The sequence below is a fragment of the Cheilinus undulatus genome, linkage group 2 (assembly GCF_018320785.1).
Source record: "Cheilinus undulatus linkage group 2, ASM1832078v1, whole genome shotgun sequence".
NCBI classification, from domain to species: Eukaryota; Metazoa; Chordata; class Actinopteri; order Labriformes; family Labridae; genus Cheilinus; species Cheilinus undulatus.
Window position 1 is genome coordinate 7,293,745 of NC_054866.1, and position 112,242 is coordinate 7,405,986.

A 112,242-nucleotide genomic window follows, 5' to 3' on the forward strand; every position below is an offset into this window, starting at 1 on the left:
AAACACATTGGGCTTTCATTTGGAGGTTTTTCTTTTTTGCAAGCATTTATTTCTGGCCCAAGACCACTTCTTTGTCTGTGGAAAAGAATTCTAAGAACTGGTTGCACTGACTCTGATAGATACCTCTGTCAGTACAGAAAAGCATGCTAAAACTTTCAAAATAAAATCTGATTAGACTTCTGGTCAGGGTTAGGATACCAAAGTTAAAAGCCAGAAACTTGAACTGCAAAACCTGATAACAAAACGTTTAATAAAGTAGGAAACCCCTGTTCTCCATATAAACACTCTAGCTAGCTAACATAGCTACGTTAGCTACATAAGCTACATAGGTAACAAAGATAGAGACTATACACCTTTAACATTTTTTGCAAATCTTATTAACCCACATTTCACTCATGGAAACTAGTCTCCAAAAAGAGATCTAGAATCCTGCAGACTTCATGTTTAAGGTAAAGGTTAATGGTGTTTTGTAATGAAGATGGCTGATTTAGAGACTTTACTGTTGCTATTCTTCTTTTCATCTACTTCTAAGTCAGTGTTGAATGCACTTGAGAACTCTTCACTTTTGCCGTCTCCCCCCATCCCTCTGCTCTTCTAAACCCTCCACTCCTCCTTCACTCCTTTTTCACCTTCTAACCCCATAACCTTCTACATTAAACCCCCCATTCTCACCTCATCTCCTTCAGCAGACCCCCTCCTCTTCCTTCTCACCTCACCTCTCCTCCCACCAACACCCTGCTTCTGTCACACTCTAGTTCACACAAAGACTCACCTGCAGACAAAGCCCCATCTCACACTCGTATTGTGCCAGTCTATTGCCTATTCACTGCAACAGCACGGCACAAATCAATCATCTTTCCTAATGGAAAGTCCACATTAACATGAGAGGACACTCCATTTCCGTCCCAGAATGCCAGGTCGGCCGGTGCCTGAGCTTCAGCCATTGCCGATCCCGGGGCCAGCGGGCCCTCTCATTTCAGGTGGGATAGCAAGGTGATGCTGCTGGGTCCAAGGGTGGCTCTGGGAGTCAATGGTGTATTAACTGAAGATGCGACAATGGCAATAAAAATGCAAATTACTAGCCAAAGCAGGGGATGGCCTGGATCTGCCCTTCATAAACCTGGATAATACAGTCAGTACAGCTGCCAAGACGAGGTTCAACACATCTGAACACAGAAATACAATAAATGAGGAGGGGGAAACAGGAGGCATGTGGGCTAGATGGACCCTCAGAAAACTGGCGCTGCAGCAAAGAGGGACATCATCGTATCCGTGATAAATAATATTTATATTTTAAGAACTTTAGGATATTAGAGACACTGAACAATGCAAGTCTTTTATCATGTCTTAGAGTAAATTACAAAACCAGAATCTCAATGTGATGTTAAGATTTGCACCAGTTTTCAAAGCTAAACAACTGATATAGTTGTTTGGTTTCAGGTGTTTTTGATGGTTGATAACTGAGAGATAGTAAAATGGGACAGTCATACCATTTTTAATTCCTCTGCAATATTAGCAGCCACAGCTGGAGCCGGTGAGTTTTCTGGTTGTCTACCTCATCTAGAACTATTTTCTGTAAGCTTTTACTGAAAAGTCCACTCTGATTCAAGGATGAGCTGATTATGAAGAATGCAAGAATGCATTTAGGGGTTTTCTGAGAAGCATCTGTTGCAGACCTCTAAAATGGGACGAAAGGCAGGTAGTGGCATACTAACCCGTTTGGTTTCCCCTTAGTTTCCGGTGTGCTATTTCTGATTGATGATGATGATTCTATTCTGATTTTATCCCTCTTCCCTTCCCCCCTCAACCTAACCCTAACCCTCTTTGGGGTTTCCTCAGTTTGTGGAGTGTTATTTTTGATTTTATCCCTCCCCCCTTCCCCCTTAACCCAACCCTAACCTTTATAGGGTTCGGGTCCCTAACCCTAACCCTAACCCTTGTTTAGTTTTTCCTAGTTTCTGGTGTTCTATTTTGATCTGACACCAATTTTTTGCATTTTTGCAATTTTAAACCCATTTTTGTCAATTTTAAACACTCTGTTACACATTATTGCCACTATTAACTCCTTATACCACTTTTTAAGCTGCATTTCACAATTTGAAATGCCAATATTTGCTGGTTTCTCACTATTTCTGCCTCTGCTAACCCTTTTTGTTGCCAGTCTATATCCATTTTCATCCCATTTCACCAAATTTCCACCTATTTCTGCCACTTTAATGCCACTTCAGACACTTTTTAATCCCCTTTTACCACTTAATATGCCAATTTTTGCCATCTTCTGGTTAATTTTGGCCACTTTTATATGGTTTTTAGCATTTCTAACCCGTTTCTGCTACTTTTGAAATCTAATTTCACCACCTTTCCCACCATTTGTTGCCATGATTAACCCATTTTAGCTACTTTTAACATATTTTAATTCGTTTTTTTTTTTTTTTAACAAAAGGATTTACATTTTTAAGAGGGCTTCTTAATGTACAAATTATTAAAATTTGTTCCTTTGACCAGAGTGGTTTTGTTCAGGTTAAATATAAAATACCACAGTTTAACTTTACAGTAGACCATGATTTTGCTGGCCCCCAGTTTTGGGGCCCCAGAAAGCCTTCCCATTCCCCCCCCCCCAATGGGCGGCCTTGCCTCCAGATGACTATTCTTGAATGTGCATGGCTGTGTTCAACCACCTTCAGCTACAGTGGCGGTCCTCGGTCATTGGGGTTGCGGGCTGAAAGGGTTGAGAACCCCAGCTTTAGATGATGCGAAAAATCCACAATCAGCGATTAAGAGACAGAGCCTCTTAGGTGATGGTATCAATCAAAAAAAAAAAAAATCAATCCATACCGGAAGTCTCAACCGGAAGTCCGCACGTACATATTTGAGATCCAGCACCAAGGGTTAGGCTTAGGCGCGAAAAAGACTGACAAACACTGGCAGCTGAGTCCAACATGAAGAAGAAACTTCCGCTTGGGACTTCTGGCGTGGATTGGATGTATAGCGACGCCCATGTCGGCCAACTTGACTGCAGTTGGGTCCCTCTCAAAAAAATTCAACTATATTCATGTAGCTTATCACTTTCAGTGGTGGGTAATTAGCTAATTTGATGTGCTTCTCATTGAAAACTAGAAAAGCACTCGGAGAGCGCAGACCTCTGCCATTAGCCCTATCTCCCAATAGAGAAGAATCCTTTAAAAAACTCCTGGATCCAGATGGTGATCTGGATCACTTCCAAAATCTAATCAGTTCTTCCTTCTGCCATTTGTGACATTTCCTCAAAAATGTCATCAAAATCCGTCCATAACTTTTTGAGTTACGTGCCTTGGCGGAGGTAAAAATACTATTAATGTACGGTATAATGTATTATCTTTTTAAGTAACTCCAACACTGCTCTCCATCTGCTCTAACTCTGCCCTGAAAACCATGAGAAGGGTCATCTTAGAGAAGACACGGCAGATCTCACTCTCTTCATGTTTGTCCCAGGACACCACTGCAGTCCAAACTGGCCCATGTCAGCCAGACCATGAAGGACAATAAGACATGAATATATCCACAAGCATCTGTGTCTTAAGCTGAGCCATCGGGGCCCGTAGGGACACACCAGTCATAATTCACAACTTCTCTGCGTAATGGAACCTCTGAGCTGGTCTCATGTGCGTCACAGGGATTCTCTATCTTTAAAGGTTTCATCCCTAATTTAGCAGAGGGTCAATAAAATCTAAAAATCTAAACAATGTTAACTTTGTCTGTATCTTGGCTTGAGATAAAAGCTCACAGATATGTGGTAGCAATGGCATCTAGAATAAGTCATGTTGCACATTCTTGTGTTATAATGTTGCACTCTAAAAATGCCTTAGATCTCTTCCTTTAGAGCTAGAGGCTGGTCATGCTGTAATTATTTGTCATTAAAATACCCGTTCTGCTGCACTGATATTTGCAGTCCTACTAGACAACATACACATGCACATTAAGATTCACATATGAAGATTTATGTATGTTTCTTTACAGATTTATGAGCTACATTCCCTACAAAAAGCCAGCCCAACTTGTAATCCTTGATGGCTCTGACTGGTTTAAAAGATATAAGATCAGATTAAAAAAAAAAAAAAAAAAAAATTACAAATTTCTTTCTGGGCATCTTTATTACTCTCTGTGCTGCTATAGATGCCACATGTTTCCACTTTAATGTTCTCCAATTGCTAAGACTGAATCTGCAATTTGGCTCAGTCGCAGTGCTGTGTTTTATTTTGTGTAAATGTTCTGCTGCTAATTAAGTCTTGATCCAAGGCTCTACAGATGTTGTTTGCATGTCAAACAATAAGATGAACCACAGAGCTAAAAATATGCTGTGAATGTCAAGTGTTTTTTAGATCGACAGAAGGGCAAGTCATTGAGTTTTAGGTTGCTTCAAATTAGGGGTCCATGCTCAGATCTGACTTGATCCCAAAGTCTAATTCAAGTCCAAATAAATGCAGAAGAACTGAGTCCACTTATGGAGGGGGTCTTAAGCACGATCCACAAACGGTAAGAACACAACCATGCATGAGTACTGGGTGCTCTATAGCAAGCTGAGCTGCTAAGGCAATATCAAATCCTTTCATCTCTTTATAAACCAGAGCTATTCAATCACAAATTCAACGGGGCCGATTTTAAAATAAAGAAATTTAGCTGGGCCAGTCATGTTCAGGGACCAGTAAGTAGCTGGTAATGTCAAAATTCGAAACTAAACAGATCAATTTGATGAAAAAAATGCACTTTTTTATTCATAGTCTCCCTTTTAAATTTGCCAACATGACAAAAGCACATCAAAAAGTGCATAAAACACAACAACAGAGCTGCATTTGAACATAACCTGAGGTAGTAGAAATGTTTTTTTCACTTTAATAAAAATGAAATAAATAGAATGAAAAAATAAATTGAAATTCTGTAAATAATAATTTTGGTCACATCTTACCCAGGCATATCTTTGAGTGCACAAAAACTACATGTGCAGAGTTGTAGCTACAGTTTAAAAGGACATGTTTTATACTCGGTAACTTGGGGCTACTTCTGTCGGCATCGCTAGCCACACTTCAAAACAACGCAGTGCATTGTAGGTAGAGTGTTGCTGGGCTATGCCGGGTGTTGCATTCATGGTCTGAAATACTGTGGGAATTTATGAAAACTTGTGAAACAGTTTGCCCTCTACATCTCTGGCATGACCACAGGCTGGGCTACTTGGGGGTTGGTTTGGGGTCACACATGGCCCCCGGGCCACTAATTGAATAGGCCTGTTATAAACCATTGCATCACGTGTTGCACGAAACCAGCAGGGGGTGGGGCAATCAGGTTTGGGATGAAGAACTCATAGCTTTAGGTTGTAACCGTGCAGAAGCTTGGAGGACAAATAGTGCTTTTGACAGAGGCAGCCACCGCGAAACACACACATATTTACCAGTAACACTGTTAAATTTCAAACAAGAGAAGTCTAAGCCAGGACTTGGCATCTTCGCCAAGTTTTATCCACCAATAAGCTCCAGTGTTCATGAACTACGACAGCGTCTGCCTGATTTGGTCTTGTTGGCCTGGATGGGCCAATCAGACCTGGTAATGGATGCAAAGAACAGAACATTCATCCAATCACCTTTTGAGAATTCTCTGAAGAGTCCTGCCCTTCCTAAACACTTAGTAGATAAATCTGAAAGAGATGTAGGGTTACAGTAGATCTACAGCAGAGGAGAATATTTTTCTTACATGGCCTCAAGTATTAATTTCTACATAAGTAGGGACAGTTTTATGCATTTTCCATGTGTTCAGGTTAATTATGCTGCCATTAGGGAAGTCTAATGTAACCTGCAGAGACAGCAGAGCATTTAACAGCATTAACCTGCTTCTTAAACCTATATTGCTTTAATGGAGTTCTGTAGAGCGTGTTCTCTAATGGGTGAGTGCATTCAGATGAACGGCTTCCTTTTGTGTAAAAGGAACCTTTCCTGCCTGTCAAGGGGTGATTGTACAAGTGTATGATGTCACATGAAAACACCCTACATGTCCTAACTCCAGCTCTTTTTGCCAAACTTCAAACGTTGATCATCATTTATAAAGCAGATTAAATTTCTGCCTCTTCCTGAAATTATTTGTACCCATAAATATAATGTTTTTATCACAGCTGTGTGGCTGATATGGCCAGTGTTCCCAAATCATGCTTACCCCAGTTTCCTCCCTCAGTCATGTTAAGACTACATGCAGCAGAGAGATTCAGCCTGTTAAGACACTTAATATAAATATTTAGGTTTGAAATGTGAAAAATGGGCCACATTCCAGCGTCAAGAGAGTTGTAAGGTTGCAACAGGCTTACAGGAGGTGAAGCTCACAGTCAGGCAGAAATCTTCCAGCATGTTTCTGTGGTTGCAGATGTGATTTTCTGCTCAGACTTCCTTCATCTCTGTCTTCTCTCTTTCACTTTCAAACACTGATTTAAATCAGTGGAAGTTTTGTTTTTTTCTTGATGAAAAAGAGGCTAAGAATAGTTTTCTAGACAGGTTTGCATCTGGTTTTGATGTGGGATGAGAAGGTTTAGTGGTTTTGGATTTTGGTCCAGGTCTGTTGGAACTTGCACTGACCGGGTGAGTATTTCAAAACCCTCCTCCTGATCACGTCTGGTGTGGATCATCAGCTCAGTCAGTGCGAGGGAGGTGGAACAGGAGAAGAACCACCTGGATAACCTCAGCCTGCCCTCTGCCAAACACACCAACCACGGGTCCCACATAAGAACATGAGCCGGATTCTCACGGAGGACAGCTCTGTTGTGTTTGCTTTGGGCATATGTGTAAAATCCGTCATGTATGTGCAGCTCATGTGATTTATGAGTGCCTTATTACATCAGGATCCTAATCCATCTCTCATTGCTTTTTTATTTTTGCATTTCACACATTTGTCACAACTTTAAAACCGGCTACAACTAAATATGTGTCTGCTGTTTGCATATCTATCTGCTTTTCTTAATGCAGAGTTCTTAAATCTGAATCACAGCCTACAGGATGGCTATCTTGGCTCCCGTTCTTGACTTGTGCAGCAGAGCCAAGCAGGTGTGCTGTTGAGGCAACAGGCCATGGTCTTGTATGTTTTCTATCTACACTGGAATTTATATGAGCCTGAGGTTGCAAACACATGAATGGGCCCCAGTGTGCTGGTTCTGTGTTGATGTCACTTCATCAGTGCGCATGGGACAGACTCGTTAAAACCGGGACACATCAGGGCTGCTACATATTTCAAAGGGAACCCTGGGCTCTTGCATGCTATGGCTGTTTGAACAACCGGCTTATTTGTTTGACTAATATGAGTAAGTGACTTACTATGAAAGATATTCTCTCTTCATCCTGCAGATATAAGAACAGCTTGTAAATGAGCATTGTTCTTTACGTTAACCCATTATAAATGAGTTAGTTCTGAATGCATTTACATCTAAAGCTGACTGCGTGTTCCTTTAGCAATATCAACCCGATGTTTGCTCTCTTATTGGTCTGCTGACATAATTCAACAGAGGTCCATCCAACTGGAACTAGTAGTCTCACAATTAGTGAAATGGGGATCACCTGAGTGCAGTGAATGTGTCTCAAGTGATTTTAGTATAAAGACACCTATGTCTGGAAGTTCCAGTCACTGGTTAATCAGTATTCCTGGCTACCATTACACCATGAAGGCAAAATAACACTCCAAGCAACTTAGAAAAAAGGTTATTGAAAAGTATAAGTCAGGGGGTGGATACAAAAAAAATTCAAGGTACTTGAACATTCCCCAGAGTTCAGTAAAATCCATCATCAAGACCTGGCAGGAATATGCCACATGTGTAAATCTGCCTCTATCAGGCCGTCCGCTCACAAACTGAGCAACCGTGCAAGAAGGAGACTAGCCAGAGAGGCCACCAAGACACCGATGACTACTCTGAAGGAGTAGCTTCCTATCTTCAACTTTTAATCCCATTTGTTAACCTTTAAAACATGATTGCGTTTTACTATTTCATATATTTGCCTTTTGAAAACATCAATTTGACATTTAATTTTGTGTTTTTACATTTTGAACTAGTAAGTTTGACTTTTTAATCTCAGTTTTCCCCCCCCATAATGAATTGCTGTTGAAAATGAGGTTGACAGTTTATGGTTGCATGTTGACCCTGTTAGGATCTCTGTTTAGACCTAAATTCAGAATTCGGCCCCTGCTGTGACTGAGTTTGACACCCCTGACTTAGAGCTTTAATGTACCAGCTTTTCTTCACTCCTGTTGATTCCTAACCAGTGGTCTTCACTTCCTGCCTCCTGTCTGACATCCATGTGCAGTTGGGATCATGTGACTGCAAACAACCTATTGTTAAAGATGCAGTAAAATGTTTACGGTGCTGTGCAACAGTCTAGTTTCAGCTAAACTGAGGAGCTAGTTGAGATGGTTGTGGATTTTATTTCTCACTTATATACGCCGCTTTAATAAGTCTTGTACAAAAGTAATATCACAGTCAAAGTTGTTCTAGAAATCATCACTGCTGTGGTTCAGTTGATTTAGACTAACATCACACCCTCTCCTTAAGTAACCTGTATATGAGCACTCACACCTCACACCGCAAAATTTCCTGTAGAAAAGGTGTAAAACAGCTCTGTTTCCATGGAGACCTGCAAAACAACGTTTCAGTAACTCAGAGCAAATACAGGACGTCTATCTTTCAACAACAGCCCCGATATGTTTAAGCGATAATGATAGGAAAAATAACACCACACAGGTCTGAAATCTTTGTTCACATATATTTTATAACATTTTGAAGTACATTAAGTACATTTTAGAAATAGAAGCTACAGTTTATAAAACCTTTCCAGCAGAAATCATTGATGGGCCAGCATCAGCCTTTTTTCTCGAGCAGACAGGTCTTTTTTTCTGTATCAAAAAATAATAAAAAAACAAAAAACAAAAAAACAAAAAAAAATAACAGAAGTCGCTACATTATTTTGTCCTGCGCTACCTTTAAATTCCCATGTAAGCACCAGCTGTCTGCATCTCTTGTCTTTTATAAAATATAAATTATTGAAAAATATTCAAATGTTTGTGAACTAAATACAATAAAAATGATCTCATAACAAAAATACAAAGACACTATAAAATATACAAAAAAACAACAACATCTGAAACAAAAAAGTTTTCCTTCTGAATCCATTCTGAGATATGTAGATGCCACAAACTACTCGTGTACATTTGCCCGACTAAGGTTCAGTTATACAGAGACCTGCAGTAGATTGTAATCCGTGACATTTAACAATAGTACATTTTCCAGACAAAATAATTCTTAAAATATTAACATTTTCGGTAACAGATTGTTTTTTATGAAGCCAAAAATGTATGACCTTGTATGGGGGGAAAAAGATAAAAAGTTTTAACCAGGATACTGACAACCCTTACTGTTGAAGAATGATTAAAGCTCTCTTGAACACAAAACACTGACACAAGCAGAAGAATCTGAACGAAACAGAGTAAACATTACAAGCAGAGAAGAATGGAAGTACAGTGCAGCTTATGATAAAGAGTCTGTGTCCATAGCTGATGTTTTGTTGTGTTTGCATTGATCACTTTCAATACCAATGTATTCCAGCTTTTTCAGCCGTATTTAAACTGCTATAGCATGGCTAGGCTTGCAACCCTCCTCCACTCCAGCTCCTCCTTTTTTAGAAGGCCCATTTTCCATGCAATAGCTTCCATTTATATTGTTTTGATGTTTTCCTGGTGAACAGAAGAAAATATTAAATGCACAGGGTGACCTTATGGATACCACTGAGAAAGACGAAGCCAGCTTTCCCAACTTGACATTAATATGCCGCTCTAAAACGGGGGTACAGTGCAAAAAACAGCAGCTATGGACACAGTTCTAAACTCATGAAGGGACTTTTCATCTTCCTGTTTTCAACTGATGAGGGATTTTGAGTCACTGCTTGAAAACGGTCACCCAGATCAGCTCTGGCGTTCCTTTGTGTCCTTATCTCATGTGCTTTTTATGTTAACAAAAGATAAAAGAAAAGTCAACACGTTCAAAAAATGTGAGAGATTTCTGGTCTCTGTCCTCCAGCGCTGTAGACGATACCCACAGCAGCGTGACCAAAGACCTCACATGGGTTTTGGTTATTATTCCTGCTTTGTCTCTTGCTTATTTGTGTAATCTGGGTCTCAATAAAGCATTATGAAATACAATCTGTACAAATAGACATCTCAAAAGCTATTTTCATCCATATGGGTAACATTCAGCCACTGTAAACAATAACATTGTATTCTAAGATGATATTCCACTTTGGCATTTCCCATAAGGCCAGTGTACAGCCACTTTTCCCATGAAACTTCAGGCAATACGTTCGAAAGTAACCAGCGGATCTTTGTGCACATCCTCTGAGTAAGCTGCACAAATTACAAAAGTTACTACCTGAATACACCTTTAAATGTCCTACGCAAGTCTGAAACTTCAGCGCTAGCTGCTTTTGCAGTAAAACCCACATCATGCAAACCTTCATGCAGTGCCAACTTGCTTTGTTTCTTTCAGTCAATCCGTGTCGGACCTTGCAAGTCTCTACAGACACATCTACCCACAGTAAACAACTTTCAAATCTCTAGTCAACATCTTTCCACGCCTGTCTCTCTTCCCTACGCTAAACCTTCTTACTACACTGCAGCTGCTTCCTCGGGACCAAAATGCAATACATGGCAACATAATAGGACATTCTGAAGCCAAGATCAGACCAAAGATTTGCAATGAGATGAGTTAAAACTTGCAACTGCAACATTCTCAGGAACTGTCAGTTTACAATGCAGCAACTGGAGGAGACAAAGCATCATTACCATAGCAATGTGCTTCTGTGTTTGTGCTTCAGGTTCTTCTTCCACTTTTCATGCCTGTCATTTAGCTGCATATGACATAGAAGACGATATAAATGAGGAGAGTGATTGTTACTTTCTACGGCTGCAACTCTGCTTGTGTCAAAAAAAGTGAAAACACAGAAAAGAGAGGATGGAGACATGGGTGTTTCAGCTGAATAACCACAGGGTTAATACTAATGTATACTGTGGGTTTAAGGCTAGAGATACCCCACGTTTTGTAAGTTTCTGATGGTTATTCCTAAAGCAGTTTTGTCATTTAGGGAAATTGGCATTGCCTCTAATAAGCAGAACAAACATTTACTAATAAGTCTTTTTTTTTTTCTCTACCAGGGTGATATAAGAATAATGCAATTCTTGGCCACTGGTTTGCCATGATGGTTGTTAAAAAGGTGGTAATTGGCTGGCATGACTTTCTTTCTATTCTGAAACATGTTCTTGTGGTGCACACAGAATGATGCAATACTTTCAGGGTAAGTGTGGCAGAAGGATCATCACAACTACCCATTTACGTAAGTTTATTTTTTGTGTGTTCCCACTCTTTTGACAGTATTCATCAGCAGTACATTGTATAAAAATGCTGAAATAACACTGCTTGCTTTTGAAATGTTTCATTCAATATTTCCATAGTTATAGTGGCAGTGTTAACTTCAACAACCAAAACTCCAGCGTATAGCGCTAGTTCAGGCGAGTGCTGCAAAGGCCCTCAGTAGCCAAATGATTCCTTGGCATGCTATATGCTATTGCACTCATGCTGCCATATTCAAACTGCTTTAGCCTGGCTATGTTTTGCTGCTCCCTCTGCCACCCTCCTCCACCCCATCTCCTCCTTTATGCTGCTTCTGCCTTAATCTATGCTGTTCCTGCTTGATGTTTTCCATGCTCATGAAAGGGCAGGGGATCCCAGAACAAACACACCGGCAAATACAAATAACCGCAATACGTGACAATTAATAACTGCTAAACATTAATGCTGGACTTCTGGAGATTCAATTTCTCTACTGTGCAGATAATCAGTAAAAATATAAGTAGAGACTACATGGCCTTCAAAGTCAGTCAGTATTTTCTTCAGTATATTTTAAAGTAATTAAAGTATTGATAGTGCATTAATACACGTGTTTTAATATTGATATTAACTTTGCAATATGGCAAATAAAATCAGTTCAAAGAAAATTACTGTTTTGACCTAAAATAAAGACTAAAATATAAGGACTTTATATCTGTAGTATAACATTTTTGTGTTTTCATTGACCAAATATAGACTAAAACAACTAAAATGTGTCTAAAACTAAATTGCATTTCAACCTAAAGACTAAATTCTAAACAGCTGCCATTATTCACACTAAACAGCAGAGGAGCTGCATGTGTGCTGCATAATGCGACTATGATCCTTGACTGCAGGAGTGTAGGATTTCTGCAGCAAGTAGCTGCAGAGAAATGTAAAATGATGGTGTAAGAAGCAGGTTTTTACATCGAACATCACTCCTGATATTGTGCATTTATGCATGAGCTGACACCTGGATGCTTAACATGTATGGATTTTAAAAAAGAAGAAAAAAGGTGTGCAAATTAGACATGGGTGGCTGTAAATATACCAGGATGGCCCACTAAAGTGTCACCAATGTGTGGGAAACTCTACAATAGCTTGAATTGTAGTCAATGCTGTAGCCAGCCTGATTAAAGCTGCAACGCCACAGTTCACAGCACTGCATCTGTACCCTGCTACACACAAATATTGGTATCACTACATTGTGAATCTTTGGTCTGATAGGGCTTCAGGACTGAGTACTTATTTGATGATTTCCTTTTTGAGTTAGTGGTGTAGCTATACAGACAGACATAAGACTACCCAAACACTTCTAAAGCAACACAAACATGGACAGTGAACTGACAAATTATGCATGAAATCTGCATATTAAACAAATACACGTCAAAGACTCCTGAATCCCCCCCACATAGATTGTCTACAGTTCGCTAATACTGGTTTGCTTATGCAAAAAAATTGCACAAGTTTCAGTCACATTAAATGTCTCTAACAAGGTGGCAAACATCTAAAAGGTGAAAGCGTCAGTTTCAAAAGCAACGGCTTCTTTCAGTCATCTATCAGACTCTCTGGGTATGAGTCATCTCACACAAAGAACAGGGCCAGTGTCTACAGATCGTCTGATGACGAATCAGCACATTTCAGTTAAAGGCTCCGAGAAGACAGGTAAACTTGGCTTCTTATGTGTGGTTCCACTGTCAGACCTTCATGGGCAAAAAAAGAGAAACATTCATTCCAATATTTGCCTGTTAACAATATAATACTGGCACAATCATATGCTCTGAAAAACAAACACTTTTTTTGGTCCAAGCTGAAAAGTTACACTTTGCAAAAGAGCAACAGTGGGGATGCTGACTCTAACCTTTCCTTAATTCAGTTTTTACATTTTGGCAACAATTCTTTAAACGCAAGATCTTTCTGCCTGCTCTCTGTTAAAACCTGACAATAAAATAAACAATTTCATTTTGCTCGGTGTCTTACTTTTTCCTTAGACTTTCTGTCTTGGTCACTTTCTCTCCCTGCTGTGCTACTCGGGTGGAACAGAACCTGAACTCCACCCAACAGTGCTCCATCTGCCTCCAGCTGCTAAATTATGCCAGCACATTCTCACACACTTCCATGCACGCACACACAACTCAAATGCAACAGGGTACGGATACAGGCTTTTGGCATGTGCCTTCTTTCTAAAACGTGGTCTGAGAGACAGGAGCTCGAAGTCGATAAAGACCACAATTATCCATTAAAAACATTTTGGTCCCCAAAAGAAAATGGTGTACTGACTCTAACAAACAGTTAAGACCACTTTATGAGCCACAGTCAATGTGGCACCTTAGCTTCTGTCTTCTTCTCCTCTTTCTTTTCTTTGTTTCACTCGTCCGTGTCTGGCTTTACGTCCAACATTGCATGGAGCTCCTCGGGAGTGTAGCCCAGCAGGCTTTTTAAGTCACAGACAAAGCGGTAGACGTAGCGTTTCCCTGATGTCTTGTGGATGATGTTCTTGTCATAGTAGTAGCGCAGGCCACGGCTCAGCTTCTCATAGTTCATCTTGGGCTTGTTTTTCCTCTTACCCCATCTCCGAGCAACCTAGAGATGCAAAAAATATGTAAATATTAATTATCAACCCATGGAAATAGCAGAATATTCAAGTAAAGTTAGCTTATTTTTGAGCATGCTTTTATTGATTTGTTGATGTTTAAAAGCCTTTTAAGCACCCAGCAAAGTCACCCATTCCTAAAGATTGATGACCCCCAAACAAGCCACACAAAGGTTGCACCAAAGCCAGAAGACATCTTGTTCATCTGGCTAAACATTCAGGACCTCCCAGCACGTGTACCAGTGACCAGCGGGGTCACGGCCTCTCACCTCATCTGGGTCAGAGAGCTTGAACTCCCAGCCGTCGCCCGTCCAGCTGATGAAGGACTGGCAAGACTTGTCGGTCAGCAGCTCCAGGAGAAACTGCCACAGCTGGATGGGGCCGCTGCCTGCAGAACAGATGGCAAAGAGAGAGAAAGACAGGGCGAGGATTAGTTAGATTTGGTGTCAGTAGTTTAACTAGATAAGACCCTGCTTAACATCCATGTAGGGCATTTAGATACCAAGTGGGCCACTGTTTGTAGGCGCCTCCACACTTTGCATGAACAATACGTCATCAGGAATCAAAACTTGCTCTCCAAACTCTCCTGTAAATAACAGCCCATACATTTCCTAGCTTATTTATGCCCACTTAGCCTTAATGCTCACTTGTATAAAATTGAAAGACTCAGTGCTTCTTAGCTTGTGGCTAAGTATCCTTATTTGCTTTGTGCAATGGAGCAAAGAAATGGGGCAAATTAGCCACAAGCAGGCTAACAGCACCTCTTTAACAGCTTTTCTCCCTCCCTTTGTCATAATCATGCTTTTAAAGGGAACAGTGCTATCTTATTTAGTGAATAAACCTTATAAGCTGCCGGTAAGATTGGAAAACAACTCAAATCAGGACATCAAGTCACAATCGAGTAACGATGTAAATTTCCCTAGAGCAACCTCTTTAATGCCAATGATATTTCCTTTTCTCCACTTTGTTGTTTATTTAATAAAGGTTCCTACACAATTTTAACAATCTGATTTAACACTTTTTAAGGCCTGAGATGAGAAAAACTACTGCCATCTGTGTGTGGCAAAGTGTCAAAAATAAAAAGCCATGTTAGATGTCTTTTCACACCAGACAGAGCTGGATTATCTGCTTTAATGTCAGCTGATATAAGACAAAGAGATTTTGGTCATGAACAACAAAATGTAAAGATTTATGGCACATTTAATGCCTCTTTTCTTTAGATCTATGGCAAAGTGATATTCATCACAACATACGCAACAAGCATGTGCTCAAAAAAGAATTATTAAAATGGAAAAATAAAAGTTGGAGAAAGACAAGTCAAAGTCAGAGTGCCCTCTAGAATGTTTTTGACACTTTTTATGGTCTTAAATTTTAAAAGTCTAATTTCAGACTTTTTAAGGATCTGCAGGAACCCTGTAAATAGACATAAAAAAATGGAACCAAATGAAGGAGACAGAGGCAGAAAGACCATCTCTTATTTCTGAGCTGAAATTTCAACAAAAATGGAATTCCCATCACCACGAGTGAGGATGGACAGACATAAATAGGGCACATTTTCTGCAGTTTTCTTGAATGCATGCATAGTGTCTTCACTACTGAACCAATATGGATGAAAGCATCCCAAATAGTGCTGCTGATGCACCATTAATATTATTGCAATCACAATCATGATTACATTTTCAATGATAGGCTGTGCAGGTACATAATTGCATAAAAGGCCGCAAACATTTTTGTATTATTGTATTTGTAGTAGAACTTAAAAGGATTAAAAAAAATGTCTGCAGATCTGCCTTTAAGTTTACAGTAGAGCCACTGTTGCACTTTGTAGAAATGCCTTTATTTTATTTTTTTTTTACTATTAACTTATTTTGAAAGCAGTGCTACATTCTACATAATATTTTCATGGTTTGAATTGGTAAATACAGAATTCCAACTGCCACTGTTTTCTACATTTCCCCTCATAACCAAACAAGTAGACTCATGATACCATTTATCACAAATATTGTCCAGTATAATAACAACTGCACATTGTTACCAAATCATGCAGCACCAATCTTAAACCACCTCCACATGCATTACGAGTACCTGGATGCTCTCTTCTTCATTTCGTCAGTTAGGGGCAGTAAAATTTGGAAATATACCACCTTCATAATTCATCTGAAGAACCGGAACAGAACAACCATGCAGATCTACTGCAGCACATACGTACGTATGCGTTGTACCAATCTGCCTTGCAATGCACTTTATAATATATATTTTTCTGTTTTTGTGCAATGCATGCCTTCATATACCTGTGCATGCATGCATTGCCTGCTTTGTATAGCGTAACTGTTATGAGTATTTGTGACCTTTTGTCTCGTATCTGATTTTATTGTTGTATGCATGTGTGGGGCAGACGCGTGTCCATGCATCACCTTTTTATGAAGCATTTTCCTGCAGTCTCTGTCCACCTTTGGCGCAGAAGTGGTTGTAGTCATTAAGAATGTTTTTAGACCTGCTCTAACAGCTATTAGCACCTTCTTTTAAATAACTTTTGGTACTTGTCTGCAACACACGTGTGGAAAATGCCAGCTTGCACCTTAAATAGCACTTTACAACTTTCACTTTAATATGCACAATTACATTCATCTTGTTATCACCTGCTTGCACATTGCTCTTGTTGTTGTATTATCTTTTCTGTTACCTGCCAAGGGACAACAAACAAAAATGAACAGTTTTGCTAAACTTTGATACTTATGGTCTTTAATTAGCTCTGTCCCTTTTAAATCACAAATAATAAAGTCTTCAGTATGCATTAATGTGCATCCACATCCACACCTATCATTATGATTACCACTTTGTCTCTGAATGCCTAAAACACGTTAATGCGAGCTATAAACAAGATCAGAGGGAGGACATCAAGGTTCAACCCCTTTATTCATAGACATAAAGAGCTCCAAAATATTGCATTACACAAAGTAATAAGCATTATTCTATCTCTGCTTCATCTGTAGTATGATGATGCTCCGTAAAAATCCTAGAGTACACTTTTTAAGAAAAAGGAAGTTTACAGATGAATATGCAAGACATTTCTTGTTCTATGCAAAACTGTGGCCTTTAAACACAATTCAAAGATAAGAGGAGAATCCAGATTAGCACTAACCAGGCCATCTCTGAAACACATACTTTAGCTATGAATAAATGTGTTAAATATTTATGCCAATTATTCACTTTGGTCTGAAGAGGGACCGAGTAAACCTTCTAATGTGGGTCAGACTGAAGTACAGAAGTGGAACCAAATGTCCTCCTAAATACAACAGTGCCATTCATCATGTATTCCCTTGTCTGCCAGTTGCCCTGTGCAGTATGTGAATCCAGAGTCTGTGTCTGTTCCGAGTGCCGTTCTGATGAAATCACTGGTTTAAAATAAGAGGAACTGCACTGAGGCTTTGACAGCACATAAATACTCAAAATACAGAATGTGTGAGAGAGGCAGATCTTTAATACTTAAATAGATCACATTTTTTTCTTGATAAAAGGGATGGATTAAACTGTTCAAAAATGAACTTCAGTGCTCTAACAACAGCTCATTTCATCTTGTGGAAAAAGAGAGGGAAAGCAGAACAAAGAAAAGCAGAAAAGGGCTGGTCTTTTTCTCTGAACTAGATTCACGGCAGAACACTTTGAACTTGTGGTTTTTTCAGCGTATACACTAACCCACCCACTTTTGAGGCTCGCATGTTGAAATCACACCTGCCTATGCAGCACACCGCCTCAGCAAAACTAGAGCTGAGCAGAAGTCACCTCTCTCGAGTGCCTCAGAAAACCAAACGCACCCCTATAGAACACAAACAAAAGCTTTCAGGGAAACAGACGTGTGGGTTGAACACTTGAAATGGTGCTTTTGGTCCTCTTTACTCCTGCTGAAGCTGGAGAAAGTGCATGACAACAGCCACCCGACTTTTGGAAAATAAGTGCCTGTGCAACACTGAGTCTCTTTCAGACAGAAAACTCTGACTCGCATTCCAAAAGTCTGCTTCTGTAACAGCGGGCCCACATAAGGGTGATACAGTGCCGTTTTACCAACCCCCATGTGCTCTCATGCCAGAACGTAGGCGACCCTTTGACAAAAAAAAAAGTTTCCAAAAATATGTTTCAAGTCTTCATGCACAATGGGCCTCATTGAAAAAGCATAGTGTGTCAAAAGGGTTTGGTGGGGGCTCGCATTCACAGCAGTGGCGAGTTTTTGACTCACAGCATGCTAAATTACTTTTGAGCATTTGAGGCTATTAAAAGAAAGATGGCTGCAAACTTGGACTGGATTTTAAGACAAAAATATGGATCAATTTGGCTAAATGTGCACACAAATAAAGGTTAAAAATGCTTTTTTTAATTAAATGTAGTGTTGCAACTTGATGAAAACTCGAACGAGTAATTGCCTCTATTTCTAATACTTAAAATGCATGGCAATACAGTACCTAGTTGTTCAACAAGAGCTGTTTTCCCAACTGCTTCCAGAACTACAGTTGACTGAAGCTATGACTAAAATTGTTACTCAACTCTCTTTTTTCCATGAGACTAAGGACAGTAAAAGTAAATCTTCGAGGACCAAACTCAGATCGAAAGTAAGTTTAGATTTTATCAAGGCAACTAAATGAGACTGAAATGTAATTAAGATTTCATCTGACTTTCAAACTAAATGGTATGAGAGAGCACAAGCTGTTAGGTCAGGAGAATCTGTAGCTCTTCTGACCTTTCAGCTGCAGATTGCCAGTTTTTGCAGGGTGCATAAAAAATAAGTATGATTTTCACCAGATTAAGGCAAAGAGAATAGATGTTCAAAAGAATAAAATGTAAGGACTCTTTATGGCCTTCTAAGGAGGTTTTTTAGGATTTTAGTTTTTAGTCAAGGAAAATGAGGCAAGACTATGAAGAGTAGAAATTAGAGCCCAACCGATATAAATGTAAGAATTTGTGTTCATGTATATTATCTTTGTTTATTTCACAAAGATGCAACTTAGACAACGTTAAAATGTGTAATAGTCTTTTATTAGATAATGGTGGACATGTGAATTAACAGTTGCATTTATCACTGTTTATTCTCCACTCCTGCGTCTCTACTCCTCTAAGCAGTAGAGACGCAACTGGTCGACTACAACTCCCACAATGCTTTGCATGTCAAACAAATATGGCTGCCCACTGGAGACGGTCAAAGTACATGATCGAAAATGGATTAAAAATTGTTTAAAAAGACGCTTATTATTGGATGTAACGCTGTGGATTCAATCTCCAAAGACACTGACAAGTCACCCAAAGTTCCAGGCTTGCTAAAACGGCGTCTTTTAGAGCATCGATGGTAGCAAACAAACAGAAAAATGGTCAGCTTACAGAGGAAAAAAGTAAGTTTCTATGACTTACGGTTCAAAAATCATCAACGTTTTTATAAACTGTGTCACGTATTGTTGTAGAGGACAACAATGTCCTCAAAGACTCCAGAAAGTCAGCCAAGTTCTGGGCTCACTAGAAAATGTTAGTGCCCACGACTTACGGTTCAAATGTTACCAAGTGATTTTTAAAGGGATGTGCCTGCCACACGTATCTGTGCCACGTGAGCTTTAAGGGTTAATAAATCGGCTACATATTGGCTGATGTTGATTCATCTGTGATTTGCTATAATTGGCCCGCTGATCAATCGGTTCGGCTCTAGTAGAAATGACTAAAATGTGACTAAAACTGAAGATATTTCAATCTATAGACTAAAGCCTAGGACTAAATTTAAAAACCATGCCAAAATTGATGCTTTAGTACAAATGGTGTGCACTGATTTGGCCAAAACATACCAAGTAATATGAAAGATGTTGCATGCAGTATGCAAACATAGATCCATAGATCCATATCATGCCAAAATACACTGATGTACACTGTTTAGTAAAAGTATACAACATGGATCAGACAAGCTTTCATTTAGAGTTTCCTGCAAACTCCAAGCATGCTTTCACATGTTTTGCACAGAGGCTTCTGTCTAGACACTCTGCCATAAAGCCCACGGTTGCCCCTCTGGAACTTTGTCCCATCTCCACATAGGATCTCTAAAACTCAGTCAGAGTGACCATCAGGTTCTTGGTAACCTCCCTTACAAAGGCCCTTTTCTCTTAATTTCTCAGTTGGGCCATGCAACCAGCTCTTGGAAGAGTCCTGGTTGTGCCAAACCTCTTCCATTTGAGAAATAAGGAGGCCACTCTACTATTGGGAACCTTCAGTGCAGGAGAACTTTTTTCATAGCTTTCCCCAGATCTGTGCCTGTCAACAGTCCTGTTTCTGAGGTCCGCTGGTGGTTTCTTTGACCTCATGGTTTGTTTTTTTCTCAGATATGCAATGTCAGCTGTGAGGCCTTCTACAGAGAGGTGGGGCTTTCCGAATCATGTCAAATCAGTTTAATTTAGCACAGGTGGACTCCAATCAAGGCGTAGAAACATCTTAGCAAAGATCCAGAGAAATGGGAGGAAACTGAGCTACATTTTAAGTGTTTTGCAAAAGATTTGAATACTTAAGTCAATGTGATTATTCAGCTTTTAATTCTTTAATAAATTTGCAAAAAAGTCTTTTTTCACTTCATCATAATGGGGTACTGAGTGTAGATTAATGTGAATAAATGTTTTTTTTCATTTGTAGCATCAGGCTGTACACAAGAAAACTGAAAAAGTGAAGGGGGTCTGAATGCTTCTGAAATCACTGTACAGTTATGACAATGTACCTGGAATACAATGGAATTTAATTCAGCCGCAATTTACTGTGTGGTGTCAACAAAGGAGGAGGCTGGGGTGGAGGAGGTGACGCTTTGCTAGCAGCAGTGTGGCATAATCAGCACTGATGTAGCAGTAAAAGAGAGGAATGACTTTGTGCCCTGCACGAACTAACGCAAAGCTTAATTTTTAGGTTTGAACACTGATTTCCAAAACAGAATTATCTTTCCCTGCAAGTTTAATATTTGTTCATCTTTCTGCAGTGGCAATAGACGTAGAGAGCTTCAGTTTGCCTTTAAAACTCTTAGTCATTGTCTCTGCTGCTGTGTTGACTGTCACACTTCTTCTGCTTCCTCAGTGCCTCTACCAGCCATGTGCCCACTTCATCTATAAAGTGTTCATTTTTAGGACTTGCAAAGCTAATGCATCCAAATTACACTTAGCTGCTTCTGCATAGTAACAGCAGTGACACCTCCAGCCTAAAAAGAAGTCGGGATGCAGTAAATAAAGTATCTTTATACATGTTGAAAGTTCATCATGTTGGAGCCTGCTGTTGGCACTGTAAACAGAGGTGTAAGTAGCAACTTGTCACAGGAAACCACAGAGACAACAACTTATGCTTTACTTATCTCTCTGCAGCTTTATCAGGCTCCAAGTCGTTTTTCCACAAGTGTCACCTGTCTGAATGGGACTGGAAGTCAAGCAGAGCAAGTTGTCAAGCTGTCATAAACATCGATTTAGAACTTTGCAGTTTTTATCATTTAGTTTTTCTCTCTCTTTTGCTGTCTTTTTCTCCTCTCTTTATCATTCACCAACACAAAAACCCACGTAGTCCACATACAATTCATGTACAGAATCCTTCCATCTCTGCAACACCACGCTCTACTTCCTGCTGCTCCTAAAGATGGCTTGAGAGTGCCCCTCAACATTTTTCTCTCTCATAAAAATGGGGGTATTTTTGCATCTTTTTTGTTCTGTTTCTATACTGTGTAAAAGTTAATGGAAAGCATGTTCTCCTTAGGGGAAATGCATTAGAGTGCATTTGAAGGACATACTTGGTAGGCTTTCACGCATGAGCTCTTTGGAGTCTCTTATACTTGTAACATATGAGTATTAATAACTGATATATGTCAGGTGTCATAACTGAAATAGTAAATGGCATCAGCGGGGATATATCAACACATGAACAGTGCTGATAAAAGTATTCACCCCCCCACATTGATGTTTTGCCATTTTATTTATTTTATCAATCAATCATGGCCATTATAATTTGGCTTTTAAGACAAAAAAGACAACCCCCCCCCAAAAAAAACCCCAAAAACTCTTGAATGTCAAAGTGATTACAGATTCTTACAAAATCAAATCAGTGGTTTCACAATTACTGAAATGGGGATCACCTGACTGCAGTGAATGCCTCTCATGTGAGTATATTATAAAGATACCTGTGTCTGGAGGGCTCAGTCACTGGTTAATCAATATCCCTAGCTACCATTACACCATGAAGACAAAAGAACACCCCAACCAACTCTGAAGAAAGGTTATTAAAAAGTTTAAGTCGAGGCATGGATAATAAATCCATCATCAAGAATTTGTAGGAGTATGGCACATGTGTGAATCTGCCCAGACCGTCCTCACAAACTTAGTGACCATTCAAGAAAGAGACTAGTGAGAGAGGCAACCAAGACACTGTTGCCAGGGTTCTTAACCAGTCAAAGCTTTATGGGAGAGTGGCAAAGAGAAAGTCACTGTTGAAGAAAATTTGCATTAAATCTGGACTAGAGTTCACAAAAAGACATGTGGGAGACTCCATGGTCAAGTGGAAGAAAGTTCTTGAGGCCAAAGTGGTGCTTTTTGGCCATCAGACAAGATGCCAAACACTGCACATCACCACAAACCCACCATCCCCCACTATGGAGCACAGTGGCGGCAACATCATGCTGTGGGGATGATTCTCAGCAGCCAAACCCTGGTAGAAGGTATAGGGTAAAATTAATGCAGTAAAATATCAGATAATCTTATCCAATCTGTAAGAGAACTACAGCTTGGTAGAAGCTTTATTTTCCAGTGAGACAGTGAGCCAAAGCATACAGCAAAAGCTACACAGAAATGTTTTAATACAACAAGGTTAATGTTCTGGAGTGACCAAGTCAAAGCCCGGACCCCTGATAAAGAATTCGTGGCTGGACTTGAAAAGGGCTGTTCACAGCTGTTCAGAGTTTTGAAAAGAAGAATGGAGTAAAATATCAGTTTCCAGATGTGCAAGCCGGACTGAGACCTATCCACACAGACTCAGAGCTGTGACTGCAAAAAGGTGCATCTACTAAATACTGACTTGGAGGGGCTGAATATTTATGCAGTCACTTATTTCTTTGACATTACCTTGTAGAAATCTGTGTTTACTTTGACAGTAAAGAGGTGTTGTGGTAATGCTAGGGGAGAACATTGTTAATAATGATCATACTAAAACAAGAACATCTTGTTTATCAAAGCTGTTTTGTCCGCTCTCTCATTTATCTCTTTCATTTATATGACATTATTCTCTTGTGCATAACATGTCCTATTTTCTAATCTCATCTTTTTATTTCTTTTTAACTTAACTGTTTTCAAGAGGGTTGCAGGGAGCAATGTATCCTCCAACAGTCACTAGAGCGGTTTTCAGACTGTTTTACTCCACATTATCTCATTACATGTGAAAGACAACATCTTTCCAGCATCATTAGGCATGAATGACTCGTTGTTCTGCAAATGCCTTTTAGACTAATTACCATACAGATGAAAACTTAACTCGTGCATACCAAGTTTTGGACAGTCAGTTCATATCTGGCGTATGCATTGTTTATAACGTTGAAAGAATTGCTTTGGAATTCCCCTTTTTCTGGTGCAGATAATCTTGCAGCCTTGTGACTGTAATTTAAACACAGCTGAAAAAGTCCCAAACTCTTTTGCATGAATAAGCAATTCAATGTCAACACTCACTGCTCTATTCTCTGACAATCCAATTTTTAAACTAATAAAATAAGTGTTCCATATGTACATTAGCTACTCATGATTTCAAATGCTAGTAATGTAGACATCAAGACCAGTTTTCCTTCACCTCTTTCAGGAAAACAAACAGAACAAAAGCATACATAAAACTTGAGTGCATTTGTCTCTGCAGTGTGCAGATGCCCCCACATCTTGTTGAGCATGTAAGCCAGCTCTTTGAACGAGTACGAAGATGCCTCATGAGATAAAGAGATAATTTTACACCACTTTTTGTGCTATGTGCAAGTGCAGGCGTAATTTCTATACTTTTTTTTAACCAGCGTTGCTAGGACGACCTGGTAAAATAGGTTGAGATGCGGGCTGCAGATAACAAGGAGGTAGATGAAAAGTGAGATGGATAAAAGATTGTGAGAAAGAGAGAGAGAGAAAAATAGAAAAGAAAAATCTATTTTGTTTCCTGCAATGTGTATGACTCTGGCTGTGGGGGTGAAAGGTGTTGCTTTGTATTCTTCTTTTTTTGTGTAAAGCCGTCACAATGCATGCTGGGGCCTGTGCAGAACATCCTTAACCCTAACCATCTTCCTTATGTAAAAACTTGGCATAAAAAGAAGGAAATTTGTGTTTGGCGGATTATTTCTTGTAACAATGCTTCTTGGCATTAAATCTTTTACATTGGAAAGCCTGTTTATTTCCCTTTTAAATGGTACCACATTTGCAAGGATTATGCATTTGTGGGATGAGCAGCAGAGCTGAGTATGTGGTGCATCCATGGAAAATCTGCCAAATCTCTGCCAATGCTAAATAGCTTATTCTGCTGTTACTACTGACTCTTGTTTTGAACTTCTGGTACCCAAATGTGCTGACAATCAGGTTTAAAAACATCAACACTGCACCTTGAATGCATTTAAACTAAATTAACAGGCAGAATAAAGAGTGATGAAGCATTGTTTGCACTTTCTTGCCTTGAAATTGAGCAGTACATTCTGCAACAAAGTCCTTCTTAGAAGTCCATCTAAATTCTGATTTATCAGACTTAATAGCCTAGCATCATTCTCTGTAATGAGTATTTTTTGACAACTCTTTCTTCCTCTTGCTGTGACACGTTAAACATTTTCATTGAATTGCATGCCTGGATGATGCTGCAGCAGTTTTTTGGGGGTAAAACTGAGATTATATCAAGAACTGTACGACCTCTGCACATCTTACCTGTGTATCCTGCCAGCGCTGCCGCTGGGATGACAGGTTTATCCTTGCTGAGGTCTGAGCGCTCCCTCACATAGTCTTTGAAAGTGCCCTTGGGTTTGTGGCCATGCAGGGCAGTGGGGTAGTCCTCCGAGTCGAAGCTGTCATACGATGGTACCCGCTGCAGGCTGCTGAATGAAGACTGGCTGCTCCATGAATGGGTCAATCGGTCACAGCTCTCGAAGCTCTCGATGCTCTCGAACGAATCCTGACCACCGAGCTTACCTATGAGGGGAGAATGAGAAGAAAGGGCAAAAGAGAAAGAAATAATATTATTACATTCAAGAAAACTGAACAAAAACAATGTCAGAGACGACCTGATTGATCAGTATGTGATTATTATCAGCTTAAATGCTTGTAGCAACCCTTCTGACAGCCTGTGGTTAATATTTTGGTGTCTGCAGATGTCAGAGCACCGTGTGTGCACTGTGGTGTAATTATATAACAGAACTGTCGGCAGATGAGTAAAACCAAAATGCAGCACCTTTGACTGTCAGCTTGAAAGCTCTGTTTTGAGTCCTTTAGTGGCATATCTTAATCCAATGCTGAAACTGAAGTTGAAACCATCAGGATTAAAGTCAGTAAGCTAACTGAACGAGGGGACATAATGCTATGTTAAAATGTGTTTAAATTCTACATCTGACCAGAGATTTGCAATGGAAATCAAATGTCTTAGAAAGTTGCAGGGCCAGTTGCAATGTAAAGCAGGCTGTTGCAGCTAAACTCAAGTTGACTGATGATGCTGCCTGCAAGTCAGTTTGTCAAATTACAAACAGCTGGTTTGTGGATAGTTCAACCAGACAAATAGTGTATGGAAATCTTGATAAAATCATGCTATTAATATTGAAAATTATAGCATCCAAACTTTCTTTCAATGAACTTTTCAGACTAGCCCAGTAGACACTCCTGACCACTGTATCAGCTGTGGACATAAGCAGGAGACACGGTGTGATACCAGCTAATGTATGGAAAAATTCAGGACTGTAGAGGTTAAATTTGCCTGTGGAAAAAAATATTATTCTCAGCAGTTATTACAAGACTGAGCTAACAAGGCATTTTTGTGTTTACATGTACTGGGAAATTGCACTGCCATGCTACACCGTGGAACAGCGGTTCCCAAAGATTTTTCTTACTCCGTACTCACATCTAAGAAAAGCTAAGCCCCCCCAGAACTGGTTCCAATGGCAAAATCCCAACATGACAGGCAAAAAGAAAAAAAAGTAATTTATATATAATACTTTTATTTTATTTATTTTTATTTATTTATTTTTTTTACTTAAGTCATAACATCAACCAAAACTTTGAATTTTGGGGTTAAAAAGGTGAAAAGTTAAAAATCCAACCAGTTTTCAGCTTGGTTGCTTCAAATTTTTTGACTTTACATTACTGTAATTTTAAGATTTTAAGAAACTTGACATTTTTTAGATTTTATGCCAAAAATTAATACTTACAAACTCTGATATTTTCAGGTTTTTTCCTTTTTAATCAACTACCTTTTAAACTCCATCATTTTATCTTTTAGGGTGGCTCCACTACACTGTCGCACTTTAATTTTCTTATCATGATTTATTTCAAAAAAAAAAAGTACAACAGTACAACATCAGAGCAGACAGGGTCCCACGCCCCTCCTGAAATCTTTAGAGCCCCACCTAGGGGGGCCTGGACCCCAGGTTGGGAATAACTGCTGTAGAGAACTCGCTGCATTGTTCCTTTTCTTCCTGCTCTGTTGGAGTCACCTGGCTGCAGACAGTGGATGTTGATAAATTATTTTTCAACTGACTTTTTATTATCTTTTTAATTATTTCAGTGCTTGTATTTTATCCAAACTTTTTGTTAAACAACTAACATTACCATTGCTGAATATATTTAATCTTTCCAAGGCCTCCATCTTTCTGTCTTTTTACATCAGTCTCTTTCTTTCTTCTAAAACTTCTCTATCTCTTCCAAAAGCTATGGCTGAAAGCAGTGGATGGTAGAGTCTGCTGCTGCATGCACCAATGGAAGTCACCTGCACATGCACTTACTGGGATGCCAACTATGCATGCATTCAAGGAGATCTGTTGTCTGCAGCGAGGTTCTATTGCACTGTTGAGCAAAGTTAAGCATGTTGTATACGATGAAGCTAAGAAGGTAGATCAACCACCAAACCAGCTGCTTTATCAAACAACAAATGTCAGTATCAGTGATTGGTAATGGCACAAAAATCCTGATCTAGGCATCCTTATCTATCATATTACACTTGAAAATACTCTATAGCCTGTATTTGCACCATGTCTCTGTTAAAGCAAGGCATTACTATGAATAGATCTAAGAACACAAGGGTGGTAATAGTTAATTGGAGTTTTCTTGCAGCATTGTAAAAAATGCAAATGTTTAATAAGAAACTAAACAACTCAATCAGAAAATTTTGTTGCTTCTCACAGAGCTGTTTTGTTCAGCATGGTGCTACATCTCTCTCCATTTCCCGCCTCATTTCCCTTTTACTACCACCATTTGGATCTGATTTTAAATGGAAGACAATCGCACAAATCCTGCTGCTATTTTTGACCTTGGAGAAGATAAGAGGAGTCTTTGAATGGTGAGTCATTATCAAATGACAGATAATGCGGCGCAGCGATTGATGTCAAATCTAGAAGTGCTGTAATTGAAGCCACATGTGGATAGCAGTTGTTCTTCTAAATACTTTCCCACGTCGGGGAGCACAATGCAACGCTGAAAAGCTTGGTATGTGTGATGCATGGGGATTGGACCTCATACCTTGCGGGCGAATGCTTTAAGCACTGGCAGGAGACGTGGTACATGCTCTTCATTTATACAGCTGGGGATTTGCAAGAACAAAATCCTAGCTTTATGGCTCTAAATGTAAACCATGCTGCTAATTCCTCTGTAAACGATCGCTGGGAGAGAAAACAAGCCTGTGATTTCAGAAAAGCAAACAGTTTCATGAGAAAACCCCATGCTTGCAAACCGAGGATGACACCTCTATCTCCTTACCCACAAGGCTGAGTCGAGGAAAGGAGAAAAAAAAAACCTTGAAAGGTTACACAGCTTTAACTGTTTTACATAAAGGACGGGCAGCAAGAGAACACTTTGTGGCTTTGGTTCGTGTTTCACTCTGACAAAAACAATAAGGTTTGCTTTTTTTTCCACCTAACCTAGTCAGGAGTGTAGAGGCAGTGTGCATGAACCACAGACCAAATAGAGGGCCTGCTTCTCTTCTCCTCTAATACATGAGCACTGATGTGGCATGACAAGATTCTGGTAGCTTCAGCACAACTACACGCACGGTGACACCCACACAGACACCATTTCTAATCACCAAAACAGGTATGCACATTTGGTCCCATTTCTCAGATGAAGCAATGCTTGATTAAAAAACAAAAAAGCAGCTTATTCTTCATTTAGATATGTGCTGAAATGGCACTAATACTCTAGTACTGAGTCCTCCATCCCTCACCTCTGCTGAGGCGTCCCACACACATGTTGTCCGGGGATACCACCTCCTGCTTGATGGTGAAGTAGTCCCCAGGCAGGGGGTTGAGGGGCGTGTCCCGCAGAATGCCGGTAGGGTATTCACTCTCGTACTTGAGCGTCAGCAGTTCCTCAGAGCTGATGGGATGAAGCGTCTGGTAAGACTCTGTGATGAAGCCGGGCTCTGAGTATTCAGAAGGAGGGACACATTGAGCATGCTCAACACCATAGCCTGGAAACACAAAGGTTGACAGAAGTGTAGGTAGAGAGCAGAGAAGGAGAGCGAGAGCAGAACAGAAGAGGAAGATCAATTTTAGACGAGTCGAGTCATTATCCCTCCTGTGCTGTGCGTTCTGAGCTGCTGTCTGAGTGATTACTTTGAGGATGGCAAACACCTACAACACAGGCCTGAGCTTCTTATAGGAACCACGATGAAGACTTCTGCAGTTGTTCTTCATTTAATTCACACAGGAACAGAGCTATAGTCATGAATCAGCTCATGTATTTGTATTACTTCAAACCGTCCAGCCTGATCTTAATTGCATTGGTCTCACTCAGCTATCATCCCAACACTGAAGTCGGACTTAACTTTTTATGCATGATTATAGCCGGATCCTTCAGTCATCAGCTTTGAGGCCAGGAAAATTGATCAACATATCACATGTATGGTGTCACTCCTTTTAAAGTGACTGACCTAATGCAGCAGAGGTCCAGCCAGTTAGTGCTAGTGAACCAGTGAATGGACCTTCCAGACACATGTGCCTTTATACTACAGTCACTGCACTCAGGTGATCCCCATTTCACTAATTGTGAGACTACTGGCACCAATTGGCTGGACGTCTGTTGAATCAGGTCAGCCACTTTAAAGGGGCTGAAAATTAAAGACCCTGTAAAGTGAAAATGAATCTGTATTTAGGTTTGTTGTGTGAGAGGTCACTGTGTTATGAAGTTATGAAGTGCTGCTCTGCTCTGTGATTTTATATTTTAGTGTTAGAGGGGCGGGGCCAATATGTGGGCTCATGACATCATGACTCCGCCCACATTAAACCCAGCCAGGGAAGAGATGAAAAACGGTCTAAATCCAGAATTCAGTCACAGGTACATCTCAGAGTTTTCACATGTTTACAGCGACCATATTCCAACATATCTAGTGTGTTAAGACAAAAACTTTGGATTTCACTTTACAGGGTGTTTAAGCAATCGTCTGTAAAGGGCTATGATTTTAAAAACAAAGGTAAGCAAATTTGCACTCTAATTCAAAGGTGGAAACAGAACCAGACCATTGTACACAAAGTACAATAGTACAGTTACTCTTGTTGAAATGTACTTGAGTAGAAGTAAAAGTATTGGTCTATAAATCTACTCAAGTAAAACTAAAAAGAAATTCATTTAAAATTTTCTCAAAGTACTGAGTAGCTACTTTTGATACCCAAGGGGCTTTCACAGTGAAATATGAGCTGTCCTTAATGTGCAGTAACAACAAGAAAATATGGATCTCCAGACAGGTTAATTATTATAAGGTGTGATCTAACCTAAAGCACAACGCAAAAAGTGTGGGAAGAAATACAGAATCACTCTCTGCTATGTGCATGTACTGAGCGTCATGTGTTGTGAAAGCCAAACGATTGGTTGTTTTCATGTTGGCAGAAAGCTTGGACCTCCTTGTGGCTTTTAGTGTTTATGTTTTTACTCAGTACTCGATGCTTTTTTAAAAATGTAATTAAGTACAAAACTTCACTCAAAATATACTTAAGTAAACATAACAGTGACTTAAAAATCTACTCAAAAAAGTACAAGTACACAGAAAAGTACTCAGTTACAGTAATTTGAGTAAATGTACTTAGTTACATTCCAACGCTGCTTTTATTCAACAAGATATTACCAAGTTACTTCATTATTTCAAGCTCTTTACAAGTTTTTACGCTTTACTTTAATGCAGCATTTTACCTTGAACAAAATACATGGAAAATTTACATGTAATTTAACTACTTTAAGTCCAGATTTTTGGTTGAATTATTTTTTGAGTGTAGATGCAGAGTCCTGTTGGGACAAATATGTTATTTTAAATGTGTTTTTTTTTTTTTTTTTTAGTGACGGACTTTCGTTGAGCTTGTATTATTTTAAATGCTAGTATGTTTGTTTTTATCATTTCTATTGTATATTCTTTTATATCTTCCTGCCCAGGGACTTAAGACAGATGTAAATTAGCTCTATAGCTATCTCTGGCTTAGCAGTTTTTTTTTTGCACGGCCACTGTCAAATAAACAATTAAAAAAAAAAAAAATCAGTCAACATTACTGTATCTTGTCAGTCAACGTGGTTGTTTGTCTTCTCATGTCTTTACTGAATACACCTTAACAAGAAATACATGCTATGTTTTGTCTTTTGTGCATTGTATACTGAGTGTTTTACAAAAGTGCATTTGCACTCAAAAATTAGTTTGGTGTGAAAGCACACCAAAATGAAATCCTACATACTGTTCCTCTAAATATATGGGGAAAACTGTTGTACGTGTCCAATTCTGATGCTATTTTCTTGTATTTGTTGGATGAGACTTAGAACTGCAATCAAAAGGATGACTGAGAACCTTTAGGGAAATTCTGACCTATTGTACAATACTTCTCCATTTAATATTGCACCTATATTTAATTTTACTCTTAATTTCTTCTTCTTCTTTTATTTCTGGGATCTAAATCCAAAGACGTGTTTTCATTTATTGTCTTATGGCTGAAAAGATGGATTTACCAAACACTGACCCCTCTCTATTTTATTAATAACCTCTCTTGCATGATTTCCATTCATATTTGAGACACATGCCCCGTGCTATTAGAGTGATTGTCTATGAGTGCCATGGGTACTTACTGACAAAGTAGTCTGAGGTATAACGTGATTCCTGGAAGTTGGAGGTCAGTCCATTGATGGGGTAATGCTTTGTATCCTCTTCATGAAAAATAGATAGAGAACAAGCGTCAGTGACCCCGCCATTGATTTCATGTATCACGTAACTGCATCCAGCATTATCAAAAATTAATGGCCTGAGCTAAATTGTGTCTTCCTGTTTGGCTCCTGTTACAACTGTAAAAGTCAACACAGTCCTATTTTTATGCGAGGTTTTCCTCACATCATACAGCCTGGAGGTTCAGTTCTGAAAGCATTTTTAATGTCTTAACAAAAGTGAATTAGTGAATAAAAGTGTATTTACCTTTCTGAAGCATTTCTAAATGCTCCCATAGGATGTCACCCACAAAGTCAGGGGCTAAGTCCAGGAAGCGCTCCTTCCCCATCGCACACAGGTTGGCTCCATTCACGCAGAATTTGTCAAAGTCGACATTCTTCAGACTGAACTCATTAACTGTCCACGCTAGCCACTCAGCCACGTTGTTCTCTGTCCACTGTCTGGGATCTGAAGAGGATCACAATTGGGAATTGTTATTTCACTGTTGGCATACAGTGTCTGTAATGCAAAACACTGCATGCATTTTACCCACAGTTAAAGAATTTAGAATATTTGCATGACTACTCAAAAATTCAATCTGCCAGCAACATGAGAAAACAGAAGATGTTTCCTTTATCTAAATCTAGCTCCATGACCTGCAGCTCACTGTAATTTGCTCTCAGATCTTTCACGTCATCTCTGCGGTAAATATGTCTACCCATCGACAGTCAATCAACGAGAGAAAAGGAAAACAGCAGTGGATGTAAACAACACTGGCAATGCAAAGTCAGAACCATCACTTTCAGATATAGTAAGATTAGATAGATAGATAGAGGCTCTGTGGTATGCCTCTGTTTGGTGAGCTAACTCATTATTTCACTGTCTCTCTGCGTCTACATAGTTGAGATGTCAGAGTATTCTGACTTAAATGTATGGACGAGTCATTTCTGAAATAACTGGGTGTCTCCTGGTGTTGACAGACTCCTTCAAAAATGACCTCAGCCAGTACGAGAAGATGCAGTTAGAAGAGTGGAAATGCTGTAAGACTGACTAAAACTGAGCTTTTAAAGTACATGAAAAGTAGGACTGGAATAGTAGTAAAATTTCTGAAAGTCTGAGTAGAAGTTCTTTTATGCTCCCTTTTCCTTCGTGAATAATCCTGTATATTTTGAGCTATACAGCCATCACAGCCAACTGTGCCCAGGTGTTCTAATATCATTTACAGCAGGGGTATCCAAACTGTGGCCTGGGGGCCAAATGCAGCTCACAGCCCTTTTTTGATTGGCCAGCAGCAAATTCTAGAAACAAAATGAAATATGGCCCATATTTAAACTTAAGCTTGTGCTTGTATTTTACTTTTTGTTTTCAGCACAAGGCAGTGCTTCCATGCTAATTCAGTAAACAAACATTTTGTCCAGAAGAATTTACTGAAGTGAGTTTTTTGTGCCAAAATGAAGACAACACTGTCAATGAAAAACCCATTGGGAACCAAAATAATTGCAATAGTTTGATTTATAATCTCCTGATGGATTACAAAGGCTAATAGCAGTACCAATGGTGTTTTAGAGGCAGAGCCAGTAGTAGCCAGGGCCCCCTGAAATCTGACTGGTCTCCCTAAAATCCTTTAACGATTGGCTAATTGCCTCGTCAGCCATTAACTATCTGTTTAAGCATACCTAATCACTGAGCATACTTTAACCGTCAAAATAATGGTTTTACTAACTTTACTATCTAAAGGTGAGGTATATGAAAGTGGCCCCACCTCCCTTAGCTATACATTTTCATATGCAGCCCTCAGAGGTAAACATTTTGGACACCCCTGATTTATAGCTTCTTGCACAATAATCAGTAATATTTCCACAGAAAGTTTGAGTAAAGGATCACCAGTTTCCCTATCATTCTTCTTTATTGTGTTTTGCTGTTCTGGCTTTAACTGTTTGCTACATCACTCTACACTGACCCCACAATTACTGGCAGTATTACAACATTTGGTGCACAACCACTGGTTTTGTTAGAACTTGCAGAAAAATAACACGGAGTAGTGAGGGGGAAGGAAAACCTGCTCAAACCCATGTGCATTGATGAGTCTTAACAGAGCTTGGTAATGTGGTTGAAGATCCATTTACTTTAGTACATGCACACTTCAATTGGACCCAAACTGGACCAGGAATTCTGTGCATTTTCTGAAAAGTCCTTTCTAGGTTGTGACCTGGAAGGGAAGCCACATAGTTCCAATATGGGGCAACTGAGGCTTGTTTGGCTGAGTTGTCTCGCAATCGGAAGGTTGTGGGTTCGATCCACTGCTCCTGCAGCCACATACCAGTGAGTCTTTAGGCGAGACACTTAGCCCCAGGATGCTCCCACTGCTGCGTCAGTGGCGTGTGAATGAGAATTTTCTGAATCACTACACACCTGTCAATAAATAGTACGCAAGCTCTGGGGGAAGGACATGACTGTGGCTTACCTTTACTGTGCTTTTAGACATACTGACGGACTGACTGACAGATCTAAAGCATGCAGGGATATGAGTTGATCTGATGACATGTATCGTGTTGAAGTGATTTTAAAGGCTCATGCTGTGCTCATCCGATTTAATTCCCCTGACAGAAGCCTCACCTTTGGGAATACCCAGCCGCTGCTGCTCCTTTGTGAAGCCACTGAAGGTGGCCTTCAAAGCCTGGGACATCATCTCTTTACTTCCTGGAGTTAGCAGGGGGACGTCTCCACACTCTGGATCTGTTCATCACAAAATATAAAGAACAAAGGACACTGATTATTATTCTCAGTCATAGTATTTTCTACTCCACATTTTTAATTTCACTAGTATTGAAATTTGATGCACTTCTTTCCTTCTTATTGTCCTCTAAAGTTACAAAAACGTGCCCCGTAATGTATCTCATGCTGATAAAGCTTATCGAATGGAGATTGAATTGAGACTGAGACAGCAGGAAGAAGAGACTTGTCAATGTCGTTCAGTTAAGATATCCATACAGACACACGCAAACAAGTCAACACTGTTGTATCTGGCCGTGATCAACAACATGGCCCAACAATTACATCCCGTCTAGACAGACACTGTCTCCGTATCAGAGCCAATCTGTTTAAACAAGAGCTGTCACACTGTGGGATCTGAGCTGCAGCAACACTGCATGTGCACCATTTTAGCACGCTGGTACACGTGAATGCTTCACTGTGAAACAATAACGACAGTTCATGCACTGAATATAGTGCATGTTTAAACATTTTCAAGCGTCTTCAAGCTATTTTTAACTACTTTATTTTAATCAGCATAAACAATGTAACCACAAATCTTACAAAAACAAAACAAAAATAAAGTTTCAGAGCACTAACCGAAGCATAAAACACCCAGTGAGCTTTATTTTTATTACTTTTTATTGTCTTATACATATTGATTTTTAAATGAGGAACACTAACAGCACATTTTAAGTCATTGTCACAGCAGTTTCACAATTTGATCCCTGACAGAAACATCTCTGCTCTAAACCTATTCTTGTCTTTTGTTGTCTTGCACTTGTTCACTCAGGCTGTCAGTGTGAATGTGTTTATCGCAGTGAGGTAAAGGTCAGAAATTAAAGCATAAATGTTCATTGCACTAGTCACATTGCTCAACCAAAGCTTCTGTAGTGGGCCACTAGCTGGATGCTACTCACCGAGTGTCTTTCTGCTCTAACAGTCATGGAAAATCATCCCACACTGCTCCTCTGAAAGTCTTATTTCACTTTGACAGCTCAGTAGACAAATTTAATGCAATCTGCAACTTTTTATCATTTCTTTCAGCTATTTTCATTCACTTTCTCTACCCTACTTTGTCACTTTTTCTGAGGATACAGCAATCTGAACAGGAAGTTTAGCACTCTCTTGAGACAATAAAATAACAAAGGAGAAGCACACAAAAAAGAACAAAAGGATGGTTTCTTGAGAAAATCTCTGAGCTTAAATGACAGCCTTAACCTTACAGAGAAAGTGACTAAACCAGAACTCATGAAAAGTGCAACTGCTGTTGCTTTAGCTGGGGATCGCTGGATGTCAGTGAGTCATTTTGTACATGCACTCCTACATATTTTGTAACACTGTAAGACATGATTTCACAGAACAAGCACTTTAAAGATTCCTCTCTGTCAGTGATCATCAGCTGGGCCCCCCACAGCTTCCCATCCCACCTTCAGAAGATTGTTAAATAGAGAAAATATAAAGGAATAAAAAATATGCCTTGGTATTTAGGATTTTTTAAAATCCTGATAGCTATTACAGCAACCCCAAAATTATGTTAGATTGTAAAACAGGTGCATCCAGATTGGCTTTATGTTTGATCTGATTTACAGAAATCACCCTGTCAGCCATCATCAGCAAATATGACCAATGATAAACACACTCATCAGCACATTTCTGATTATAGCTACCATTTTCTGTGTGAAACTTCCAATTCAGGCTCTTTCCCCTGCCTGTGAATCAGAGAAACCCGTTTCCTCCACGTTTTTCACCAGTTAAGACTCTGTAATTCTGCAATAATTTCGGAGATGGACAACGTGACAGTGGCTAAAATATCTTACTTGCATCAGGTTAAAGATTAGGTTACTGCAAAAGAAAATGAAAAAATACACATTAATAGGAGCAGAAAGGTTTGTTCATTTAAGTTTGTTTCAGAGTCTGACCCCCCACTGTTTCTGTCAAGATAAAGTCAGCCCATGTACAAATGTAGTTGATGACACTAGCTCTATTTCTAAGGTTTTAGACCAGAAAAAAACTCATTTAAACAAGCTAAATATCATTTCATAGCTCTCTGAGCCCTCAGCTATTTTTAACCATTGTGTCTCTCGTGGACTTTTTGTCTTGAAAAGCTTGCAAAGCATTAACCCTGTGGTGCACAGTCAAGGTCTAAATACTCTTTTCTTCAGGACAAGCTGGGCTTTAAGATTATGTGTGCTGCAGCAATGCGCTTGAATTAAAAAATATATATATGACTATACAGACAAAAGAAAACTCCAATCGGAAATTAAAACTCAAAGACTTTAATGTTTTAAAAACAGTTAACATTAAAGAATAAGGGTTTTTTTGGCACAAACTTCTCCCCTTTCCTCTTAGGCCAAAAAGTGAAAATATAATAATTCTGTGACAAAAAATCTTCAAAATATGCACATTTTTACAGATAAAGTCCTTGCACTTTGGGGCATTTCAGCCATTCTTTAAAGCGGTTGCTGTCTGCAGATACAAAGAGAGACAAATTACAGCCTCTCTGTGTCTCTATCATGACTCATCCTGGCTCTCCTCTCCAGTTTCTAAGTCTGTGCACATGCTCTATGCAGCAAAGCACGACGTGATAACGGAACAGCCTGCCATTGGTTTTCACAGCCCAGTTGCAATGCATTCTGGGATACATACAGACAATATGGCGACAGGCTAACCCTGCTAGCTGCTTGAATGATGGAAAAATGGATTACAAATTGATAAAAGACGTTCAATATCAGAGTTAATGGTGGGGATTTAATCTTTAAAGACCCCAGAAAGTCCCCCAAGTTCTAGACCTGTTAGATAACGTCCTGCAAGAGCTACAAAGGTGTGGATAGCATCATTAGAACGGCGCAGTGATGGGCTTTCAGAGGAGAAACAAGTAAGTGGCTGTGATTTAAGGTTCAAAAATGATTTAACTTTTGTTAACACGTCTCCTCTTGTTGTATACTCCAACGGCATCTTCTTAGGGTTAATTTGAACCACAGATTTACAGACTCTTAAACATATAATTAAAACTACAATTAAATGTGATTCAATATGAAAAATCAGGGAATAATCACAATTAAAAAGAAAAAATTGTTTTGTTTAGAGAAGCTGTAGTGTAAACCTGTTCCCCTCAGATTATACTGACTCTCTAAGATTTCAAACTTGCCCTGAATACTGTGATAAAATGAGGGTTTTTTTTTTTTTTGAAGTTTGATCAATTTAAAACTCTAGTTGCATTCTTCAACAGCCTAAAGATAAATTCAGTGTTGCTTTTACTTCTGCCTCTTATTGTATACAATAACCTCCAATTAAGAACATCTCTTATTTGTGCAGGATTGCAAAGGTTTTTGACATTTCAGTTTCAACCTTATCCATATGTAGCTTCCAACAAAGTTTATCTTCAACTATCATGGCAGGCACAGGTCTTATTGCAAATCCCACTCATCTGGCACTTGCAACAAAACAAACACAAGTTTATTTGCAAATATCAAATCACAAGCCCCTCTCCTCCACACATCCTGGGTGGGAGAGCATTGCTGATGCCCATCAATGACACCATGACCCCTGCTAGCCCTCCTACCATGTCGCCCCTACACAGTGGGCCTACTGTCACCGGACTTAGCACGGGGTCAAACATTCTGAGAGGTTAAAAGGTCAAGGGATGGGGTGATGATGTCACCGTGGCTGCTGGCGGGTGGCTAAAAGCATTAGGGGTGGGCTGTCTCGAGGGTCCCGGTCCCACACTAGGCCTACTGTTCTCTGCTCACAGCCAGTGGGCACCCAATAAAGAACAGAGCTCCCTTTGATGGCTTTAAACAGTGCCTGATGACTCGTAGTCATCTAATTAGACTAAGCAGGCCGCAGAAGTACGGGATGAAGGGGTGAAGCAGGGGAGATGATAAGGAGCGAGGGGGAAAGACCCCCGGGCCACTAACACTGGAAAAGACTGCTAAAGACTAATCATCCAAGACTCAAATCAAGGCTTGTAAATATGCAGCATAGAGCTCTGATCAACCATACCATTATCGTTGAATCTGCAAAGCGCCCACACTCATTAACACAACAAAGACCATCATATATCACCCTCCTTAGAGTCTGCAGCCTGACATTAGAGTTATGGAGTCTTAGGAAAAAGTTGCAGCAGAAGGGTTCAATCAGACCTTTATTTCTCCACCATGGAGCTCTGCTCAATCTCCATTGTCCATCAATTAAAATGGCTAAAAACAGACACAACAGGCTTAGCTTGGAGGCAAATTTGAGATTGTGTCACTGCTCTTACAGCGCCGCCATTGGTCCTAGCCCAGATGTTCTGGCATCTCCTCTGACTGGTGGTTACATCTGCCAGCAGTACACTGGGGCAACATACAGTTCATGCTTGTTTTCACCACTCGCTGACGTCTCGACCTCGCCTGGAATGCACAGCAGCTGTCCCTCCCTCGCCCATGTAACCAATGTCTGTCTGGCTGTTTTTAAAATTAGGCCTCCCAGTTTCTTTTCTTCTGTCTTTGGCTATTTTCTTCTCTCTATTTTCTCCCGCTAAAGAAAGAAACCTCACAACCGGCCAGAGACAGAGGACAGACAAGCGCTCTTTGCTTCTTCATGTGATTCAATTAGGCCTGTAATAATATATTGCTCTCTGTTAGTCTGGCGAACAAACAGCATCTTAGTCATTGAAGTTAGAAGTAAAAGCATGATCTAAAAGTTGAGAGTAAATTCTGTTTTAGGACCTCAGTTGAACTTTTCTCAGTCCAAGCTCAGACATCCAAATGAAGCGTGCACTTCTGCAGTCAAAATAACACTTGAGTGGGCTGTTTTATCTAAAAGTTGCCCTGATGAAGGATGTCTCTGCCTATACTTGGCTTTTTTTTCCCTTTTAAGCAGCGTGTGAGTGCAACAGGGTTCACATTGAAGCAAGTGCAAACTGAGATGGAACTGGGGCTCAGACAGTCTGCACTTTGAAGTGAAGACAAGAGCCAAATGTGGCAGTTTATTTAAGCTGGATCGTGTTGGGTTTGTCTGCACTTTCGAACCGTTTACACCCCCTCCCCTCTCCATCGCTTTTATCAACCCGCCGCGAGCCTGTAGGCTGCTAGCCCACACAGGCTGTAACCCACTTTAGCACTAAATCCTTTACCAAAGACACTCAACACCAGCGTGCAGAACAACCAACGGCAACACGAAACCAGAAATGTGTGCCATGTTCACAGAGAAAACCTAAACTACAATTCCTTTAAATTGCTTGATTCTGCAGTTTAAATCTGGTCTGAAGTTGGATTTTTGTTGTGCATCTTCCAGCATATTTAAACAGAAAATAGAAAAGTGATTCCTAAAGAAAAGCTGCACTGTTCCTTTAATAGTGGGATGAAAACAACAAGAAGAGGAGCTAACAGTGCAACAATAAGAGATCAGTCTCCATAGTGAATGATCCATATAAAAGTTATCTGTGGCAGAGCTAATGTACAGTGTGCATCCATTAGCGAGAGAGGCGAGCTTGGATGTAGACGATCTCGAGTAAATGATGAAGTCCTGATAGGATTTCAATGCCTGCGAGTCCCATTAGAAACAGAATGGTCAGTATGTACTGAGAGTTAAAGCATCCACAAGTCATCACTTTCCACATTAGACGATGTGGGTCTGTCCGCAAAATGAGTCCCAGCCACTTAGCTCGTGAAATGTGGGGGTGGGTGTAAGCTAAATCACAGGCATTCATGATCAGGACTCAGGCTAAAAAGAGCATCTAGAGTGAAGAGTCTGAAATGAAACCAATTTCTTCTAATGATTCCAAAGACATAAATTAATTTAATCTAAGAATCTATGATTAGATGATATTGGATGTACGGTAAAATGTATTGATTAGCTTCTCCACTTTAGCATGGTATGAGTAATGGACATGCTGCTGAGCGTGACCATTAAAACCCCCTCCAGGGGATTCTCAGTGACAGACTCTGCACCTCCAACTGCACTCCTACTGTGACAAAGACCCAGCCCAACATCAGACAGGGACCTGAATTCAAAAGTATTGGGACAATTCACAAAGAAAGCTCCAAACTTAGCGTAAAACTCTGTAGAAGGGAGGCCAAGTAGATCTGAGATCTTAAACCTGGCACTATATAACCGTGCCAATTTTTGGGCCAGATTTCCCCTTTTTTTTCCCAGAATATCTTGCTCCTTTCTGATCTGCAGATCTTGAGAAAATCTGAGCCGACAGAGCAAAGATCATACATGTTAAATGTGTTTAGAATTTATGATCAGAAATGGAGCTCAAGGAAGACTGTTTCTTACTTATTCATTTGACAGCACTCCATAGCTCTTCCCTTCATTCTCTCATCCTGCTCTGGTGATCAGCTGGTTGTGGGCGTTCACTCTCTTAAGTACTATGCTAATCAGAGTCTTGTTCAATCATCGAGCACCTGTCATATTTTTAATCTTTTGTCTTCTCTTTCACAATCAGCCTGTTGTTTCAGTGCAACCCTCCTCCACCCCAGCCACCTCCATCCCAGTCCATCAGCATCTAGCCTAGATCCTGGTCTTCTGCTTATCTGATCTTGCATCCCTCATCAACACCACCACCAGTGTCTAGACTCCATAGGGGGTATCCTAATCCTGCTGTTTGCCTTACTTCCCCTTAGAGTACATGAGGTCATCAGGATGGAGTCTAATGGCTGAAAAAATTGCATTTGCTTTCACTGAAATTTGAAAACTAAATTTTTGTCAAACTTGTATTAGGTCTCTCCAGATTGAAATCCTGTTGTATGGGGGGGGGGGGGGGGGTGTGCAATGAGGACAGCCAATCAGGTGGAGCAGACAATAACCAATCAGGAGGCAAGGTGACAAAAGGAGGAAGCACAACACACACAGCCAGATGGGTGTCAGAAATTCAGGACCAACTTCTACTTGTTTTTACAACTGAAAACATGCCATGAACCCGCTACTACTACTGCAATGGATGTAGCGGGTAGCTAACAGCTAGCCACATTTAGCTTGTTTACTCGAAAGCCACATTTGACTGTGTGAGAGTTCAAGTTCTGAGAGCGGAGACTGAGGTTTTTGGTGAATGACTGTTACTGTTTGGGGTGCTGTCTTAAATTATTGCACACTGCAGACTAAGAGAAAAAAACAATTTAATCCCCCATTATTTCACGTCATGTCTGAAGCCTCTAACATTTCCAGATTTTGAAAATCTCAGTGTGTTCCAGGCTTAGGTTGTGACTGATCGATCCAAACAAACGGAGAACAAAAACATAAAATACTCTCATTGACAATAAAAAACCATCAGCTTAATCACACATTTGAGTCAGTCGCTGTGTAATTATGATCATGATTTTATGCAATGAACATCTCTATTGAGTGAATTGTCATCAGTAGCGATGAAAAGGCTCTAATCAGTGATTACACGCACCTGTGGAGTGAACCATATTTAGTTAAGATTGCTCATGCATGCCTCACTTTGCACTGAAGAAAATCAAAAATAGACTGAAATGTCTCATAAATGAATTCTGTCTGTTCAGCCCGACTGTGATTCAACATGAAAATTCTTCATTCAGGGATTGGAGAGCGTTTCTCCTCTCATGTGCACAGATCAGTCTGCACCTGCAGGAGTCATAGGCATAAACAGACCAAATGGCAAAACGAAAGAGGATTTAGTTGGTTCTGCAAAATGGAAATTTGGGAAAGGTCTGTTAAGCTCTGGAAACCAATGGGTTAAGGTAGAGCAGTGGTTCTCAACTGGTGGGTCAGGGAGCTTTTTGAGGTAGTTATTGGAGGCAAAAATTGCACCAGAAAGTCAATAAAATGTCCAAATGTGTGTTCAAACTGAACTATCTTTCATTAAATAAATCAAATTGGTCAAATAAAAACAGAAATTTGGGTCACAATTTCTCCTTAAGGAGTCAAGGGTGGGCCCTGAGGCTTGACCAGCTGAGAACAACTAAAGTGGAGACACTTAAATGACATAATGAAGAAAAAAATATGTAAGTAAGAGAGGTAGAGGTCTTCTCGGGGGTCATCTAGCCTCGCTACCGTCCTTCCAAAGACAGAGCGACCAACGCCGCTCTTCACATAAGATGTTTCAACTTCTATTCCAACTAGGATCTAGGGAAAGTCCTTAGAATATGCAATTATCCTATGAATTTTTGTGATTTTCATCACTACAAGCTCCCCTGTACTCTTTGTGAACACGGCCCAGGATCTGTCTGCCACCTTAGGATTTTCAACAGACACATGAAAAAAAACATACACACATGAAGTAAATTAGCAGCCTTTTCCCCCTGTGCGGCAGAGCGTGGGCGTGAAATTGGGATTTTTGCGACTGGGTCCAAAGTCTAAGGGGCTGGAACAGGCAGGGCTAGGAAGGGCTGGGTAGGGCTGGGGAAGATAGCAAGGGAGCATCTCACGTGGGTGAGGGGTGAGCGGATGAGTCACCAGCCTGTAATATGAGCCCTTCACTGGACAAGGGAACTGACGGGGGGGAGAAAGGCAGAGAGAGATAGAAAGGGAGAGGCAGGAGAGTGAATGGGAGGTCTCATAGAGCTCCCTCTCTTCTCCTTGTCTCTGGAGTGACATCACTTTGGGATCGGTGCCATCTCCCAGCCTCTGGCGGAGACTCAGTTCATTCATAAAGCCTGGACTGCTGCCTCCACTCAGAATGATGCAATGATACAGGCCGAGCAGGCAACCAGACCCAACAAATGAGGGACAATATGCTAACTATCATGTGATTGAGCTATAAATAGCCTATAGAGTTTATCCACTGAGTGGATGACTGTTGGTGTGAAGAGTGGTGTCTGAAAAATGGGATGGCATCTAAATGGCTATTCAAAGGAGAATCTCCATACAGTGTTTTAGTCCACTAAAACCATGCCTAAAAATGTAAGTTGCCAACCTTTTTGTTCATGAGGAGAGTAAAAGTAGCTGAAAATAGATATTCAGTGATAAAAAGTAAGTTTATTTTGCATCAAGGAGACTAAAACCAGACTAAAATGTTAGTGTTGGACTGTTGAACGTTCAGAATCAATGATATTTCTCCACTGTGCATAAGTTATGACAGTATTTTCATCAATGCATTTTAAATCACTTCAAGTATTGATAGTACATTAGATTAATTTTACAATTTGGATGATTGAATTAGTTCAAGGGGATGCACGACCTCACAATAAGAAGGTCCCTGGTTCGCTTCCCGTTCAGGGCCTTCCTGTGCAGAGTTTGCATGTTCTTCCCGTGCATGGGTTGGCGCGTGGGTTCTCTCCGGGTACTCGGCTTCCTCCCACCACCAAAAACATGTTTGTTAGATTAATTGGTGACTCTAAATTGGTGTGAGTGTGGGCGTGACTGGTTGTCTGTCTCTTTATGTCAGCCCTGCGATTGACTGGTGACCAGTCAAGGGTGTACCCTGCCTCTTGCCCAGTGACAGCTGGGATAGGCTCCAGCCACCCCGCGACCCCAATGGGATAAGCGGTGCAGAAAATGGATGGATGGATGGAATTAGTTCAAAGAGAATAAAATTTGTTACAAAAGTGTGAGGATACTAAAATTAGGAATTGCATGACAATTTGTCCGTTTGGAATGTCTCTAACCACAGATTGGGCTTCTAACCCAGTGGATAACGTCACTCGTATCTCGTATGATACGGGACTCGTATCAAAAATAACAGCAATCCACCAGAATCAAGTCCAAGAAACTCCAGCAGGAATTCACTTAGAAGGGAGTTACACTGTAAGAGTTTAGTACTCAAGAAAAAATACAGTTACTCTGATTAAAACTTACTTAAAAAGGAAATAAAAGTACTGAGTTCAAAATTTACACATAAAACTACATAATTATAGTAATTTGAGTAAATATAATTTGTTACTTTTCACTCCTGCTCGACATATCAATATTGGCAGATATTTCATTTCTGCCAATATTAACAACCTATATATTCACTGTAAAAATCTGCTTGATACCAGCTGTAAACTACTGCTGTATGAACAAAAAAGTTTCACACGTCAGTTTCACCCTGGACCAACAGACCTACATGAGCTAAAGACGACCTCACCACAACATTAGTTGAAACCTGTCACATTCAATTCCCAACCGGCCACGCCAGCTTCTTTGTTCTAGAGCTTTGTTATTTGTTTTAAACTAATAGTGGGTAAAGTAAAGGTGAACTTTGACTTTTTGTGTAATTATTTCTTAGTACCTCTTCTGGTTAAAAATGACAAAAATGTGACTACAACCAAATAGCTTTATAATCTAAACCCTTAGCCTGGATTTAACTTTAAAATAGCTGTTAAAAGCAACAGTTTCCACATGTGTCAAATAGGGATTTATATTAAAGCAAGTGCTAAGGGGTTATTTATGCCTTAGTTCTTATATGCCTGAATATACAGCCTGCTTTTTTTTCTAAATCAGCAAAACATTCAATTTCCTGTGGCTAAGTAGCCACTTCCTGAGGGAAGTGAGGTGAGTAGTGGGTTCAGGTGAGGGTCAAACATTTTAGAAACTACCACTCAGACCTCACAGCTCTCCTGACTTTCCCTACATGCAAACAGGTACATATCAGCAGGGTCAGGCACAGAGCAGGGAAAAAGAGAGAAAGCCTTGGCTACTTGCCAAGGGCTCATAATCGTCCCTTTAAGGCCGACCAGTCTGCCCACAGCAGACCAGAGGTGACAGCGGTATCTGTGAGAGCCTTTGATGGAGATCTGTATCTGGACCCCTGGTCTGAGAACGCAGGGTCATAAACCCAGCCGTCATGAAGGGGGCCTATTCAGCGCCACAGGGTGATAAAGTGGTGGCTGAGGGCTGCAGTGAGGCTGGAGGAGGAGGACAGGGTGGCAGTCTGGTTTTCAGAGGGTCACTTGTTCAGCTGGCTGCCCCACTATTTAGATTTCCATCTCAATGCCAAGCTGCAGGGATAGATGTGTCAGCCTGAAACAAGGCAAAGAGAAGGAGCCAGACTAGGGAGCAAAGGAGAGTGTTAACCGAAAAGAAACGCACCACGCAGCCAGGAGTAATCCGCTATCACAGGCTACAGTGCTGAAACATTGGTTTTATTCTTAGGTCCCCACCACTGGCTTCTGGCTGCACTCTCTATGAACAAGCCTGTGGTGGTGTAAAGCAGCCATACGGGACGAGGCCACTGCTGCTGACATCTGTCTTTGCACATGAAACACGAGTTGTCCAAGATCATCACCCCCGCAGACATGCAGGCTACTGAAGCAGACAATAAGTGAGACTAATACCCCGTAGCTGCCTTGCTGTCTTTCTTCCTCCCATCCCCTCCATCTCTGAAATCATATTAGCTTATGATGTGAAAGTGCATTAACTCTTCTGTTTGTGGCAAAGTCTCTGCGCTCGGTATGACATTACCTCTGAGTTTGAAACGATACGCGCCATCGCCAACAGATGCTTAACATGTTTTTTTGTTAAAAGCTTGATGGAAATTCTTTCCAGTAGAATGAAGGAGGCAGAGATGAAGCACTTTCTGCAGGGTTTGGCTCCATGTTTTAACTGCCTACAAGCATTGTTGCTCTGTGATCTTTAACAGTGTGAGAAAGCCTGCTTTCTAGGCACGCCTCAAGTATAAAGGTTGAGAAACGACGGATTTCTCACAAATGCACAATTTCACAACCTTAAGTTCTCTATTACTTACAGGCAGGCGAGCAACACTGGAAAAGTACAGTACACAGATTTGGCTCTAACAAAGCTTTCATAACTTGAGGTCAACCTTCCCTCAGTTCCAAAAAAGTTGGGGCGCTGTGTAAAATGTAAATAAAACAGAAGTCAATGATTGCCAAATCTTATAAACCCATATATCAATCACAACATAAACAACATATCAGATGTTGAATCTGAGACCTTTTGAGGCTCATTTTGAATTTGATGGCAGCAACATGTCTCAATAGAGTATGGACAGGGCCATGTTTACCATTGTGTAGCATCCCCTCTTCCTCTGAAGTCTGTAAATGTGAAGTTAGGAAACCAGTTGCTGGAGTTTTGGGAGAGGAATGTTGTACCATTCGTGCCTGATGTAGTATTCTAGCTGCTCAGCAATCCTGGGTCTTCTTTGCACAATTATTTTGTTTAATGATGCTCAAAATGTTCTCTACAGGTAAAGGCCTGGACTGCAGGCAGACCACTCTTCTACTGTGTAGCCATGATGTTGTGATGGATGTGGTGTGTGGTTTAGCATTTTGTCTTCTGATACTTTTCAGCATTGATCGTGCCTCTCCAGATGTGTAAGCAACCACATACCATCAAAGATGCAGGCTTTTTAACTGGTTCCTCTCTTCTTTAATCTGCAGGACACGGTGTCCATTGTTTCCAACAAATTTAGATTTATGTGACCACAGAACAGTTTTCCATTCTGCCTCGGTCCATTTCAAATGAGCTTTGGCCCAGAGAAGACAGCAGCGATCCTAGATCATGTTCACATATGGATTTTTGTTTGCCTTCCTGGTTGGCACGGCCAACTGTATTGACACATAATGATTTCTGGGGGTGTTCCTGAGTCCATGCAGTGATTTGCTGTACAGAATCATGCCTGTTTTTAATGCAGTGCCGCCTGAGGGCCTGAAGATCAAGGACATCCAGTACTGCCCTTCAACCTTGGTCCTTGTGCACAGATTTTTCCAGATTTTCTGAATCTTTTGATGATATTATGTACTGAAGATAGTGGGATATTCAAAGTCTCCACAATTTTTGGTTGAGGAACATTTTTTCTGAAATTGCTTCACAATTTTTAGATGCATTTTCCCCCAGACTGTTGAACATCTGCCCATATTTACTTTTGAAAGACTCTCTAAAATGCTCCTGTTATACCCAGTCATGCCACTGATCTGTTACCAATTAACCTAATTAGTTGCACAAAGCTCTTCCAGCTTTTTTTCTTTACTACCACTTACTTTTCCAGCCTCTTGCTGCCCCATCCCAACTTTTTTGAGATGTGCTGCTGCCATCAAACTCAAAATGAGGGAATATTTTTCATGAAATGGTAAACTCTCTCAGTTTCAATATCTAAAATGTTGTTTATGCTCTTCCATGAAAAAAATATAGGTTTATCAGATGTGAAAAGCATTGCATTCTGCTTTTATTTACATTGAACATAGCACCCCAACTATTTTGGAATTGGGGTTGTTTTTCTCAGAGATAAATATGCTATAGAGAGAAGACATTAAGCACTATCCTGTAGTCTGCAGGTGATGTTAGCCTAGCTGCGCCCAGGCTAGCTTCTTCCCAGGCTCCGTGCTATAAACAGACCGGGGATGCTCTGAGGGGACTGTTTAGGCGTTAAACCAAACACACGACATATCTGACAAACAGTTTACTCTCTGTGTTGCATTTTTTCCACAAAACATGGTGGCTGCCCCATTTTTGTCCAAACTGATACATTCCACAACCCGCTTCCTGAAAGACGTGTAAATTGTGTGGGACAGTACACAGCCATACACTCACAAACATAGCTGGAATTGTTTGCCATTCTTTAGTTAAAAACTGGGACTAATTATACATCACACGTCTATAAGGACTTGTTGCTCTTTTGAAGGCGAGCTATGGGCGACAGATGGATACTTGATAAATAAATTCCCTCCAGACCGCAGTGTTTTCATGTTGCGTGCCTCACATTCCACCTCTGTTTTACAATCACTAATGTGCTTCTCACAGCTTTCTTGTTTTCCTCTAATGTGACCAAAAATGACTTGTGGTCTAAGCGGCGAAATGGTTTCAGCTCCAGATGATGAATTCTCCTTCTATTTTAAGCTCAGTGTCGGCTCCACAGCTAATACAAGCACATAACATCAAACATCTGGCTAAATCTCTTACTTCGCCTTATTTGAGAGATAAGCATGTGGGTTTTTTCTCTTTTTTTCAGGTTTGGCTGACTCTGCTGATTAAAAGATGCACACTACGGTTTGATAAGGGGAAAGTTGTAACTCAGAGTTATGCAACAGGAGTTAGGAGATGATGATGTTTTACATGTGTTTAACTCTGCAGTTGTGTAAACTCTCACTCACCTCCCCCTTTCTGTTTGTCCGTCTCCCCTCTCTATTCGACACACAAATGCATGCAAACACACTCAGACAGGGTGTGACTCATGTCGTTAAAGAATGACTGGACTTCGGAGGATACCACGCCACTTTATTTGACTTTGTGACTGGTCATGATGAAAGTAATGACCATATCTTGTAAAATTCCAACTAAATGACTCAAACTTCGTCATTGCAACTTTGTCACCATGCAAAAAACAAACAGCAAACTGTGGCTCAAATTAGATAAAGTTAAAGGAGCAGTTTGAAGAATTTTCATACTGAAATGTTGGGCGATAAATCGAGCTCCAATTACAATCTCAATTTTGGCTTCTCATGATTGTAAAAACTGAACGATTACTGTTCCACAGGCTTGGGGGGCATGGCCTCAGTATCATATCAAAGTATTTTTTAGCCATTCACAGAAATGGTTTCATATCACTGCAGTACCAAATTAAAATAGAATGACTTTAAATACCTATCCAGGGGTTAAAATCCTCTTTTCTGCTTAATACAAACCTGTGGTGGCACACTAAAGTCATGTCTGAGCATAAGCTCACAGAGAAATGTTTTGTAAGTGTTGATTTCTTTGTAACTGAGCCTGCACTTTTCAGTTTCATTCCTCTTTTGCTGAGGTGTGTCAAGCTGCAACCTAAAACACTGCCTTTCCTGATGTGAGTTGTCACAATAAAAGCAAAACACATACAGGCTTTTACTGTGAAGGATTTGTTAGCAGTTGCATGTTTATCATTGTCAAACATAAAGTGCTTCAGCAGCAGTGCTGGCTATCGTGTAAGGAGATGCTTCTCTGACCTCGTTTAAGGCCACAGTCCGCTTCTTTGACTTTAAACAAGTAAATTGTCAGTTTAAACACACCTTTAAACAGGTGTTTAGTCCCTTGGTTCACCACCTGGGGTCTGGGATGCCATTGGGAGGGGTCCCACAGATTTTAAGAAGGGCATGATGTCCTGTCTGCTATGATTTTTTAAAATTAGCTTCACTCTAACTACTTAAAGTCATGGTAAAACCCATATGAATGGTTCATACCAAGGTCTTTTCCTAACAACACTTGGTTTGGGCTATTATGTTTGACTTTAAAAGATGAAAATGATATAAAATTTATGTGTATTATTCACAGCAATCACTTTTCTTACTTTTTTCATGTGGGCCCCTGGGGGCTGCAGCTCTTCTTGAAGGGGGTGTTCAATGGAAAAAGGTTGGGAACCACTGGTTTAGTCTATTGTAATACGAGTCGCTGCTACGCTGTGCTTTCAGACAGTTTGTCTTCAGCCCAGCTTGCGTTAAAATCCCAGACAGGCCGACGTAGAAGGCTGTGCAAAGCAAATACTCGCCTTATGTTGCTGTTATTACAGACATCAAACTTCAGGAAGAGAGAACACACCTTTTACCTTATTACTGAGCTTCACATTTATCACACAGACACAGGAGGCGATGTTTGGCTTGTTATCTGGCTGCTCTTTAGTGTTTGAGAGAAACATGGTCAGACTGGACTCAGACTGGGCTACGGTCACTTTTTCACAGCAGCACTGTTTCGAAGGATTGGGTGTTGTTGTTTTTTTCTTTCTGATACCAGTGCTAAATTAATTCTTTTTACACAGTGTCAGTGAATTGATACTGTTGTAGGAAAAAAGTGTGTTGAAAATCAGGGGGAGAATAAAAGATGTCTGGGTATCATAAATGATTTGTAGAGCTATATTAGAGATACTAGGTAGGTATCTGACACGCTGGTACAAGTACCACGTACCTGATTTTGATAGTCATCTGTTCGTTTGCATGTCGTGTGCACCACAACACAAGCGTTTAAAACAGTGATGGTGGTGTTGCAAAAATACATGCCATTGTAGAAATTTTACTGGTGATGGTGTTGATACTGGTTTACTGCCCACCTCTACTGGGCCACATGCCATGTGACACTTGTTTTGTCCAGTTTTACAATGTTGTGAATGTTTCAGTGTTTGTTGTGATTTTTTGCTGTGAAACTATTTTTTTTAGTTATTCATTGTTATTTTATGTCATTATTTCACATTCTTATAACTTTTAACTCAAATATATACATTTATTGCTCATTTTCAAAGGGGGTTGAAGTTTGATAAATGCATGTAATGCAGTTATTGTAAAACCAATGAGTAATCGTGTTTAATAATCATGATCTCAGTGTCAATCAAAATACTCCTGATGAGGACTTTTTCTTTGAGCAGCCCTACAGAAACGTCCAAATGGCAAAAATATTACTAGACCTATGGTGAATACTTCTCTAAGCTTGAAACGTGTCCTGTCATGATGGTCACTATGACTGAGCTGCCATGAAGCGGCATTGTATCATTGTTGTGGAAACGCCCCATGTTACATCTAAGATTGTTACATAAGGAAGCCAGAACTGCTACTGGAAGCTGCTGTTATTCTCACTCATGTTTAGTGCTGCTAACTTGTGAAAGTCCCATTTATTCTCTGCCTAACAGTAAACCCCCGCTTTTGTTGTGTGAATAAGTTTATCAAAATAAGGGCGCTGCAAATGATCCCAGAGTGCTTTGCAATCAGCAACTTTTAGACAGCTTTTCTCCCTTAAGAAGTCAAATTCACACAGTAGGTGGTGGTATATCCTTACTAGTGGACCTTTTTCCACTTGACCTTGCTACTGAGTTAGCAAGCAGTTAGTGTATATTAAACTGCCTACATGAGAACAAGTTTACAGTTCTACATAATTTGTACATGCTCTACATACTTTACTGTTGGCAAATACAATGCATGCTATCCCCCAAGACTGTGGCTATATCTTAAAGTTGACAACAAAGTATGTTTAGTATTCATGCTGTTTGAATTCCATGCAAAAGTGCAGTGCAACAAATGCAGAGCATGCTCAGAATGACTGGCCCAGTTTGGGTCAGACTGAGGTGCATACATGCAAAAGTAAAGCAATGTATAAATAAGGGGTGCATGATAATATCTGTCTGCATCGGTGTGAGCAGATATCAAAAATTTCTGCCACTATTAACATCTGATATTTTGCCTATGTATTTCAGCATAATTCAGCTGTAAATTTTGTCCATATATACTAATAAATTTGTGGAGATTTAGGCCGAACCAACAGACCTATGTCAGATGAGATCTTTTTCTTTATTTATCCTCATTTTGTCAACTTTAAAGTGTTTTTAAGGACAAAAGTTAGTTTTTTTTGGTTATCCTCAAACCTTAAAGTCCAAAGGGACTGAAGTTTCTTGTCCAAAAAGCATATTCAAATATTGGTATCGGGCAAAGTGAATCTGTATATATCGGCATATCGGATACGTGCAAAATCCAATATTGTGCATCCCAAGTCTAAATGTAATGCTACTGCAACCGAATCATTTATGATGCACAACCAACAAGTCAGATCTGCCATCTCATTTACACGGCTCGAAAAGCTACAAAACAGCAATAAAAACACTTCCTTATCTGGTATAACACATTAACAACATCACCAGCAAACACAAGCAGCAGCTAGTTAACAACAAACATTCGATGGGAATTTAAGCTAGTTTTATTGATTGGATCTTTTGGTTGAATAGTCTATTATTTCAACTCACAAATGGTTTTTTCTGACTGACTAATTTCAGTCATATTTAGTAGGTATGCGTGATATTATGGGCATGCACTGGAACCAGCAAATATGGAAACTTCTGCACATGTTTACAGTGGAGTTTGAGACAGGACCAACAGACCTGTCAGCTGATGTCTTTTCTTTTTCCATCCTCATTCCTTAAACTTTTTATAGATGTGTTTTCACCTGACTACAAGGAATATGATCAAGTATGATTTGAGTCTGACCAACAAGTTCACATGAATTTCAAAGTCCAGTTTTGCAGGGACCAACACAAAAATTCAACTTCTTTACACTGTATGTAAATGTACTGTCTGATGACAGCTTATCCTTAGCTCAAAATCATCAGACAAACAGACCAAAGCCAGTCAAGCCACCCACGTACATCCTCCACTCTCTCTTCTAATTTGGCGGGCATAACACTTGATATGAAACATCAGATCTGCAGCTTTGCCCCAACGTTCAAAAGTAGCACAATGTATTAAACACAGACAAAAACAAAGAGGAGGGGAGAAGTCCTGGAACAAATGTTGACAAATGAAGAACACTGGCTCATCGAGGACGGCCTAACATCCGTGTTGAGACAGACAAGCTGGCTCTCAGCACAGTGGACTGATACCTAAAGCAGGCACATCTTAAACAAGCCCAGTTTCCATTCTGTTATGGGAAACGCAGCTCCATAAAACAGAAACAGCAACTTAGCAAGTAGATGAAAAAATGTTTTTGAACACTCAGGAGGATGTTGAGATGCGTGGGTAGTTTTGGAGCTGTTTTGGGGGCAGCTTTAGGCCAGAAATGCTGAGGTCAGACTACATGTTTTAGGCATCGCTGTAGCCAGACCTGGCAGTTGTAGGGACTCTAAATAAGGATAGTTTCATCCCATGTAGTTTGAACAGCAATCAAGGGTACATTTGGGACAACCTCCTGACTGGAAGTCATGTATATTTGATTTTCTTTCTGCCTTCCATCATTTGTTCTGCAGTGAAGTTGACCAATGAGAGCATAGAGCGCTCTGGGCATGCAAAAGCCACATCATAAGCAAATCAAATAACAAGCTAAGCAGGAATCATGAATAGCAAATGTATTTCAGCTACCCGTTGAATGGTAATACAGCATATACAGTCATGATAACTGGTCAGGTACCACCGTGCAGCCCTCTGTGTCTGCTGTCTGTGATAATCTAATCTGACACAGTGTGACAATCGCAACAGACAAACAGATCACATAGTCTGACCTTGGCAGAGTGGTACTGGAGAGAGAGGAGGGGTTAACAGAAACTGGTACGCAGACACAGAGTCTGACAGCCAGTGGCGTGTGGTTCAGCAGACGTCTACTGCCATGACTCAGGGATTACAAGCAGGGATTGACTGGGGATAGGACAAAGTGCACTCACCAGGAACCCACCATACACCACATCAAGGCGTCATGAGAAACCCATGTGGCTGACAGAAAGACATTAAAAACAGAGGAAGAAAGGGAAAGGAGGGAGAGGAACGCTGGGGGAGGACTAGAGTGAGTGGGTGGGTGATTGAGAAGAGTTTTCTATTGCAAAAAGCTTGTTGATGTTTTACTTGCCAAGCACTGGGAACAGGTTATCCGTTGTTTTGGTTATTAGATGTTTTTTGGTAGAACAAGACGACTGACACAAATGAGAGGCACTCCTAGAATTATGAGCTGATTTTTACAGAGCGTTTCTGGCACAGTGAGGACTTTTCACAGCCTTGAATTGGACCCTGACTTGTAGGCTCATTCTTTCCGTTTCCCTATCCCCCTCTGTCTCTATTTCTCACCATGTGCTTACTTTCTAACTGAAGTATCTGGTACTAACACGCCTTGGTTTATGACTAAGCTTTATAAGCAAAGATTAAGGTGTGTAGTCACCAGGGAAGCATTGAGATAGTACCCACGCATTTTTATGTTTATATGGCCATCAGATGACAGACTGAATGAATGAAGAGCCAATGAATGAAGAGCCAATGAATGAAAGCTTTACTCAATGACGGGGGGGTGGGTGGGGGGGTGTCCATTTGATGTAGCACAGTGGCATCAATGAGCCGTTGAGGAAAGAAAGACAAGGTCATTGTGGGAGCTCGTACACTACACTTGACTGTTATCTACCCAGTCTGCTGACAATTGTGACGAGGACAGGGAGGCCCATTGAGGAAGCTATCTGTCGTCCTCTGGGCACAGACGCCCGTTCAACACTACCTAGTAGCATATGGGTGATTCACTTAAAACTAGTCCGACTAATTAGGTTTGATCTGGAAAGCACGCCACCCTTAGTTTGAAAAACTGGGCCTCTATGCTCCGCTTGGCCCGATTCATTGACAAACCACATCAAGAGAAGCCTGGATCACCCAAACAGTGTTTGCACAGCTGCCAGGCAGCCACGCACACTCAAACATTGGCATATATTACAGTGGGCTACTGAAGGAGTGCTGACACAAACACACCGAAGCAAAAACCTGAGGCTTATGTAACACCCTCTGTTCTAACCCTCTCCACACCATCCCAACAAGGGAGGAACCCTGGAAAAGAAAGTCAGCGAAAACCTTTCAGGAGTCATCCGTACGGCAGCAGCCTGTGTGTGCTTGTGTGCATTCTGTATGTGCCGGGCGTGGAACGGGAAGCCTTATAAGGGCCCTCAGCAGAAGCATCAGGCTTGCCAGTTACAACAAACAGCAGCGTTTTGATCAGATAACAGTCAGCCTCCCACTCATGCTCCTTCTATGCCTGCATGCATGCCAGCCAGCAGGGCATGCCCAAAAAAACATTCCTTTCAGTCGCTGAACCCTGACCTTCAGGCCTGATGAAAAAGGGGACAACTTAGTCAAGTCTGCAAAAGACAGGTCAGAGTACTGTTAATGATTGGCAGTTTTCTTAAGGTTTTACTAGGGCTGTCAAACAATTACATTCTTAAAAGTCATGAGTTATCACTGCTTTCAGCACAAGGCAGCTCTTCCATGCTAAATCTGTAAACAAACATTTTGACTAAGGGAATTCATTGAATTGAGTTTTTTGTGACTAAATGAAGACAACACTGTAAATGAAAAACATATTCACAATCAAAATAATAACATCAGTTGGATTTATAATGCCCTGATGGATTACAAAGGCTAATAGCAGTGCCAACAGTGTTTTAGAGGCAGAGCCAGTAGCAGCAAGGGCCAACCAGGGGCCCCTGAAATATTACTGGGCTCCCTAAAACCCTTAAAATGATTGGCTAATTGCCTTGCCAGCCATTAACTAGCCATTTAAGCATACCTACTCACCGAGCATATCTTACCCATCATAACATTGGTTTGACTAACTTTACTGTCCTCAAGGTGAGGAATCCTTATACATTTTCGTATGTGCCCCTCAGTGGAAAAAGTTTAGACACCCTTGGTAAACCTGATACTAGTACTGGTTAGGGCTGGGCAATCAATTGCTATTTAGTTTAAATCGAAATATGCCCTAGTGCAATATTCAAATCTATGAGGTTCAGTATTTCTGTAACCTTAAATGTGACAAAATACCAACTTAATACATGTTTTTTTTAGATTTTTTATGCTTCACACATCATGCAAACATTCAGGTTTGTCTACAAAAATCCCTACAGTCCTTATTTTTGTGTTTTTCTTGTTCAAAATGAGAATGGCATCATACGGATCATTCCCTTCAATATGGAAATTCAAATCTAACTCGCAATATGAGTCAAAATTACGTATTCTCAAACTCCTTCATCAATCTAATATAATGTTGGTGATAATATAATGATCCGCATATTGGAAAAAACGCAGTTAAATTATTTTGCCAGTATCGATACATCCCTGATTTAAATGATTAATAGGCCCTGACTCAGATGTAGAAGACAGCATCAAAGTGCGTTACTGTGGAGCAATGTGTTTGATACTGTAATAACGTTAAGACGTTAAAATGACTCACTGACTGATTTCCAGTTCATATCACAGCATTAACACGCTGAGCAGTTTCAGTTTAGTTGCTTTCTCTGTGAGTACATCCCAACAAAAGTTAAAAAGCACACACATTGCACAGGGTTACGTCCTGGGTGATGAAGGGCTAGGGCCCAAAACGTCACATATGTGGTGATAATCTTCATTAAACAAGCTTCAGACAGCTTATTTTTCTGTTTCCCTGTGAGTAACTCAGGTAAAGGTTAACAATTAAGCTAACAGATGATCTCAAGAAATCTTCGTTATGCTCTGGCCTGTATGCATGTACAGAGTCTTGGTCTATTGAAGGTGGCACTGCTGTTTCGGCGAGTAGGTAAGATAATGATATCTCCGTGTCTGCATGGTGGGCTGTCGGAGCTAGCAGGGGGATGGCTCTGGGACGCTGAAGATCACTCTTCGGCCCTCTGAAAATGTCGTGAGACTAACAATGGCAAAAGGGGTTCCTTCTTGGGAACCCTGGTTAAGTGCTGGCTTTTTGCTACCCGTCGGTCTGCACGGTTAACTTGGAGAGGCAAATAGTAATGGGTTAGGGATTTCTTCACTGAGTGCTGATCCTTTATGTAGGACACAAGTATCTTGTGTTTATATGCTAGTTTGAAAAACAATGAGGAACATCTGGTAGGTAACGACATAAGCTTAACCCCAGAAATAAAGTGTCTGCTATACTGAAAAAGTTAAAGTAAAAAGTGTAATGTTTGATACCATAAGGGGCAGATTACTCTGGACTTTTCCACTAAGCTGTCCGTGAGATTTTTAACTCCAAATGAAACATTTAAAAGAGCTGTCATGTCCTTATTCTTAATCACTGTAAAGCAGGATGATGCTATGGTGAGTAGCGCACAGCTGCAGCCCAGCTACCATGGCTTAAGTATACAGTGCAGAAAAGAGTGATTAAAGCAATTTCAAAAAAGCAATGCATTTATTTAAAACTTTATTGGCATTGCAATGAAAGCATTAACACTTGCAGCCCTAGTTTTTAATGAGCAAAAAATAGTGATGTAAACTTAATGATCTTGTTCTTGATGTCTAACATTTAACAATAAAAAAAACACCTTTTCCTATAATTCTCTCCTGTCTTTGACATGTGTCCCTGCAGAGCGGACAGTTTTGTTACGTTACATGTGGCCTTCAACAGCTCCTGTGATTCCAGGCAAGTCTGTGTGCTGTGTCAGGAATTTTCTACTAATACTGAACAAAGGTGTAAAAGCCATGTGGAACATTAGACACCTTGTTTGGATGCACCTCTGACCCTGACAGTGTGTGAGCGCTTTACAGGGAATTACCTCCACTGCCGAGTGGAAAACAGGCCTTGGGTAAGCTGACACGGGCTGCACTTCTGTCACAGAGGAAAATAAACAATAAAGTAAGGTAGGCTGGAGGCCATTTAAGCCTGTTAGTGTTTGTGCAAACAGCATGTGCATGCAGGTGTTTGAAGACAGAGAGAAAAAGATGGCATCTGTAGTTGCCACAATGCCACATCTCTGCCTGCCAAAGAAAAGCTGCTGCTCCAATGCAACCAACCAGAAAAGCATTCTAGCTTCTTACAGACCCTACACAACTCTCAGAAACGTGTTAGCGCCAAGCCTGTAATTGTCTGTTACATGCCTGCAACACAGACTCTCACTGTTGTGGCTTTTGGGGGACATCCTTGGCTGTTTATGGGGCAATTATCATGGATGCATATCAAGGAGTAAACAGAGCTCCGTATGTTTCTTTATGAGAGAGATGGAGAAAAGATGTGTTTGTGTGATGTTGTGGAGTGCTCCATGGCAGCCTCAACTTGACCTGAGTGCACCAAAGTAAGCAGGAGCAAGCATTGCGAAATGGTTTTGCAAGATAGCACTACGCTTTGGCAACTTAACTGCAGCCGTCAGCGCTTTGTATGTGAGTTTGTGAGATGTGCATGTGTGAATCTATGCTCTGCAGGTACTGAGAGTGAGGAGATGGTGGTTAACATGAGTCACGGCTCCTTAGTGGGTCAACACTCACAATTAGTATCAAATTTTAGTGATGCATCAATGCTGCAAAGGCTTAATGCCACCTGAGCTACAAAAGCACAAGGGATTAGTTCATGTAAAGCTGCTAAATGCAAATTATCCAAACATGCCACCATGCATAGGATCACTTTGTGTAAAAATGAGAAGTGAAACCGCACAGAGGTTCAAAGCCTAACACAATCACAGCACGCACTTGTGGGCTTTCCTCTGTGTGCCCTGGACTATCCCTGGAGTGAGCCAAGTGTTCCAGGCAACAGGGTCAGAGAGGCAAGCCTCAGCACTGCAGATTCATCACCTCAGACCTGCCTCTCCTTCCCTCTGGAAAGTCAGATTAAACCACTGCATTGGAGGAGGGAGCAGATGAGAGGCGAGGGAGGTAGAGGAGACAGTCAGTATGTTTGCATGCAGTTAGAAAAAGTCGGTGGGTATTTTGCTCTTGCATACGCTTCAATCAGACTTAAACTGGCAAAGGTGTTCTGCACACACAGCAACAACTGTGATGAAGTCTCAGTGATAATCATCTTGGAGTTGATTTAACTCCTGAAGTGTAATTTTAACACCATTCTATATTAAATGGCTTTCAGTGTTGGAGTTTTCCAATCATGCCCTTGGGCAAATTGTTTTTCATGTGTTTTGATGTTGCCTGTTAAACAGTGATCACTGTATTATTGTTTTTGATGTTACACACTTCTGCACCATGAGTGAAGTTATCCACCTAGTTAGACAAATCCCAACTATAGTCTGCAGTAGAGGGCAGTGCACTCATGTTCAGATAATAAGAATGAAAAATTTTGCAGTCTGAAAGTATGAAAAGTGTATTGCAACATGTCAATAATTAAAATTGCAAATAATTTAAATGTACACCCATAGTGAAAGGAAATTGTGCAGAACCTGTGAGAATTATATGAACTCTGAAAAGTGTGTACAGTGTGCATGCTCTGATGTCTCCATGCTGGAGTTTGGCCCAAAAGTCTATGAGCGTTAATGCGCAGCAAAACAGGAGCTGTGTTGTCGTCTATAGGGGAAAGAATGCACTGCATGTCTGCAAAATGTTCAGCATAGATGAACAGATCTGTAAAGTTTTCACCATCTGAAATACAGCCAGTTTACTGCATCTTAACATATTGCCATCTACAATAGTGGACATGCTCCTATCCATAAATCGATTCTCCCACTGTGGGACAGGGACAGTTGTCCAGCTGAACTACCCCATTAAGCCTTAACTGTAGCTCGACTTAACTGTGCATGCAAACATACTAAGTGGCGTCAATACAGTGGGGGATGATGAGGCACTACAGCCCATGCTGGCTAGGTAGAAAAGTTGGCTCCAGGGCAGTTTAGTCATTTGGAGGCCCCAGGCAAAGGCCAATATGAGGCCTTTCCACATTTAGCTAAAAGCAATAGAAGTGAGTGAACAGAATACTTTGGAGCATCTCTTTCCAGGACACACAGAACTGCATTGCAACTGAGTGAATATGTCTGTTTCTTATGCTGGCTGTCAGAAAAAAAAGCAGATAACAAAGCCAGAGAGCTGCAGGTCAAACTCAGATCTGAAACATAATAACCCAAATACCCAACAGTGGTTGTGCAGAAACACTAGGACAAGGAAAGTAGTGCAAACGTAAGCTTTAACCACAGCTCGATTTAACTGTGCATGCATACATACAGAGTGGGCACTACAGCCTGTCTCCTACGCTGGCAGGGCAGAAAAAAAACAAAAGCTCCAAGAAGCCCTTTAGTAATCAGTCCAACAAAAGATATATATCATTTATTGCTCCAACATGTCTATAGTGATCAACCTAACTGAGGAGCTTGGATCTTCTTGTTGAGACCAGGGATAACCAAAACCAACGCAAATGCACTCTTAGCCCTTTAATCGGCATTGAAACATGCTTTGATCACTGAAGCTAATTTTAGCCATGTAACTCATATATGATGCAAACCTATAATGACTATATCTTGAAGCCACTTGGAGCACAAGGCCCCAGGCGAGTGCCTGCCTTTGCTTAATGGTAAAACTGCCTATGCCTGGCTCTCCCAGTATGGTGAATACAGGGCTGGAGATGGGCTCCTAGATCAGAGAGAGGGAGAGGAGATAAGGATAGGTCCTTAGAAAGATCAAAGAAGGGAGAAGGAGATGGATATAGCATGTACATTAAAACTACAAATAACAGGGTATAAATAGACAGCTGGAGCACCAGACTTGGGGGACAAAACTCGACTTGCATGAATGTTTATGTGTGAAAGCAAGTCTGAAGAAGCTGTTGGAAGTTATACTGAGGAATATCAAAGCACTGTAAATGTAACTGTACATAAAAGTAGGCTTACATGGTATGAGTAACTCTACTTCTGTAATAAAACATACACATATAAAGAGGCACGCTCACATATGTCATAATTTAAAAGACAAATTACACCAAATGGTGATTCACTCAGTAAAATATGGAATGGTTCATACACAGTGGTTATATAAAGCCTCTGGCGTGATTGCAGTTTTCTCAAGTGTTGCGTGTTGTCCAATATTGGGCAACCAGCAATGTCCTAACACGTTGGAGACGTTCTGTCCCTCTAAGCACATCTACATACCGAGAGATATCAGTGAGTTTAACGTGAACGTAACCTGCCACCGGCTGGTTACGTTACAATGAAACACGGAGGAGTGTTAGTCGCGTGTTAGCTGTCACAGAAGAGTTGTATTACTCACCGTCCATCTTTTCAGCCTTTATGATTGTTAACGTCGGTTTCATATCGACAGCTGCCGTCATGATCATCGGATCAGCGTGACTTAATGACGCCGCGTCCCTTCTTTGATTCTGACAGCTCCAAAATCACAAAATAAGCACAAGTCTTCTCCTCCTCTGAGGCGCCGGTCTCTTCTTACTATGGCTGTCTTCTCTCTCACTGAAACCACTTTGGTGTCTTTATTTTCTAACTTATCAATGTCTTTGCCTCTCTTCTTCTCCGATGCATGTACACACTCTCCCTCTTTTCCTCGTTCTTTCTTACTCCCTCACTCACTCCTTCCCCTCATTCTCTGGCTGTGGGGCGTTGCATTCACGAAGCCGGAGAGCGACGACAGCTGAAGGGGGCGGTGTTAAGGGCTGACTTGCCAGTTGATTCACAATTCAATTACGATGCCCCCACGCACCCAACACACACACACACACACGCTGCCCTCCACCCCCCAGCCCTTCCCTGTGAGAACCGCCTTGTACCGAGACCCCCGCGCGTCATCAGACGCAGTCAGGAGTCCACATGTTCCCGCAAATTACTGCGTTTAGCTGGGATGAGAAAGAGGAACACTCCGGAGCTGCTGTGTGGTCTGAGAAAGAGCTGTCAGAATGTAAACCACCACACTTTTTAATATGACGGCAACCATTAAGTCATCGCCTCCATTATGGTATTATTTATGACAGAGAGTGAAGTAAATTCTTAGATTGAACAGTGTTTATTTTGGCAGCCATTTTAGACTTATTTGGAGTTTTCGTCACATTTTAGTCATTTTTCACTCAGAACTGGTCCCCTGGCAAACCCAGAGAGTGGGCCCTCCTCGGTTGTGTTTACTCATCACTGCATGTGTGTTGGATCAGTACAGTAGCACTGGTGCTAGCATCCTGGCTAACAGTTTCTTCAGTTTGGGGCTCAAAGCTATAATAAGGTCTGATGTTTTTAAACCCTTTTTGCCACTTTTTTCATCATTTTTGCCACTTATAACCCATTTCACTCGTTTTTCATTTCTAATTGCCAAATAGAACACCTTGTTGCCACTTTGAGCCAATTTCTGCCATTTTTTGACTCGTTTAATTAATTTTCCCCACTTTTTTGCCTCTTAACCCATCTTCAGCCACTTTTACCCATTTTTTGCCAATCATTGCCACTTCAAACCCAGTTTTGGGAACTTTTTTATACTTTTATTACTGTATAAACCTTTTTTTTTAGCCACGCCCTTTTATTGCCGCTATTTAAGCCAGTTCGTGCCTCATATTTCACTTCTAACCCATTTTCGCCACTATTTGACACTTTTTTTTTTCACCTAAACCCATTTTAGCCTTTCTTTTTAACACTTTTAGCCCATTTTCCACTCGTTATTGCCACATTTTAACCAGTTTTTGCCACTATTCTAACACTTAACCCATTTGTGCTATTATTTTTGCAACTTACTGCCACTTCTAATCCATTTGGGATACTTTTAACCACTTTTACAACACTAATAAAAATTTTTTTAGCCTTTTTGACCACTTTAAACCCTTTTTCGACCCTTACTGCCACTTTCAAACCATTTCTTGCCACATACTTCACTTCTAACCCATTTTTGACCCTTTTTAAACCCATTTTACCCTTTCTTTTTAACACTTTAAGTCCATATCCACCTCTTAATGCCACCTTTTAAAACCAGCTTTTGCCCCTAATATTACACTTTTAACCCATTTCAGCCACTAGTGTTGCACTTTTACATTTTTGCTACTTATTGCCATTCCTAACATGTAGCTATTTGGCAACTTTTTACCACTTTTCTTAAACTTTTGACCTGTTTTACTATTCCCTTTTGAATGCCATTAGTCCATTTTTGACACTAAATCATTTTTTTTTTTTTTTTTTGCCAATAATTGGCACTTCCAACGCATTTTCACAACTTTTTGTCACATTTCTTAGACTTTTAACAAATTTTTATCCACTATTTTTGCCACTTTCGCATTTTTTGTAGCCTATTTTTTTGGCAACGTTTTATCACTTTTATTTCATTTTAACCAAATTTTTCTTTTTAACACCTTTTTTTAAACACCTTTTTGCCACCAATACCACTTTTATTTGCAACTTTTGCCACTTATTGACACTTCCAACCCATTTTCAACACTTTTTTGCCAAGTTTCTTACACTTAAACACATTTTCAGCTGCTCTTTTGTACCTTTGTACATTTTGCCTCTGCCATTTTAAACCCATTTCCACTTTTTGCCACTTTTAATCCATTTTCAGAACTTCTTATTCCATATTAAACCACATTTTGACACTTTTAAATTTTTATTTCCAATTTTAATCCATTTTTAGAGCTTTTATCCCATTTTAAACAATGTTTTGACATTTTTAATCTATTCTCACCACTTGTCACTGATTTTTGCATTATTTAATGATTTAAAGACCCTGTAAAGTGAAAATAAATCTGTATTTAGGTTTTTTTTTTTTTTTTTTTAAAGGAGAGCAGTGACTTGTCAATAAAAGTCCGTAGTGTAGATGGCAGTCAGAACTGAAAATCCGAGGCACTCTGATATAATAAAAATCCTTTGTTTAAACAGGGATGTCCACCAGGGATCAGGGCACAAACATGCAGTATTCAAGGGATCACACTGCAAAGCTCATCAGCCAAGTTACTGCCTCTGCCTTGTGTTTTGAGATTTTTGTCAAAAAAAGGATTCTTTCAAAAGAAAATATTGAAAAAATCATTCTCCCATGCATGCACAGTCATACTCACAACAGAAATCCAACACAATCTTAGTTTTTCCAGCGAGTGAATACGCCAGAGGTGCCTTGCCATTAAAAATCATTCGATCTTGAGCACAACTAATCTGATGTTAAAATACTGTTTAACAAAAACTAGCCCATTTTACCAGATTTCACCCAAAGTTTATCTTACAATGTGATTTGTTTTTAAAAAAGCTCTAACAGTTGAACTGTAGGTTATATAGGAGTTGACTATGAGCTTAAAGGGGAGTCCAGCTTGTCTGTGGCCTATTTTCTTCAGGTCCAGGCTTCCTCATAACTTGTAACTCACCCTCATAAACACCTCAGAGTATTTCCTGTTCACCTTGGAGTGATCAATAAAAAACAGCCATGTCTTTTTTTCACCTCATATAGCTACATCAGGTATCTTAAAGAAATGCATGTTTGCACAAATGTTCACAGTATTTTGAATCAATCAGTCAAGTACTAATAAGGTCACTTTTAGTGATATAATTAGTCAGTCTTGTTTCTCTGTCACTATCAATGACACGTCAGTTTAAACTGGCTGCTCATATTCTTGTTTTTGTTTTTAGGTACAGTGGTTATAACCATGCCTGAGCACAGTAGCTCCCCTCTGCCCCATTGGTTTCACGTTAGTAACAAAGTCTGATACAGTAGTTACCAGTATGCACATAGCTGGTTTGCAGTGACATCAACATTTTTCTTAACGTCCCATGCATACAATGGAATCCATCCTTCACACAGTGAAATAGCCTGGGTTAACTGTTTAACACTGAGTTACTCCAACACTATACACAACAGAATCATCTGTGTTAATTCAATGCTCATAATGTTGAATTCAAAGCTTCTTTACAAGTCTATTTAACTTTAAATAAACAAATTTGATGTATTTATAATGCCAATATCAAAACAGTGCAAATCACTTCTCATTCTAAGTATGCATGGCCAATTTAGTAGATAACTTCACTCATGATGAAGAAATGTTTAACATCAGAAACAACAACAGTCCACCTGAAATATGAGCAGAGGAACCCCAGCAGTGATCACTGCACAACAGACAACACCTAAACACAACAATGTGTTATTTCCTTTAACTACGGGTGTAAATTTGAATTGTTTGCATTTTTATTTATTGGCATTTGCAATGCACCTTTCATTCTCAAAGACTGCAACATTTTTAAACACTTACAGTAAAGTCAGTTGTCTGAAAATCAGTGCACTCCCCTAAACTGCAGATTGTAGGTGGGAGTGACTTACTAAGAGGATGACTTCACTCATGATGCAAAACTGTCTAACACAGTGGTACTCAACGTGTGGCTCTTTTGTGATTATTTGTGGCTCTTTTATGGCTTAATTTAAAATATCACTCCCCCAGAAAACCTTAAAATAGGTCAAGAAAAACTTAACAGAGGGCTTTAATTGTCAAACCTGTCTCATTTATCCCATTTTTGCCACTTCTTTTTGACACTTTTTCCCAATTTTTGCCCTTTTCACATTTTTTTTCGCCACTTTTGCCCGTTTGAGCTGCCTTTTGCCATTAAGAACCAATTTTTCCTACTTTGTTGACTATTGTTGCCACCTTTATCCAATTTTTGCCCTTTTTCACCACTTTTTGCCCATTCAAGCTACCTTTAGCCATTAAATACCACTTGTGTCCTCTTTCTTTGCCTTTTTTTGCCACTCTTGACTGCATTTTGCCCATTTTGACCATTTTTGTCCCTATTCACCATGTTTTCACCACATTTTGCCCATTTAAGCTCCCTGTTGCCATTCAATACCACTTGTTTCCTATTTTCTGCCCTATTTTGCCACTCTTGACTATTTTATGTCCTTTTTTCTCTCATTTTTTTGCCATGTTTTTTCCACTTTTGGACCATTTTTTGCCACCTTTAACTTATTTTTATTGCTAATTCAAGCCATTTTTGCCACGTTTCACCACTTATATTGTGGCTCTTGCCATAATCTAAGGTATTTTTCAACAATTTGGCTCTTTTGTTGAACAGAGTTGAGTAACACTGGTCTAACATAAAAAAGAGTTGGACAAACTGTCAAATAACTTCAACACTGAAGGCCCATTTCACTCTGAATAGTTAAAACTACACTTTGAGAGTTAAAATTATCTCTGAAATGTTTAACTTTGAGATTTCAACACTGATGTGCACTTTTCAAAAATATTTATTTGAACATTTACCCCGACTTACAGCTTCCTTTTCCATCAAATACAAGTTTGGTAGATGACGGATGAGACAAGCTTTAAACCTGGCATATATTAGAACATTTTTTTCAATGACCATCCTTGTTTAAATGACAGCATATTTATCCATGTTAGACAAGAAAATTAAAGAGCATTATATAAAACAGTTGCTCAAATTTTATGAGTAGTTACATCGTAATCATTTTCCTCTTATCAGATCAAGACCAAATGTCAAACACTCTTTGTACCACTATGTTTCTCACTTTAAAATTCACACTGATAAGTTGACACACCAAAATTTACATTTCATTAAACTGGAAAACAATCTGAAGTTGGAATGTCAATAACTGGTGGATCAAAACTGTCAAATAACTCCAGCACTGAAGGCCATTAAACTCAGAATGGATTTAAAATGACACTTTTGCAGTAAAAATCGACTCTGAAATGTTTACCACTGAGAATTCAACACCCCAGTTTTTGCAGTAGCTAGGTTGGTTTTTATTATTTTCTAGATGCCAGCCACAACCCTCTGTCAACTTTCATATCTACTGTGCAGCTCAGAAATGGGTCAATGCTGTCATTGTTAGCAGCTATTTTAAATTTAGACTATCTTTAGATAAATATGCATTTCCTGCTTCTACAGCTGAGAGGCAGAATAGCTACAGCTGCATTGTTTTTGACAGATTTACTCACAGTGAAGAAATATCATGGATTTTGAATGTCCGATGAAAACTACATTACATTTTAGTCTAGTTTTAGTCATCCTGACAAAATCTAAACTTACTTTTTGTCAGTTTTAGTCATCAAAGATCTATTTTAGTTAGTCTTTGTCTAGTTTTGTCATGGAAAATTGGCTGTCAACAAACAATTTTAGTAATAGTTTTAGTCGACGAAATTAACACTGCTCCTCATCCACTGGGAAAAAGTTAGTGGACAAACATTTTTAGTCATGTGGCTTAGTTTAAGACTGTTATATTTCCATTCATCCTTTCATCCTATGATAATCACTCAATCACATGTCTCCCTTACCCGCCCCGTTTCCTGCTCAAGTAATCAGCTGGTATTGGCATCTACTCACTTAAGCTCTGAGCCAATCCCTTTCAGCCAAGACCTCTCTCAATCCAATCGTCCAGCAGCTGTCATATTTAAAATCTGTTCTCTCTCGTCCGCAGTCAGTTGTTTCAGTGCGACAGCTCCACCCCTCCTCCACCCCAGCTACCTCCTTTACATCTCATCGGTATCCAGCTCCATGCCATCCTGCAGTCCCTCATCGCATTTTTGATAAGTCATCTCATCTGCATCTGGATCAAGCTCCTCTGAAGTCCTTTCTCATCTTATCCTGCTGCTTCCATGACCACCACCAGTGTCTAGACTAGATGGAGTCTAGACGCTACCCCTTCAAGTTCAAGAAGACATCACAATGGAGTCTGTTCTCCAAAGACATTTCACAATTTCAAACATTTCCAAATGTTTAGAATAAATCACTGTTAAATGAATATGAAGTCTCTCCTGATAGAAGTACTTTTAGTCAACAAAAGTTACCCTGCATGCTGCACAGATACGCTTTTTTTCCCCGTTTTTTTGAAGATGCAGGAGCCAATAAGAATAGCCTGTAAAAGTACTTGCTGATGGGTACTTAAGCCCTGTTGTGTTACATCTCCTGCTGTACTCCATGCTGTAGTATGCATGAATCACGCCTGAGACCCCCTCTTTAAGCAGACTTGGGCTCAGTGCCCATGTTTGCATGCTTGTGTTAATGCTGATCAAATAAACCCAACTCTGAGGTCAATGCCTTTTTTATTATTTTTTTTTATTTTTTGCAGGAACAGTAACCTCAAAGAGCATGCCTCTCTTTAAACTGGTTTGAGATTTTTTTCAGCAGTAGTAAAAGAAGAAAAAAAACAAAATAGTCCTTTTAAAGCCAGAGAGAGGCTCCATTGTGAGGAAACCACTTCTGCTACAGAGCACCTCCCTTGGCAGCAGAAAGAGCAATAACAGATTATAATAGTAATTTTCACACAAGTTCCTCTGGACCCCTCTGCTTTTAACAGAAGTGGGAAAACTGAGCTGCACAAGGCATGCTGAGGGATCTCCTCTGTGAGGAATACACTCTGTTTCCATATATCCAGCCTCATCATTGCAGCCTTGTTACACAGAGCCATGATGCTCGTCACTGTGATACTTCTGCATGTACTGGATGCGTGTGTGTATGGAGGCTGGGGAGCCAGGGGTATTGATCACACATGGATTTTTAAACCGGTGGTACTTCACCGGCTCCATTAGCAGGCCTGGATCAGGTTTCATTGGCCCTGATAGGAGCCTCGTCTGGGAAGAGTGCTGCTGGGTTCTGCGGTGAGAGGAGATGGGGGGTGATGGAGCACAAGAATGGAAGGGTGAACAGTACATCTCACTTCATCTCAGTCAGTCAGTCAGTGTCTGACTCTCTCTGACTGCACCTCTTTGTTTTCTGTTAATGAACTCCCTCCAATCTGTTCTTAAAAGGACGGCTTGGGTCCTTTTGTGCCTGAGGGCAGCCATTAGGGGTTTAATGGTGTTGCTGACTAATATCTGGGCTGGCGTCACTGTAGTCCATGTCAATTTAGGTTTCCTTTTGCCTCCAATCTCTTCTTTAAACCTATCTTTTGGAGAGCATTCACCCCCTTGGATGATTAACCCTTTAACTGATCTTATAAATCAATCATGGTCAATTTAATTTGGCTTTAATGACCAAAAAAACCTCTTTAATTTCAAAGTTAAAACAGATTTCTACAAAGTAATTTAATATCTTTAGTTATCACACCTTTTGCTGTAATCACAGCACTGAGTCTGTGTGGATAGGTCTCAATCAGGCTTCACATCTGGAGACTGTAATTTTACTCCATTCCTCTTTTCAAAACTGCTCAAGCTCTGTCAGGTTACACAGTATAGCCACAAATTCTCTATTGGATTGAGGTCTAGGCTTTGACTCGTTCACCCCAGAACATTCACCTTGTTGTCTTTTAACCATTTCTGTGTAGCTTTCTCTGTATGCTCCAAGACATTGTCTTGCTGAAAAATGAAAATGAATCTTCTCCAAAGCCGTAGTTCTCTTGCAGACCAGCATTTTCCTATATTTTGCTGCATTCATGTTACCTTCTATCTCTACAAGCCTTCCAGGGCTGACTGCTGAGAAGCATCCCCACAGCATGATGCTGTTACCCCCATGCTTAGCAGTGGGGATGGTGTGTTTGTGGTGATGTGCAGTGTTTAGCATCTTGCTTGATTGCCAAAAAGCACAATTTTGGTCTCATTAGACCAAAGAACTTTCTTCCACTTCACCACGAAGTCTCCCACATGCCTTTTGGTGAACTCTATTTGATATGAGTTTTCTTAAACGGTGGCTTTCTCTTTGCCACTCTCCCATAAAGCTTTAACTGCACCAGGGCAACAGTTGTTGTCCACAGAGTCTCTCCCATCTCAGCTGCTGAAGCTTGTAACTCCATCAGAGTAGTCCTGGGGGGGTTTGGTGGTCTCTCTCACTAGTCTCCTTCTTGCACGCTTACTCAGTTTGTGATGACTGCGTGATCAAGGCAGATTTACACATGTGCCATGTTCCTTACATGTCTTGATGATGGATTAAACTGACCTCTGGGGGATGTTTAGTGCCTTGGAAGTTTTTATTGTATCCATTCCTGACTTGTACTTTTCAATAACCTTTTGTCGAAGTTGCTTGGGGTGTTCTTTTGATTTCATGGTGTAATGGTAGCCAGGAATACTGATCAACCAGTGACTGGACCTTCCAGACACAGGTGTCTTTATACTACAATCACCTGAGACACATTCAATGCACAGGTAATCTCCATGTGAGACTAATAGCACCAGTTGGCTGGACCTCTGTTAAATTAGGTCAGTCACTTTCAAGGGGGTAAAAATTTATGCAATCAGATATTTACATCACCTATTTTTGTTTAACTGGCCTTACTTTGAAGGAATCTGTTTTCACTTTGACAATAAAGAGACTTTCTTTCATAAAAAAATGTCTGTCAAAAATCATATCGATTATGATTGCTTTATAAAATCAATAACATGAATACTTTTAAAGCCACTGTAAGACAGCTTTGAAATGATTCTGTTCTAGTGTTTCAGAATGCATTTGCAGAATGATATAAAAACTGGATTGATTAAGAGGAAATGGGCAAAAAAAGGTGAGGTAGACTGGCAGTTGGAACAAAATGATCCCAAAAAGCCTTGTTCTCTTAAATTCCTGTTGCCTGGAAACATCTGAATTTTGTTCTCTTCTTGAATCTCAGAACAAAATGTGACTGATCTCTTTATCAAAGCAGAGAACATTTTTATTGCTCTGAAACAGCCTTTTGTACAATGACCCTGAAGACAAACACAGATTTCTGAACTGCACAAGAGCATGAGAAAATTAATTTTCCTAACAAGAATGCACGGGTTTAGTGTGCACCATTGTCTTTATCTCCTCATTGATCTTGGTATCGAGTGTTTTGTCAAAGTTTTGCACAATCCAAGCTAAAAAAAAAAAAAAAAAGAGCCATTGTGGAACAAATGGTGTCATTTCCTATTTAGACAGAGAGATTGTTAACTGATGAAACATGCAGCCTGTGTACAACAGACAATTTTTGGATTTAGCACTCTTTTCTTCACCTGACAAATGCTGTTGCCATGGTTTTTGACAGAAAGCTTCACTTATTTGGTTTTCAGTATACAACCTGGAGCTAAAGCAGCTCTCTCTCTCCCCTCACTGCTCGCTGTCTGTCTCTCTCTGGCACATCTGTGTTGTGTGTATGTCTATAATCCTTAGATGTAACCGTTGCACCTGCTACTTTTCACAGAGTTAACTGAAAGGTTATACAATTTAGAGCAGCACATACAGCTGTCAAGTGATATTTTCTTTTTCATTCTGCTCCCCTCGCGGCTAGGCACAAAAGAGTTTTGGTTGCATTTAGGCATCAGTGCTGCACATTTGCATTCATAAAATGCAAAGTGACGACTGATTAATGAAAAGAGTATGAATGTTTCAGACAATGGATATGGCTTGATGGTTTAGGATGGCGTGTGAGACAGAATTTAGCAAATAATCAATCAGGCACTCATTTACAGACACTCAAGCACACACACATGGATGATGGACACACACAGTGTGTTGCATGCACAGCTGAGCTGAGCTACAGTTATTGCTCAATTAGGATATACAACCGGACTTCTGCAGAATAAAATCAGAATCAATCTACGGACAGAAGCACGTCTGACTCTGCTGCTGTATGTGGTAGTGCGCCTCCTTGACCTGCTTGTCCAGTTAGCAAGCAGCTAACTGGTTTTTATGTAAGAATATGGATCCTAATCTGCATCTTTGGTAACTAACAATCCTAGCACAAAAAATAAGGACAGTTGTGTTTAGTAGATTAGTTCTTTGTTGTAACAGTCCTTCTTGGTATTAGATCTTATGCTGTTAGAAAGTTTAATTCCATTTTAAATGGTGCCACAGTTGTAAGGAACATGCATTTATGGGATGAGCAGCAGAGCTGAGTATGTGGGTTGCATCCCCGGAAAATTTGCCAAACCTTCTCCACCAATGCCAAACAGCTTATTCTGCTATTGCCAACATTACCAAAGTACCAACAGCTTAAATGACCAGGATATTCCTGTGCAGGAATGGCCAGCAAACTCACCAGACCTGAGAATCTCTGCAGTGTTGTCAAGAGGAAGACGAGACACGCCAGACCCAAAAACGCAGACATGCTGCCGGCTGCTATCAGAGCAACCTGGGCTTCATAACACCCCAGCAGTGCCACAGGCCGACTGCCTCCATGACACTAGCATAGATGCAGTAATTCATGCAAAAGGAGCTCCAACCAAGTACTGAGAGCAGAAGATGAAGATACTTTCTGAGGGCAAACTTTTCTGTAGTAAAATCCTTTTTCTGTTGGTCTGATTTATTACTGAATTTTGACTTTTTATTTGCTGTAAGCTGCAGTAATCATAATTAAAAGAAATTTCAATATTTCACTCTCTGTATATTAAAAAGAGATGCTCCAATACCATTTTTAAGGTGTTTGATATCGGCCGATACCAAGTAATGAATTGATACTGGTTTGAACTTTCTCAACTGACTGTTCAGACTAGCAAATTATTTTAGACCTATATTTGACTCAGAACATGGCTTTTCCTGCTGATTATTGAGTTTTACTGCTAAATATTAAAAAAACAAAAATACAAGGGGCTGCATCACAGGCTCTCTTTCTCTCTCTCTCTCCTTGATGCTCTATTCAGGCTGCAGACGTGATTATGGAACAGCCTGCCATTGGCCGACAGAGCAAGCATTCAAACTAGCAGTAATAAATGATCAAAATTGGATTAAAATGGATAAAAAAGACACTCAATAGAGCGTTTACTGGTGTGCATTAAATCATTAAAGTTCTGAGAAGTCATGTAAGTTCCAGGTTTGCTGAAAATACTGCCACAAGGGAATCAAAGGCATTGATGGTGCCAAAGGCACGGCACAACAGCAAGCTTCAAGAGGAAAAACAAGTAAGTGGCAGCGATTTATGGTTAAAAAATTATAATACTTTTGATAAACTGTGTCACTTCCTGTCGTGTTCAGCAGCACCAGTCTGGAAGACATTTTAAGGATCACATTCAGAGAAAAACTGTCACGCAGCCACCATTCTTTGCTGCTGCAGTGGCTCCTTTGGATCTTCTTCGCTGCTCTAAAAACAGTAGCTCATGCATGCAGTGTTTTCCGGCTGTGAAGAAGAATTGATTTTCGGTTTATAGAGCTAACAGTTAGCATGGCTAAATGAAGCAAAATATAAAGCTTAACCAAACAGTATCCGATCGGTGCATAAACTCGTGTACCTGCCGATACCTGCATTTTTAGCGGTATTGGACGTATTTTTGACACTGGTATTTTTCCTTGCTAAATTGCCTGGAAAGACTTGAAATAACAAGATATGCTGTAGATATGAGGAATTCAACCTAATGTACTATTTGTGGTTCCCCTTGTACAATTTAACAAATGTGTTCAAAATGCTCTGATGAAGGCCCTTGTACCAAAACGTATATGCGATTTTTATCATGACATGCTTCAACAAAGCACTCTACTGACAATCTTCATTGCTGTGAAGCGAAACCTTCCCTTTCGGCACAATCTAACACTGTTTGGGAAATGTGAGTATGATATCAATGAAAGGAGGTGCTTTCTACTGACATACTGCATATATGTTTGGATTTTGGATCCCAAGAGACCAAGCTTGACCTCAAGTGTTTTACCCGGCTCTTGCTCTGAGCTGTAGCTGGGTAAAATAAAAATGTAAAGATCTTGAATTTAAACTTTATTTGTGTTGCAAAAGCCCCAAAAGCAGCAAATCGCTGCTGGGCTTAAAGGCTTATTTTCCCCTTTGGACAAAATGGTGTTCCCCTTGATGCAGACTGTATCAGTATAGTGAAAGATGGGAAATTATGCTGTTGAACTTCCAGGTCAAAGCCCAGAACAGAAACTGTAAAGCAAGCAGAGCACACAAAGTCAAGTTAGAGTCTGACTGAGGTGTATACATACAAGAGTATATCCAACTCCAGCCATGTTATCTAGGTGTGATAGTCTGGCTTAGCTGTGTGCTCACCAAGTGGTCCAGTTCATGTGGCAGACCCCTGTTTCCTGACTTAGTGAGTTGGGTGTAAGCTGGATGGTGATAGCTGAATAAGCTTCATAAAAGGGTTACATCCTAGCATCAATAAATTCACTGAAGAAGAGCTTCACGTGGTATACAAAGGGTGAAGATGGGGGCGTTTTTGGATTCTTGAAATGTGTCTGTTTTATCAGAAGAAAGAGACGAGCTGTGTTTTTGAGAAAAGGCTGCAGGCTGATGGAAAAATTCAGCCAAAAAAGAAAGATCGAAGATTGAAACATGAGCTGAACCACAGAAAATGGAACTTGTTCTGGACTGAAAAAGAAATAAGAGACTTTATAATGGTCAATATTTGATAACACAGATGACTTTTGACTTTTGACTCACTTTTGACTCATTTTTGACTCATTAGCTGTTTCCTAATGAGAGGTGGACTTATTTAACATCACTGTGTCTGCAGGAAGACATTGCACTGGTATAAGCAAAGTGTGTTAAAATGTATAATAAAGAATGAGAATAATCGTGTTGTAAAAAAAAATCAGCTCTAATTGTGGACTTTAATTAATTAGGAATCAGTCATGACTAGGGCTGAATGACCTGCAAGAATAATATAATTGCAATTTTTTTACCTGCAATATTGCAATTTAATATATGATTATTTTCAGGTTCCTCATCTTGTTTATATTTCAACAAACTCAAGCAATAAATCATTCAATATTATAACCTACATTCAGTCAAGAATACGCTCATCATACATTCTACTAACCTGACACACCAGATGGATTTGTTTCACACATCAATCTGGAAAACCTTCAATACTAAGCGTTTGGAAAAGGGCAGAGACTTTGAAAAACCTTGGAGTGTGATTGGATGAACGTTCTGTCTGTCACATCTTTACAAGTCAATCAGAGCAACAAAACACGTGATGTACCCACTACCAGGGTGTGCGTGCACAGCTACAGAGGAATAACCGAACCATGGCAACTATAGACATGTCAGTACACGACTTTTGTCGTTTTTGAAAAGAAAACACCTCACTGCTGTTCTTTGTTCTTCTTTTAACAAAGAAATTTTGTCAAGTTCTGATAAAACTGGCACTTTAGCAGCACAATGTATTGCCTGAAAGTACTGCCCCTCGTCGCTGATTGGTCCTGTCACTTTCTAACCGGGCCCAAACGGTTCAGATGGGAGCTTTGCAAGATGGATTCACCAGTGAGAAACAAGGAAACAGGCATATCCATCTGCTTTACAAGGTTAACATTTTACCGTTTTTTCGTAAAATGGATATGCAGTTTAACATGCGGAGAAGGCTTTGCTTAAAAGATGCTCCCTGGGTTAATCAAACAGCACTCATGACAGCACAAGATATTACCACTGTTGCATAGGAAGTGACAGTTCTTTGAACATTGTAGCAGTCCACTGTAGGTGTAGTTTTACCCTCGAGGGCAGGGGTCATCAACTCTATTCACACAAGAGCCAGCTTTTTCTTGACAGACACTGTTGGGGCCAGACATCAAAATAAGCTAAACTAAAATAAATATCTTAGTCTAATTAACATAGTCTTGTAAAAATGTTATTTCTTTTAAAAATGCCTTGAATGTTAAGCTTTAACAGTAAGACAGTGTACGTATCAACTATACTAAAGCCAGCCACAAGGGGGCAATTGAGATATTTTCGCTACACTGAGTTTGATGCTTATAAGCTGTGTCGTGATTGGTCAAATACACAGCCAGGAATCAGAGCTTTTGTGTAGATTCTCAGAAAGGAAAATTGCACTCTCAAAGAGTCTTGAAAATGCAGCTTTAATCAAGACAAGTATTTATTTCTCAAGATAAGTATTTTTATCGTGGCAAATTACAGAAATACAATACCTATTTGCATCTTGTTTGAAAAGCCACTAAGTTAAAGGTTTTATTAAACTTTGAGAAAAAAAGTCAAACAATATAATGCCATATTTTTTCCTTCTCAAACTTTCTGAATTCAGTCATCCTCAGGGGGCCGGATGGGAAGCCATAGGGGGGCCTGATGTGGCCCCTGGCCTCCAGTTGGTGATCACTGCTTTAGGGTCAGATTGGTACCCCTACACAAGGGTAAGAAAATGTAGGATGGTAAAGGTCTGTTATTTTGTGACCATGTCCAACTTTTGATGGTAGTAGTGCAAATAAATGTGTGTGATGCTGCATTATACTAAACTATAACACTGAGTGGAAAACACTGCTTTAGCATTTTAGTTTAGTACAATTTCAGTCAGACTAACATGTTCACAAATGTTTTAAAAGTCCAGCTTGAGTCAGACCAACCAATAATTCAACTTTTTCTAATTGCATGTAAATGCACTGACAGATGTAGGATGGACTCACAGACCCTCTCTCACAGAGCAGACAGTAAAACAGTAAAACAGTGGGGCCCTTGTGGTCTCTGTCTGGCAGCTCGGTCTCAGCTCTATCTTTGGTGGATGCCGTCTGATGGTGCCACAGGCTGGATGCACTCCTGCTGAGATCAGAGGGTTCGCTGGGACAAGAGCGCTGTCTCCCTGCGCCTGTGTGCGTCTGCAGTGCTGTGTTTATGTGTTCATCTTTCTCTTTTTTCACACATTCCAGCGGCTCTCCTGGGTGTGTGTGTATGTGTGTGTGTGCGTGTAAGTGCACTGGGAAGTAGCAGGGCCTCCCTGAACAAAGGCTCAGCTCTTTTCTCAACAATTAGCTTCGCTAAAAAGGACATCTCTTCTTCCATTAGCGGCACCACGTGCCCCCCATCACTCCATTGTGCAGATAATTCAATTATCCCCACCCCCCTCCGAGTCTCTTTGCCTCCCAGACCTCCCTCCTCTCACCGTGCCCTCCCTCCTCTCAGATAAAGCTCTGCTAGAACCCCCAGCTGAAGGGGAAATACATCAGCCTGTGGTTTTACTGTATTCCTTAATTCATAAACAAAGTTTATATTATGGGAAAAAGATAATCCTACAGTTAAAATACAGCTTGTTGTTGTGTTTCCTCAATCCCATCTTAATTCCTCATATATCTAATGTTTTTATTTTTGATAGAAGCAACTTTGGACTCTATTCAACTATGAACGCCCATTACGAGAAACAGCCATCCGTGTTGACTGTTCCCATTACAGTGCACACTCACCGTAGTGAACAGTCTGTGGATATTGCTAAGCTCATGATGTGAACATTAAAACAATAGGAGGTCTCTCTTTGGAATCATTAAAGCGCCACCTTTCCTGATGAGCTGGCATCTGTTGCATCATCCCCCGTCAGTGATTGCAGGGGTTTCAGAACCGCATGTTCTCCAACTGAAGAGGTTTGTAATTAGTCACCGCTATCAAGAGGAACTTAGAGCACTGACGCTTCCTAGAAATAAACCCGTACAACTCTTGGAAAGGAAAGTTTAAATGACTTGTGCTTGGCTGAAGCTTTAGAGGAGAACAAGACTAAGTGGTCTATCTTTAGATACCAATAGTGGTTTGATTTAATGGGAAATACTTTATTTGGGAAAGCATGCACTTAAATTGCCTTTTGAAAGAAGAGGAATTCACTAGAACCTACATCTGATGATGATTAAATGCATTAGAAAAAGCTGAGTTATTGTATAAGTCTGACTAAACTGCAGCAGTGGGAATTATGGCTGTCTTTAGTGATCTGGATCATTTGGCTCACAAATGTTGGTACCATCTTCAGCTTTATTAGATGAGCCCTGTTGGTGATGTTTTCACCTATGCGTGGTTTTTAAGTTTCATTCTACTTATCTTCCTACTGTAATTGGCAGCATGTTTGTATGTCTGTGTGTCTGTATTGAATTGCACATAAAACCGTAGTTCCAGTTGTCCCTGATTCCTTTTAGAAGACTTCTTGGGTGTACTGGTTAGAAACTGGTGCCATAAAAAAATCATGAATATGAACAAAATTTGAAAGAAAACTCAAAACTGTTGCGCCTTTTGTCTTTGTTTGCCTCCCGCCCCTTCCCCTCCCTTCATTATTTCACTTCCCTCTGTAAATCACATACGCTCACTCCGCCACAGTGCAGAAGAGGAGACAGCCTTCGCGCTCAAACAAAGGCAGACTTTACCATTAGGCAAAGGAAGGTGATCGCCTGGGGCTCCAGTTAATTAACTTAACCCTCTCTCCTACATTGTCCATATTCTGGCTGTTTTGAATTTAAGCGGTTTACACACTCATTAAAAGCACAAAATATTGAGTAAACTTTTTCATGTTATATACTGTAAGGAAGAGGAAAATCTCAAGATTCTAACAAAGTCCAGCAGTAACGGCTCACAGATACACAGAAACAGAAACCAGCCCTTTAGTGTGAGGAAAATACAGGACAAAATCAAACCCACGGTGTGTGCTGCCTGCCTTCTCTGTCATATAGTCTGAAAAACAAAACAAATCCTGGTGATCCTGGTACCAGATAAAGGTAAGGGTCCAACATTTTTGAGCAAAAGACTGAAATTTTTGGGTGGGTTAAAAGACATGTTTGAGATTATAGAGTTATATATTTACAAGAAAACAAACTCAGAATTTCTGAGTTTAAAAAGTTGTACTTTGACAAAAAAGCTTGGACTTTCCAAGTTTATAAAGTCGAATTTTGACATGAGTCATTTAAAAATGTCAAGTTTTAAATTATAGATTTACAACATTGTAATGCAAAATGTAAAGGAAACCAAACTGAGAAGAATGGTTGGAATTTTGACAATTTAATTTTGGAATATCAAAAATTCAGAGTTTTGGTTCCTGTACATTTACGACTATTAAAGTAAAAAGAAAAATCTCTTTTATTCCTCATAAATTAACGACTTTTCAAACTTGAGAATTGTGAATTTTTATCTTGATAGTTAACAGATCCTCCTTATCATTGGGCCTGAGCACTGACCTTGAGTTAGCGAGGACCAAAATGTATCAGTATGCGTTGTTTTTCAGGCAGAGGAGTCACTAATTTGGGGGCTTTAACATGCTTAAAAAACTCACCAAACTTCACAGAAAATGTCCCCAGAATGTGGGTATTTTGGTGGAATCATGCAAGTCCATCAAGCAGGCCAACCATGAGCTGGGGGAGTGGGTACGAGCTACATGCATGAAAATCAGTATATATGTGTATCATAGAGAGATGAAAAAAAAAGTCTCTGATCACCTTCCTTTAAAATATACAGGTAGTGCACTGCAAACAGGGGTCAAAGGTCAAATTTTGGCTTTTTTGGGGTGATTCACAGGTATCATATTTTAATTTTTCATCTGAGTGACAAAAGTTTTTTTTTTTTTTGCTCATACTAGACACCCTACAGATCTGAAGTTGTGCGAACTGGGAGTTTCACCATAGGGCGGGGCCTCTTATCATAGCGCCCCCTACAGGCTACAGCCTTTCTTGGATATGAGTAGCCTGAAGGAATAAAGGTCGGGATCCACAGCACTAAACCACGCCCTCTCTTGATCCACCGATGATGCTGATCGATTCGGTCTTTCTCTGACCAGGAGCGAGTATTTTGACTTGAGGCTTTAACAGAAGGTCCTGCCTGATGGCAGACATGGAATCTGGCCAATCCATCTAACGTCTGTTTCCTAATCGAGCTTTGACTGTTGCTCGGTTTCCCTGTTCATGGAAACATACTGAGTGATCAGCCCAGCATGGAGGCACTCAGAGTTCTTGGGTGGAATTTCCATCATGACTCCACTTGTAAATGCCCATTTCAATACACAATGCAACCGCTTCTCAGAAGCACAGTGTGGAAACTCAGATTTCTAAAAATAGCCCACAAACTACAAGTGTGCCTTATAGAAGAACAGATTGGCTCTTTCCTCTGTTTATTGACTAACACCTCTTGCTTCAGAGAGATAATTACACCATGCAGTTCAAATCTAGGTCCGTGGCCACAGTGCAGCCCGTTCCTCCCCAGTTGTCTGTTGCTTTTCCGTGTTTCAACTCTTGTTTTGTTTTATTGTTGGAGGGGGAAGTGTGCAACAGTCTGATTAGCATCACTGTTTCCTCCTTTCCCATAACCCCCCAGACCCCCGCAGGCTGCCTGTTTACTTTTAGAAATAAAAAATGGGCCTGCGCCCGTGAGGACGTGCCCCTCATCAGAGGCGAAGCCCCCCCGACTCCCCTCCTCAAGGCTCAACATTTAGATCCTCCTCCCCTCCCCTTGTCTCCTCTCCTCCCACCAGTCCTGTTCCTGTGACTTATCCCTCTCCTTATCCTTCGTCTCTCCTCAAACCGCCCACTCTCCTTTGCTTTCCCCTCCTCGTCCAACTGTCCAGCTGTCAAATCACATCACATAAAACAGGCCAATGGTCCCTGAGTGCCAGATCACAGCTGTGTCTGTGTGGACTAAATGGGAGGGCATGTTTCAATGTACAGTGAACCCAGAGGAGTGGATGCCTGCTTTACTGAATGGGAGGATGCAGTAACACAATACACACCAGGGTGCTGGGTGTGAATTTAATGAATGAATATGTGCATCGAGCATCACTGTGGGCTGTTGGTAGAGTGTGTGCATGTGAGAAATATCTGTGACCAGTGAGATCCAACAGATATACACACCGGCGCTGTGTGTTTCCGAGTAAATTTCCACACTGGGAGTGTACGAGCCCTGTGGTGTGAGTGCTGGATAGTGACGAGGAGAGCCGCGTTAGTGTAAACATCGCCATGGCATGGCTGTTGTCAGGAAGCTCTGTGTGTGACATTGGGCTCAGCGCCAAACATGCGATGCACTTTTAACGTTGAACATCCCCGCCTCACATCTGCTCTGGACTCTTTCTTTCTCACACTAACACATTTCATTTAACAACACCCAATCCATTCTCAGAGAAGCGAGCGGGGCTGTAAAACCGTCTGAAGCAACTTAGACACTCCAAAAGCTAAACAGGCTATCAACAAAAACTTAACTTTGACCAAATATTAATGCTGAGAGATCTCAAGAGCATGGCTCCTTAGGAAAAAATCTCATTCATTATCTCCTAAGCTGATTTAATTTTGAGCCATAAACTTTTTTTAAAACATAGTTTATTTGAAATTTCGAACAATAATATTACAATAAAAACCTACAGTGGAATTTTGTGAGTTCTTTATTTAGTTATGACTGATCACATTATTAAATTGCATTTTAATTGCACCTTTTTAGATTTTGTTATGTTGGAGCCTGATAATGCAACCAAAAAAATCTCATTAATCTACACTCGGTACCTCATAATAACAAAGTGAAAACAAATTTGACATTACAACTAAATAAAAATATCTAAAGTAAAATAAATGACTATATAATATTCATTCCCTTTGGCTGTAATCACAGCACTGAGTCTGTGTGGATAGGTCTAGACTTGCACATCTGAACACTGCAGTTTTTCTCCATTCTTCTTTGCAAAACTGCTCAAGCTCTGTCAGGTTGCACAGCGATCAGGCATGAACAGCCCTTTTCAAGTATAGCCACAAATTCTCTATTGGGTTGAGGTCTAGGCTTTAACCTGTTCACTCCAGAACATTCACCTTGTTGTCCTTAAACCATTTCTGTGTAGCTTTCTCAGTATGCGTCAGGTCATTGTCTTGCTGGAAAATGAATCTCTAAAGCCGTAGTTCTCTTGCAGACCAAATAAGATCGTCCAACAGGATTTTGCTGCACTTATTTTATCCTCTATCTCTACAAGCCTTCCAGGGCTGGCTGCTGGGAAGCATCCCCACAGCATGATGCTGCCAACAATGTGTCTCACGGTGGGGATGGCGTGTTTGTGGGGATGTGCAGTTTTTGGTGTCTGATGGCCAAAAGGCACAATTTTAGTCTCATAATACCAAAGAACTTTCTTCCACTTGCCTCTTGGCGAGTCCAGATTTAATCTGAATGTTCTTCAACAGTGGCTTTCTCTTTGCCACTCTCCCATACAGCTTAGACTTGTGAAGAACCCAGGCAACAGTATTCAGAGTCTCTCCCATCTCAGCTGCTGAAGCTTGGAGCTCCTTCAGAGTAGTCATAGGAGTCTTGGTGGCCTCTCTCACTAGTCTCTTTCTTGCACGCTTATTCAGTTTGTGAAGACGGTATGATCGAGGCAGATTCACACTCATGCCATATTCCTTCCATTTCTTGATGATGGATTAAACTGACCTCCAGGGGAAGTTCACTACTTGGATTTTATTTTGCATCCTTCCCCTGACTTATACTTTTCAATAACCTTTTCTCTGAAATGCTTGGGTTGTTCTTTTGTCATCATGGTGTAATGGTAGCTAGGAATACTGATTAAGCAGTGACTGCATTTTCAAGACACAGGTGTCTTTATATTGAAGTCACTTGAGACACATTCACTTCACTCAGGTGAGCCTCATTTCACTAATTGTGAGACTACTAGCACCGTTTGGCTGGACCTCTGTTGAATTATCTGTTAATTAGAAATCTGTTTTCACTGTGACATTAAAGAGGTTTTCTTTACATTTATTTTGTGCAATAAAAGCCACTTTACATTGGCCATGATTAATTTATAAAATCAAAGGGGGGGTGAATACTTTCTGTTTATCCCTCTTGTATTGACATGTATGGTGAGGGTTGGGGGCTTAGAAGTATTTTCATCAGCAAAACAGGGAACACTGCAAGAAATTCTGTGGACCACTGACTAAGCAGACATTAAATTCACTTTTGCCTCCTTTACAGATGAACTGAGCCTGAGGGATCTGAAATTGCATGTGCAAATATTCAAGATGAGATTGTGTTTACAGTTAGAGAGAAATGAGTCAGTGTAACGGCTGCAGAAAGCAGAGACTGTGTCAGAGGTCAGAGAGCAGCTCTTGAGGTTAGCACAGTCTCATAATGCCATATGCTGGCAGGCTTATCCGTCACCGCCAACTCAAGCTAAATGACTGTAACAACATATCCAGGTGTCTCTTCTGCTCTCAGACCTGTGCTCTGCACAGTGTAGCTTTCTGAAAAAGGATGAGAGAAAAAAGGTCATCACTAGGCCATTTTTTTCCACTCTGCAGTGTTTATGTCAACGGTTTAGCGCTGGGAGCAACAAAGTCAGTCCTCCAAAGGAGTGTGTCTCTGGTAACAAACATCAGCAAATCCCATCAAATCCTCACTCCCTCTCATACGTAGACACATATGCACACTCAACCTCCCTCCAACTCTCCAGAGACCAAACCAGGAGCTTGGGAAAAAGATGGCCGCCCTTTGGCCCCCTGCCTTGCCCCCTGCATTCAGCTCAGGGAGGTGACGGAAGAAAGCCTGTACCCCCCGAGCACCCCTACGCTACTCCCGTGGCGTGCGTCCCAGTCCGCCAGCATCAATCACTTTTTAAAGAAGGAGAAGAGACTAGAGTCAAATGCACTGGAAGGAATGTTCCAGATGAAGTGATACTTATTAGGACAACAGAAAAACAAAGAAGTAGAGAGGACTAAAAGCTGAAAAATGTGAGGCATGAAGAAGAAAACGAGGAAGGGACAGAGGGTGAAAATAAATAAAGAAAGAAAGACAGAAGGGTATCTGGTAAAGGCATTGCCCTCAGGGTCAGCATCGCCATCATCCCACGAGCAGCAGACGCCGAACAACAGGTCAAACCGAGACTCTGTTTGTGTCCGCCGGAGTTAATGTGAGTTTGTCAAGATGGCAGACACGAACTCTGGAGAGAGACTGATGGCTCATTTAGCGTCTCAGTTTACACAAGGCCTTTAGCTCGTTCAAAATCATTTCTTACAAGTAATTCTATTATTTCTCCTCTTATTATTAAGGACCAATGGTATAGGTAGATTGTAATTGTTGAAGGGCACCCAAGACCACTTTTTTTCGATTGCAGTTTGTATATAGGAATCAGCAAATAAGAAAAAAGCTGTTTTGTCCAAAAGGCTCAATATGACATAACTCATCAACCACCTCTGTACAAGGGGCAGCTTTTTCCTATACAGGCACTTTGGGTGCTGAACTTTTAAAAAACTAAATTATTTTTTCAAATAGTGTAATTAACATATTTTTTTGAAGTATTTTATTTTCTTTCAAATGTACTGTATGTTATTTTCAGCTCTAACTGTGAGATCAGTCCCTATATCGCAGCCAGCCACAAGGGGGTGAATGAGAAATTTTAGCTGAATATTTCTGTGACTGTTATGATGTTTGTCACTGGGCTTGTTGCTAGTCTGTCATTTAGTTATAAGTGGAAAACCCCAAGAAGGAAAACTGCACTTCCAAAATGCCTGAAACCAAAAGTTGGCCCAGAAAATGGCAGTTTAAAAAAACAAAAAAAAAACAAAGAATGGATAGATACATGTTTAACATGCATCGTGTTTGCTAGTGATAGCTGACAGGTTGATTACTGAAACAAAAAGTCATTCCTGGTAAGATTGTTTTAATCTCACTGGTTTTTTTTTTTGAGTTGTTTTAATAGCTGTAGAGATTTTATTTTAAAAAACCTACCACAACATATGTGTTTCCTCTGCTCATGTTCTGACTTTGAATATGTTCTTGGAGAAGATATAGGGGGCTTGATGTGGCCCTGGGCAGCCAGTTGATGATCACTGGTACACAACTTTACACAGCTCAGACATGAGTGGCATAGGCACACCTAACGGTGTGTTTTCACTCACGACTGACTGACTAGCTTGTGGTCAGAGGTAAGTATGGTGGACATATTATCAGTTTTAAGTAGTTTAGAAGTATATAAAATGCAAGCAATCACTTAAAAGAAAAACAGACAGTGCGTTTAATTTAAGGTAGTATTGATATGTTCACTGAAGCACCACCCTGATTGAGTTTCCTCTCTGAATGATGGAAACCCCAACAAAAAAAACAAAACAAAACAAAACAAAACAAAACAAAATAAAAAAAAAAACAAAAACAAATCTTTGTCATGCATAACGGTGGCACTTATGGATAAGAAAAGCAGCTGAGAGCCTCAGACTGATTTAACTCCTGGTTTTGGCTTAGTAGTAGTGATGTCAAAGTCATATTTACCAACCTTATTTGTGAGTCATATAGGGGGGAAATGGTTTCCTGATCTCTGGAAAGCTTGTGCATCATAAAAACTGCAGCAAATTTTCATCATCTCTCACAGAGAGTAGACTAATCTCTACTTTATTGACACTATGCTGTTACCATCCTCATCATTTGATGCTTAATGCAATAAGGACAATTTGCATGGAAGCAGGGGTTTTCAAATAACTGCATAATGGCTCCTCATCTCTTTGCACCGGTGCATGTGTGGTGATAGGTTAACAGCAGAAAAAGCTCTATTTGAGCACAGTGGGGGTTTGATATATTGACAAGAGCGTGTCTACCTCAGCTGTGGTAGATAAGGAAGTTCTTCTTTCAGCTAGTTGCTTTGGATCGTCTTCCTGCTGACCTTGCTGATAGGTTAGCCTGAGGTTTACTGGTTGTCAATTAAGCAGTTAAAACACTGAAACATTTCATAGCTCCATACACATAGACTGCAAACATAATCTATACTTTGAACTTTTGACACTAATGCAATGTACACTATTAATCTACGTTATACTGATGTTCATGCACAGACAACAATGCAACCTCAGCTATGCTTATCAGTTATGCTGAGTGATCTGTAATCTGTGGAGCATGTGCACAATGTCGAGTCCAGTTCAGGTCTGATTGAGGCATATATGCAATGATGAATCTCCAACTGCATGATTTTTGAGAAATTTATCATGACTTCAGTCTGACTACCATGTTTACGTGTGTTTTTTAAAAGTCTAGTTTTACTTGGACTAACAATGATTCCACTTTCTCTAACTGCATGTAAACGTACTGTGTGTCCCTTCCTTACCTGTCGGGCAGAGGTCGTGTCCGTTGGGTACCTCCTGCAGGGGGATGTCCTGAATGTAAAGGGGCTGTGATGGGTAGCACTGCTGCTGAGGATGAACCACACTAGGAAACTGGGTATGAGGGCCCGCTGCCACACCTCCACTCTGTCTCTAAAACCACAAAACAATAATAATACAATGGAAAAATTCAAATTAAAGGAAGGTTTAGCACTATTAGCATTTAAGAGCTACAGGTGCACAACTGATTTACTTACATGATTAATTTATCAACCAAACTGGAAATGACAGGCACAGTGACTAATTCCCTCTGAGTTAGTGCTGCAAAGTAGGAAGGTAGTGCCACTTTTAACAGCTTTTCTCCCTTATTATAATCTACAGTGGCATATTGCATTCACTTGAAAATAAAAAAAAAAATCCTTCTGCTTTTACGACATAACTGTCTCATAAAAACAGGATTTTTAAATTTATTTTTGATTTTCTTGTTTTTACGAGATAGTATCTCGTAAAAACAGGATTCCCCCTGACACTCTCTTGCATGACTGCTGCATTTATCAGCCAGTAATTAGAGATGCCGGGTTAATACAGGTAAGGTAGGCTTTTTAATGTGTTTTAGGTAACAGTTACATGTTTCACACCAAATTGTGTCAGCTAACTGTTCGCTTGACCTGTTCTCTTTATGCTTGATGGTGACAGAGGTATCTCGTAAAAACAGGAAAATCCAAAATAAATAAATTCCTGTTTTTACGAGATATTATCTCGTAAAAACAGGAGAATTTTTTTTTTATTTTCAAGTGAATACAATACTCCACTGTAATTATCCATGAAACCTAAATGATGGTTTATGGTTTGTTAAATGCACATTATTGAGTTCAGGTTTGTTTGGAAGGTGACAGAATGCACAGCCAATGGCAGAGAATAATCTTGGTCCATTACGGGTACATTACAGCACAAATCATGAATAAATAACTAATAAATAACTCTCAGATGTAGTTCTTGCCTCTGTATGTTGTGGTCTTAGATATAGTATCTAGTATTTCCATGGTAATGATGAAAATGTCGTGTCTGTTGGTTTGATTCTGTCATGGTGGTCAGCATGACTTTACAGTTAAACCTTTGTAAAGTTTGACGGCCCACCCCTACATCTGTGTTTTCGTGTTCAAAAATAACTGAAGCCATTTTCTCCATTAACAACTAAAAGCATGTGTTTGTTCCTGAGGTTGAACTCAACAATTAATCTGAAAACAACCACTTAAACTGCAGTATTTATTGGCTCTGAGAGTTTCCACTGTAACCTTGGATAAGTGAAACAATTTGTCTTTGGTTTTTTTCTCAGCAGATAAACTTTCCAGCTAAATTTGACTCTCTGCGTTTATCTTTGGGGTGTTGTTTTATCCGGCTTATCACAGAAATGCGCACGTAAAAGGTTACTGAGAGGAGGAAGTCTACAGTCAGCATCTGACACAGCCATGACGTGATATGGAATTCTTTGTGGAAACTAGATGTAGTGGGAAAGAAGATAACAGCTGGTCATTTTTAGCAAATCACTTTGGAAACAAACAGAAAACCTCAATAGATATTGTTGCACTTTTCTGTTCAACAGTTATATGGATGAGGTAGTGACAGTTATCTTAAAACCAAAAACCTGAATGAAACATAATCTAACACATACTCTTTCCTTTTTTTTATCTCTATTATACTATTTTACAGAATATTATCTGGAAAGTATAAAATTGAATAAAACGTACAGATTGAAAAAACACCCACTTAAATTCAAAAAAAGCATGTCATGAAGCAAAAAAAAAGTCCTGTCAAAAAAGATGCTGCGATATTCAATAAACCAAAAAAAAAAAAAAAAAAAAAAAAAAAAAAGGCATGGAAATAAAAATATATGTTGCAAAACACTAAAATATTAGATTAAATGCAAAAATGATTGTACTTATAAATTCAAATATTCAGTAAGCTTTCTTGGTGAGGGAAACACATTATGGCAGTACCAAAACATCCTAAGAATAGAATTCATATTGCATACAATGAAAGACAAAAAGAGTATGTTTGAAATAATAATCTAATAATCAAAACAAAATTAATTATCGAAAAAATTGTGATCTTTTTAAACATTATTTTTGTTTTTTTCAATTATATCAAAGAATCAAAAATATTCAACAAAATGCAAAAATATTTTAAAGAGTGCAAAACATTTTATGAAAATGAAAAAAAATTATGAATGCTAAAGTATTTAATAAAATGCAAAAACATCTCACAAACTAATAATATACTCTTAGAAAATAAAGGTAAAGTGAAAAAAACATTTAATAAAACATAATCTAAAACCTATGCATGTTCTTTTCTTTATTTTGATTCATTACACTTTTTACAAAGTGCAAAAATTTTAATAAAACTGCAAAATCATTTCATTAAAAGTAAGAACATTTAACTGAATAGTAAAAAATATTGATCAATCAAAAAATATTTTACAGATTAAAAAAATACACACTAAAATGAAAAAGCTTTTCATGAAACACAAAGATGCCAAAATATTAAATAAAACCTAAAAAAGCCATGAAATTAAAAGGAATAAGTGTGACAAAACACTAAAATATGAAATTTAATGCCAAAAGAATTAACCATTTTAACTGCATTCAATTCAGTGAGCTTTACTCACATGAAAAACATGTGATAGCATTCTAAAAATACATCGAGTAGCAAAAAACAGACCAAAAAAAAAAAAAAAAAAATCCTTTTCTGTAAAATTTTTTTCTAAATATTAATTTTATGAATAAATAATAATTAATATTTGAAAACAGCAATAATCTTATATGCAACTTTTTTCTCAAATGATCTTACTCTTGAAATATTAAATTAAGAACCAGAAGAAAAAAATAACAAAATGCAAAAAAAAATTTTAGAGTGCAATGCATTTTAAACAAATAACTTAATACTAAACTATTTAAATTGTGTAGAAAAAACAGATATAAACATTGTTTTCATAATTACTTTTTGAAATAATCATTTAATAAATGAATTTTAATTCACGAAAACATGGTAATAATCATTTTTACTATCTTGTTTATTTAAAAAAAACAACTAAAATAAAAGTAACAGAATTTTAGAAACACAAATCTTGAAATATTTTTTGCATTTTCTGGACATTTTTTAAAAGTTTTCTTTGTGTTGTTGGGTGTAACAGTACAAAATAATGCATGAGTGTAACCTCATGACTGCAACATGTTACTGCTGCCATCTTTGTAATCGCTTTACTTTCACTTTCATAATAATCCTGTCAGTTAAATCTTGACTAAACTAAACAGAACTTACTCAACAACAATAAGTTGTTACATCCTGTCACATCACGTGTGTTGACATCACTTATGTATCCTTTCGCCTTTTACTACCTTAAATAGTGCCATTACATTTCATTACACCAGTGTGAGGTTAAGCATTGTACTTTCATTAAGGGTTAAGTTACAGAGGATTCCAGGGGACACGGAGTAATCAAAAGTAATGTAACTAACAGTGTAAGTTTTCTTGTTTTCAGCAAAATGTTTTTATAGCTCACATCCAGGACCACCGTACCTTCCTGATAACAGTGATTTAACTTTTTAAATTAATAATTTTCCACATTTAGCATGCAATAAAAGAGTTTTTTAATGCTTTACATCCTCTAAAGTAGCTTCCAGTAGGATTGACATCGGACTGTCAAATATCACGTATGTTCCTGATAGACAGGCTGACAGTGGCCCATCTGATAAGCAGCTTTTATCAGAAGTCAGCCAGTTTTATGGATGACAAACATGACCAGAGGATCAGAGAGGCCCATTTAAGAGGGGTTTAAGAAATTTGTGTGGGACGCTGCCTTCTCCTATCAGTCCAGTCAGTGAGGGGGGGAAGTTAGATAGGCATGGAAGGAGCCACATGCATTATTTATGGATAGACGGGTAGACTGACATAGATAGCAGAGGGGATAAAACCATAGTATTCACCATGGTATTCTCTTATCAGTTCAAGTAACTTTAAATGCAGGACTCAGACTTTCAATGGGGAAATTAAAGTGGACTGAGACGCTCACAGGAGCCTCAAACAAACTGAATTATAAAGCATTATGGAGCTTATTATGTAGGATGACATGATAAAAACTACTGCTTCTACATACACAATGCCATTTACTACTCTTATAGTAATTCCACAGCTTATTTATTTATTTATTTTTTAATTTTGTTTTGCAGTTGATCTGTGGCACAGCATATTAAACCTGGAGATTTTGGTACACTACAGTAATGTGCAGACATTTGATAGAAGCAGACCAGCAGGAGTCAAGAACTGAAGTGAGAATTTTCACTCCTACAAGTCTGTTAGGTTCTCAGTCTGATAATGGAGTCAGCTCTGATGCAAATTCAGGCGACAAGAAATCTAATACCCATGATCGCTTTTATAGCAATAGCTTTTTCTGCTTCATTGCTAACCTTTACATAAGGGCATCGCTTAAACATCTGACTTTGTAAAATGACTTTCTCTGTCCATTTACATTTAATGCGATAGATCTTTAATGATATTGGTCTATAACTTCCTGCATCAGCTGGATCTTTACCAGGCAAGTGTTGTACAGGAGAAGTGACATAAAAGGGGGCCAGGGACAGGGAGAGGGCAAACTGAAGTAAAAGGTGCAACAATTTTGGGTTTTATTGAAAATCTGTACATGTTAATGATTTTTTTATAGTGCCAGTTTTTGAACCAGTACACCCAAGAAGTCCTCTGGGAGCTCTTGAGGACAAATGGAGCAACGGTGTGGAGTGTAAATCAAGACAGACATACAGACAAACAGACATGCTGCTAATTATAGTAGTATATCAGTCTGGGTATATGATGTTGCCTTCAATCTTAACTAAACTAATTTTTATCCCATATTAAGCAAAATTGCTTAATATTGTTTTTTCAGTTTGCTTTCCCTTGATCTGTTCTTCAGGCTTTGGGACTCAAGCAAACCACAGTGTGAGCCATTACCCACAAACGGAGAAAACCTGTAACAGTGGTGAACCTTCCCAGGAGTGTCTGGCCTACCTAAATGATTACAAGAGCACACTGGCGACTCATCCAGGAGTTCACAAAAGAACCCAGAACAACAACTAAAGACCTGCAGGCCTCACTTGACTCAGTTAAGGTCAGAGTTCATGATTCAACAAGAACAAAGACACTGGGCAAAGATGGCATCCATGGGAGAGTTCCAAGGCCAAAACCACTTCTGAAAGTTTTTCTAAAGAATAGCATACCAACAGTGGTGGCAGTGTGATGGTCTGGGGCTGCTTTGCTGCTTCAGGGCCTGGACCACTTGTCATAATTGATAGAACCCTGAAATCTGCTATCTACCTGAAAATCCTAAAGGAATATGTCCGGCAATCGGTTAATGACCTCAAACTTAAGTGCACTTGGGTTATGCAGTGGGACAATGATCTGAAACACACCAGCAAGTCTACCTCTGAACAGCTCAAAAAGAAAGATGGACTTAAGTCTGATTGAGATGTTGTGGCGTGACCTTAAACAGGCTGTTCATGCTGGAAAACCCTCTGATGTGGCTGAATTAAAACAATTCTTCAAAGAGGAGTGGGCCAAAATTCCACTCCCCAGCAATGTGAAAAATTATTATCAGTACCCCTGATGCGCTTGCTTGCAGTTGTCTCCTGCAGACCCCGACATACTTGAACTCCTCCACTTTGGGCAGGATCTCATTCCCAACCTGGAGAGGGAATTCCACCCTTTTCTGACTGAGGACCATGGCCTCAGATTTGGAGGTGCTGACTGTCATCCCGGCCGCTTTACACTCGGTTGCGAACTGTTCTAGTGAGAGCTGAAGGTCACGGCCAGATGAACTCAACAGAAGCACATCATCTGCAAAAAGCAGAGACCTAAACCTGAGGCCACCAAACTGGACCCCCTCAGCACCCTGGCTGCGCCTAGAAATTCTGTCTATGAAAGTCATGAACAGAACCGGGGGTAAAGGGCAGCCCTGGCAGAGTTAAACTAAATTTACTTGCATTATTTTGCAGTTCCGGACTCTACCCCTCAGACATTTTTAACCCTTGTGCCCTACTCTGGCATTTTTGGCCATTTTTCTCAACTTTTTTTTTTTTTTCAATTTGTGATCATTTTGTTAGTTTTACAGCTTGTGGCATGAATTTTTACAGGAACTTTTCTTTCTAGTTAAATTTTTGAAATCCAACATGTTTTACTCTTAAATGTTTTTTATACTCTCTCAGTGAATTTTGCAGCCTCTGGACACCTTCAAGGCAAAAATGCACACGTACAAAAAAGCTGCCATTAAATCACCATAAATCAATATGTTTTCTACTTCTTTTTTCTTAAATCTCTTTAACAACTTCAGACTTGCTCAAAACTACCAAGAACTAAATAATTCTCAGAATTTTAACCCTTTTATACTTACACAAAACCCTCCATAATGTAACGGGCAAAAATACAAGAATTTCATGCATGGCCCTACAATGGGTAAATGGTTGAACCTGGTGGAATACGGTAAAAATGTCAAAGTTCACTAGATTTCTTCACATTGAAATGCTGACATTAAAGAATGCATGATTTTGTACTGAAACGACAGTGAGATAAAAAACAAAACAAAACGTGGTTTTAATGGAAGTCAGTGGTTTTGCCTCGAAGATCTCCAGAGGGTATTTCTGACATTACATAAAAATACTAATTCAATCAAATCAATTTTGTTGCTAATCTTTGACCCATCCAAGACTCTTATCAACCCCAAAGCCCCTTCTTTCTACTATTTATTATATGGAAAATAATTCACTTTTTGTGTTTTTGTGTTTTTGTGTTGTTTTTTTTTTTTTGTTTGTTTTGTTTTGTTTTTGTTTTTTTGTTTTTTGCAGCAAAAAATGCAACACTTCAAATAATCAAACTGGCATTAAAAGGGTTAAAATTCTGAGAATTATAGAACATTTTCTTTTGTAGTTTTGAGAAATTCTGAAGTTGTTATAAAAAGATTTTTAAAAAAAAAGTAGAAAAAATATTGATGTATGGTGATTTAATGGCAGTTTTTTTTTTTTTTTTTTTTTTTTGTACTTGTACATTTTTGCCTAAAAGGTGTCCAGAGGGTGCCCTAATGTTACAGCTGGCACTACATAAAAAATACAAGTGCAACAAAAATCAATTTTGTTGCTAATCTTTGACTCATCCAAGACTCTTATCAGCACCAAAGCCCCTTCTTTCCACTATCAATTTTATGGAAATAATTCATTTTTTGTGTTTTTTGTAATTAAAAATAAAATATTTCATATTGTCAAACTGACATTTAAAGGGTTAAAATCTTGAAAATTATTGAATGTTTGGAAGTTTTGAGCAGGCCTGAAGTTGTTGAAGAGATCTATGAAAAAAAAAGTAGAAAAAAACGATGTACTACAGTGATTTAATGGCATTTTTTCTGTATGTGTACATTTTTGCCTCGAAGGTATCCAGAGGGTTGTAAATTTGAGGAGGGCACAAGGAGTAGCACAGGCCCAGCAGTACTCTATTTTACTCTATTTGATACACTTTTGATTCAATGATGACTCTAATTACTACAAAAATTGTATAAAAACACACATTTCATTGCAGGCTTCTCAAGGGTCCCTCCCTACTGTGGGCCTGAGCAAGAAAACAATGCTATGTATTGATGCCTTGAATATATTATCTGTAAATAAAGTTAGTAAATAAGACTCTTATGTCTACTTTTTCCTTTGTAATCAGACCAAATAATTTTTTGGGCTTAACCCCTGTGCCTACGGGCACCCTCTGCCCATGTGCGGAGATGTCCTTGCTGGCTCGATCAAGTGGAGCGTTGCCTAAACCAAACCTTTGTTGAGCCTGGACTTATTATAAACCAGTAAGAGGCGTCGAAAGAAATGTTCTCTGTCAGTACAAGAGTGCATCTCTGCACAAAGAGTGACTTTGTGGTTGGCTTCTCTCCACAGTCAGATGCAAAACAAGAATAAAAAGGTAAATAATTAAATACTTTTGCATTGTAGTCTATAGCCAGTAGCGGGTACAGTAAGCCCCCTGAACCCCACACAACTCTGCCTACATGTCAGTCAATGCAGACAGCTCAGACTCATCATGAAACTGAGATATTATTAATGTTGTTTGTGACATCTGTGCTTTTTTCAGTGATGAGATGAAAGACAAGCACAGATGCTTTTCTTGCTCTCAAAGACTCTGAAAAAATGTGTCATACATTGAATGTACTGCAGCAGAGGGCCACAGACTGTGATGTATAATTCCCCAGAGATCAGCCGTACCCTGATGTGAATTCTGGGTATTATATCTGGTAGCTTTTATACTCTGTTTTTTTCCTCTATTGTTCTCTGAGTAGAGCATTGTGAAGAAAAGGAAACATTGACAAAGTGCAAAGATAAAAAATAGCAGAGGAGGTAGGGCCCTCCTGCTTTTTGCTGATAATTCAAGTAAATTCAAAAGAACAGAGCTCCCCAGCTGACCCAGGTTCACCTTTTGACCAGGTCTGCCCTGGTATACAGTAGTCTCAATTTCAAAGGCAAGCCCCACCACCTGAGCCAATTAGGAGCCAGGGAGCTGTATCCTTCAATGTTTTCTATCAGGGCAGGGTGGGGTTGCCATTTGCATATAACCTCAGTCTCTTATCCTAATGTGCCGGCGCTCTGCATACAAATGGAGGCATTTATTTTGCCGCTCCTTGGCCTTCACCCTTCAAATGCTCATCTGACAGGAATCCCAATGTTCCCAGCTCGCACTGTCTCTGACTCTGTATTCAGCTCTCTCATTTGGAAAGCCTAAAAGAGCCGTGGTGTTCTTGCAAACAGACCGCTGCAAAGCACCATGCGGGTGGCTTAGCTGACAAAAGTGTTATTCTGTAGGGATGCTCTGACTCCAATTTAATTGGTTAGTGGCGAGGTTGGAGGCCTACAGGTCTCAGTATTTACTATTTCTTGCTACAGAGTGCATCTTGGTGAGGGTTTGTTGTGCAACACGGAGAAGGTCATAAGGGCGATTTCACAGCCTTGAAAAAAAACAACATCTTGTTCAACATCTCCTTTTCTAAACTTTGACGTAATCATGAGGAACAGCATGTACAGATACAGGCACTATTGACTCAACTTTTGTGGTCTAAACTCAACAGGAAAGATGTTCTGGTCAGGTGCAGATTTTAGGTCAGAACCACAGAGACATTTCCTGATGACCTAAAGGTCGGTTTGGTCTGCTGTCTATGTGAGGGGTCTGTTCTACTCAGCAAGTTGCCACAGTGTCTCTCCTCCGACAAAAGTGATGTCATAGCATCCCTCATGACACACATAGCTTTAGTCAGGATATCCTTGAAGCATTCATTTTAATTGAGAAAACGGCCAGGTTCTAAAAGTATGGCTGAAATCATCAGTGTCTGTAATGACATTGCATTCAAATGTACTTTAATATGAAGTTGTTGCAGCTACAACAGTCTACACACTTCTTGAAAAGCTTTCCACAGGATTTTGGAGTGTTTCTTCAGGGAATTTGTGCCCATTCATTCTGTAAAGCGCTTATGAGCTCAGGAACTGTTGTTGGATGAGACGGCCTTTTCCAGTTCATCCCAAAGGTGCTCGATGGGGTTGAGGTCAGAACTCTGTGTAGGCCAGTCAAGTTCTTCCACTCCAAACTCATCAAATTATCTTTGTCTTCCTTGCTTTGTGCACTGGGGCACAGTCATGTTGGTATAGAAATGGACCTGCAATTTCCACATAGGACGACTGTGCTGCACACCAAGGCGCCGTGAATTTGGTCCGGCCGAAGGCGAGCGACCTCGTCCACTGGAAGGGCTAGAGCTCTGTGCCACGGCGCGCAGCCCTGATTGTTAGGCAAAGATAATGGGAGAACTGCAATTTCACAGAGAAATAGTATGTCAACAGTACTAATTTAACCTTCAGGGGTTTATTTATCAACCTTTCAGGAATAAGTCCATGATATTATTGCTTCCTCCAGTGGGTGAGTACATTAGAAAGTTAAAGGTTAAATCAATACTTCAACATTTTGGCAAATTCGCCCATTGCCATAATTCCTATAGTCTTACTAATAGGTTTGTTACCTTTAGTTGTCGGTGCAAGCTGTTTTTAGATTGGCGGTGTTGAGAAAGGAGCTGCCAGTGCTATGGTGTTTTATGGTATTTCGGCTTTCCCTCATCAAACTCATCAAATACACAATCCAACAACTCCAAAACACTCTCATGGACAAGCTGTGACCTGCACATTCACCCATATGAAATAATAACTTATAATTATGTAACATTATGACACATGAAGCAAATACTCTGAACTTTTCTTGAGTGAACCACTGGGTGGAGTGACACAGTGCAGCAGCCATGTCTGGAGTGTAGTTCCAGCTTTGCATTTAGCTTTAAAACATCTCTGTCTCGTAATGTTCCATGATTATTTCATAGCATGGTGAATGTGCAGGTCACAACTTGTCCACGAGAGCATTTTGGAGTTGTTGGATTGTGTATTTGATGAGTTTGATGAGGGAAATACCATAAGACTCCATAGCGTTGGAAGAGAAGCTTGTATCTCATCCCCACCGATCTAAAAATAGCTTGCACTGACAACTAAAGGTAACAAGCCTATTAGTAAGACTATAGGAATTATGGCACTGGGCAAAATTGCCAAAATGTTGAAGTGTCCCATTAATGTTAGCTTAAAGGATCTATGGTTTTATGTAAAATTCTTTGGCTTCATTTCCTCAAAAGTTAACTTTTCCTCGTCAATGGCACCGTTGTAGCTCTGTGACCCACTGACCTCTCGGTGACCTTTTGCTCTCTCTGCAGGAAGAAATGTAATGTTGATACCGTGATGATTTGTGACTGGGAGTCCGTGCATTGTATTTTATTTTGAAAGAACCAGATAGTCTACGCTTGTCACTTCCTCTTCTGGAGCTTTCCGATTGACGGGTATTGACGGGGTTTGGCAGCGGCTGGCGCTGAAAATAGACCTGCAGCGTATCTCAAACCAAGTGGAGCGATGAGGTGCTCCAGGGACGTGCCGCTGCCAGTCTGGAGTGCCGGCTGTGGAAATGCTCTGATAAACTTGAGGGGGGCGATGTGCTCTGCAGTATGATTCGCCAGCAGACAGCGGAGCAGTTACTGTATGTGGAAATTAAAGTTATCCTAAATGCTCAGTTGGATGCATATCATTGTCCAAAATGTCTTGGATTGGCCAGGAGCTAAGGGGCCTAGCCCAAACCCTGAAAAATTGGACTTTGTGATGTGAGGTTTGCATGCAGCAGCGGCATAAAAACACATTCCATGAAGCTCCTTCTGCACAGTTTTTTTGCTTAAATTACTGCCAGTGGAAGATCAGAACTCTTTAGCTATGGAATCAGGATAAGATGGTGACTTCCACTCACCATGTACCTTCGCAGTCATTCACCTTCACCCTGTGATTTTGCGTCGTTTCCTGTGTTGTAGCTGAGTTGCTGCTGTTTCTAAACGCTTCACTTTCTATTAATATCACTTATAGTTAACTGTGGAATATCCAGAAGGGATGACATTTTACAAACCCTTGGTTTCCACATGAAATTCAAAATTGTTTTTCATCTGAAAACAGGACTTTGGACCACTGAGTCCACAGCTGTCCAGTTCTTTTTCTTCTTAGCCCAGGTAAGAAACTTGTGATGCTGTCTGTGTCCTGGACCTGTGTGTGGTGACTCTTGATCCACTGACTCCAGCTTCAGTCCACTCCTTGTGAAGCGCCTTTAAGTTCTTGAATCTGCTTTGTTTGACAATCCTCTGAAGGCTGAGCTTGTCCCTGTTGCTTGTGCTTCTTTTCTTACCACACTTTTCCCTTTCAGTCAACAATCCATGAATCTGCTTTGGTACAGCCCCTGAGAACAGCCTGCCCTTTCAGCAGTGACCTTCTGTGGCTTACCCTCCTTGTGGAGGGTGTCAATGACTGTCCTCTGGGCATCTGTCAAGTCTTCCCCATGATTGTGGATGTGTGAACTGAACCAGAGTGAGAGAAAGAGGGCTCAGGCAACCTTGGCAAACTGGACTTTTCCACAGTAATCTTAAATTCTTAGATTGTGGAGTTTTATAATGAGCTATAAAATGCAATCATCAAGATAAAACCAAAAAAATATGAAATGTTTCACTTTGAGTGAGATGAATCTAGAATATGTTGACACATGATTTTCTGAAGTAAATCATGGGACAAAAATGAACTTTTACATGATATTAGGATTTTTTTTTTGAGGTAATATGTGAGGTTTATACAACACACTCCATGTTCTGCCCTCTCTGGATACCTCATATCAGTGTTGTATTCAGCCCATGCACATCATTTGACCACTTAAACCAGTGTTGCTCAACCCTGTTCCACCAAAGAGCCAATTTGTTGAAAAATACCTTTGCAAGAGCCACACTCTAAGTGGTGAAAAGTGGCAAAAACAGGCTAAAGTGGCAATAAATGTAATTTAAATGTGGCAAAAGTGGTCAAAAAGAATCAAAATGGTGGCAACAACTGGGTGAAAATGGGGCAGAAAAGGGGAGAAAAAGTGGAAAAATGAATGAAGGCAAAAAAAGAATGAGTTACAGGTGGCAAAAAGCAGGAAAAACATGGCAAAAATGAGTGAAAAGGGACTAAAATGGGCATAAACAGCAAAAAAAGTGGGGAAAATGGGCAACAAGTGGCATCTAGTGGCAAAAGGCAGCTTAAATGGACAGAGAAGTGGCAAAAAATGGTCAAAAAGGGCAAAAAACAGCAAAATTGGATTAAAAATGGCAAAAAAGGGGCAACACTTGCAAATAAGGGCAATGGAAATATACAGACAAAAAATAAAGGTTGACAATTAAATTTGACAATTAAAGCCAACTCTGTAAGTGTAGGAAACAAACTGATTAATGTGACTTGCAATGGATGATTTCTGAGGTCAAAGTTTCCATTTTTTTAAAGGTCTTCTCGGGGAATAATATTTCATATTTAGACATAAAAGAGCCACAAATCATCACACTCGTTGAGTATCACTGATTTAAACAGTTATTAAATGTCACAAAAGCTCAGGAAAATCAAGCTCTGATGTATTTCTATGGAGCTCTACATGCCAGATGTTTGAGCGCATTTGCACAGCTGCAAGAAATGTGATTGGCTCCTTCTACCTGAAGGCGGGGTTTAGCACAGGTCAGTCGTTTTAACTGAATTTGATTGTACGACCAGGGACAGCCTGCACAATTAGTGCTTCACGTGGACAGGGTGGCCTGGGGTGGAGTCCAACTCTGGGCCTGAATTGTTCTCCCAGTCCACCTCTGGTCCAGATTGCGTGTTCCTGTGAGGTGATGAGATCCAGAGTTGCTAACACACATGTGAACACACTCCTCCTCTGCTCCTGCACACATTCCTGCACCACCATGTGGCCAAGCAGTCGACACTCATTGCCTCACGCTCTTGTGTGGCAGGTAGCTGCAGCAGCCTTAACGTAGCGGTAATTTATGAGGGAGGTCTTACCACGGTGCCCAGACGGTCACAGAGGTGAAGGGCCGGGTAGGAAGAAACTGGATCCATGTAGTAACTCATCACTGGTGCTGTGGACAGGAGACGCAGGGCCTGCTGAAGGGATCAACACGCAAACAGACGAGGCAGGGTGGGGTGGCCTATCTATCACACGCTGTTTACACTTTGTGTGGTACGGACTGTGTGAGAGAGAAGAGAGGAGAGGGAGGGGGTCAGAAAGAGAAAGAAGCAGAAAATCTGAGCCAGGTTACAATAACATGCACAATCAGCAAGAGTAAAAGTGTGGTTTTTGGGTTTATTCAGAAACATATTATCATGTCATCACACTCATGTTTGTTTGATTTAGATTGTCAGGCTTACAGGAGTGGCTGAATGTTTTTCTTTTTTAAACAAACACTGGTTTTCTCTCCAAAAATTTCACCTGAAGCTGAAGGAAATCCCTTTATCCAGACGCTTGTAAAGCTAACATTTCCTTAATTTCTCCCTCTCTTTCTTCCTCCTCTCTCTCCTCCTCCCCCACTCATCCTTCCTCTTCCCTACCTTCCTCCCCTCCTACACACTTTGATTATCACTTAACATTGTTTACGTGAAGCAGCATCATCTAAAGAGGCTGGGAGTCGACTAAAGGGTTACATAAGAGGAGTAATAGCGTACATGGGCAGTGAAAGGTCCCATCCTCCTCACATTCATGTGATAAGCAATTTGGCGTATCTGGTTTGAGGCAGCTGCTGACAGAGTGAGGGGAGATACGGCGGAGCTCAATGCCTGCAGATGTTCATCAGCTCAGAACGATTCAGACGCTCTTGTTTCAGAAAAAATACCCTTCATACAAAGTGAATAATGTGCAAATCAGTGCTGTCATTGAAATGCATGCACTACCTTTCCACTCCCCTAAATAACACTAATAACATAGTTAACCCTTAGATGCACAAGTGATTAGACCCTAAGCTCCACTAGAAGTGGGTCAGAAATGATCCGTATTAAAATCATTGCGCTCTTATGCAGCTGTCAGTTTTTCCATAGTCGCTAACTTTTAGCCTTGAGTTAAAACTTTGAGTGAATGGTGACTGCAAGAAACCATTGATTTACCGAAAAAGTAGCAGGATTGCTTTTTGTGACTGTGGACTTAACCAGTTTGTGTTTTCCTTAGCGAGGATGAGGAGAAAAAGGCCTGAGTGACCGAAGTCCAGTAAATTGTAAACGGATTTGAGCTTGTAAAGCTCTTTCCTAGTCCTCTGACTACTTAAAGCACTTCTTCACCTATTCACACCATTCGCTCCACATTTATACACTGATCACAGAGGTTGCTATGGAAAATTGGCCATCAGTGTCAGCTAATCCCATTCATACCCATTAACACGCCACTGTTGAAGCAGTGGGATTAAACTAGGGTTAAGGGCCAATCCCATTGTACCCCTTATCCCTGCCCTTCATCTACCCCACCCCCTTGCCCCTTAAAACAGAGTGGTAAGGGGTAGTGGAGAAAACCTTCCCTTAATAAATGGGGTGCCACTTGATTGCCATTCATCATCACACATTGCCGATAAACAGTGCGTCATTGGAGGTGACAATAAAGCTTTGACTATCTCATTCATATCACGGGTCTTTTCCATATCTTTATACAGTTAATAACCCTCGTTTACATGAGTACATACTGAAAATACAAAATATTGAATATATGAGATAACACACCTGTTCTATTTTCTATAATCGTTTATAGATGCTGAAAATATTTACAGTTATGCATCTCCTTCATAGCCCATTGTGCCATTTCACAAGTGAATAGAGTGCATGGTGGGAAATTCATCATTCCCCTTGGTTTCAAGTGTGGTCCTGAAAAATCTTTGTTTCAGTGGCCCTTAGTCCTCGATTCAAAAGAGAATTGGGACATCTCTTCACCTGACATGAACGAAGCCCTGCTAAGGCGAAGGGCTAAGATAAAGGGTAAGGTGCAGAAATGGGATGACCCCAAATGTTTTGCCCAAGAACACATCAATACATGGGATTGAACCCACAACCTCTTGATTGCCGGGAGACCAACTCTTAACCTTGCAAAGCTGATAAAATGGCCCAACTCCATCTCTGTCATCAGGCAAATCCATCTTGAAAAGCTCTAATCAGCTAACCTTGGAAAGCTGATGGATTCCCTTGTTTCCATGTTTCTCACTGGCAAATCCATCTTGCAAAGCTCCTGTCTAAACCGTTTGGGTCCTGTAATAGAGTGACAGGACCAATAGGAGTAAGAGGCAGTACTTTCAGGTGCGGCGGAGTCTGGGCTAGCAGCGACATGAGGCCGGTGTATTTATGGCGGAAGAGATTAGCGTGGATCTCGCACGCAGAACTTGATGACGTGTCATGCTTTAAAGAAGAACAAAGAACAGCAAAAGTCGTGTACTGACATGTCTATAGTCGCCATGGTTCACGATATGCAGTTCTCTATGGAGTTTGCTCCTCGGTAGCAGCTACGTTACCTGTTGTGTTGCTCTGATTGGCCCGTAAAGATGTGACGGAGAGAATGTTCATCCAATCACCCTCCAAGTGTTTTTTCAAAGGCTCTGCCCTTTCCCAGACAGTGTCTATCGAAGGTTTTCCAGATGGATGTGTGAAACACATCCATCTGGTGTGTCAGGTTACTAATCAGCAACGTTTGATTGGTAACGTGGTTTGGCAAAAATAAATGTGTGAAGACTTAAAAAAGGTGCTGTGGTTTTAGGGTATCTTTTGTCTTTAAATCTCTACAGCCATAAAATCACTACGAGAACAATCAAGAGTGCAACAGAGAGATGGAGAGAGAATGGGAAAAGAGCTGTGTGCAGCGCTGTCAGTTTACAGTTTGATTTTTGATTTAAAACAATGTAAAGCCATATAGATCAGACAGTGTAGAGATCAGACAATGGATGAGATCGAGGAGGGCTCCGAACGCTACGTTGTCAGCTCTAGAAGCGCCCTCTACAGGTAGCTGGGTTGTAGCAGAAAAGCAAATCCCCTGCCATGCTGGACTGCCGTGCCGAGCAGACCGAGTCAAGTCGAGCCGCTCTTTATGGAAAAGCCCCATCAGTGTCATTTGAGGAGAACAAGGGGGCAGCTAAGGGTGGTTAGCTTGGATGTAACTTTAGTATAGCAGCAGTTTCGCCGGAACTAGGGTGGCCAGTTCCACAGCACCAAAAAGGAGGACACTTTGCAGCACCTGAAGCAAGAATAATTGCAACAAAAAGGACTCTAGTGTATTCCTCACTACAATACAATTTTGTCCATGATACTAATGGTATCATGATACAGTGATTCTGAGATTCTCTAGTCATTGAAGGGCAGTTTTATGCAGGACCACCCCTGGCCAAAGGCCCTAAGCAGACTCTAATATGAGGCTCTCCACTATCACCCAAACACACTCACTGAACAATACTCACAAGTATCTTAAAATAACTAAAGGATGTATTACTACAATAATGAGAAATAGAAAGTCTTTGCATTTTAGTCTAAGTTAGTCGCATATAAAAGACACAGTTCTTGGTTAGATAAATTATCATTGATTTTAATGATCATATTCCTTGTTGCAATAATAAGGATATTTTTAATTTCCATCTGTCTAAAAAAGTGGTTGCTATGGGCTAGTTATTTTCATCATAACACTAATCCCACTTTATTAGCAGTCTGTTTTATAGAGGTCTTCTCCTCAAAATAAAAATAATATAAAGCAGCTGATCTTGCCCCCCTTACACACCCTCACACACAGCAGCTCATCCGTTTTGCTTCTTTCTCTTCCTCTCCATGTTTCTGCTTGAATGTTATCATCTTTTGTTAAATCGCCTTAAAATATACATTGTCTTTATTTGTTTTCATCTGCAATCTGTTTTTTAAAACAGCTGATATGCACGAGGAAGTTTGACAACGTGGGAACTTCACAGAGTTTTATCATAAATTCACAAACTAAACAATGATAGAAGTCGACGTTTGACAGGAGAGGTTGCAGAACAACGGGTGAATTTATCGGACAGACATGACGAAAGTTTCTGTGCAGCTAGTATCAGAAACTTTATTGATTACGAATGGCGCCGATCTCCAAATATGTATAACTTATGTGTGACGGCCAGGTAAAGTTTATGTTTGGTCAATGCTGTAGGCCTATATACATTACCAGGATCATATTTAACATACAAACACCGGACTGATGTGCAGAGAAAGAGAGCAATGGACAATATGCTATGTCACGTTCAAGTGCGACTCCAAAAGGAGGACAAATAAGCATCCGGCTTGAGGCTGCGCCGGACTCCGGACAAGACATTGAAATTCCAGACTGCCCGGCCTAAAGCCGGACCTATGGCCACCCTAGTCAGAACTGGACATTTCTTAGTACAATAAAAAGCAAAGATTAGAACTGAAAGCTTTTCCATGACAGAATGGATGTTTTCTGCTCTTCTGCTGAGCCACTTCTGCATGAGTTAGCGATCATTACAAGGGAAAGGAGAAGTGATGCTGTAAGCTGGTCAGACTTCAGACTTCAACCACATTTCTCTAATAAAACGAGCCAAGAGTCTCACTGTCAGCTCCACATTGCAGAGAACAAGCTTTTGCTCTTCTTCCAACCAGCCTTGGCGTATTTTATCCACATCATGCTTCACTGTTGATAAATACAGCAGTGTTTGCCTAACCAGCTTCCTGGAGCTGAGCATGCTCACAACCTCATTTTGTCTTGTCGCTCTGATTGGCCCATCACAAATGTGACTGACAGAACGTTTCTTCAATCAAAGTCCTGCTGCAGGAGGATGCATGGCTCATTAGTTGTGCTGTTAGCATTAAAAGCGTTAGCTCTCAGTGTTTATATTTTTGTGTGTGATGTAGTGCCTGTAATGTCTACAGATCCATGAGTTACTCCACCTGTCCTGTTCTGTCTAAAGAAAGGAGGTCACACCAGACTGGATTCTACAATCCCAGGTAAGAGGCAGCCTGACCTGACCTGTTAGCTAGGAATGCTAACCCCTTTCCCACTGGCCAAAAAACCCGTTTATACACGCTAACAATCAGGTCCTGTCGGCATTCAGACCCACGTAGGCTGATCCTGGACACGGGTTTTTATCGGCTCGCCTCCGATCGGCTCCAGTAGGAACGTCACACCCGGGTGAACGCTGGATGACTTTGGCGTAACTTGCCTAACTTCATAATATTGCACCCGTAACTTGGGGCAACAAAAGGACGCCGGCAGCTGAGGGATGAACATTGTTGTTTTTTGGACTTTAAAATTCCATCTGCCTTCATATCATCAGCGCTCGAATGTCCTTCAGTCTACACTGAGTTTGTACAAAGTACAGAAAACAGTTGACCACCATGTCCATGGCTTCCATGCTCCTTTCCATTGTTTACCTAGCTGTGTTTCAGCAGGCTGATGATGATGATGTCATCAACGTAATGACACACCAGGGGAAAAAAACAAAAACAAAAACAAAAACAAAAAAACAGCCACGCAGCTCGTCTGCTGGCGATCAGACCCGGGTCTGCTGGCAATGGGAAAGGAGTCACTTGCTGATTGTCAGCGGGGTTACCTGTGTTTAAAAAACCTGCTTTTACACGCTAATTTTAGTGGGAAAGCGGTTTGATGTAGCTTCAGGAGTGGTTCATGTTTGAGTTCATACAGCCAGGTCACCCGGAGTAGAAATAATCAGAAAAACAGACTGCTGACCACAAGGACAACAAAAACAACATGATTTATCAAACACCGGTGTAATGGTTTAATGAGTAACCATGTTAACCAGAGACTACACGTCAAACGTATCTGCAAGGATCAACAACGGATAATGAAAATTTAAGAGCCCCTTTGTTTTGTCTAACTCGTCTACTAGTTAAACCAAGACTGTAGATTTATGTTTCCATTGAGGTTCTGATAAATGTGTTTCCTGCTCAAACTCACACATTTTATTCATATTAAATCATTTTACAGTGTAAGCACAAACTACTGTATTCTTTATTATTGTAATTAGAAAAAAACACCACAAATATGAAAATAAGAGCAATATCCTGAGCACAACTTATTAAAATTTTAATGTCAATAATTAACAGCCCCTTAATGACGCTGAAATAAGCCCGTCTTTGTAGAGAGGAATCAGATTCACATCCCTACTAAGGATTTAATTTACCGATGCAAAGCTACGACCTAAACGTGCTTACAGGTGTGTCAACTACACGTGCTTACAGAGGTCTGATACCTGCAGCCTGGTTCTCTTGTCCTATTTTACTCCTGTGGGGCATGGCGTCAATATAAAGGGATGATTAAACAACTTTAATACAAAATAAATCATCTCTAAACTGTAAATGGGTTTTATTTTCAGCATAATTGTGAGTGCAAAAATATTTTTTATAAAATCTAGAAGACTTTTTAAAAATAATTCAGGCATTAAAGGGTTAATAAGATGATATCAGAAACCTTTTTTTTTTTAATGACCAAAAACATTTCAGGAAAAAAGCCTCCTGGGTCATATTGATCCACTTGTGGCTCTAAAGGGTTAAACATGAGACATAAGAGGGCAATAGAACTAGAACTGGGTTTCTAAAAATAGATCCCAGACATGAAACAGACTACAGGTGTAGTATTTGACTGCATTTTAACCCTTTAATGGGCAAACATGTATGAATACTATGGAATAAATGTATTCTGGTTAATCTGGGCTAAAATAACACAGTTCAGTGATTTTTATCTTCCAAATTGTGACATTTATGTTCAGCCTGTATCTCAGATACGTTGCAGGTTAAAGATATAAACTGAACATTTTCAGTCTTCTTTGAACTGATCATGTGCAAACTTTTATTTAACAGTTAACTGGATTTTTTTTAACTGTCTTTCGTTTTTTTTTTTTTTTTTTTGTTGACTACAAGGATTTACAACAAAGAAAAGGCGAAGAATTATTGAAAGCACAAGTTTCAGACACTATAAATGGATCAATATTTGAATGAAAAATAACTTTATTGCCAATTACAAAACAAAAAATTCTCTGTTTTTACACTACCATCCTCCTGTTGACCTTAAATAAATATTTTACAAACAGACAATAAACCTTAATTTACATGGAAACTAGTGACGTCATCAATAAAGCACATTTAAAACTAAAAGTGAAAACCTTTATTATCATAAATAAGTGTATAAGTTTATATGTAACAAAAATTCAACTCCTGATTACTGATCATTTTCCCTAAAGAATTTTCCTTGAAAAGCTTTTTTTCCAGACATATTCCTCTAAGCTGTAGGTCAATGAAAATGGAAATCAGAAACGTGTTTAAGTCCAGGGTCGTTTTCTCGCTGCTGTTCTGGATCCTCAGACCTAAACCCTCCTTCAGTGATCCTTATAATAAAAAGAGCGCTCACTAATGCACCTCCCCCTCAGGCTGCCAAATGACTATCTCCCAAAATACATGAACTATTAAAGGGTTAAAGCCCGCGAAGTAAAGTGGAAAATATTCAAACAAAGTTGTCTTTAAAATGAAAGGGTATTCCACTCAGTTTTCTCGTGGTTTAAAGTGTTTTACAGCTGCCTCGTGGTCTCTAACTGAGTCGTCATGAATCAATTAAAAAGCGCGCTGCACGCGCTCTGATTATTCCTGACAGGAAAACAACAGAGCCAGCACTTTCACCCTGATCCGTCCAAAGAGGAACAGCACAGCTGATGAGGCTGATGTCCCTCATTCCTCCACTCTCCCGTCTACAGCTGTAAGAAGGAAAACTTGCTCTTACCGTGGCTGGAGTTGGAAGTTTGCTGGGAGCGCTGGGAGAGACAGCTGAGCGCAGCTGGACTGCAGAGATGCTCTACCTGCTCACAGCGAGTCCCACAGAGGAAGGAATAATAAGCACACTTTTAGTCCCTCCCTCAATCACACGGTGATCCTCTCCAAATTCAGCTCTCCTCTGTGGACTCCTCCACATGCAGAGGTGATCCTGCAGCCTCAGAACAGGTGGGAACTCACAAACTGTGGTGATCCTGACGGGTTTATGCAGGGGCGGATTTAGGAATTTGGCCACAAGATAGGACCACAATGGGGCTCTTCATCATTTACCCAAGAGCAGTTATAGAGAGTAAAAAAAACCTTTTTTAGGTAACAAAGCCAGAGAACTACACTTCCTACCACCTGATACAGAATGCCTGATTACCAGGGCTGTCAGGATTAATCACATTAACTCTCCTGATTAACAAAGATTCACAATTAGTGCATTTTTATAATTACAATTAATGGCATACTTTCAAGTTCCTTTAAGTTCACTTAGATTAAGCTACGTCAGCATCTACCTGCAGCTACAGTGATGTCAAATAAGTCCACCACTGCTCATTAATGTCTCATTTCACTTTGAAACTCACTGAATAAAAGTCAGAAAAAAAGTCAGAGTAAAAGTCAAAGTAAAAGTCAGAATAAAAGTCAGAGTAAAAGTCAGAATAAAAGTCAGAATAAAAGTCAGAATAAGAGTCAGAATAAAAGTCAGAATAAAAGTCAGAATAAGAGTCAGAGTAAAAGTCAGAATAAAAGTCAGAATAAAAGTCAGAATAAAAGTCAGAATAAGAGTCAGAATTAAAGTCAGAGTAAAAGTCAGAATAAGAGTCAGAATAAAAGTCAGAATAAAAGTCAGAATAAGAGTCAGAATAAAAGTCAGAGTAAAAGTCAGAGTAAAAGTCAGAATAAAAGTCAGAATAAGAGTCAGAATTAAAGTCAGAGTAAAAGTCAGAATAAAAGTCAGAGTAAAAGTCAGAATAAAAGTCGGAGTAAAAGTCAGAAAAAAGTCAGAGTAAAAGTCAGAAAAAGTCAGAATAAAAAGTCGGAATAAAAGTCAGAGTAAAACTCAGAATAGAACTCAGAATAGAACTCAGAATAAAAGTCAGAATAAAAGTCAGAGTAAAAGTCAGAATAAGAGTCAGAATTAAAGTCAGAGTAAACGTCAGAGTAAAAGTCAGAGTAAAAGTCAGAGTGAAAGTTAGAATAAAAGTAGGAATAAAAGTCAGAATAAAAGTCGGAGTAAAAGTCAGAAAAAAGTCAGAGTAAAAGTCAGAAAAAAGTCAGAGTAAAAGTCAGAATAAAAAGTCAGAATAAAAGTCAGAGTAAAACTCAGAATAGAACTCAGAATAGAACTCAGAATAAAAGTCAGAATAAAAGTCAGAGTAAAAGTCAGAATAAAAGTCAGAATAAGAGTCAGAATTAAAGTCAGAGTAAACGTCAGAGTAAAAGTCAGAGTAAAAGTCAGAGTGAAAGTTAGAATAAAAGTAGGAATAAAAGTCAGAATAAAAGTCAGAGTAAAGGTCAGAATAAAAGTCAGAGTAAAAGTTAGAATAAAAGTCGGAGTAAAAGTCAGAAAAAAAGTCAGTAAAAGTCAGAATAAAAGTCAGAATAAAAGTCAGAGTAAAAGTCAGAATAGAACTCAGAATAAAAGTCAGAATAAAAGTCAGAGTAAAAGTCAAAGTAAAAGTCAGAATAAAAGTCAGAATAAAAGTCAGAGTAAAAGTCAGAATAAAAGTCAGAGTAAAAGTCAGAGTAAAAGTCAGAATAAAAGTCAGAGTAAAAGTCAGAATAAAAGTCAGAGTAAAAGTCAGAGTAAAAGTCAGAATAAAAGTCAGAATAAAAGTCAGAGTAAAAGTCAAAGTAAAAGTCAGAATAAAAGTCAGAATTAAAGTCAGAATAGAACTCAGAGTAAAAGTCAGAGTAAAAGTCAGAATAAAAGTCAGAATAAAAGTCAGAGTAAAAGTCAGAGTAAAAGTCAGAATTAAAGTCAGAATAAAAGACAAGGACAGCTCAGTGGAAAAAATCAAACATCATCTGAACATGCTGTTATCAAAGGTTTACCTTTTTATTATTACCTTATTTCCTAAACAAGTTCCCTTTTCTCTCTGCCTAGGTTCATGTCATAATCATCAACCTACCCATAGTTCCTTCTTCTCTTTCAAAATAAAAGCAGGTCTGTATCTAAACAGGAAGTCCCCTACCCTTACTTTCAGACAGTAGGACAATCCAAAATGACACAAACGCAAAACAGCGGAGTTTTAAAACGGATGTGATCAGTCAGGGTTGAGATGAATCACAATTGAATGAAATTTCATCAATGACAATAGTAATTATTATATTCTCATTATACTAATGAGAATAAATATATTTTTAAATTTGTTTCAAAAGACAGCCCCACAATAGTTCTTCCTCACTGCCTGTAAGAAAAGCATCATAACTCAAACTTTCAACGTCAAAATATCCTGACATGTCTCTCAACCAGATTTAACCATAAAGTATGAAGTAGTAAATATGTATATGCTGGGGGCTTTGGGGGGTTTAGACCTTGTTCTTGGGTCCAAGGGACGTTTCAGAATAATAGAAACCTATTTTGCTGCTGTTATTCACTCATTTCCCCATTCACTATAAAAATGCACATCATAATCATTACATTGGTGCATACTCACAGAGCTGTGTGGGCCCCTGACAAACCCAGACAATGGAAAAGTGTGTCAAATTATAACCCCTTTTTGTCACTGTTTCCACCCATTTTTCTACATTTGTTTCTACACTAAACCAGTGTTTGCTACTTCTTAACTGCTTTTTCTTACTTTAGCTGCCCATTTCTGCCTTTTGCTGCCCATTTTTCCCACCTTTATTATGATTTTTGCCAGCTTTACTCACTTTTCAGTCATATTTCTCCACCCATTTTAACCTCTTTTTCATGGCCTTTCACCATTTTTGTACCTTTGTTGCCTCCTTTTCTCTTCTAATCCCATATTTGCTGATTTAGCCCATCACCAGATCCGCCAGTTTTGACCCTGTTTTTCTTTTCTTAACCCATGTCTGCTGCTTAGGCCCGTTTTTCTGTCATTTAACTCATTTTTGCCACTCATTGACCATGTTTCACCACATTTCCAAAGCTCTTCCCTTTATCCCCCTCATGGTCGGCCTTGTGCACTCCTATGAAATCCAGATGTTTTAGGCTCATCTTTGCCTGCTGGATTTTGGTTAAGCTAAGTTTCCCATTCTGACCTCGCACCACTTAACTACATGTGCAAGATGTATTTATCAGAAGATATAGTCGATCGTTCAATGCTTAGTGGAGAAGTTTATGAAAATGCTTAAACAAGGCATTACTACTTGTCACTTTAGAGTCATTGTTGCATCATATACAGCAGTGTTACTCAACCCAGCTCAACCAAAGACCATTGCAAAAGCCACAATCAAAATGTTGACAAGTGACTAAAATGGGCAAAACAGCTGTGAAAAGGTGGGAAAATGGGGTAAAAGTGGCATTTAATGGCAAAAAGGCAGCGTAAAGGGTGAAAAATTGCAAAGAAGCAGGATAAAATTGGCTAAAACTCATGGAAAAGAGCAAAAGTGGAATAAAAGTGGCAAAATGGTCAAAAAGTGGCTAAAAGAAGTGATAAAAATATGCTAAAAGCAGCAGAAAATTATTAAAAGTGCCAAAAAATGGGGGGAAAGGGGTAAAATAGATATACAATGGAGAAAACTGGTTGAAAAGTGGCAAATTTGGGTGCAAAGTCACATAAAAACTGAGTAACAGGTGGTTAAAAAGGTGAAAAAAATAAGTGAAAAGTGATCAATACTAGCAAAAAAAAGCTCTAAAAGGAGGGAAAATGTGGTAAAAGTGGCATTGAATGGCGGTAGGCAGCTGAAATGGGTGAAAAATCGCAAGTGACTCATGAATAAGGGCAAAAGTGGGATAAAAGTGGCAAAATGGGCAAAAAGTGGATAAAATAAGTGGTAAAAATGGGCTGAGAACAGCAGAAATGGATTAAAAGTGGCAAAAAAATGTAAAAATAAAAGTAAAGAAAAAAAAGACAAAAAATTGCCAATAAGGGCAATAGAAATATACAGAGAAAAAATAAAGGCTGACAGTTAAGTTTGACCATTAAAAGCAACTGTATAAGTGTGGCAGACAAACTGATCAATGTGACTTGCAATGGATAATTTCAAAGGTCAAAGTTTAAAAGAATAATATTTTAAATGAAGACACAAAAGAACCACATGATGAGCATCACTGACCTACAGTGATCCTAAACTGGTGGGTCAGGACTCAGAAGGCACTGTGGTGTGGCGAAAAAAGAAATTTTGTTATGAATATTTTGTTTTATTACATTTTTCCAGATACCAGGTACATTTTTTTTCTCTTTTTCTTTTTTTTTGGTTGGTTGGGACAGACCAGTTGTTAACCATTAATCTACATGTTCCCACTTTTTTAGAGCACTATTCAGTCAAACAGCTCTTGAATAATCAGTCACATTTTGGAAAAAAAAGGTATTTCATTTGTTTGTTTTTCACCTCCAGAAAGGCAACAGCCTAACAGAGGACAAACAGCAGGAAAGAGGCAGGAAAAGCTCACATGGAGAGAGGGTGTGAGGACGATGACAATGATCTTCCTGTGATGTTGTCATCTGAACACATGTGAGAGCTGAAGCTGATAGAGTCAACAACAACTGATGAAATAAGTAAACTGTGACAAACATTTAGTCACCTGAAAGTCAGATAAAAACAGGGCTTTACAGCTAATAAAAATATTAACTTTATTGTCTTTACAAAACCATCTAAAATTAAATTAAGTGTAGACACAAATATCCTTGGTGTTTTTTCTTTTTTTAACCATATTTTATCAGGTGATTTTAAAGAGGCTTTTGTCACCTGGGCCAAAGATCCAGACATCTGGGGATGCCTTGGATGCTGCCATCGAATCTGAGTCTGTGAGTGGTAAGAGTGTGGAAGTTTTTGAGGAGTTCAGCTGCCTTGGCAGTGAATCCATCGATCCCCTGACTGTGAGGCTGAAATCAACCGCAGACTTGGACTCCTGCATGGGCCGATGGGTTCACTGAGGAAGACAGTGTGACGTTCCCAGTATCTGAGCATGCAGACTAAAGTCACAGTCTTTGGGTCTTTGGTCCTTCCAGTCTTGCTGTACTCTTGTGGGGCCTGGATACTAACTGATGGCCAGAGGAGCTGACTGGACTCCTTTATGCCAACTTCTCCTCAGAGTGTTTTTCTGGGTATTGCTGGTGAGATCGTGTGTCTAATGCTGATACAGGAACGGCAGCTGTGCTTGCGCCCTTTCCTGGGCCTGATCCAGCTCACTGTGTACTGGGCTGGTCCAGGCAACTTCATGCATAGTGGAAGGATCTGCACGCACTCACTGCATGAGATCTTTCTCTAAACCAGGGGTGTCCAAACTATGTCCTGGGGGCCCAAAAACAGTCACTGGTCCATTTTTAATCGACCCCCAATAGTTTCTTACACAAAATGAATGGAACTTGTGGTACTGTATCATACTTCTTTGTTTTGAAGCTAGGCTGTACTGCCATTAAAATGCTCTATACAAACATTTTCACCATGATAATTTGTGAATCCATATCTTGATTCATAATGCCTAGATGAATAAAGAAAAAATAAGATTACAACAGCAAATAGCAGCACAATCATGCTCAGTTATTCCTGGTTTAAACCCCTATAGGTTTACATTCTTTTATCAGTACATTTTTATTATCTTAATCAGGTCTGACTTTCAGATTTACCAGGAAACTCTCCTGACATATGCTTGAATCTCTCAGCATTATGAACCTCTAAAAATCTGGCATCAGACTCCTGAAATAAACCATGAACAGAACCGTCTTTGTCAAATCAATTTGTTTCCAGTCTTGCAGAAATTTATCTGAGAAGCATCTGCTTCTTGAATATTTATTTACTGTAAATCAGACAGTTAAATCATTCTCGACTTTCTCCTCGGCCCAGCCAACAGATGAATGTTTTACTGTTGAAAGCAGTGGCAGAAATGTTGACCGCTCTTCTGCGAAATGAGGAGTCTCCCACAAGAGCGACATCCTTCTGCTCTGACGGTCGTCAGTGATAAGAGAGTGAAGCTTTATCTGTCAGCTTTATTTCCTTAGGCTGGCGACATTTTGAAAAACACATGAGGGATCACAGTCATGAGGAAATTTTTGACATTATAAACCTCTAAATGCTCACGATAGACGACTCTGACTGTGAAACCACAAATGTGTTTGTAGTAAAAATTTGTTCTTCCTAGGGATTCTAACATCTGACCAGGGACAGCAGAGGGAAACCAGCCTTCTGATTG

At 39.9% G+C, this 112,242-nt stretch overlaps 1 protein-coding gene across 4 annotated transcripts; it reads right to left on the minus strand.

The window, feature by feature from the left end:
* Positions 1-8,747: 8,747 nt before the first annotated feature.
* On the minus strand, positions 8,748-105,990 carry ets1 (v-ets avian erythroblastosis virus E26 oncogene homolog 1). Of its 4 annotated transcripts, none has more exons than XM_041806098.1 (10): positions 105,886-105,990; positions 98,163-98,347; positions 84,678-84,825; positions 33,975-34,094; positions 31,626-31,826; positions 31,286-31,363; positions 28,410-28,607; positions 24,917-25,177; positions 14,273-14,391; positions 8,748-13,993 (listed from the first exon to the last, which is right to left on the minus strand). In XM_041806098.1, the coding sequence occupies exons 2-10, from the start codon at positions 98,229-98,231 to the stop codon at positions 13,778-13,780; spliced, it is 1,410 nt and encodes a 469-aa protein (XP_041662032.1). In that variant the 5' UTR covers positions 98,232-98,347; positions 105,886-105,990; the 3' UTR covers positions 8,748-13,777. The 4 variants fall into 4 exon arrangements, with proteins under 4 accessions (XP_041662032.1, XP_041662024.1, XP_041662040.1 ...); XM_041806090.1 differs by having other exon boundaries at positions 28,410-28,655; XM_041806113.1 differs by lacking the exons at positions 8,748-13,993; positions 14,273-14,391 and adding an exon at positions 18,153-21,416 and having other exon boundaries at positions 28,410-28,655.
* Between the last annotated feature and the right edge of the window lie 6,252 nt (positions 105,991-112,242).

Coding starts and splice junctions, on each gene's coding strand:
- ets1 (XM_041806090.1), bottom strand. CDS start 98,231: ATGAGTTACTACATGGATCCAGTTTCTTCCTACCCGGCCCTTCACCTC. Junction 34,095..84,677: donor ACACGACCTCTGCCCGACAG/GTAAGGAAGGGA, acceptor TGTGATGAACAG/ATCCAGAGTGTGGAGACGTC. Junction 31,364..31,625: donor TTTAGAAATGCTTCAGAAAG/GTAAATACACTT, acceptor TTTTTCATGAAG/AGGATACAAAGCATTACCCC.